The sequence below is a fragment of the Hyperolius riggenbachi genome, chromosome 7 (assembly GCF_040937935.1).
Source record: "Hyperolius riggenbachi isolate aHypRig1 chromosome 7, aHypRig1.pri, whole genome shotgun sequence".
NCBI lineage: Eukaryota > Metazoa > Chordata > Amphibia > Anura > Hyperoliidae > Hyperolius > Hyperolius riggenbachi.
The window spans coordinates 278,177,223-278,321,401 of NC_090652.1; the positions used below are offsets into that span (position 1 = coordinate 278,177,223).

General features: G+C 45.8%; 1 long non-coding RNA gene across 1 annotated transcript; it reads left to right on the forward strand.

The window, feature by feature from the left end:
* The first annotated feature begins 15,259 nt into the window (after positions 1–15,259).
* Positions 15,260–100,005, forward strand: LOC137525855 (uncharacterized). Its single transcript, XR_011023035.1, has 4 exons — positions 15,260–15,445; positions 23,671–23,812; positions 45,512–45,724; positions 99,226–100,005. It is a non-coding gene; the product is annotated as an uncharacterized lncRNA (long non-coding RNA).
* Positions 100,006–144,179: the final 44,174 nt, after the last annotated feature.

Here is a 144,179-nt window from a genome sequence, read left to right on the forward strand (position 1 = left end):
CCTGTTTCTTAAGAGCAGCCAGGAGAGCTGCTCCAGTGTGACACTCCGCTTTGAGACAAGACATGTCTAAGATGGCGTGACAGCGTCGTACCTGGCATGCAGCATAGGCCCTGCGGAGCTGGGGCTGTGTAGCTGGAGAGGAGAACTGCCACTCAGCCAAGGAGGAGGAGGACAGCGAAGAGCATGTAGCAGGAGGAGAGGAGGTGGCAGGAGGCCTGCCTGCAAGCCGTGGAGGTGTCACAATTTGGTCCGCTGCGCCCTGCTTGCCATCGTTCACCACCAGGTTCACCCAATGGGCTGTGTACGTAATGTAGCGGCCCTGCCCGTGCTTGGCAGACCAGCCATCCGTGGTCAGGTGCACCCTTGACCCAACGCTCTTCGCAAGAGATGACACCACTTGCCTCTCAACTTCACGGTGCAGTTGGGGTATGGCCTTTCTCGAAAAATAAGTGCGGCCTGGCATCTTCCACTGCGGTGTTCCGATGGCCACAAATTTACGGAAGGCCTCAGAGTCCACCAGCCGGTATGGTAACAGCTGCCGAGCTAACAGTTCCGCCACGCCAGCTGTCAGACGCCGGGCAAGGGGGTGACTGGCCGAAATTGGCTTCTTCCGCTCAAACATTTCCTTCACGGACACCTGACTGCTGCTGTGGGCAGAGGAGCAGAAAGCGCTCAAGGGCAGAGGCGGAGTGGAGGAGGGTGCCTGTGAAGGTGGAAGGGAGAAAGCGGCAGAAGCAGATAATGCACCTGATGGAGGAGGAAGAGGAGAAGGAGGGTGGCTTTGCTTTTGTGTGCTGCTGCTGCTTTTGCTCAGGTGGCCATCCCATTGCTGTTTGTGCCTTTTCTCCAGGTGCCTTCGTAAGGCACTTGTCCCTACGTGAGTGTTGGCCTTTCCACGGCTTAATTTTTGTTGGCAGAGCGAACAGATGGCTTAGGTCCGATCTGAGGCACACACATTAAAAAATTTCCACACCGCTGAGCCACCCTGGGATGTGGGCACTATGGGGACCTCAGCAGCTGATGCTGAAGGGCAAGTTGGCTGGCTGTACATAGGTGGCGATACATGGTGCCGGACTCTGCCACCAGCTGTTTCTGACGAAGAGCTGCCCCAGCTTCTTTCAGCAACTTCTCTCCTCCTACTACTCTCTGACTCCCCCTCTGAACTGTCCCCCTCTTCATCTCCTCTATTGGGAACATACAGAGGATCCCTATTACCGTCATCATCGTAGTCATCCTGCCCAGCTTCGCTTGCCTCAGACAAATCCAAACTTGCACCATCAGTAGGTCCTTCATCCTCCTGACACGTTACATCCATAGTGTTGCCGCGTAACTCAGACATATGAGCTGGTGAAAATTCATCTGGCTGTAACAACAATGGCTGTGCATCAGTGATTTCACCACTAAATAATTCTTGCGAAGTGTCAAATGCAGCGGAAGTGGTGCTAGTAGTAGCGCTGGTGGCTGAGCAAGATGAGGTGTTCTGTGTCGTTAAATACTCAACCACGTCCTGACAATCTTGGGAGGTGATGGGACGTGCCTTCTTCCGAGCACTGTACTGTGGGCCAGGTCCACACGAAATTACATTTACACGACCTCGCGCAGACCTGCCGGGTGGCCTTCCTCTGGCTCTGGCACTACCTCTTCCTCTACCTGTTTTGTCCATATCGGGTATGCACGGAGTGGTATATCACACTGCGTGCACTCACGTAGGTAGGTGGGTTCACTTAACTGCACAGGTATGCGCACTGATGCGGTGGGTTCACTGAACAGAACAGGTATACAGTGGCGGGTTCACAGAACAGGTATGCAGTGGCGGGTCCACTGAACAGAACAGGTATGCAGTGGCGGGTTCACTAAACAGAACAGGTATACAGTGGCGGGTTCACTAAACAGAACAGGTATACAGTGGCGGGTTCACAGAACAGGTATGCAGTGGCAGGTTCACTGAACACAACAGGTATGCAGTGGCGGGTTCACTGAACAGGTATACAGTGGCGGGTCCACTGAAGAGAACAGGTATGCAGTGGCGGGTCCACTGAACAGAACAGGTATGCAGTGGCGGGTTCACTAAACAGAACAGGTATACAGTGGCGGGTTCACTAAACAGAACAGGTATACAGTGGCGGGTTCACAGAACAGGTATGCAGTGGCAGGTTCACTGAACACAACAGGTATGCAGTGGCGGGTTCACTGAACAGGTATACAGTGGCGGGTCCACTGAACAGAACAGGTATGCAGTGGCGGGTTCACTGAACAGGTATGCAGTGGTGGGTTCACAGAACAGGTATGCAGTGGTGGGTTCACAGCACAGGTATGCAGTGGTGGGTTCAATGAACAGGTATACAGTGGCGGGTCCACTGAACAGAACAGGTATGCAGTGGCAGGTTCACTGAACAGGTATGCAGTGGTGGGTTCACAGCACAGGTATGCAGTGGTGGATTCACAGCACAGGTATGCAGTGGTGGGTTCACAGCACAGGTATGCAGTGGTGGGTTCACAGCACAGGTATGCAGTGGTGGGTTCACAGAACAGGTATGCAGCCAAACAGGAACAAGTTAAGCCTAACTAATCTTTCCCTGAGAGACAGTCTGCAGCAGCTCGCCCTACTCTCACTAACGCAGGCAGCACACGAGTGACCGTAATGGCCGCCGCTGCCTGCCTTATATAAGGGGGGTGGGGCTCCAGGGGCTAGTGTAGCCTAATTGGCTACACTGGGCCTGCTGACTGTGATGTAGAGGGTCAAAGTTGACCCTCCATGTGCATTATGGGGCGAACCGAACTTCCGCAAAGGTTCGCCTGCGGGACGCGAACGCGAACCACGGAAGTTCGCATGGAACCGTTCGCAGGCGAACCGTTCGGCCCAACTCTAATTGTGTTATAGGCAGGCACCTGGCACCGTAACACTATCGGCACTAAGTGGAAGACTAACTACAGGAGGAAGCATAGGGTTTTAGATGCTGAAGCCTAATCACATGACAAAGGCTCGCCATTGGTCAGAAGTATTGGTTAGCATTAGGTATGGATTGGTAGGTTTAAAGAGGAACTCCAGTGAAAATAATGTAATAAAAAAGTGTTTCATTTTTACAATAATTATGTATAAATAATTTAGTCAGTGTTGGTCCATTGTAAAAACTTTCCTCTCCCAGATTTAAATTCTGACATTAATCACATGGTGACATTTTTACTGCTGGCAGGTGATGTCACTGGAAGTAGCAGCTGCTTGCTTTTTTGGCAGTTGAAACAGCTGTAAACAGCTATTTCCCACAATGCAACAAGGTTTACAGACAGGAAACTGCCAGGACCATGGTCCTCACAGTTTCCTGTGGGAGGGGGTTCACCACAATATCAGCCATACAGACCCCCCTGATGATCCGTTTGTGAAAAGGAATAGATTTCTCATGGGAAAGGGGGTATCAGCTACTGATTGGGATGAAGTTCAATTCTTGGTTACGGTTACTTCTGAAGTGGGGAAAAAAAATGTGACTTAGAAAAAAAAGAGCCCTTGGGGGTACTTACCTCGGGAGGGGGAAGCCTCTGGATCCTAAAGAGGCTTCCCCCATCCTTCTCAGTAGTAAGGGTCCAACGCTGGGACCCTCCGAGGATTTCCTTGTCGCCCGCTTGTCGGTGTGTACACATGCACAGTGGCGGCTCTCCACCGAGCCCTGGCATAAATAAGCCGAGCCATGACCAGGCCCACCCTACTGCAAGGCTCAAACCGTATGCTTCTGCGCAGTAGAGTGGACCCAATCAAGCTCGGCTATTTCCGCTGGAGCCGGAGCAGAAGCACATGTGCACAGCGGCAATATTATTGTCGCTCTGTGTCCGGGGGAGCCAGTGTGGCAATGCAATGCATGGTTGCAGAGCTCCCAACTGTCCCTCTTTTGGAGGGAGAGTCCCTCTTTGGGAGCCCTGTCCCTCTCTCCTCATTTTATCCCTCTTTCAGGACTTTGTCCCTCTTTCTTTGTAAATATATATATTTCTCTACTAAAAATGTGTTTGATTGACTCTAAACTTCATTCCCATCCTTTAAATTGATATATTACTAGTTTTAAAATGTTACTATGAAGGAAAATTCATAGTTTCCTCATAAATGAATAGGGACTGCACCGCATCAACGAGCAACGCAAGTGCCATGCGTTGCTACGACCACACAGCGTACAAGTGGGAAAGCATTTTGTCATCCTCTATAATAAAACCCCTGTGTCCCTGTGTCACTCTGTCCCTGTGTAGCTGGGTCCGTGCTTTTTGCTACTGCGCATGTGCGCAGCACAGACTCAGCCTCACAGAGACAGGAGGGTGGGGCAAGGGAGCCGGGCGGGCGTGTGAACGGGCGGGCGGGTGTGCGCATGTGTGCTCTGGGTGCGCGTCGGGTGCGCAGTAACATACGGCGGGGGCGAGAAACACAGACCTAGAGCCCGTTTTTAAACGGGCTTGGGTCTGCTAGTTATATCATATATATCTTGTGTCACCACAGTTGCAAAAAAGGGCTGTGAAATATGCTAGCACTGCATGAATCTATCCTAATAATAATAATACATGTATGATTTCATTATACATATTCTTTCATGTTACACCGGCGATGAGAAGCATGAATACAGCAATCACCAGATAAAAATAGTAGATGGTCACTATTGGGTTTCAATTAAGCTTCATTATGCGTCGCCTATAGAATATTGCCTTAATGAAAACATAATGCTGAGATTAGGAGGACGAGTTGTCACAGAACTCATTATCATGGCAGGTAATAATCGCAGTGCACACACTCCACGGAAGCACTGTGCTATTTATAGGGAGTATCCAGGGAACAGGACTTCTCCTTCTATATTCATATATTGCGTATCCCATCCGTCATATAAGGGCTCCCCTTTATTACAGGCATTAAGTGACAGGAAATGGACGAGCTACAATAAGGTCAATGAAGTCACATCTCCAGGAATGAAAATACCTCACGCTTTATGTGAATCTTGCTCTGGAGGGATGCTGATTATGGCGGCGGAGTTCTTTAATTTTCTTTGTGGCTACAGATTTGTTTTCCTGGCTATATCCTTAAAGTGAGTTTGAAGCTTAAATAAAAATGAAAAACAGATACTCACCTGAGGAGAGGGAAAGCTCTGGGTCCTATAGGGCCTTTGTGTTCTCCTCACGGTGTCCTTGTTCCCCTGCAGTCTCCTCCATTTGAATCTCTCACCGTGGGAGGCTTCGGCAGTTGTGGAAAGCACTCGGGCTCCTGAAGACGGGCAGCTCTGTACTGTGCATGAGTAAGAGCACGAGAGAGGGTGCTCACACGTGTGCAGTACGGAGCAGCTTGTCTGCGGTATAGAGATCGCCCGAACGGTTCGCTGGCGAACGGTTCCCGGCGAACTTCCGCGGTTCGCGATCGCAGAGAGCCGCGGACTTTACCGGAAGTTCGATTCACCCCATAGTGCATCATGAGGGTCAACTTTGACCCTCTACATCACAGTCAGCAGGCACATTGTAGCCAATCAGGCTATACTCCCTCCTGGAGCCACTCCCCCTCCCTCATAAAAGGCAGGCAGCGTCAGCCATTTTACTCACTCGTGTGCCTGCAGTAATTAGAGAAGGGAAAGCTGCTGCAGACTCTCATAGGGAAAGATTAGTTAGGCTCTTGTAGGCTTGTTAGCTTGCTCCTTGCTGATTCTTATTGCTAAGCTAAAAAAGCACCCCACAACAGCTCTTTTGAGAGCTAATCTTGTTCTTGTGATCTATTTTTTTTGTGTGTGTCCCACTGAGACTTGTGTTGCATAGACAGCCTTGGTAATTCCTACTGTGTGTGCCACTGCCAGGCCCAGCACATTCAGTGACTACTACCTGTGTGTGTAACAGGTGCACATTGTAATACCAATCACTGCATATACCTACCTGTTGTTCACTGTGCATGCACCCACCTACGTGAGCGCACGCAGTATCACTGTGCCTGTCCGGTACCTGTCTGTGTGTGATTGACAGGTGCACATTGTAATACCCATCACTGCATATACCTAGAGAAAGAACCATCGAAAGTTGATAAAGCAGTCAGACATTACCTGATATCACTGAGGAAGAGCAATCTCGCCATGGTGCGCACCAGTCCAGCACGGCCGGCATTACACAATCAGCTGTTTGTGGTGCGATACACAGCGAGTTTTGTGTGTCAGTGTAAAGCAGTACACTAATTACACTCCCTGATTGATGTATACACATGCAAGATGTTTTAAAGCCCTTTAGGCCTGCAATTTAGCATTCAATTGGATTTCTGCCCTTAAAACGCTGCTTTGCGTCAAATGAAGATTTTTCCCTGGGACTTCTGGCGTCTATCCCACTCCGCCATGCCCCCCTCCAGGTGTTAGACCGCTTGAAACATCTTTTCCATCACTTTTGTGGCCAGCATAAGTGTTTTTAGTTTTCAAAGTTCGCCTCCCCATTGAAGTCTATTGCGGTTTGCGAAAGTTTGCGCGAATCAAACGTTTGGCGAAGGTTCGCGAACCGAAAATTACAGATTCGGGCCATCTCTACTGCGGAAGCCCACCTGACGTGGAAGAGAGCAGTCCACGACTAAATGGTCAGAAACTGCTAACAAGGGAGCCTGCATGGGAATGAGGAAACCAAGAGGAGACTGGGAAGGTTTTATAGGACCCAGAGTCTTCCCTCCCCTTAGGTGAGTATCTGTTTTTTATTTTACTTTAGACTCCCTTTGAAGCAAACCTGAACTGTGAGAATTATAAGCCAACATAAACATACACAGGTCATACTTACCTCCCGTGTAGTCTACTCCTCAATCTCTTTCTCCTCTCCTGTGTCCCGTTTGTCCACTGTGATCAGGGCCGGTTCGCCCTTGAGGCAAATTGAGGCGGGTTCTTCAGGCGGCAAAGAATGGGGACGGTACCTGCCTGGCCGTGGGGGGCCACCGAGCAGGAAGGGGTTACTGGGCACAGCGGCGGGGAGGGAGTCAGACCCCCCACCCTCACCTGGGTCCCCCGATCTGCGCTCCCCCTCTAGCTTTTAACTGCAGCAGCGAGCGTATTAATAGGAGGCAGCGGGCGGGGATGACTCACTTCTTCCGTGTTCCACTCTCATCACTTCCTGCAATGCTGCCCACTGGGCGGGGACCCCCCTCCCCGCCACTGTGCTCAATACCTGCCCGCTACCCCCTCCAGCTCGGCGGCCCCCCACACCCATGGCTTACAAGTTTGCCTCAGTGTGTGATCAATGGAATTCTCCGTCCTCCATTTTAAAAATGGTGATGACCCTGTAACAGCTTTTGGGTCAGCACACCAGTTAACTGTAATATCGCCCACTTGAGCCACAGGGAAACATGGATATTACCTTGCCCATCAGTGTGTTATAACTGACAGCAACTGATATATTTCAGTTCTGACAAAATTTTGTCAGAACTGGAGGGGCTTGTTGTTGTAAGAAAATGGTGAGCTTCTGAGAGGAATTGACGGTGAGGTAAGTATGTAATATTCATTTGCAGCTACATCATGTGTATATTTTACAGCATAAATTCGTCTAACATACAAATGCACAAGGCTTTGGTTCCCGTGCTTATTAGCGTGTCTGTCAGGGGCTGATAGATTTTGAAGCAGTGATGCTTTTCAGAAGTGTTTCACCAGATTATGGCGCAGATTAAACGGTTTCTGATTATGAATAACATTTCATCGTAAGGCTATCATTATCTGAGCTCTGCCTAGTGGCCTTCGTGCTGCCCATACTGAAGAAACTGCTGCAGGAAGATTCATATGGTTCACAATTAGGAAAAAATGTCACGTCGCTTTCTTGTTTCCGAGAGGTCTCATTATCACGCTTGTACCAGGAAGTGTCAGGAGGGGATGCCAGTTACTGCCAGAGCTCTGTGGCACATAGTGCCTTGTGGGAATGGCTGTCAGGAGTGGATGCTGGTTACTGACAGGTACTGCCAGAGCTCTGTGGTACATAGTGCCTGGTGGGAATGGCTGTCAGGACAGGATGCCGGTTACTGCCAGAGCTCTGTGGTACATAGTGCCTTGTGGGAATGGCTGTGTCAGGACAGGATGCCGGTTACTGCCAGAGCTCTGGGGCACATAGTGCCTTGTGGGAATGGCTGTGTCAGGACAGGATGCCGGTTACTGCCAGAGCTCTGGGGCACATAGTGCCTTGTGGGAATGGCTGTGTCAGGACGGGATGCCGGTTACTGCCAGAGCTCTGTGGCACATAGTGCCTTGTGGGAATGGCTGTGTCAGGACAGGATGCCGGTTACTGCCAGCGCTATGTGGCACATAGTGCCTTGTGGGAATGGCTGTGTCAGGACAGGATGCCGGTTACTGCCAGAGCTCTGGGGCACATAGTGCCTTGTGGAAATGGCTGTCAGAACGGGATGCCGGTTACTGCCAGAGCTCAGTGGCACATAGTGCCTTGTGGGAATGGCTGTGTCAGGACGGGATGCCGGTTACTGCCAGAGCTCAGTGGCACATAGTGCATTGTGGGAATGGCTGTCAGGAGGGGATGCTGGGTACTGCCAGTTACTACCAGAGCTCTGTGGCACATAGTGCCTTGTGGAAATGGCTGTGTCAGGACGGGATGCCGGTTACTGCCAGAGCTCAGTGGCACATAGTGCATTGTGGGAATGGCTGTCAGGTGGGGATGCTGGTTACTGCCAGAGCTATGTGGCACATAGTGCCTTGTGGGAGTGGCTGTGTCAGGACAGGAAGCCGGTTACTGCAAGAGCTCTGTGGCACATAGTGCCTTGTGGGAATGGCTGTGTCAGGACGGGATGCCGGTTACTGCCAGAGCTCTGTGGTACAAAGTGCCTGGTGGGAATGGCTGTGTCAGGACGGGATGCCGGTTACTGCCAGAGCTCTGTGGTACAAAGTGCCTGGTAGGAATGGCTGTGTCAGGACGGGAAGCCGGTTACTGCCAGAGTCCTGCAGCTCTGTGGCACATAGTGCCGTGTGGGAATGGCTTTCAGGACAAATTTGTGTGAACTCGGCATTCTTTACAGTGCTGGGAATAGAAACTAATAGAACTGTTTTAGGGGTTTCTCTTCCAGTGCTCCCACTTAGAATAACGCTAGCCTCCCCCCTTTCCCTTTCCCAATGCCAAACCCTAACCTGTACCCTCTCTTGTGCCTAACCTTAACTGTAACCCCTTTTTTGACATTATCCCCCAAGTCCAAATATTAAAGGGTACCTGTAGGAAAAAAAAAGTTCCCCCGACAGGGAACTCACTCTGCGGAAAAGCCGAACCCGATCGGGTGCGTGCCACTGTCCAAGTGCGTGCGGCCAGGCTTCGGGGGTCTCAGCGCTGGCTCAGCCTGGCGGAGAAAGACAGGAGAAACCTCTTGAGGATCCAGAGGCTTCCCCCCCCCCCCCCAAGGTAAGTATTCCAAATGGCCCTTAGTTTTAAAGTGGACCTGAACTCTTGCACAGGACAGAAGGAAAACAGAGAGAAAATGCACCCCGTATGTATTTAGAGAGTTTAGCCTGTGTAATTCCCCCTCATTTGTGTCTAATCATTAGTTGTAATTTGATCTCTTCTGTGTCACATGACTGCCTATGGCAGATAAGGCCATTTGAAAGCACAGGCTATAAACAATATGTCTGCTTCCATGAACCAGGAAGTAGAAACAGTGCAGATTTATTTTAGGATTTGTATCGGCTGTAACAAGGAAATGTTTTTTCTGTAAAGGTGATTATGCTGTTGTGTATCTTTTAGAGCAGAGAGGAGGTCTGAGTTCAGGTCCACTTTAAAGGATACCTGAGGTGAAATTATATGTGGTATTTACTTACCTGGGGCTTCCTCCACCCCCTAGAAGCCGTTGTGTCCCTAGCCACAGCTGTACTCTTAGCCAGTCTCCTGGGGTCCCCTCCGTAGCGCCGGGTTGGTAGCTTTTGCGCATGCGCGAGCGTGGGGACGCACCGCTTGTGGCCGCGCTCCCGTAGCCGCATGCACTTTTACCCCCTTTCCTGCCTGATGCCGGCCCCTAACAGTTCCTCTTCCTTTATGCTCTACTTTTAAACAACAAACGGACCAAAATGTATCTACAGTGCATAGATCCAATCAATATGTTACAGCAGATTGGATCAAAGTAATAGAATTGCCTGGGAAGAATTGATATGTATATGGGCAGGTGCCTGTCCTGACTCTGCGTGTCCTGATGAGCATTCTGTCCTGATACACATCCTGTCTGCATGAATCCTGCTAGTCCTCACCCTGCCTGGACACTGGAGCAGTTTTGTACGAAAAATTAAGGCGCCTATACATTCCTCTATTTGTGGCATTGATATCCCACGGATTCAATCACGATGATCAAGTCTGGCAGAGATCGATGCTGCAACCTGGTCACCCGATCGTCATTTGCATTGTTTTTAGGCCAAAATGTGTGGCGGTAGAGGACCCCTGGCCAATCTTCTCCCATATGTAATATTTACCCCCCGGAGCCGTGGTCAGTGTGTGCAGTATGGCTCACCTCTCTGCTGGTGAACTCCTTCCATGTTTCTTTCCTTCAGAGCTTGGAAGGGTTGACACCCGCCCGGCAGAAGTGGGAAGTGGGGCCGACATAAATCCTCCCTCCTTCTTCACGGGCCCCCCTCTTGTGTCCTCTTGCAGAGCTGGCACAATAGTGCGTTTTTGTAAATCCCTCACCAGTTCATGCAATGCTTTCATGCTTCTCCACAGCCGGCTCCTCTCTACTTCCTGTTTTCCTGCATGACGCACAGGGAAAAAGGAAGTAGAGAGGAGCTGGCTGTCGAGAAGCATGGATGTGTCGCATGGACAACTGAGAGATTTACAAAAACATACTTCTGCACCAGCTCTGTATGGAGTCACAGGAGGGGGGCCATGGAGAGGGGAGGAGGAATGATGTCGGCCCCTCTCCTCACTTCTGCCAGGCGGGTGTTTCCTCATCCAAGCCCGCACCCTGCTCACGACATCACTGTCCCGGTGCTCCCCTAGGTAATCTGCTGCCTAAAGTAGGTGCATGTACTGTGTCACATATATGAGGTGGGGTCACGGGGTACGCATGTCCCCCTCCTGGTACGCCAAAACTACACTGCGCACTGACCATGGGTCCAGGGGTACACATTACATAGAGGAGACCTGGGGGTTTGGCAGGCGAAGGCAGCTGCACAGATTTCTAATAGAATTCATCCTGAAACCTACTAGAAATCTCTGTGCAGTACCCTGGCAGCAATAGATCCCTTTCTGATCAGATTCAATCAGAGAGGGCTCTATCTAACGATTCAATCTGCTGCCCCATCTGCCAATGTATGGGCATCTTTATGTAAACTATGTTACATACGGTACTTAGTTTGAGTAACGCCGGTATAATTGATGTGCGCTGTGTATGCATGTCGCATATTTCCTGATTAATTCCTTTGCGCTACAAATCTGGTTTCAGCCTGAAGGACACTGTTGTGCAATAAACAGGGGTTATAACAGGCTGAGAACGCTCTGAATTTTTTTTTTCCTGCCAAATTTTCATCCAAATATAAAACGCTGATATAAACAAGCAGTTATTTTTATGGCTTACGTTATTGCTGTTTTTGTTTTCCTCCTTTTTGCCTGCAGTTGCGTTTTTTAGCACAATGCAGCGCTTTCATGGCTTTTGTGTAGCATAAATCTGCAGAGCACGTTACTCTACAAAGTCATTGTCATGTGCCGGGAATTCCATGATTCACCCCTTTCCCTGGCTCTGGCACAGCCGTGACTGAGAGAGGCTTGTTACCCAGTGAATAAAGTGACTTCATATGTGAAGACGTACGGGCTCCGGAGATCACCGCCCACACGACAACAATTGTCAGCTCCGTGCACTTGACCCGGGGTTATGCCACCCACAAGAGAACAAGTGTTTAAGCAGATTAGTAAATAGGCTAGGACGAGGATTCCCATAGTGACAAGCCTCTTTGTGCCGCCGTTATTGCGCACTTTGTCGCTCAGAAAATTATGCATCTCAACAGGACTTCCGATAGAGCGCGTTTAAGTAGATCTCTAAATTACGCACTTCTTGGATTTTTCACTCAAGTCGCATTCTGTAATACTGTAGAGAGAGGCACAGATTCAGTGCAGAGAAAAAAATATGGATTTGCTATATACAGTATATGTTTATAATAAAGTAAATCTCAAGTTTAAAGAGAAACCGTGACCAAGAGTTGAACTTCATCCCAATCAGTAGCTGACACCTCCTTTGCCATGAGAAATGTTTTCCTTTTCACAAACGGATCATCAGGGGCTCTGTATGGCTGATATTGTGGTGAAACCCCTCCCACAGGAAACTGTGAGGACCATGGTCCTGGCAGTTTCCTGTCTGTGAACCTTGTTGCATTGTGGAAAATAACTGTTTACAGCTGTTTCCAACTGCCAAAAAAGCAAGTAGCAGCTACCTCCAGTGACATCACCAGCCAACAGTAAAAATGTCACCATGTGACATATGATAAATGTCAGAATGTAAATCAGGGAGAGGAAAGATTTTACAATGGGCAAACACTGACTAAATCATTTATACATAATTATTGTAAAAATTAAGCACTTTTTTTTTATTACATTATTTTCACTGGAGTTCCTCTTTAAGTCGGCCATTTTAATGCGGAACATGCCTAAACTCAAGTAAAAGTCAATGCAAGAAACACTCCAAGTATAGGCATGATCTCCCTATTACTGTTGGTATGTCCCCCAACAAGAATTGCCTTGTCCCCTACAAGTACAGCATTGCTTTCCCTACAAGTATGGTCATTTTCCCATGAGTATAGCCATGACTTCCAATCCCCACAAGTATGGAAATGTCCCCCACAAGTACAGCCTTGCTTTCCCATGAGTATAGACTTGAATTCCTCTCAAGTTCCCATGAGTATAGCAGTGCCCTCCCTACAAATATGGCCATGTCCTCATTCAAGTACAGCCATGCTATTCACACAAGTATGGCTATGTCCCACATGAGTATAGCCATGCTTTTCTCACAAGTAAAGTTATGCCTTCTCCACCACAAGTATAGACACACCTGCTCCACAAGTATAGCCATGCATAGCCTCAAATAGAGCCATGCTTTCACCACAAGTATGGCCATGTCCAGGGTCGGACTGGGACACTGGGGGCCCACCAAAGAAATTTCAACTTGGGGCCCACACATCCCATGATTGCGGTGAAAAAAGGGCGTGACCATGCACTGGAAGGTGGGTGTGGTCATGATGTATTATGGACAAGGCCAAATGTACATGATCTTAGCAGCATTGTAATTCAGAGACACTGCTGCCCAGCAAAACTTTGCATAGAGTCCCCTCCTTCAATATAAAGTAATGTCCTACTTTGCAGAGGTTACCACCGCACCGGGGCCCTTGGGCCAAAGGGGCCCCAAAGGGCCCTCCCTCAACTTCAGTATTACCTCCCTATTGGTCCTTTGCTCATAATAATCACTTCTATAGATACTTTGAACAGTGGTAATCATTAACAAGCTATTTCCCATCCAATTCTTGCACCTCTGACACTGTAGTTGCCATTGGCAGGTTTTTGTGCGTCGTATCAATTGTTATGTATAGAGTGCTTGGGGGGCCCATTGTAAAATTTGCATCGAGGCCCACAGCTCCTTAGCTATGCCACTGCTCTCAGCATGAGTGATTACAGCACTGAGAAGATAATTTTTGTGCTGCAGGCAGCAATTGGAGCTCTGTCAGACAATGAGGGGGGGGCCCACCAGAGACCTGGAGGGGGGCCCACCGAGGGAAAAAACTGTACTACTGTGGCCCAGTCCGACCCTGGCCATGTCCCACAAAAGTATAGCCATGCTTTTTCCACAAGTGCCCCATGGTTCTTTTTAATATGTATGTCTTTTTGTAACTAATAAAACAAGATTCATCCAGCGAGGTGGTGCGGATCTCCATTTGCTGTTTTCCACAAGTAAAGTCATGCCTTCCCCACATGCATGGCCATGTCCTATGCAATTATAGCAATGACATCCCCACAAGTATGGCTAATTTCCCCTTAGGTAGAGCCAAGCCTTACCCACCAGTATGGCCATACCCCTCATAAGTATTACCATGCAAGTGTAGCCATGCCAACCCCACAACTATGCTTCATGTCTCCCACAAGTAGAATCATGATCCCCCACAAGTAAAGCTGTGCCCTCCCTACATGTGTGGCCACGCCCTCCACGAGTTAAGCCATGTCTTCCTCACAAGTATAGTCATCTCCCCCAAACTTTATTCCCATCAATCAAATAGAAATGTTTATTTTTTTCAAATGTTAAAATAAAGAAAAACTAATCATAATAGAAGGACCAGAGTAGTTTGATTTGAATGATAAATCTACATCTTTTTGATGCTGAATTCTCAGTGATAAGCATGGTGAGGGGTGTGGTGGGGGCACAGTTGGAGGTGTGGCGGTGGTGCAATTAACCTATCACTATGTTTTGGGATATTGGAAGAAACCAGAGCGCCAGGGTGATACCCCACGCAAGCACAAGGTGAATGTACTATCTGTAAACGTGAGGCTGCCTATGCTGAATGATTTCTTCTATTTGGCACTGCTATAGGCCTGATGAAGCGGGCTGAGACCCGTGAAACGCGTTGCCTGTGCTAATAATAAAAATCTTTTCTATTTATTACTGAGATTTTCGTCATTGAGGTAAGCCACCTCATATTTTCTATCGATTTAAGCTGATTTTAGATGCTTTTATCATATCAGGGCGCCTCTTTCCCTTGTTGTTGATCTGTAAACGTGTTGTTGCCCAGTGTCGTGTATTTTGCACTCTGTGCAGGGATACAGAGGCTGTGGTGCTATATAAATAATAATAATTATCCACAGTCTCCTTCTGTAACACACCGCTAACTTCCTCCCGACAACTACTAAAGATGGAAGACAAATGATGTCATACTTCAGAAGGCCCTTATCCTCCCCTTATTGTGATTAATGACAGCAAGCAGCTCAAGAAAATATTGCCTGCTCCATTGTGACGCCCGCACATCCATAGACTCTCTGCGATGTGTGTCAAAAGGTGTCTCCTATTATTGCAATTCAATTACCGCCTTTGTCCGCCCTGTACGAAACCACGCTCGGGAACTGATGAGAGGTGCGAAGGATGAGAGCCGCGACTCCAATATAGCGCGTTCTCCTGTTCAGGCAGCGCTTTGTATGAGAGCTAGGTAACCGCAGGTCAGAAATCGTCCCCCCATCTGGCGAATCGCAGACCGTCACTCCGAGACAAATAAATCCCAACAATGAAGGCAGTCAGCTGAAAATAATAGCTTATTTCAGGATGAATAATGAACACTTTAGCGCAGTCTATGAGCAGAAATATTTCCCTTTCAGCACAGAGAAGCTTCTCCTCTTGTGGCGGGCTGGACGGGGCGAGATGAAAGTTCCCCGGCAACAAGGAAGCCTATTGTGGAATGGGAGAATTTATTCTGCTTAGATTTATTGAGAGGGACGGACAAATCCTTTACAATTACATTTGAATGATAATACCATTAAAGGCGGTTAGGTAAGGATCTCTGCTACTTTTATGGCTTTTAAATTGCATTTTAATTATTAAGCGTCGGAGGACAGCATTGCGCGAGGGGGGATCATAAGTCATTTCTTAATGTGTTTTTACAAATATCCTGGCAAAAAAAAAACACATGAAAAAGTATATTTCAAATAAATGAAACAAGTGATTACAAATGATTAGCAGGCTGTGATCTAACCTGATATGCCCACTGCAAAAAAAATAGGTAATTTTGCATTTTAACCACTTGAGGACCACAGTCTTTTCGCCCCTTAAGGACCAGAGCCTTTTTCTCCATTCAGACCACTGCAGCTTTCACGGTTTATTGCTCGGTCATACAACCTACCACCTAAAGGAATTTTACCTCCTTTTCTTGTCACTAATACAGCTTTCTTTTGCTGCTATTTGATTGCTGCTGCGAGTTTTAGTTTTTATTATATTCATCAAAAAAGACATGAATTTTGGCAAAAAAATGACTTTTTGAACTTGCTGTGCTGACATTTTTCAAATAAAGTAAAATTTCCTATACATTTTAGCGCGAAAGTTATTCTGCTACATGTCTTTGATAAAAAAAAAACCATTCAGTGTATATTTATTGGTTTGGGTAAAAGTTATAGCGTTTACAAACTATGGTGCCAAAAGTGAATTTTCCCATTTTCAAGCATCTCTGACTTTTCTGCGCACCTGTCAGGTTTCATGAGGGGCTAAAATTCCAGGATAGTACAAATACCCCCCAAATGACCCCATTTTGGAAAGAAGACATCCCAAAGTATTCAGTGAGAGGCATAGTGAGTTCATAGAAGATTTTATTTTTTGTCACAAGTTAGCGGAAAATGACACTTTCTGACAAAAAAAAGAAAAAAAAAAAGTTTCCATTTCTTCTAACTTGCGACAAAAAAAAATGAAATCTGCCACGGACTCACTATGCTCCTCTCTGAATACCTTGAAGTGTCTACTTTCCAAAATGGGGTCATTTGTGGGGTGTGTTCACTGTCCTGGCATTTTGGGGGGTGCCTAATTGTAAGCACCCCTGTAAAGCCTAAAGATGCTCATTGGACTTTTGGCCCCTTAGCGCAGTTAGGCTGCAAAAAAGTGCCACACATGTGGTATTGCCGTACTCAGGAGAAGTAGTATAATGTGTTTTGGGGTGTATTTTTACACATACCCATGCTGGGTGGGAGAAATATCTCCGTAAATGACAATTGTTTTATTTTTTTTACACACAATTGTCTATTTATAGAGATATTTCTCCCACTCAGCATGGGTATGTGGAAAAATACACCCCAAAACACATTATACTACTTCTCCTGAGTACGGCGATACCACATGTGTGGCACTTTTTTGCACCCTAACTGCGCTAAGGGGCCCAAAGTTCAATGAGTACCTTTAGGATTTCACAGGTCATTTTGAGAAATTTCGTTTCAAGACTACTCCTCACGGTTTAGGGCCCCTAAAATGCCAGGACAGTATAGGAACCCCACAAATTACCCCATTTTAGAAAGAAGACACCCCAAGGTATTCCGTTAGGAGGATGGTGAGTTCATAGAAGATTTTTTTTTTTGTCACAAGTTAGCGGAAATTGATTTTAATTGTTTTTTTTCACAAAGTGTCATTTTCCGCTAACTTGTGACAAAAAATAAAATCTTCTATGAACTCACCATACTCCTAACGGAATACCTTGGGGTGTCTTCTTTCTAAAATGGGGTCATTTGTGGGGTTCCTATACTGCCCTGGCATTTTAGGGGCCCTAAACCGTGAGGAGTAGTCTTGAAACCAAATGTCGCAAAATGACCTGTGAAATCCTAAGGGCCCGTTCAGATCAGAAATGCGGATGGCCATGCGTGCGGAAACGCGTGCGGACCGCAACGCGTACGAACGCATGGCCATCCGCGTTTGTGTGCGTTGCGTGGCTGACCCCATCACTGAAAGTGAATGGGACAGCCACGCGTTTTTGCAAAATCTGCGTGCAGCATGCGTCCCCGGACCGCACAGGTCCGGAACGCATGCAGTGTGAACATCAGACATTGCACTCTATGCAATGTCTGATGTCGTGCGTTTTGGCCACCTGCACGCGTTTCCAAAACGCGGCTGGAAACGCGTGCAGTGTGAACGGGCCCTAAAGGTACTCATTGGACTTTGGGCCTCTTAGCGCACTTAGGGTGCACAAAAGTGCCACACATGTGGTACCGCCGTCCTCAGGAGAAGTAGTATAATGTGTTTTGGGGTGTATTTTTACACATACCCATGCTGGGTGGGAGAAATATCTCTGTAAATGACAATTGTTTGATTTTTTTTTACACACAATTGTCCATTTACAGAGAGATTTCTCCCACCCAGCATAGGTATGTGTAAAAATACACCCCAAAACACAATATACTACTTCTTCTGAGTACGGCGATACCACATGTGTGACACTTTTTTGCAACCTAGGTGCGCTAAGGGGCCTAACGTCCTATTCACAGGTCATTTTGAGGCATTTGGATTCTAGACTACTCCTCACGGTTTAGGGCCCCTAAAATGCCAGGGTAGTATAGGAACCCCACAAGTGACCCCATTTTAGAAAGAAGACACCCCAAGGTATTCCGTTAGGGGTATGGTGAGTTCATAGAAGATTTTATTTTTTGTCACGAGTTAGTGAAAAATGACACTTTGTGAAAAAAACAATAAAAATCCAATTTCCGCTAACTTTTGACAAAAAATAAAATCTTCTATGAACTCATCATACTCCTAACAGAATACCTTGGGGTGTCTTCTTTCTAAAATGGGGTCACTTGTGGGGTTCCTATACTGCCCTGGCATTTTACGGGCCCAAAACTGTGAGTAGTCTGGAAACCAAATTTCTCAAAATGGCTGTTCAGGGGTATAAGCATCTGCAAATTTTGATGACAGGTGGTCTATGAGGGGGCAAATTTTGTGGAACCGGTCATAAGCAGGGTGGCCTCTTAGATGACAGGATGTTTTGGGCCTGATCTGATGGATAGGAGTGCTAGGGGGGTGACAGGAGGTGATTGATGGGTGTCTCAGGGGGCGGTTAGAGGGGAAAATAGATGCAATCAATGCACTGGGGAGGTGATCGGAAGGGGGTCTGAGGGGGATCTGAGGGTTTGGCCGAGTGATCAGGAGCCCACACAGGGCAAATTAGGGCCTGATCTGATGGGTAGGTGTGCTAGGGGGTGACAGGAGGTGATTGATGGGTGTCTCAAGGTGTGATTAGAGGGGGGAAATAGATGCAAGCAATGCACTAGCGAGGTGATCAGGGCTGGGGTCTGAGGACGTTCTGAGGTGTGGGCGGGTGATTGGGTGCCCGCAAGGGGCAGATTAGGGTCTAATCTGATGGGTAACCGTGACAGGTGGTGATGGGGGGTGATTGATGGGTAATTAGTGGGTGTTTAGAGGAGAGAAGAGATGTAAACACTGCACTTGGGAGGTGATCTGATGTCGGATCTGCGGGCGATCTTTTGATGTGGGTGGGTGATAAGATTGCCCGCAAGGGGCATGTTAGGGGTTGATTGATTGGTGGCAGTGACAGGGGGTGATTGATGGGTGGCAGTGACAGGGGGTGATTGATAGGTGATTGACAGGTGATCAGTGGGTTATTACAGGGAATAACAGATGTAAATATTGCACTGGCGAATTGATAAGGGGGGGTCTGAGGGCAATCTGAGCGTGTGGGCGGGTGATTGGGTGCCCGCAAGGGGTAGATTAGGGTCTAATCTGATGGGTAACAGTGACAGGTGGTGATAGGGGGTGATTGATGGGTGATTGATGGGTAATTAGTGGGTGTTTAGAGGAGAGAAGAGATGTAAACACTGCACTTGGGAGGTGATCTGATGTCGGATCTGCGGGCGATCTATTGGTGTGGGTGGGTGATCAGATTGCCCGCAAGGGGCAGGTTAGGGGCTGATTGATGGGTAGCAGTGACAGGGGGTGATTGACGGGTGATTGACGGGTGATTGACAGGTGATCAGGGGGGATAGATGCATACAGTACACGGGGGGGGGGTGGGTTTTGGGGAGAATCTCAGGGGTGGGGGGTGATCAGGAGGGGGTAGTGGGCAGGGATGGGGATAAAAAAAAAATAGCGTTGACAGATAGTGAAAGGGAGTGATTGATGGGTGATTAGGGGGGTGACTGGGTGCAAACAGTGGTCTGGGGGGTGGGCAGGGGGGGGTCTGAGGGGTGCTGTGGGCGATCAGGGGGCAGGGGGGGGGAAATCAGTGTGCTTGGGTGCAGACTAGGGTGGCTGCAGCCTGCCCTGGTGGTCCCTCGGACACTGGGACCACCAGGGCAGGAGGCAGCCAGTATAATAGGCTTTGTATACATTACAAAGCCTATTATACATATGTGCAGAGGCGATCCGGGTGCTAGTAACCCGCCGGCGCTTCCGAACGGCCGGCGGGTTACTACGAGCGGTGGGCGGAGCGAGTCCCCGGCGGCTGATCGCGTCACGAATGACGCGATCGCCGCATAGCCACTCCCGCAGCCGCCCCCGCCGATGGGCGTATTGCGGTCGTTTGGACCCGGACTTTGCCGCCGCCCATCGGCTGGGGGCGGTCCTCAAGTGGTTAAACAAACCTTTGCTTAAACCACATCTCTGAAGCACCGATGATACCATAGAAGTAATCAGAGGGCTCATATGTTACTTTGGATTGTGTGAAATTAGGTCTCTGCTGTTTAAAATCCTGCTTTAAATTTTTCAGCACATGACCAGAAGCAGATGAGTTTATCAGTCAGTTTCAGGCTGTGTAGGTGGGGCTGCTGCTGCCGCCTGGGTTGCTTCATCCTGCTTATAAGACCATATGGGGGCGGGGCATAGGCTGGATCTCTCTGAGAAGATCCTGTAGTGCAAGAAGTGACCAGTGTCTAGATCTTGACTAGGTACTTAAAGGATACTCGAACTGAAATGTGACATAATGAAATAGACATGTGTATGTACAGTGCCAGGCACACAAATAACTATGCTGTGTTCCTTTTTTTCTTTCTCTGCCTGAAAGTTACATATCAGGTATGTAAGTGGCTGACTCAGTCCTAACTCAGACAGGAAGTGACTACAGTGTGACCCTCACTGATAAGAAATTTCCCTTTTTTTTACCTCTTTCTTGCTCTCAGAAGCCATTTTCTATCAGGAAAGTGTTTTATAGTTGGAATTTCTTATCAGTGAAGGTCACACTGTAGTCACTTCCTGTCAGGACTGAGTCAGCCACTTGCATACCTTATATTTAACTCTTTCAGGCAGAGAAAGAAAAAAAGGAACACAGCATAGTTATTTGTGTGCTAGGCACTGTACATACACATGTCTATCTCATTATGTCACATGTCAGTTCGGGTATCCTTTAAAGTGGACCTGAACTCTTGCACAGGACAGAAGGAAAACAGAGAGAAATGCACCCTTGTATGTATTTAGAGAGTTTAGCCTGTCTAATTCCCCCTCATCTGTGACTAATCCCAGCTGTAATTGTAATGTCTGCTGATCGGGAACTCTTCCCTGGGGCGACATCAGAGAGACAAGGCTATACAGACATATTGCTAGCCTAGAAAATGGGCAAGGAAGTGGTTCTGGTGCATTACCTCCCTACCCTGCAAATCTGGGGTCTATGGTTGCAGAGATATTCATCCTGGAATTAAATAAGGGGTGTATCTTTCTACATGTTCAGCTCACATGCCCAGAGCCCCAAGTAAAGCTTGAAAATGTCCCTACTGTGCACATCTCCATAACAGCTATTCATCGGTCATTCTGGGAACCACAATATCGTACTAGACATGGGTGGTAGCACAAGATTAGGTTATTATTATTATTTATTAGATTTATATAGCGCCAACATATTACGCAGCGCTGTACAATAAATAGGATTACAGACAATGATAACAGGGTTGACAGAACAATACAGGTAACAGACCATAGATACAACAATACAGGTAATAGCAATAAGATACGCAACACAATGCAGATAATAGTACAATGCCAGATCATAAACTGGAATGGTAGTGGTAAAAAATTACCAGTTCCAAATTCTGGGTAAAGTGCACACAGTCAAGTATGATACACAAGGGAAGAGGGCCCTGCCAAAGGCTTACAATCTAGAGGGAGGGGCTGGTGACACAAAAGGAGGGGGTGCATCAAGAAGTTATTGGCAGAAAGGATTAGGGTAGTGTTGAGTTGATGTAGGCCTCCTTGAAGAAGTGAGTTTTGAGTGCTTTTTTGAAGGTGTTGAAGGTGGGAGCGAGCCTGATGGGCAGCGGGAGAGAGTTCCACAGGATAGGGGCAGCTCTAGTGAAGTCCTGCAGTCTGGCATGGGAATGCGAGATGCGTGGGGTGGTTAAGAGGAGGTCGTTGGAGGAGCGAAGTGGGCGGCCAGGTGTATATCTGCTGACCAGGTCAGAGATGTAGGTTGGGCAGGACTTGTGTAAGGATTTGTATGCCAAACATAGGATCTTGAAGCTGATTCTGAAGTGAATTGGAAGCCAATGAAGGGATTTGCGTAGGGGAGTTGTGGAGACAGAGCGGTGGGAGGAGTAGATGAGTCTGGCTGCTGCGTTCATGATGGATTTTAGGGGGGCGATGCGGTTTTGAGGAAGGCCTGACAAGAGGGAGTTGTAGTAGTCCAGGCGGGAGATGATGAGGGCATGGACAAGGAGTTTGGCAGTGTCTGGGGTCAGGAAAGGCCGGATCTTGGAGATGTTGCGTAAGTGGAAATAGCAGGCTCTAGCTACAGTTTGGATGTGGGAGGTGAAGGAGAGGGCCGAGTCTAGGGTGACACCCAGGCAGCGGGCTTGTGTGGTTGGATGAATGATTGTGCCATTGACAGTGACATAGAGGTCAGTGGGAGGTGAAGCAGCACGGGGCGGGAAGATTAGGAGCTCAGTCTTATCCAGGTTTAATTTTAGGAACCTGGCAGACATCCACGATGAAATAGCTGAGAGACCAGAGGATACCTTCTCCATGGTGGTGGTGGAGAGGTCAGTGGTATGGAGGTAAATCTGGGTGTCATCTGCATATAGGTGATAGTTGAAACCCAGAGAGGAGATGAGTTTTCCGATGGAGGCGGAGTAAATGGAGAACAGCAGGGGACCAAGAACGGAGCCTTGGGGGACCCCAACTGAAAGTGGGAAGGAGGTTGAGGAGGAACCATTGAAGGAGGTCTTGAAGGAGCGATTTGAGAGGTGGAGGAAAACCATGCTAGGGCACGGTCTTGGATACCCACAGATTGCAGGGACTGGAGTAGCAGGGAGTGATCAACAGTGTCGAATGCTGATGAGAGGTCTAGAAGGAGAAGGATAGTGTATTTTCCTTCGGCCTTGGCAAGCGTGAGGTCATTGACGACCTTGGTGAGGGCAGTCTCGGTGGAGTGGCCTGGCCGAAATCCTGATTGTAGGGGATCAAACAGGGAGTTGGAGTCAAGGTAATGGGTCATGCGTTGGTGGACTAAACGCTCTAGGAGTTTAGATGCAAAAGGGAGTAAGGAGATGGGACGGTAGCTGGATGGAAGTGAGGGGTCTAGTGATGGTTTTTTAAGTAGGGGAAGTACAGTGGCCTGTTTGAAGTCAGAGGGGAAGGTACCCGTGGAGAGGGAGAGGTTAAACAGAGTGGTGAGGACAGGAGTCAGAACAGGGAAGTGAGGACGGAGGCATTTGGATGGCACAGGGTCTAGGGGGCTGGAGGTGGCAGGAGAAGTGGCTAGGAGACGGCTGACTTGGTCCTCTGTGATAGGAGTAAAGGCAGTGAGTGGTGGGTGGGGTGGGGAATAGGTATTGGTGGGGGAGGAAGAGGTGGTGGAGTGGAGGCATGAGATTTCCCGTCGGATGCTGGCTATTTTGTCGGTAAGGTGGGTGGACAGATCAGTGGCTGAGAGGGCGGAGGTGGGGGGAGGAGTGGTGGGGTTAAGGAGGGAGTTGAAGGTGGCGAAGAGGCGCCGAGGGTTGGAGGCTTGGGATCCGATCAAGGCAGCAAAGTATTTTTGTTTAGCATCAGTTAATGCGGTATAGAACAGCTGCAGGTTGGCCTTGTACGCAGAGCTGGGACAAGGTCCTCCAGCACCCAAGGCTGAGACACCAAAGTGCGCCCCTCCATCCCTCCCACCCCAGCCATCACACACTGATTGCTATTAGACTAAGAAGCGCCACAGGGCCCACAACCTCCCCAACACCTTAATATCTAGTTATCTGGCTTGCAGTCATTGCAATGTATCCCCTTTTCTTATTTCTTTCTGCTTCAAACACAATTAGGAATGACAGCTGAATGAATTGTGCGCCCCCTCCTACACTGCACCCTGAGGCTGGAGCCTCTCCGGCCTATGCCTCGGCCCGGCCCTGCTTGTACGCCAAGAAGTCGGAGTTGCTGCGGGATTTCCTCCATTTGCGTTCGTAGGTGCGTGTCTGTTTTTGGAGGTTGCGAGTGTGTGCATTGTGCCAGGGCTGGGGGTTGATGGGACGGCTGAGGCGGAATGTGGGGGGTGCAGCAATGTCTAGGGCTGCTGAAAGGGCCTGGTTGTATTTGGCCACGGCTTGGTTTGGGCAGGTAACGTTTGGGAGGGTGGATGTGAGGGAGTGGAGGGGGTTGGCTAGTGCAGTTGGGTCTAGGTTATGCAAATCTCTCTGCCAACGACCTGAGGGTGGAGGAGGGTTGGGGGAGGATGATGGGGAGATGGAGAAAGTGAGAAGGTGATGGTCGGAGAGGGGGAAGGGTGTGATGTCCAGGTTGGGGAGGGTGGCAGATTTTGAGAGAATCAGGTCGAGAGTGTGGCCAGCGCGGTGGGTGGGGGAATTGGTGTGTTGGGAGAGGCCAAGGGAAGTAGTGAGGGAGAGCAGTTGAGAGGCTTCAGGGGAGTAAGGACTGTCCATGGGGATGTTAAGTCCCCAAGTATGATTGTGGGGAGGTCAGAGGAGAGGATGTGTGGGAGCCAAGAGGCCAGGTTGTCCAGGAATTAGGTGCAACACTAACTGTCACTACGTTGGCCCTGGTCCCCTGATAATGTCACAAACAGCCACTGCAGTGGATCACTAGGTCACACAGAAGCCTGCTTGCCACAAGTCTGTCTGGGAGGAGTACATGGTGCATAATGTCAATTTTCTATTCTTTCCTAAGGGCCTGAGCCCACTAACGCAGTTGTACGCAGTTGTGTCCGCTTTTCAGCATCTGTAGCATTGATGTGTTGCTGAAAAGCGGACACAACTACGCTCAACTGCGTTAGTGGGCTCAGGCCCTGAGGGAAGGGGGCGTGACTAGATCAGCCACTCAGCTCTCTTCCTGTTCATTCCTATGGGAGTGGGTGCTGCTATGGTGCAGGAAATTGTGGAATGCAGCACAGGAAGTTGTGGGAAGGGTCAAAGCCACCATGCTGCTTCAAGAGGAACTTTAGCAAAAAAGGAGAAAAAATAAATCAATACATTGCAAAGTGAGAAGTTAAAAAATAGAAGAGAGACCAAGAAACAATTGATATTCACCATGCAATATGATCATGTTGATTGATCCACAATCAGCCTGCAGGGCATCATCTTTACTACTGGTAGCCAGGAAAAAAACAGACAGCACCAACTGCCATTATCTACAAACCCACCCTACTAACATTGCAATATGCTAAAAGATTGTTGTTTTTATAGATATACATATACTCGGAGGGAGATACTAGTTGCTTGGCAGTTGGAAACAGCTGTTATTTCCCACAATGCAACAAGGTTCACAGACAGGAAACGGTCAGGCCCTGGATCCTGACATCACACTGTGGGAGGGGTTTCACCACAATATCAGCCATACAGAGCACCCTGATGATCTATTAGAGATTTCTCATGAGAAAAGAGGTATCATATACTGATTGGGATGAAGTTCAATCCTTGGTTACAGTTACTCTTTCCCCCAGTATTAAGCTATAGGGCCGGTTCACACTTGTTTTAAAAACGTATCTGTGGGATATGTTTTAAACGTTTTTAAAACTTTGCAGAGAGGCTGGAAGCGGATCCTATAGTAAAAATAGGATCCGCTCCCACTCGTGCAGAAACACGGATAACACACACGGATCTGCACAGAAAGAAAACATCACGGAGCATCCAGATTTGACACTTTTCCCGGTCTGGATGGTAAAACGTTTCCAATGCAAGCCTATAACAACGGACACTGTCCGCTCTCACTAGTCGCAAGGGCGTAACTAGGAGCCACCGGGTCCCTCTGCAGAAATTCTGACGCCTCCCCCCACCCCCCCCACTCAGGGCCCGCTCAGGCCCGTTTTGGGGTGCTGCATAAGGGGAAAGCCATGGCCACACTTGGCAGAGAGGGGGGGGACGGTCCCCCCCCTCACCTCGGGCTCTCCCCTCTGCGCTCCCCTCCAGCTTAGTGTCTGGGCAGCGGCGGGCAGATACATACCTTCCTTGCGTTCCACCGTGGATACTCCTCGCTCTAGTGGCCGACGCTACTTCCTGTTTATACAGGAAGTGACGTCAGACACTGGAAATAGGAACATTCCTGGTGGAACGCAAGGAAGGTATGTATCTGCCCGCTGCCCAGACACTAATTTAAGCTGGAGAGGAGAACAGAGGGGAGAGCCCAAGGTGAGGGAGACCTTCCCCCCTCCTCGCCAAGTGTGGCCATGGCTTTCCCCTCATGCAGCATCCCCTCCAGTCCCCCAAAATGGCCCTGAGTGGGCCCCGAGTTGGGGCCTGGGCCCCCCCACGGGAGCAGGGGCTGCAGGCCCTATTGTTACGCCCAAGGTTAGTCGCCACGTGATGTCATACGCGTGACGTCATACTCACGCGTCCCGCCGTCCATCACCGCCTCTCAGTCCATTCTGATGAGCCCGGAGGCCAACAGAAGCATGGGGATTCTCCATTGGGCTGCAATAGACCAATGGGAGTTCTCAGCAGTTCATGATAAACCAATGAAAATTCTCCCTGTTGCTAGGCAGAATTGGCCTGTTGCAGCCTCTGGAGAGCCACTCTTCTGCTGGCCTCCAGGCTGTGGAAGGGACCGAGCGGCGGCATGAGCAGTGGCGGCGAGACAGGTGAGCGGCGATGTGTACGTACCGACGCGATCGACATGCGGCCACGGAACGTGCCTTACCATCCAGATCAGATTCGTGTCAAACAGATCCGTTTTTCAGAAAACTGGATCCATTTCACACGGATCCGATATGGAACCTGACAATTGTGGACCGGCCCATAGAAGGAGGTCTTGGACAGGGGATGTTATCCACACACATGAATCTTACCGAGTGGTTTTAGAGGAGTCACGCAACCCATTAATTTCAGGACCCCCAAGGGCAGTATGTAGGGGTGTTTGGGGTAAAGTGATGTGGGAGGCGGGAAAAGAAAGCTCAAGGACGTGGCTTATAAAACAATTCCCAGTCCCCTATATAATCCCAGACACTTCATCTTCATTCTCCAGTGGTATTTGCATACCTACCTGCGCGGCGGGAGAATAAATGACTGGCGAACCACTTCTACTCTTGCAGGAAAGTTAATGCATTCATTAATATGCATATGAAAGTGTTCCCCCCACGCTGGGATCCGTCTTAATTAAAGCGCGGGTCTCAAACGGATCAGTGACCTTTTTGTTTGCTATTGAAGTCTACACCTGCTGACACACAAATTTGCTTGTTTTTTGTTGGCACGTTTGAAGCTTCTGGGGTAGATTGATTAATAAAAAATTCTGAACTTTTGGGAGGCGGACGGCTGCCGAGCGCCGCGGCGTCCGACTGATTGAGAGACGCGACTGTCCCATTGTGGCGGAATATGTCAATTTTCCATCCTTTGTTGTTTTCTTGCTTGATCTGCTTTTCCAGAGAAGCACGTTGTCAGCTCTCCTTGTGTTTTTCCTCTTTAGTCTCAGCTCAGCTGTAGAGCTACTGAAATTACATTTTCTACTTATTTTTCTCTTGTTTAGAGCAAAGTGACCCTGTCATGTGAGAAATAATCAGAGCTGGCGCCTCATAATGCGAGACTTTCAGTTTCTCTGATCTTCATTTGCTAAAGAGTCTCAGTGACCGCTGAGTAGAGATGCTGATTCAGATTCCACGGAATTGAAATTTCCGCATTTCCCATCGGAAATGGAAAACGGAAATAAAAATTCCACGGAAATTTGATTTACCGCAATTTGGTAATTTTAACCTAATCACAGAACTCGGAAAAACTGGACCAATCAGAGAACGCAGATTTTTTTTCCGCAAAATTTTAATTTTAGACCAATCACAAGACTGAGTTTCCATTTTTCTTCCGATTTCCATTTTTCCACTTTTTTATTTTTTATTTGTATTCTCTGATGCAAAAAATGACTAATAACGCTCTTCGAAAGTCAGAAATCGGAAAATTGGAATTTCCGCAAAATCAGAAATGGGCACTTCCGACCATCCCTTTTGCTGATGGTCTCCGCTGGGAGTGGCATCAGGGCCAATTCACACTCCACCCACCGCGTTGAGTGGGTAGGTAACGGTCGGACATGTACATGCTTTTGCATGGGTGGTTTCGCACATACCCACTGCACGTCTGTTACTGCAGTAAAGCGCAATGCCCCCATTTCCCCAGACAGTGGATGAGTTGCCATTTACTTTATGATATTTTTATTTGAGCCACAGTAGAGTCTCAGTAAACAAGAAAGGATGTCCCGCTGCACCATTGTAGGGTAAAAGGATCTCTCCGATTTATTTTTTTGATTAAGGAGCTATACAGAGCTCCGATACACGTAAGCTGTTGTCTGTGTTTTTGCTGATGTGTTAAATAAAGTCGGAGAGATCCTTTTACCCTACAATGGTGCAGTGGGACATCCTTTCTTGTTTACTGCTAAATGATGCATTGGGTCCCCGACTCCCGTTGGCTTTATTGGTGGTTGCAGCGATCCATCCTTCCATTCCACAGTAGAGTCTCATTTATCTGGCACAGGCAGGGATTGCCTGATGCCAGATATGTGTGCTTGCCGGTTGCTTGAGAAGTCAAGCATCTGGCCTTAACTATAGCACTAACCTTCCCCCGCTGATTAAAGCAGAGTATTGCGCAGCGGTAGCGACTTACGAATGCTCCAGGCAACCGTCTTCTCTCCTGTAGCTCCCTGAGGCTTTGCAATGTCCTCCATGCATGGCTCCGATGCGTCACATGACCCAATGTGAGTCAGTTGACACACCTGTGAGCCTTATGTTAAAGTAAATATAATCAGGTATTATAGTCATTTATGTGTTTTAATAACCTGTCTCTGTTTTACCTAAACTAAACTAACCCCCATCCTTTGTAGACATGGCTTTGAGACATGTTATTTCCTTTTTCTAGTTAAAAATAATTTGTGAGACTCCACCCAGCCTACTTCTTGGACATAGTAATTGAGGTCAGCCCAGAAACGAATCATGGTCCAGAGGCTGAGTTAAGTCAGGAAATATACCTAGAGTTGGGCTATTGCCAGCAGAGACAGTTAAGTCTGTGAACCCTCAGGCTAGACCAGGCTTTCTCAACCAGGGTTCCCTGGAACCCCAGGGTTCCTTGAGGACTCTGCAGGGGTTCCTTGGCATTTTACCCCATTGTGGGGGAAGTATAATAGAGCACACTATAATAGGTGGTACTGTAACAAGAAGCACTAAGTTGGGGGGTCAGGAGACAGTATAATGAGTGGCAGTGTAATAGGAGAAAGTGAAATTAGCAGCCTAACCTATTTAAAGACCATGCCTCCTGAAAAATAAATGCAGGGGTTCCTCGAGACCAAAAAATTGTTTGCAGGGGTTCCTTGAGATCCAAAAGTTATTTACAGGGTTCCTCCAAGGTAAAAAAGTTGAGAAAGGCTGCACTAGACGTTGTGTGAGCAGCCCTACTGCACGGGTCATGATGTCTAGAACCAAAAGAAGGACAGTTGTATCTTGCCTCCTCATATGAGCAATAAATCTTCTTAATTTGATCCTGAGTGTGGTCTAAGTGAATTTCCTTCCCACCATACAAGGACGCCACAAAGCTTTTGGGAGCTACAGGGCAGAAGAAGATGGGCGCCCGAAGCATTCGTAAGTCACTACAGCTGCACAATACTCTGCAAACTGCTGTAGGAAGTTCTCCCCCTCTCCCCCGCTAGGCATGCCGGTTAGTTAAGACTTCCAGATGCCTGAGGTTTGGTTAACTGGGACTCTACTGTATTTTGTATTTATAGAGCTCTGACATCTTCCACAGCACTTTCCAAAGTATAAAATCTTGTCACTATAGGTGACTTTTAGATGGCCACCAGATCGGACCATCAGATATATCCAGAGCAGGATTTCCAGGAAGGCCACAAAGGTCGGGCCTAGGGTTGAAGACTTCAAGGGGCAGGTGGGGAACCGCACACGTCCTTCCCTATTTCAGTGATCTGCAAACTTGGCTCTCCGGCTGTTAAGGAACTACAAGTCCCACAATGCATTTATGATTCATGACTGTGGCTGTCTGATTCCTGCAATGCATTGTGGGACTTGTAGTTCCTTAACAGCTGGAGACCCAAGTTTGCAGATCACTGCCCTATTTCAATAGTGCAGCCACAGTGCCCATGCAGATAACCCCGTTCTGTCCCGTTCACAGCTACCTGCAAGACCATCCTCTCTTGCCCTATGAATGGAGCATTCATCTTATGCTCTCCCTCTCTTTTCTCCTATGTTGCACTCCTCCCCGCTTCTTATTTTTCAGGGGCATAACTGCGGTCCTTTGAGACCCGCTAGCAAAAATCTGTCGACCTTGCAAGCTTATAATCTACAGTAAAGGAATAGGAAGGAAACAAGAGGTGGAGCAATACATAAGGCTTTAACCCAGGGGTGTTGTGCATGTAGAGTATATTTAGAAAGGAGTACAGCTTCTCCATAGGTTGAGGTGTAATGTCCTAGGTTAGACTGTATGCTGATCCAGCATTGACAGGCTAGGTTAACACTAGACTAAAAAATGGACCATTTTCGGGTTTTCTGATTCCCGTTATCATTACTGCCTTCAATGGAAATTGGATATGACACATTTTTCTGTGTAGGCCCTATAAACTATTCTGGGTCCACATCATCTTAAGTGCATTAAGGGGAGAAAACAGTCCATACAGCATTTTGCCACCATGGCCAGCATTCATTAATTTAGCATGCGCAGAACTGCCCATGCCGACAGACTGCGATCTCACCAGAAGGATCGAGAGCCTCTGAGGACCTGGAAGAAGAATGGCTGCCAGCGTCTGGATCCTGGGGGAGGTGAGTTGAAACGCTGCCACACTGCACTGTCTCTCCATACCGCCTGGCGGCTACCACGAGTCAGACTCGGAGGTTACCGTTCCGAGCTGCAGATTTCAGGCCCGAGCCTGACTCGAGGTTACCAACCACTAAGGCGGTTAATCTTACATCTATCATATAATCTGAGGAGCTTTGACACAGTTTGCTGCAAAGTATAAATGGTAAGTTATTAAAATGCTTTTGCAAACATTACATATGCATAGACATACAGAGAGGTAATGTAAATCTCGCTGCTATCATTAGTCCATCGTCATGCTGCGTCCTTACCACACAGCATGGTGGCATCCTAATGACGGCAGTGTGACTTATTTGCCATGACATCTCCACTGCTGGGGCGCTGTGCATTAGCCCTAGGCCTTGATTGTGGGATATTGAATAATGACATCCAGCCATCTTTGCAAGAGATCTCTGTTCTCTTTATGCTTATTTTATCTCTCCTGGTCCTGTTGTGGGCTGCAACATGGAAATATTAATTTTAACAATTTCAGCACTAATTTATCACTAATGTGTTGTTATTAAAGCCCTACACCAGCTTCCCATTCTAACACCATGAACAGGAGTGTAAGTACGATGTCCAGGCCCCCATCACCCCACTATATGGCTACACTCCACCACAGGGGGCCCGCTCCCATGCATACTAATGAGCAGCAGCAGCAAAGTGTTATGGCCCATACTCACGGGCAGCAAAAGTGGCCTGTCGCCAGCACACGTGAGCGCGTGGGCGACAGGCCGGCGACAGCTCCTGGCCAGGTCCCTCCGCGTACACACACGGAAGAGGGACCAGCGGCGCGACGGAAGCTGCCGCCGACGTTCCTCCTCCCCCCGCCGGAAGCTCCGCATACCTCAATGGAGGTTGCTGTCGCTAGTCCGCGTACTCACGCGGACTAGCGACAGTTGCGGCGGCGACTGTCGCCAGGCGATTGAAACTTTCAATCGCCTGGCGACATCAGCGACGGGCGACAGTTCGGGGTGCGCGCCCGTGCGACGGCCCATACTGCGGCGACAAATGTAGCCCGTGAGTATGGGCCATTATGGTCACCATGCAGCTCCAGTCTCTGCCTGTCATGTGACAGGAATAGAAGCATGGTAATTGGCTGTACAGCGCTTGTACACTGAAGAGGACCTGTCCCACCACCAGAAGGAGGTAATGAATATTGGTCCGCTGCTGCTGCTGCTCTGTATTATGTACAGGACCAGGTCCCTAGCCTCTTTATGGGTAACCGGACGCCATGCATGTTTACTGTTGCAGTGAAGCCTACATTTCATGACCTGTATGCTTTGCTGCATGCGTCCCATAACGTGTGTAACGCATCATGCAGCCCTTCTCCTCTGTTGCAATCCTGTTTTTACAGGCTGTGCAACACAACGCCGCAGTGTGAAACTAGTCTATACATATGGTGCTAGGGAGAGGCAGTGAGAGTAGAGGCTCATACCCACGTCCAACATAATGCTAAACCAACCGCACAACATGACCAACCGCAAGACAAGTTGTTTACATGAAAAGGACGTACACACACCCAACCAACTAAACAACCAACTCACTCACAATAGTATGTGCGCTAGCGAAACAACAAATTGCACAACATGTCCGCATTCAAAAACAACAAAGTTGTTCAAATGACTTGTACACAGGTGGCTAACCTGCAAGATAGTTGTGCAGGCTGAGCCGCCAGATGGACCTGGCAAACCACCTCTTACAATCAGTTGGTAGTCTCATTGTTTGCCAGCCGTACACACAGAGGCATAGCTAGCGGGTTTTCAGCACCCGGGGACAAAGTTATTCCCCCCCACCGACAAAATGGGTGTGGCCACACATCAGAATGTGGTCGTAGTCTTGGGTGGAGTGAAATGTTGTTAAAGCTAATGGGAATACATATTTAAACTACTGCAACACCCTACTCTGTGGTCTACCACAAAGCAGACTGGCACCTCTGCAATCCCTACTAAACTCTGCAGCTCGTCTCATCCACCTCTCTTCTAGATCCTCTGAGGCAGCCCCTCTCTGCCAATCCCTCCATTGGCTACCAGTTGCCCAAAGGATCCAGTTTAAACTTCTCACACTTGCATACAAAGCTCTACACAAGCTATCGCCTCCATACATTTCCTCTTTAATGTCCAGATACCTCCCCGCCCGGACCCTCCGTTCCTCACAGGAGACCCTTTTGTCCTCCAGCCTAGTCACCTCCTCTCACTCTCGCGTCCAAGACTTCTCAGGGCTGTCCCTCTCCTTTGGAACTCCCTCCCTCAGCCGGTTCGTCATGCCACGAGAGTGGAAACCTTCAAACGTACTCTGAAAACACACCTGTTCAGACAAGCCTATAATTTGCTATAGACAGCACTGAAGGCACACTGGCTCACCCACTAATCCTTGTGTTTCCTTCCCTTTTGTTTCCTCCCCACTACCCACTAGATTGTAAGCCCGCAAGGACAGGGACCTCCTGCTAGTGTTTCTCATACTGCTGTTATTTTAACATAGGTACATGTACCAACTACATATCAACTATATATGTATTTGTATTTACTCTATTCAATGTCATGACTGTACAGTGTCTTGTATTTCTTATGTATATTTGTTCCCCATTATTTGTTTGTACTATGTACAGCGCTACGGAAGATGCTGGCGCTATAAAAATAAAAAATAATAATAATAAATAAAAAGTCAGATACTCACCTAAGAAGAGGGAAGGCTCGGGTCCTAATGAGCCTTCCCTCTCCTCTCCCGGTGCCATTGGTGCTGCGCTGGCTCCCCCGCTCAAATCCTTGAGTCCTCCCGAAGACAGGCGGCTCCATACTGCGCTCGTGCAAGTGCGTCATATAGGGCACTCGCACGTGCGCAGTGTAGAGCGGCCCGTCTTCGGGAGCACTCGGGCTCCCGAAGCATTTCCAAAGCTTCCCTTCGACGGGGAAACAGCAGTATTTAACCGAAACAGTCGAATACCGCTACGGGGGAGCCAGCGCGACAGCGGGGATCGGGAGAGGAGAGGGAGTGCTCTATGGGACCCAGAGCCTCCCTCTCCTTAGGTGAGTATCTGACTTTTTTATTTACATATGGCTTTCCATTCACTTTAATATAGCCATATGTGCCCCCTGTTCCCCCCGTTTAGATAGCCTAATGTGCCCCCCTTTAAATAACCTTTTTGTGCTGCTAATGCGTCTGCGCTCCTCTGCAGAGGGAGGGAGAGAAGCAGGGACACTTCGGGCAGCCAGCGAGCCACCTTTCATGCATGTGGGGGTGCAACGGCCGCGCTGAGCGCCCTCACAGTGCTGCTCCCAGGGACGCATGTCCCTCCTTGCCCACCCATAGCTACGCCTTTGCGTACACATGCCCTTCTGTCGTCCGACACATTTAGATAATAGTTGGGCAGATTGTTTGGATGTGTGTACGAGAAACTTGCACTGAGGCCTAATAGCTACACCATTGCAAGGAAGGGTTCTGAAAGGCTTGGAAAAGGCACACTATTTTGGAAGGAAGGAAGGGATACGGGGGTTGATTCATTGCTAAAGCAGCGCAGCTTAATGACAGGAGGGCGAGGTAGAAATCTCCAGGGCAGGCTATGCTGCGGTAGTGCTGCACGCCGTGCGCTGCTAACTGACGCCGGCTCCATTAACTTAATCGCCGCTCCACTGAGTCCACCCTGAGCCCTGTCAAAGGACGAGATCCCTGCACTTTGATTGGCCCAATAGGCTGCCTGACAATGAATCACCCCCATGGTCTCCTGTATTACATGGTCGATACATTTCTACAAAAGAAAACTTTGCACTGCCTTCTGCATCATAAGCAATGACTGCAAAACTACATTGGCTGCCCATACACTGCACACAGATTGGGAATCGATTTCAGCATGAAATCAATTCAAAACCTGTGAAGCCACCACTGCCACCTGCCTCGCTACCCCCGGTCACTCCTGCTCCCCCGGCCAGCAGCAATAATATTACCTGTCTGGCCGGCGCGTGTCCCCGAGATCTGTTCAGTCTCACTTCTTTTGCCGTCCTCCCAGGGGCATACCTAGAAATCTCAGGGCCCCCCTACAAAAAAAAAATCCGGGCCCCCCCCCCTAGGGCCCACTCAGGGACTTTTGGGGGGCAGGAGGGGTCGCAGCATAAGAGGAGAGTGTGGCAGATCGGTGGGGAGGGGGAACATTCCCCCCCCCCTCCTCCCTCACCTCGGGCTCTCCTCTCAGCGCTCCCCCTCCTGCAATCGATCTGCCACACTTTACTCTTATGCTGCGACCCCTCCTGCCCCCCAAAAGTCCCTGAGCGGGCCCTAGGGGCCCCGGGCCCCCCCCGCCACGGCAGGGGTCGCATCCCCTATTGTTACGCCAGTGCGTCCTCCATGTCCTCTTCACTTCCTGTCTCGTCCTGTGGCAAGCCGAAGTTCAAACAGAAGAGGGCGCTTCGGCTTGTCACAGGACTCGACAGGAAGTGAAGAGGACATGGAGAAGAAGGCCAGCCGGAAGAAGTGAGACTGAACGGATCCCGGGGTCGGACAGGTGATATTGCTGCCGCTATGCTGCGTCAGCCGTCCCTGAATCGAACGCTGCTAGCGATGCGCTCCTGACCCTGTCGGTCAGAGTTTGCGTTATCAATTTCACAGCAGATTCGATCACAGTAATTGAATCTGCTGTATATCGGCAGGAATTCGAGTTAGTGTATGGGTACCCTAACATATCATGTCTATAATAAGGACATACCTCCCAATGTTTGGAGATGAGAAACGGGGACACTTAAGCCACGCCCCTGACACTCCCCTGATCACATCACGCCCCGTTACTCCCCTAGTCACGCATACCATAAAGATTTCATAAGAAAAATATGTTGTTTTATAATTCTATTCCTAATCCTTTCTAATCTGGTTCATTTTCCTTCATAGTAACATTTTAAAATCAGTAATATATCAATTTAAAGGATCGGAATAAAGTTTAGTTAGCCAAACACATTTATTAGTAGAAAAATAAATATATTTACATAGAAAGAGGGACAAAGTCCTGAAAGAGGGACAAATGAGGAGGAAAGAGGGACAGAGGGACAGGGCTCCCAAAGAGGGACTGTCCCTCCGAAAGAGGGACAGTTGGGAGCAACGATAAGGATAACAAGATGATATTAATCGCAGCTATGAAGAGAAGGAACAGGGCTATTTACAGTGAATATATTCTTTGGAGATTGAATAAGCGGACTGTGAATGTGTTTCATGTAGCAGAGTCAGGAGTAACACAGGACAGTGTAATTTTATTTCACATGATCTGCTGGAGAATGTTTCCGTATATTTATATTCAATTAAATGTGTTTCTGATGTGAATCCTTTTATGTGGCTTTGTATATTTCCAGCGCAGTCCATTGCTGTTCTGCATTGTGTTATCATTAACAGACACAGCCACCTTGCCGGTTTCCTCAAAAAAATTACCTAAAAGCAAACCTGAACTGAAAACAAACCGATGAGATAAACAATTGTACCTATCCTCCTACTCCTAAAAAAAATATTTTTTTTAATTATTTTTTTATTATTTTAGTTTTAGAATTCCCCAGTCTTATTTTCTGTTTACCCATTTAAGCACAATGCTAGTGGAAATCTACGCCCTGTTTTGATACTTCTTGATGGTTCTTAAAGTGGTATAAAACCCTGACATAATATTCAATAAAAACATGTTTTCCTACTTTTTATATGCCATGCGGTTATTATATTTGCTTTTGTGCAAAAGTATTATTATTCATTTAGAAATTATACATTCCCAAAGTACACTTTTTTTGCTCTGAAAGCTGACTTTGCATTTTATTTATAACTGCTTTATTCATGTTCTTACAAGCAGAAATGTTTTAAATTGTCTGACTTGGTTCCGGAGACCGAGCAGTGTAAGAGAAGTGTTTATTTACATTCTTCACTTGATACCATTAAACACAACATAACATGATCTCAAATCCAGCTAGCAGGGAAGCTTCTAAGTCCTGTGTGTAACCCTTTGAATGTTGTTCTAGTAAAAAAAAATGCTGGTTGTATATAATACGCTGTAAATAATCTATTAGAGCAAAGAAGTAAGGCTTGGTGTTTCCTTAAATAGTTTCACAGCATCAGAACTCTGTTTTTCATACCCAAGCCTCATTTTTAGCTGCACAGAAGCTAAGCTCCGCCCCATCAAAGAAATTTGAATTTTCTCCCTGATGTTGTGCAAAGCATGATGGGATTTCTGATGTTGTTGTTCACCGGCTGTTTTGACGCAAATTTGTTTTTTTAAATGTTGAATTTGAGATTTGAAGCCTAGCGTGTACAGCTGGGAGGGGTGACCAGGACACAGGACAGTTGGAACTGTGTCTCATGCTCCCTGTCACCTTCTTTCAACCAAAAAGATGGCTACCCCCATGAAAAAGATGGCGCCCCCATGAAAGCAGAAACATTTGCCTGATTCAAAACTCCTTGCCTGTTCTTTTAAAACAGGGTTTATATTATTTATCTATTTTTTTATTACCTACCTATCTATTTTAATTAACATAACTAATGTAACTTAATGACAGGATGTTTGTTTAGGCTGAAGTTCCTCTTTAAGGTGGCAGAGACAGCTTGTACTTAAAGAGAAACTCCAACCTAGAATTGAACTTTATCCCAATCAGTAGCTGATACCCCCTTTTACATGAGAAATATAATGATTTTCACAAACAGACCATCAGGGGGCGCTGTATGACTGATTTTGTGCTGAAACCCCTCCCACAAGAAGCTCTGAGTACCGCAGTACTCTGGGCAAACTGCCACAGTGTAACAATGTTCACAGACAGGAATTAGCTGTTTACAGCTGTCTCTAACAGCCAAAACAGCTAGCAGCAGCTACATAACCTGCCCACAGTAAAAATGTCACCATGTAATAAATGTCAGAATGTAAATCGGGGAGAGGAAAGATTTTACAACAAGCAAACACTGACTAAATCATTTATACATAATTATGGTAAAAAAATGAAGCACTTTTTTTACTACATTATTTTCACTGGAGTTCCTCTTTAAGTGGTTAAAAGCTAAAAAAGTAGGTTTCATGTTTAATGTCTCAGCTGAATGACACAGTCTTTCACACAGTCTGACACAATTCAGAACCACAATCTATGAACTACTTTTTATCTTTCCCCTGCACTAAGAAGCTGTTCTCTCCCAAGCAAGGGTTTTATGGCTGTAATAAGTTATCAGTGAGGCTTATGCCTACCTACATACATTTTTAACCCTTTCAGTGACAAAAAAAATGCCTAGTTATATGCAGGAATGGCACTCTTCATACACATTTTCTCATAAGTGAAATTTTTCACTTATGATGACAAGGTAGTACGTGATGTGCAATTACTGTGACCTGTGTTACCTAGATAATGTGAGCATTGCTAGGCTAATGCATGTGATGCTACTGGCATAGTGCGCATTACTCTGGGTGACAAGTGCTCGGGTTGCCTTAGTAACGGGTGCTACTTTGTCATCCTAAGTGATGTTTTGTGCATTTGCCCCCACGTAACGCGGTAAAGCACAATGAGAACACACAGCAGCGCATGAAATAGCTATGTCCTATAACACATAAGCAAGGTTCACACTTGACTACTTTCCCGCAATGTAAATGCATCAGCACAGACAAGACATGGGCCCATTCAGGGTACATCTAAATTTGCAAAATGCAGGGTGAGGCCGATGGACAGCTCACACTGCGCCTGCTGAAAGTCCAGGTGGCGTTGATGCTATTCCCCCTCCCAACTCAGGGGGAATATGCCAGCGGATGAATCACCTTGTTTTTTTTTCTAACTTGAGCCCCCTGGCAATCGCCGATGTCCAAATTAGTCAACAGCCTGGAGCCCACTACAAAACGCTATCACTAATCGCAATCGCTAGCGTTTTGTATGAGCGGTTTGTAAGCGATTTCATGAGCGTTTTGGGTAGTGATTTTAAAAAGTGTAATCAGTTTGCCAGCGGTTGTGTAGCGATTAGCGTTTTTAATTCTGATTGGTCCTTTCAATTAATTTTAATTTTGTTACAGAGTGCAGTAATGTAAAAACGCTAGCAAAATCGCTCTGTGCAGGTTTTGACGAGCGATTACGCCAGCGTTTATATACTTTACATTGCAGAAACGCTAATGCTAACCGCGAAAAATGCTGCATGTCCTGCGTTTGCGATTTTGGTTATCGCAATCGCTCCAGTGGAATTTGGCCCATCCATTAACATTAGCTGAGCGTTTCGAGAAATCGTTAGCGGTTTGAATCGCTCCCTAATCGCTCACAAAATCGCTCTAGTGGGTTCCAGCCCAATGTAATTCACATTACAGCCTATGGCAGCACCCAAACCAGGGGCACAGCTCTGCGCCGAAATAAGCCGTCTCGCCTGTTCATACTCAGAACAAATTCCTGTTACATTTCTGTTACATTTCTTCAGACACCGAGCACATTTTCTTCTTTTTTTTCCACACAAGCTGCTGCGTTGTGCCTGAAATAAAAGTGCAAAAATATGTGCGCTTTTCAAGATTGAGCTTCTTTTAATGTTCTCACATGACATGCTGCAGCTCACCACAAAAGCAAACTGGCGCTCACCCACAGCCACTCTATTCCTCCTCAGGAAGGTACACACAGTACAAAAATGCTGCCACTGACATCTCTGCACCTGATGCAAATGTTTCATCTTGCTTCATGAGAGAGCCGGCCCTGCCTTCGAGGATAAAGATGGGAGTGTTCAGAGGCACAGACATATGGAGGAGCACGCACCAGCCGGAACAGGCAGGGGCCCGGAGACCAAAATAAAGTTTAGGGAGACATGCTGGGTGTGGGGCGATTTGGCAGCCCCTAGTGCTGCGTTAGAGGGTGGGGTCTGTCAGGGGAGGGGGCAGGTTAACTTTGCCCAGGGACCCCATTATACCTAGAACTGGTCCTGCATAATGTAAATAGTTACATTGAGGCCGGTTTTATACCTGGCCAGTGTGTTTGTGGTGTGGTGCTCTGCTCCCATCACACTGCAACGCAAATATCGTCATTCATTTGACCCTGCGACAGAGAATGCCGACAGGGTCATATGCATAGCACCGCCCCCTCGCACGCCCCACGTGCCCTGTCACCTAGTGATGTACTTCCTGCTGGACAGTACGTCACTGGGATTCCCAGTCATATTTGCATTTTTCCGTGCATGCCCACCGCATTGGCGCTGCCAACGTGTTTTAAAATGTATGCATTGCCCATTGACGTACAATACTTCCCCGGCGTCAATGCAGAAGTCTGATGATAGCGCACTGTTGACTTTGCAACTGCTCGGCAGCGAATCGGACACTTCCAGCGCAACACAATCCAATGGAGTAAGTGTACTAGGCCCCATAGACTTTCATTGCTGTTACATCACCCTGCGTTCAGAAAGGGTAAAGCAACGCAATAAAAAAAGGCCTAGTGTAATGGGGGTCTCAATGTTATGAGTAGTGTGTTGCTGTGAATTCATTATTTTCACGAAAACACAATGCACCAGGGCTGAATTTACCATAAGGCACAGTAGGCTTGTGCCTACAGGCGCCTGATGATGGAAAAGCGTCTCCCTCCCCTCCCAGAGTGCCTCCCTTTTTCCCTATGCAGAGTCCTGTGCGGAGCATAAATGAGAAGTTATTCACCCCCCTCTCTGCATTCCACTGATGAGATCTCCCTTCAGTCGTCCGGGACACCACTAGCTACTTAATACTGAGGGTAACTTTGGCTACCTAATGCTAAGGCACAGCAAAGTCTAGGGTGCCAGGAAATCTGTGCCTATAGGCTCCAGTGATGTAAATCCAGGTCTGCAATGCACCTATCATGAACACGCCCTATTTTCATTCTCAGTTAATTTCTTGCACTCTATCACAGCCCCCTAACGTAATACAGCCACCAATGCTGAAGCACACACAGATTTAGTGAAGGATTTAGGTGGGAGGATGCAAGACCTGTGAGGCCGCAGCACAGTGACATTTCTGTGTCTAATCCCAGTTTATTCCGCTCCCAGCCTGAGCCGCGGCGTTGTGCCGCACATCGCGCTCCGCTTATCACCCGCAGACACGCCGCCATGCTTCTTAATGTGAAACACTCGTATGCCAGCTAAAGGAAATCCTCTGTGCCAGACCCCGAGGCCCAGACAATCCGCACTATTACATTCGCACTCAGAACCGTGCCGTGCTGCAAGATACAAAGACGGCATCAATATTCCACAGAGAATAGCCCGTAATATTTCCATCTGCATAATGATAGCTTGTGGGAGCAGATTTCAGGAGGTTTTCGGCCTGAATTCACAACGAAAAAAAAAAATTAGGTTGAAGAACTGGAATATTTTTGCATACTTTGGAAACTGAGTACATAACAGATGCTTCAGTTTGGATATACTAAATAATACAGAACATCTAAAGGAGGACTCGGGGGATCTCTCCAGAAACTCTCAGCCAAGTTCTGCAGAAACATGGCCTGTCTGCAGAATCATGGGAACCTTTAAGCGGAAGCATGAAGTCACACAAGTTGTTAGAGTAGATTTACAGGCCGTCAATGCGTGCAATAAAACACCTGTGTCCAGGGCTGGCTCTAGGCTTTTTGCTGCCTGAAGCAAACCTGTGAGTATGCACCCTCCCCCCCCCCAAAAAAAAATGCCCTTAGTATAGGTAGGTAGGTAGCTGGGTAGGTGCCCCCAGTACAGGAAGCCAGTTATAGGTGTTCTTAGTATAGCTAGCCAGATATAGGTGCCTCCAGTATAGGAAGCCAGGTTTAGGTGCCGCCTGTATAGGAAGCCAGGTATAGGTGCCCCCGGTATAGGAAGCCAGGTATAGGAAGCCAGGTATAGGTGCCCCCGGTATAGGAAGCCAGGTATAGGTGCCGCCTGTATAGGAAGCCAGGTATAGGTACCTCCAGTATAGGTGGCCAGGTATAGGTGCCCCAGTATAGGTTAGCCAGGCATAGGTGCCCCCGGTATAGGAAGCCAGGTATAGGTACCTCCAGTATAGGTGGCCAGGTATAGGTACCTCCAGTATAGGTGGCCAGGTATAGGTGCCCCAGTATAGGTTAGCCAGGCATAGGTGCCCCAGTATGGGTTAACCTGGCATAGGTGTCCCTTTATAGGTTAGTCAGGTATAGGTGCCCCTGGTATAGATAGCCAGGTATAGGTGCCGCCTGTATAGGAAGCCAGGTATAGGTGCCGCCTGTATAGGAAGCCAGGTATAGGTGCCGCCTATATAGGAAGCCAGGTATAGGTGCCCCCAGTATAGGAAGCCAGGTATAGGTACCCCCAGTATAGGAAGCCAGGTATAGGTGCCGCCTGTATAGGAAGCTGGGTATAGGTGCCCCCGGTATAGGAAGCCAGGTATAGGTGCCCCCGGTATAGGAAGCCAGGTATAGGTGCCCCCGGTATAGGAAGCCAGGTATAGGTGCCCCCGGTATAGGAAGCCAGGTATAGGTGCCCCCGGTATAGGAAGCCAGGTATAGGTGCCGCCTGTATAGGAAGCCAGGTATAGGTACCTCCAGTATAGGTGGCCAGGTATAGGTGCCCCAGTATAGGTTAGCCAGGCATAAGTGCCCCAGTATGGGTTAACCTGGCATAGGTGTCCCTTTATAGGTTAGTCAGGTATAGGTGCCCCTGGTATAGATAGCCAGGTATAGGTGCCTCCAGTATAAGAAGCCAGGTATAGGTGCCCCAGAGAGGGACCCAAGATTCGAGAGAGACCCAAAAGCAGAGAGGGGCCAAATAATGCTGAAGGACCCATGAGCAGTGAGGGACTTAAGATCAGAGAGGAATCCAAGAGCAGTGAGGTCTGCAGGACAGAGAGATCCAAGAGCAGCGATATATAGTGTCATTCATTCCCAGGCACTGTATAGGGTAAGATGCAATTTTGGCTGGATAAGACAATTACATTCATAGTACTAATACAAACATAGATCATGACATTACATACAGATGTAGCACAACATGTATGGGGGACTAAATACATCCAGCCCTCATTACACAGCATACCAGGCAGGCATTGCTCCATATTACAGCAATTGCCTCGGAATATTCTAACCATACGCGCGTCTCATCAATCAATCCTTGCAGTCACCTGGTACTGATTACCCACCCTGGACAGGAATGAAAAACAAGGGGAATTAGACTCAGGTTCCACAATCAGCCAGCTATCGGCAGCGCTAATTAATCAGTGTCAGGGACACTTTTAAAAGCTAAAGCCGACCGCTCATTTTATAAATGTGTTTCTAATGAGCCCGGCCACATGTTACACTGGTGAGAGCGCGGTGCCTTCCAGATATTATGCTGCCCCTGATTTCCCCTTGACGGGCGGCTGACACGCGGCCTAATGCATACCTTATGCCATGTTGAGCAAGCTGAGGGGTCCTCTCAACACACAGAACTAAATTCACTGCAAAGATTAAACCTAGCAGAATACTGTAACAGGCAGGGCCGGATTTAGGACAAGGCCCCCTAGGCCATGGCCTAGGGCACCACAGCTGCAAGGGCACCAACGCAGCAGGCTAAATTGGTGCAGCATTGCAAGCTTGCAAATGCAGCAATGCAGGGAGATCAGGCGAGCGCCTGACCGTGGTACTCTGCTGCAAGTTTGCATTGTGGCCAGCGGCTATTGATTGGGGCAGCTTCGTAGATGCAGAAGAAAATGAAGCTTCTGCACTGAAGATGAGTGGAGAAATGAGTGACGCACATGGCTTCTGGGGTGTGAAGGCGAGCTGGCTACCAGTACTGAAAGGGGGGGAGGGAGGAAGGAGGGATTAAGGGAGTCATCTGGCTACCTATACTGGAGGGAAAGGTGGGAGGGTCAACTCGCTACCTATGCTTAAGGAGGGTGGCTGGTAACAGTGGCCTTGGGCGGTAAAGAGTACAAATCCGGCCTTGGTAACAGGAATCTTAACCACTTCACCACCAAGGGGTATTTACCCTAACGGACCAGAGCAATTTTCACCTGTCAGCGCTCCTCCTTTTCATTCCCCCATAACCTTAGCACTACTTATCACACCTGCAGTAAATGACCTATACTTTTTTTTGCTACAAATTCGTTTTTTGGGGGTTAATATTTGTTTTTAATTTATTGTGAAGGGAAAACATGGGAAAAAAATGAATGAAAATACACTATTTCTCCAATTTCATCCCCTATAGTTTTAAAATAAACAATGCTACTGTAAATAAAACCCACACATTTTATTTGCCTGTGTCTTGGCTATTACAACATTCATTTACCATGTTATTCAGGATTCAGTTACCTTCTGGTCAAAGTGTCCATATTTTATCAGAAATCGGAAGCTTTTCATTATTTGCATGCTGAGATAAGCTTCTTACTGTAGCAAATAAGAAAAAAATTCCCTCAATCCTGTTGGTGCTGTACAGTTCCTGCAGTTAGGCAAAGGCAACCAGACCTGGTAAAGAGAAAGAAAAATTGTACACAAACGATGTTTTAAGTGTGGGTGTGGCTCTCACCTGCCCCACCTCAACCTGGGCTGGAACAAGTATGGTGTTCTGATTTCTTTAACCTCCCCGGCGTTCAATTTTTCCTGGATTTTTGTGCAACAAGTGTTTCAATTCATTCATAACCTTTTTTTCCTGTAACTTATCAAAACGTGTAAAGCAAGGGTCTAGTATACATTTTGAGTATAAAAAAAAGCTTGAGGATTATACTGGGGACACCTAAAGGTCAGGAAACCTCCTTGGCGGTATACCAGTAATGGTTACAGGCATACCGTATTCATATTCTTTTTCCTACACGTAAACATTATGGGTTAACCATTAAACGCCAGGGAGGTTAACTTGCATACTTGTTCCAGGATAGTGACTTAGGGCTGGAACCTAGCGATGAGAGTAATGTAATGACCTAGTCACGATTACGCAAAATTCTGCATAATTTGTTAAATTACGATTATGGACGTAATTGAAAGTTATATTTCGTGTTTGCAATATTTCATGTTTAGGCAAAATTTCGTAATTCCGATTGTTTTTTGTAATTACAATCGTTTCCATAACGGAAACGAATTAGAATTTCGTATTTAATGCGGAAATTCAGCCGTTCTCAAAATTGTGTTCCAGTCCAGAGCCTCCTGATACATTTAAAGTGCAGGTACCTTTGCATTATCAGATATTGCAAGGCCCAAAACTAAGTGTCTCAGCATGCGTGACCGCTAAGTGCACCTTGCCAAAGAGCACCTGTTTTTGAAGTGGCTGCAGGTAAAGCCTCCTGATACATTTAAAAGGACGCATACAGTAAAAAACGGCGCCAGGGGAAAAAATGGCGCATGGTTCTGAAGCATAATGCTGATAAAACGCTATTTAGCATTTTAACCACTTAACGACCACCTAACGCCCATAGGCATCGGCGGGTTGTTAGTGGTATAGCATGGAAACGGCCATTTGTTCGAGCGGAGGGTGTCTCCGGTGTGAACAGCCGGAGAGCCGCCGATCGCGGCTCGCCGCCAAAATGTAAACACGCGGGGAAGAAATCCCCGCTGTTTACATCACACGGCGCTGCGGCGCAGCAGCGCCATGACGTAGATCGTCGATCCCCAGCCTCTGATTGGCCTAGGATCGCCGGCATCTGATAGGCAGAAGCCTATCCTATCAGGCGCAGGACGGATATCCGTCCTGCGCCGCTCAGAGGGTAAGGGAAAGGGAGGGAAAGCCGGGGAGGGCGGAAAGCGCTGCGGAGGGGGGCTTTGAAGAGCCCCCCCGGAAAGTGCGGGTAGCCGGCGGCGATCAGACCCCCCCAGCAGGACATCCCCCTAGTGGGGAAAAAAGGGGGGGAAGTCTGATCGCCCTGGCTATTTCCTGATCGGTGCTGCGGGCTGGAGAGTCCACGCAGCACCGATCAGAAGAAAATCCCCTGGTCCTTAAGTGTGATTGTGTTCCAAACTCAATTTTGAGTTTTGAGTTTTTCTAAAAAAAACTTTTTTTTTTGCAGAAGATACAGCGACAGTCTCCCTAGGCTGCCTGTGGTGGAGTGGAAGAGTGCATTGACCGGCTGCCTGCGGTGGGGCGAGAGGAGGCAATAGCTGGCGATTACACTGCAATGCCGATTACACTACTTCCTGATTCAGTGTAATCGGCATTGCAGAGAGAAGAGACAACGTAGACCTGGAGCGCTAATGTTTACTGAAGATCAGAGCCTGGGGAGGTGAGTGATCAGCTGTATCTCCCGCTGCGCTGACTGCCATTAAAAGGAGGGGCTCCCGAGGTGAGGAACAGAGGGGTAGGAGTTGGCCCCCACTCCCTGCGCACATCTGCTACACTTTTCCCCGGGCAAGTTAATTGCCGTTCTAAAGAATACCGTTCGTGAGTTCGGAAGTTAGAGAACGATATATACCGTTCACAGTTCAAGCATTTTGCTGCGACACCCGCGCGCCATAAACTTGCTTTTTAAACCGGTAAATTACGTTTACCGTTATGCTGAATGTGCACCGGAAAGTAGCAGAGGCGCTGTGCGCCAAAATTTCCTGTCACGAAAAGGACAGCACGTGCAGGGAAACTATCAGTGATTGCAATAAAATGACTGACTTTCCTGAGTTTACTAATTACTTAAATTTGCATAATCACTATTAGAAATGAAATTGAATCCATTTTCGTAATTAAAATGTCTGTTTCTATACAAAACACGAAATTACAAAATTTTGGTCATAGAGAAGCACCTGTGAACTCTTCCTTTAGGGGGCAGGGCTACGGACGGAAGTTGGACACCTGGTAAGTATAATCAAGGGGTTTTTTGTTTATCTAAACACCACGTGGATCGCTAATTGGAAGCGATGTACAGTTAACTGTACAGCCAGGGCCAGATTTACCATAAGGCACTGTAGGCACGTGCCTACAGGCGTCTCATGATGGAAAGGCGGCTCACTCCCCTCCCCGAGTGTCTCTCTCCTTCCTTCCCTATGCAGAGTCCTAATGAGAGTATAAATGAGAAGTTACTCACCCTAATCTTGGCATTCCACTGATGAGATCTCCCTTCAGTCAGGGGCACATCTAGTTACTTAATACTGAGGTTCCTCTAGCTACCTAATACTTGGGGCACCTCTTGCTACTTAACCTCCTTAGCGGTAACTCCGTGCTGGACACGGGGTAAGCCGCCGGAGGGTGCCGCTCAGGCCCTGCTGGGCCGATTTACATACATTTTTTTTTGCTACACGCAGCTAGCACTTTGCTAGCTGCGTGTGCATAACGATCGCCGCCGCCACCCGCCGATTCGCCGCTATCCGCTTCGCCGCCCCCCCCCCCCACGAGACCCCTGCTCTGCCTGGCCAATCAGTGCCAGGCAGCGCTGAGGGGTGGATCGGGACACCCGATGACGTCATCGCGATCGTCGCCATGGCGACGGGGAAGCCCATACAGGGAATCCCATTCAGAACGGGATTCCCTGCAGGGTAAAAGCGCCGGCGGCGATCGGAGGGGTGGGAGGGATAGCGAAGGGAGGGGGGAAGCATGTAGCTAGCGCTAGGCTAGCTACATGCTTTAAAAAAAAATTTTTTTTAAAAGTGCTGCGCTGCCCCCTGGCGGATTTATTGTACCGCCAAGGGGGTTAATATTGAGGGTACCTCTGGTTACCTAATGCTAAGAGGCATCTGTAGCTACCTATGACAGGCAAGGGAAGTAAGGGAGAAATGACAGCTGGGACAGCCAGCACACTTGTGGTGCGGTTTGGTGGGGTTCATAGAGGGTGAAGTCTAAGGTGCCTATAGGCTCCTGTGAGGTAATTCTGGGCCTGTGTACAGCGCTTCCAAGCGTCAGGGAATAGTGATCGCACTAGTAATCCCTGCACACGGCGCTGCAGCGATTACTAGTGGATTCCAAGCCTCATGCCCAGAGCATCCGTGTAGCAGACAGGCATGTTCAGAAGAAGGTCATTGTCAGCCCTTCATGTTTCCCTTGTGACAATAATAGCACAAAAGATGTGTCCCTGAAAATTCAATCTGGTGTCCCTTTAAAATCCCATGTTATGTTCATGGTAATATTGTCTACAAAGGATGGGCTTTGTGTGAAGCGATTACCGATAATTCTACATGATTCCGTTAAATTGCAGGTCACCTGTCACCGGTTTTTGTTTTGTCATCTGATCTTCCCGAAACAGTGTCGAGTTTTTTTGACACCCGCTTGAAAAGAATTCCTGACAGCTGTGAACTTGCCTGGGGCAATTCCATATAATTAGAGTCTTTATGTACTTACGCTCGTACCGTCCTGTCGCCCGCCCCCTCCCCCCCCCCCTCATTTTAATGATGACAGCTTGTCCGGGTTCCTCTGTAGTCGCACTGACTATGGACGTGGGAGATGTAATTAACGCAGCTCCGAAAAAACACAAGGAAGGTAATGACTGCTGGAGATCTGCCAAGCGTTCGGCGCTGGCAGTGCCCATCTACGGGGAGGCTAGACTGACACTTTACAACGCATCTGCCACAGGTCTTCCTATAGTCTGGAAACAAAAATTTCCTCCCCCACTGATCAGCATCCCACAGGTAGCTGGTGATGAGGAAGCCTGTTAAAAGCAAATTTGTAGCGGGAAAAAAAAATTATGATATAATGAATTGTATGTGTAATACAGATAATAAATAGAGCACCAGTAGCAAAGAAAATAGTCTCATATTCTAATTTTCAGTTATATAGCTTTTTTTTAATAACATTGCATCATACTGTCATAGTTGCAGTTTTAAAACCACACTCTGTTTTTATGCCATAAAACAAAGCAGAAATAATGACCCTTTGAACTTGCAGTAAAACCTTTGAACCCTGCAGTAAAACCTTATCTCAAGCTGTCTCTCACTGTTTCTTGGCTGTTTAAAGTGAACCAGAGACGAAGCACCCTCATGTATTTTACCATATATATCAGTGGGAACATTAGAGAAAACACCTACCCTGCTCTCTGTTTCATTTTTAACTGTTCAGCTTGCTTCTAATCAGCCCTGATAAAATCCCAGACTGAGCATTCATTCTGGCTTTGCTCAGGAATCTTTATAGCTGAGTCATTATAGCAGAGCCACAAGGGGGCTGGCTTGGGCTTGAAAAGACAGATCAGACAGACTCAGCTATAAAGATTCCTGAGCAAAGCCAGACTGAATGCTCAGTCGGGGATTTTATCAGGGCTGATTAGAAGCAAGCTGAGCAGTGAAGAATGAAACAGAAAGCAGGGTAGGTGTTTTCTCTAATGTTCCCACTGATATATATGGTAAAATACATGAGGGTGCTTCGTCTCTGGTTCACTTTAAGTGATTCAGAAGACAGGACTGTATTCAAACCCAAGTGGGTCAAATAGTTTAGAGAAGCTCTTTTGCGTAGATAATAACTGTTTTTTTAACACTTCCTGTACTGGAAAACAATATGAGACTCTTTTCTCTGCTACTAATTTTCTATTTCTTAGCTGTACTACACATGCAATTCATTATATCATAAGTTTATTTTCACGTCAGGTTTGCTTTAGACTCACTCAGCAGACTGTGTGCCTGATTGGGCAGATATTTTATAATTTGTCCAATTTGCATAGAACCCTGGGGGGCAGAACAAAGGCTGCAAGTTAGTTAAACCAAAATATTTTTAATATGTACGGGTGTAGCCACGGCGATTGGTCAACACTGCTTTAGAAGTCAAATCTGGAAGTGGATGGCTGCCGGCACTCCGAGATTTACAGCCGTATCACTGAGGATAAGGAATGACAGATAGTCAAACCCCACCTTAAGGCCCCATTCACACTTGCGGTTCGAGTGCACAAGTGTCCGGGGTCCGGGGGCCTCAAAGAGACCGTACGGGTCTCTGCGGTGGCCACAAGGCGGCACAAGTTGCGGATCCGGAATGTATCAGTTCTGGCTACAATAAAGTAGCCGGAACTAGATACATTGCAGTGCCAGAAAGGCACCGCAAGCATGGGGGATACCGGCGTGTAGTCCGGGCCCCCCAAGTGGCATAGGACCGGTGCTGGAAGCATCCGGTCCTATTGCCAGTGTGATGAGAAACATCCGTTTCTCATTGCACAGCATGGCCGCATGTGGTGGGTCAGGATCCGGCCCGGGTGCATGGGCCGGATGACCGGACCCGAAAAATAGCGCATGTTGGAAAAGTGCCCGGAGTCCGGATCCGATCCGGCTCTGTTCTGTACGGAAGGAACGCATGTGAACGTCCGCATAGACTTTGCATTGCTATGCGGAACGTGCGTTCCGTTTGTACAGTATACGGTCCGGATCCGATCAGGCGGATCCGGACAGCGAATGCTAATGTGAACCAGGCCTAATACTACTGCAGACACTGCATGCTGCATCAAAAAGAAAAAGAACTGTTGAATCAGGCACTGCAGTTAACTCTGTTTTAATGGTGTAATCAATGTGAAAGATTCATCACTTGTAGACAAGGTTTTTGCATTCAAAAAGGCAGGTACAAAAAATCATGTGCAATCAACTTGTGCATTCAAAATTTTGCATGAGGAGAATGTCCTACCAGTTCAGAAGGTGGCAGTGGTGGGTGCAGGGCAAAAAACGGTAGCCTGACGGCCGTTTCGCACGGTGGTGCTTCTTCTTCTAACGAGGCTACCATATTTTGCCCTGCACCCACCACTGCCACCTTCTGAACTGGTAGGACATTCTCCTCATGCAAAATTTTGAATGCACAAGTTGATTGCACATGATTTTTTGTACCTGCCTTTTTGAATGCAAGAACCTTGTCTACAAGTGATGAATCTTTCACATTGATTACACCATTAAAACAGAGTTAACTGCAGTGCCTGATTCAACAGTTCTTTTTCTTTTTGATGCTGACTGCTTTAGAAGTAGCCGCATACTGCACCGTAGTGTGGTGGGCGTAGTCTCTGAATGCAACTGGTTAGAGGAACAAATTGGTTAAAAGAGGCGCTTTGGTGTGTGATAAAAGCGTTTAAAAACAGTTTCAAATCGACAAAGAAATGAGGTAGCTTACCTCAATGACGAAAAATCTTTATGGTACAAAAGATTTTATTAGTGATAGCACAGACAGGTTTCGTGGGTCTGAGCCCGCTTCCTCAGGTGAAATAACAGTGCCTACATTTACAGAAAGAAAGGAGGGGAGAAACGCCTCAAAACACTGATACCTTCATATCATATACATGAAAATATAATAAAAACCATATAACCATTCCTAGAGCCTAGCTCAGTCAGTTGCGAATCTGTTATCAATCTCATGCATTATTTCCTATTGGTCGCTATTTTTGGTGGATTATAAATAGTGATATTTCTTAGTAGTATTAGTTATATTTATTTATATTAAATATGGAGAGTATCTTTATTTATAACAATTAATAAGGTTGCTGGTATTTATATACCGTTAGGTATATATATAATATCATAGATATGTAAATGAGTAGATATGTAAATATAGATATTTACATATCTACTCATTTACATATCTATGATATGATATATACTTAACGGTTTATAAATACCAGCAACCTTATTAATAATTATAGATACTCTCCATATTTAATATAAATACATATAACTAATACTACTAAGAAATACCACTATTACCATAGTCTCTGATGAAGCAGGGCTAGTCCCTGCGAAACAGCTGTCAGACTTGTCTTCCCCCCCCCCCCCCCCCCTTGCTGTAAGCTTTTTTGTGTCAACCCAGCCACAATAAAGGGTATTTTAGCAGCTGTGCCCATCTCCTTCCTCTCTTCTGATTGCTTTAATCACACATTAGGGTGCCTCTTTTAATCTATTTGTGCTTTGTACACCCCCATACGCCACCCGTCTGAGGGGTGGAAGCAGAGTACCCGTGGTACCGCCACGGTCAAGATCTGTTTCCTTCCTTTTTAAGGAGAGCGACCCCTCATCCAGGTCACTGGTGACCTCCCCGAGTGGAGTCGGGTTTATTGTCTCCATCTGCTTCCTGTGGTCGGTTGCCCCCCTGCAATCCACCTTTGTGAGTAGTTTTTTACATTTCTTCCACTCAAGGCCGGTTTAAGCAACAATGGGGCCCCAGGGCAAAATAAACCTAGGGGACCTCCTCCCCCCCCCCCCCCCCCCAACAGATGCCCAGGAACAAAAATCTGCATTAAGGGACTTTTTGCAGCTGGTATAGTCAGGTGTGAAGCCCCAAACGGTCGGAGCTCCACATTCTGGCTACCCTAGCCTGCATGGGGGACAAGGGGTTAAAAAGTTTCAGGAGGGGGGACCCCACATAATTTTTTTTAAAAAAATTACCGCACTCTAAACATAAAAAAAAATTGGGAAAATAGGAAAAAATGCCAGGGATCTTCATGCATCCATATTGCGGCTGTATAGCGATCCCTGGCCAAAGCGCTGCAGCTGCGTATGGGCCCCCTGGAAACCCCGTCAGGAAATTCATTGCCCTTTCTTTTGATGCATGTAAAATTACACTACCGTTAGGTTTGCTACTAAAAGTGACATTTACTGCATTTATACTTTTACTCCTATACTTTTTTCCTTCCAAACTTTAAAATCGATTTTCTCAAAAACTATAAGGTCTTTTTGAAAAATAGTTTTTTCCTCTTATTCCCAATGATCTCCTTAACATATCCTGCAAATTTAGGTTTTCTAGCATTTAAGGTGGATTTGCTATTATTAAAGTTGGCAGGTTTTTAAATTTGTATTTTTTTTCCTTTGAAACTTTAAAATCAGTTTTCTCAAAAACTATAAGGTCGATTTGAATTTTTTTTTCCTCTTGTAGCTACTGGGGGCCCCTACAAGCTCTGGGGCCCAGGGGCAATTGCCCCCTTTGCCTCTATGGTAGCACCGGCCCTGCTTCCACTACCACATTGTTGTTACATACTGCACAATCGGGCTCCTTTTTGTCTCCTGTGCCTTTACTTAGAGGGTGCTTTGACACTCACAGCCCACTACATGGTCAGAGGACGCTACTATTGCCTCATATTGGATCTCACCTGAGTGTGTTTACATAACGCCCTAATGAAGAAGTCCAAATCTGAGGTACTTTCGCCGGAAGCAGAAAATGGAATATTAATTCATATTAATTTTGACTATTTGTAGCCGCAGTTTGCATAGTAGGTGGCCCTGGTGCCTGCTATTTTATTGGGCGCCTCCAGCGCACACATTTCTCCCTATTGTCGAAATTATTATGGGCCCCTACAGTGCCCAATATTTTTCATTTTTTGCGGAGGTGTCCTGGCAGGGTCTAGAGCAAGGGTCAGGAACCTTTTTGGCTGAGAGAGCCATAAACGCCACATATTTTAAAATGTAATTCTGTGAGAACCATACAATATGTTTCAAACTGGCACAGTGTGCATGCGTAGCAGAGGGCTCACGTCTATGTTGCCATGGTGATGTGTATACAGTTGATCCTCTGGGCAGTGGAAGTGTCAGACACATCTTCAGCTTCTCTTGGGTTTCAGCAACATCAGCAAGTTCCCCGAGAGCCAGACAAGAAATATACTGACTAACAGCTTGTACAATTAGCTAGCTGACTTGGGGGTTGATTCACTTTGTAGGACGAGATCCCGCACTTTGGCCCAATAGGCTGCCTGTCAAGCAGTGGCGTAGCAATAGGGGTTGCAGAGGTAGCGACCGCATCAGGGCCCTTGGGTCAGAGTGGCCCTCCCTCAAGCACAATATTGGCTCTCTATTGGTCCTGTGCTGGTAATAATCACTTCTATAGATGCTTTGAATAGTAGTAATCATTAACAAGCTGTTCCCCATCCCCTTCTTGCACCTCTGACACTGTAGTTGCCATCGGCAGGTTTTGGTGCGCCGTATCAGTTATGTATAGAGTGCTTGGGGGTCCCATGTAAATCTTGCACCGGGGCCCATAGCTCCTTAGCTACGCCACTGGTGTCAAGTGACAGACAGCCTATTGGGCCAATCAAAGTGAGGGGATCTCGTCCTACTAAGTCACTAGACCTGACCTGGAGCAGCCGTTAGTTTTGAGGTAGCACGAGTAAGTTAGTAGTGCATGCTACAGGAGTAGCTTGTCTACTTTGAAAATGTTACTCGCGCTGTCACACTAAGCTGTGCTGCTTGAGCAGTGTAGCTTACTGAATCAACCCCTAACTGTGAGCCAGATGCAGCCATCAGAAGAGTCACATCTGGCTCCCGAGCCATAGGTTCCCTACCCCTGGTCTAGAGGTATTCCGCACTGCACCAAGTGTTGACATTGTTTCTCGGTGTCCCCCAGGTGAAATCATTCTACCAACAGGTTAAATACATATTCGGTGCTCCTCAGGCAGCCTTCAGAGGTACTCATGCGCAGTACGGACACACACCTCTTCAGAAGCACTTGTTTAATAATAATAATCAAAACATTTGTATAGCACTTTTCTCCTGTCAGACTCAAGGAGCTCAAGAGGCCACCCTGTGGTGTTAGGGAGTCTTGCCTAAGGACTGCTTACTGAATAGATACTGACCCTCGCCAGGATTTGAACTCCGCTTTCCCACAACAAAGACGGTGCCCTTAACCAGTAAACTATCCAGCCACTTGGGTACACTAGTGCCTTCTGAGGAGCCACGAATGCTGTGAAGTCCTGTGAATGGTGAATGGGGGACAGCAGTGGATCAAGGAGGAGAGAGGACGGAGAAGGCTCTATGGCAGGGGTCTCAAACTCGCGGCCCGCGGGCCATTTGCGGCCCTCGATACAATATTTTGTGGCCCTCGCTGGCAAAAGCTTCCTTATAGTTCGCTTCAGTGCTCCCAAGTAATCTGCCGCATCCCCGCCGCTAAACGAGGGCTGCAGAGCCCCCAAATTGCCCGGGGGGCAATCTACTGGCATTTCCTGGAAGGGGCAGAGCTTTCAGCTTCAGCTCTGCCCCTCCAGACGTCAATCGCCGCACGGATTGCCGCCTCTCCCCGCCCCTCTCTGTGAAGGAAGAGTGAGAGGGGCGGGCAGAGGCGGCGATGCGCCGCGATTGTAAAATTCCTTATGCCCAGCCTCATTCTGACTTTGCCTCCTGCGGCCCCCAGGTAAATTGAGTTTGAGACCCCTGATGTATGGGATTTAGAGCTTTCCCTCTACATAGGTGAGTATCCAAAGCCTGGTACACACCTTCAATTTTGATTGGGCAATCACTGACCAATTTTACCACCTCCATGTAGTATGAGGATCAACAGATATTGAATCTAGCGGTCTATGGTGGTGAAACCCCTCCCACAGTGTGATGTCAGGACCATTGTAAAATGTAAGCAATTTCATTCATTGAGTTATTTTCACTACAGTTCCTCTTTAAAGTGATCCTGAACTGAGTAAAATTATTTAAAATATACACATGATGTACCTGCAACTGAATATTACTTACTTACCTCACCATCAGTTCCTCTGAGAAGCTCACCATTTTCTTCTTACAATTCCTTCCAGTTCTGACAAGATTTTGTCAGAACTGAAATACATCAGTTACTGTCGGTTATATATGAGTTGCTGTCAATTATAACTGAAAGGACAACTGATGAGCAAGGTAATGCCCATGTTTCCCTATGGCTCAAGTGAACAATATTACAGTGTAACAGTGTGCTAACCAGGAAGCTCATGGGCGTAGCAATCACCCCTGCGACCCCTGCCATTGCAGGGGGGCCCAGAAGCTTTGGGGGGCCCTCCTCATCCTTCTCCCCAACCACAAATGCAGCCAATTGGCAAAAAAAACCCCTCCCTGTTCACTTACAAAAACTAAGAGCAGGAGCGTGTGTAATTTTTTCCTGCTTCCAGACGCTGCTTCACAGCAGAACACTTTCTGCTGCCATTCACCGGCTCCAGATCATGTGACCCACATGGGGTTTGGGGACCAAGGGGGCTCCATACTATCATTTTTGCAGGGAAGGGGAGGTCCTATTAAGTCTAGTTACACCCCTGAGGAAGCTGTTAGGGGGTAATGGCCATTTTCAAAATGGAGGACTGAGAATTCCGTTGATCACAGTGGACAAACAGGACGCAGGAGAGGAGAAGAGATTGATGAGTAGACTATATGGTAGGGAGGTATGACCTGTGTATGTTTATATTGACTTTTAATTTTCAGTTCATGTTTCATTTAATGTTATTCTTATTTTATATACAGTAGCAAAAACTACAGCTCTTTTTTTATTCAATTTCAGCACAGGGCCTTATTGTCCATGTTTATTGATTGAATATGGATATACAGTATATATGGTTATCAGTATATCACACTTGTTACAATTTAAGGGCCTGAGCCCACTAACGCAGTTGTACGCAGTTGTGTCCGCTTTTCAGCACCTGTAACATTGATGTGTTTCTGACGAGCGGACACAAATGCGCACAACTGCCTTACGAAGCTCAGGCCCTAAAGGAGTTCTTTGGGGGTTTTTAAAATTAATAAAAAAAAATGTATTTATCATGTAGCTAGCCTAGCGCTAGCTACATGATTCCCCCCTCCCTGCGGCGTCCCTCCCACCCCTCCAATCCCCGCCGGCACAATCACCCGTCCGGAAATCCCGTTCAGAGCGGAATTTCCAGGAGGGCTTCTCCTGTCGCCATGACGACGCACGTCAGACCCGATCCACCCCTCAGCGCTGCCTGGCACTGATTGGCCAGGCAGCAAACGGTGTCTCGCCTGGGGGGGGGCCCTGCACCGCGGCGGGTAGCGGCGGATCGTCAGCGGGCGGCGGCGATCGGGTGAGGCGGTTTTTTTAAAAAAATTATTCAAATCGGCCCAGCAGGGCCTGAGTGGTGACCTCTGGCGTCTCTGGACGAGCCTAGCTCGTCCAGAACGCTAGGGAGGTTAAGGCTTTGTTCAGATCTAAAATTGCAGAGGCCAGCGTTTTGCGATTTTGTGAGTGATTTTTTTCCCCCTCCCGGCACTTACCTGCGTGCCATGATTTTTTGTAAAGCCCTTTTTTAAGCGCTTTTGCAGAGCGATTCTGTTTTTTCACTTCCTGACGTCAGTTCTTTCACCTGGAAATGAATAAATACAATGTATTTATTCATGAAAGCGCGAATGCAATCGTCGCACAAAGCGATTTTGTGAGCAATTTGCGCTTTATACCTTCCATCGTACCAAAATCGCCCTAAAAATGGTACAGGCAGTGCTTTGCTGAGCAAAAAGCAGACAAAACGCGCGGATATGAAATGTTCCATAAGGATTCATTGCACTAGCGGGTGATTTCGAAAATCTGTGTGAACGAGCTCTGAGAGCCATGAATGGCATAATGACATATTTTGCTTAGCGGATTGAGCCAGTAGCTCCGAGCGTGCCTCATCTGTACAAATCACAGCTACTTTCTGCAGAGGAAGCCAAGTATTTGTGAGAATGGCCCCCCTGCTCTGTACACAATCAGCATGTAGTGCAGAGAAACGGGGGCAGAGAGGTGTGTTCTGTCTGCCTCTCATCCACATGTGGTTTATTACATCTGGCTGCTTGTCACGTTGCCGGCCCAGCAATTGGCACACCACCTGTCACTGAGGATTACGTCCATGGTGCGCACACACTTTACTGCGGGTCCTGAGCTGTCATCCCGAGAAAGCCAGGAGCGCAGGATGAGGATGATCGAACGAGGGGACTCACACTTCAGCCCCGCGGATTGTCACTTTGCGTCTCTGTATTCTGGTGGCAACGCCACATTTCCATGCGAGATGTCATCTTGAGTCTTGTCAGGACGAGGCATCTGGGTGTAAAGGCCGTTTAGAAGACACGAGGGAAGGGAAGGCCCACATCCAAACAGCATCCAAACACCACAATGTACATGATGGACTGACGGGAGTCGTTAATTCTGGCGTAATTGAAGTCGTTTACTGTGACGGCAAGAAATGGAAACCAAAGAATTTGGGAATAAGTGCTTGAATTATTTGATGGTGATTGACCTTATTTGTCATGAACCAAAATAGTTTAGATGGGACTGTCACGGAAAGACAAAGTTATTCCCAATTTCACAGCGGACCTGAACTCAGAACTTCCTCTCTGCTCTAAAAGATACGAAACAGCATAATAACCTTTAAAGATAATCATTTCTTTGTTACAGTTGATACAAATCCTGCAGTAAATCTGCAGTGCGTCTACTTTCTGCTTTCGTGGAAGCAGACATAGGGTTAAAATCCTGTGTTTACAAAATAAACTGTTCTGCTAGGCAGCCAGCTGACACAGCAGAGAGATTAAAATGACACTGGTGATTAGACACAGATGAGGAGGTATTAGACAGGCTAAGCTCTCTAAATACATACAGGGTGAATTTCTCTGTTTTCCTTCTGTCCTGGGGAAGAGTTCAGGTCCACTTTAAAGTACCGGTATGCTGCTGGCTTCCTGTAGAGAGATAAGGTGCGTACACACGCACTACTGTAATGAACGACGGGTCTGTCAGACCCTCCCGCTGGGCGGGCGTTCTGCCGACAGTAGTGCGTGTGTACAGTCTGTCAGGCAGACTGATATGGTTGTTTCTGAACGATCCGCTCAGCTTTATCAGTCTGCCGACAGACTGTACACACGCACTACTGTCGTCAGAACGCCCGCCCAGCGAAAGGATCTGACGGACCCGTTGTTCATTACAGTAGTGCGTGTGTACGCATCTTTACTGACATGCCGCTGCATGGAGCTGTAGCGGGTGTAAAGTCTGTCTTTCTATCACCATCTCGGTGGTAATGCTGGTGCTGAGATTTCATTCCTGAACTGGTAATCCGAGATACCCTATAAGCTTAAAGAACAAGCGACACCCATGCTAACCTAGAAAAAAAAACACATATATAAGTAGATAATTATCTACTTATATAACAGATGTATTGTGCTATCCACGTAATGATTCCTGTGAATTTTACAAAGGAAAAGCAGAAAATCCTATTCTAGGCAGTGGCCACCTTGCCAAGCTAATGCCGACATCATATCCTCCCTGACTCTTGTTTTCCCTCCTCCCTGACTCTTGTTTTCCCCCCTCCCTTCACTTGCTCATTGTGTATTCATTAGCTGCCCTCCTCCCAGAGTCTTCAGACACTGCCACTGAGGTGTATACTAACAATGGCAATGTCTTTTTTTTTTTATTTACACATCCAATCACTGGGTCACCTCAGCCTTGCTTGTAAACACAAGTAATTAGAGGGTGTTTCTGACAAGCAGCTAGGCAGGGAAATAAATGGAAGAGGAGGAATATATTATAGATAAAAAGAACTCCCAGCATTCAACTCTTTGGCACTGTTTGGCACTAGAGCCAGTGCTCCTAAAGTATGTGATAACTCCAAACCATAACAGCAGAAAAAGTTTTGAATGCAGGATTAGCATCTTTATTACTTAACACACTCAGACCAGTTGCTGTTGAAATTTGATTTTTGTGGTGACAATACCGCATTAAAGCAGACCTGAACTCTTACACAGCATACAATGTAAAAAAAAACATATAGTTGCTGAAGAAATTTACTTCTCCGTGTTCTGTGTTTGTTTAGGCAGATAGACAGCAGGAGAGCCCTGCCAAGGAAGTTCTCCCCATACAGTAAACACCGAGGCTTAACCCTTTCAGGCTCTCTGCAAAAGAGAAACCAAGTGTTGCCCTGTGCTGGCCCCTCAGTTAATTCAGTAGTTTATAAATATGGTGCTGGACACCTGTGCTCCTTATCCCCTGGTGACGCAAGACTGCGAAACCGGTCGGGAAGGAGACGGATGGCAGCTCTTTATCATTGTATCCATTAACTACTGTTGGCCAACAAGTGGAATAGGAAACTAAGGAGCAGATAAATCATTTGGCACTACCGAACCCACAATGGCCGTGGGGGGTGTAGATACTGCAGCAAACGCGGCTAGTGGTTATAAGCTCAGGAGGGGGAGGTTGACAGTAAAAAATTAGTGTGTAGATGATCTGGAATATAGCTGTAACGTTTCCAAGTTTTCCTGAACTGGTAAAGACAGAGATGCAATCATCCAATCTGAAATGCACACAGACCTAATTGGTGTCAAAATCGCAATTAACTTGAATGTGACCTCTAGACGCGAGAGGCTGCGTATAGATGGAGGAGTAATTATCTTCGAGATATGTATGATGACCTGCTGCTAATCTATTGTAACATCGGCCGCTGCTAATAGAAGATTAAATGAACCCACTCCACTGAAAAGTTGAAAGGTGCTCCGCTCAGATGGAAAAATTTGATTACTGTTATCTTTTATCTCTATGGCACGGGCCTATCACACAACAGCGTGCATATGGATTCTAGATATTAACCTGTCACCAGCCTAGACAATCGCAAATGAGATTGTGACTGAAAAATACATCATTGGGAGTTGTTTACAAAGAAACCTGAATTTCAGAGAGTTCCCTCACTCCCGTCAATGCTCCGCCTCCACCTCACAATCAGATCAGAGTGGACCTGACTCTTGCACAGGACAGAAGGAAAACATAGAGAAATACACCCTGTGTGTATTTAGAGAGTTTACCCTGCCTAATTCCCCCTCCTCTGTGATCTAATCACCAGTGTAATTTCATCTCTCAGCTCTGTCAGCACAGAAATTTGTCATAGCGAATATGTAAACACAGGATGTTAACCCTTTGTCTGCTTCCATGAAAGCAGGAAGTAGACACACTGCAGATGTTACATAGTTACATAGTTACATAGTTATTTTGGTTGAAAAAAGACATACATACATCGAGTTCAACCAGTATAAAGTACAACTCCAGCCTGCTCCCTCACATATCCCTGTTGATCCAGAGGAAGGCGAAAAAACCCCCACAAGGGATGGTCCAATTAGCCCCTAAAGGGAAAAATTCCTTACCGACTCCAGATGGCAATCAGATAAAATCCCTGGATCAACATCATTAGGCATTACCTAGTAATTGTAGCCATGGATGTCTTTCAACGCAAGGAAAGCATCTAAGCCCCCTTTAAATGCAGGTATAGAGTTTGCCATAACGACATGCAATGCATTCCACATCTTAATCACTCTTACTGTAAAGAACCCTTTCCTAAATAAATGGCTAAAACGTTTTTCCTCCATGCGCAGATCATGTCCTCTAGTCCTTTGAGAAGGCCTAGGGACAAAAAGCTCATCCGCCAAGCTATTATATTGCCCTCTGATGTATTTATACATGTTAATTAGATCCCCTCTAAGGCGTATTTTCTCTAGACTAAATAAACCCAGTTTATCTAACCTTTCTTGATAAGTGAGACCTTCCATCCCACGTATCAATTTTGTTGCTCGTCTCGGCACCTGCTCTAAAACTGCAAAATCTTTTTTGTAATGTGGTGCCCAGAACTGAATTCCATATTCCAGATGTGGCCTTACTAGAGAGTTAAACAGGGGCAATATTATGCTAGCATCTCGAGTTTTTATTTCCCTTTTAATGCATCCCAAAATTTTGTTAGCTTTAGCTGCAGCTGCTTGGCATTGAGTACGAATATTTAACTTGTTGTCAATGAGTACTCCTAAGTCCTTCTCCAAGTTTGATGTCCCCAACTGTATCCCATTTATTTTGTATGGTGCTAGACCATTAGTACGTCCAAAATGCATGACTTTACATTTGTCAACATTGAATTTCATCTGCCATGTATGTGCCCATATAGCCATCCTATCCAGATCCTGTTGCAATATGACACAATCTTCCTGAGAGTTGATGATTCTGCACAATTTTGTATCATCTGCAAAAATAGCAACATTGCTCACTACTGCATCTACTAGGTCATTAATAAATAAATTGAAGAGCACTGGACCCAGAACAGACCCCTGTGGGACCCCACTGCTAACAGTCTCCCATTTTGAGTACAATCCATTGACCACAACTCTTTGTTTTCTGTCCATTAGCCAGTTCCCTATCCATGAACACAGACTCTTCCCCAGTCCTTGCATCCTCAACTTTTGCACCAGACTTTTGTGGGGAACAGTGTCGAAGGCCTTTGCAAAGTCCAAGTATATCACATCTACAGCATTCCCAATATCCATATTAGCATTCACTACCTCATAAAAGCTGAGCATGTTAGTCAAACAGGACCTGTCTTTAGTAAACCCATGTTGATGCTGAGAAATAAGATTATTTTCTACTATGAAGTCATGTATAGTATCTCTTAGTAACCTCTCAAATAGTTTGCATACAACTGATGTTAAGCTTACAGGTCTGTAATTTCCTGGATCTGATTTTTTGCCCTTCTTAAATAATGGGAAAACGTGGGCTGTACGCCAATCCACTGGGACTCTGCCAGTTGCAAGAGAGTCACAAAAGATAAGATAAAGGGGTTTGTCTATAACTGAACTTAATTCCCTTAGGACCCGAGGATGCATGCCATCCGGGCCAGGTGCCTTGTCTATTTGCAATTTATTTAGTCTTGCCTTCACTTCTTCCTGCGTTAAGTATTTAATATTACAGTTAGAAGATTGAGACTCTTCCGCCTCTGTAGTTTGCAACAGTGCTGTTTCTTTTGTGAAGACAGAAGCAAGGGAAGCATTTAATAACTCTGCCTTACCTTGGTCATCCACCATTGAGTTCCCACCCTCATCCTTTAGGAGTCCTATACAGTCAACCTTTCTTTTTTTTAGAGTTAATGTACTTGTAAAACTTTTTTGGGTTAGATTTGATATCCTTAGCGATTTGTTTTTCAGCTTCAATCTTTGCCTGCCTAATTTCTTTTTTACAATTTTTATTGCACTCCTTATAATTGCTTAGTGCCGCCTCGGTCCCCTCCTGTTTTAAGACCTTATAGGCATTTTTTCCTCTTCATTTTATCTTTATCCTTTCTATTCATCCATAGAGGCCTTTTTTTATTCCTAGATATTTTGTTTCTATATGGGATATACATACTACAATATTGATTGAGTATAAGTTTAAAAGCTCCCATTTCCCTTCAGTGTCTTCCTCTTGTAGTACATTATCCCAGTTCACCAAACTTAGTGCCTGCCTAATTTGATTGAACTTTGCTTTTCTAAAATTCATAGTTTTAGTGGTCCCGCTGCCCTGTGGCCTATCAGTCACCAGATCAAACGTTATCATGTTGTGATCACTATTTCCCAAATGTTCTTGAACCTGCACATTTGATACATTATCTGGTCTATTAGAAATGATCAGATCCAGTAACGCATTCCCCCTAGTTGGTTCAGTTACCATTTGAGTCAAGTAATTGTCCTGTAGTGCTGACTCAATGGTAACTGAACCAACTATTGCAAGAAGTTCTGTAAGCTGTAACAATTTTTTTTCTTTAAAGGTTATTATGCTGTTGTGTATCTTTTTAAAGCAGAGAGGAAGTTCTGAGTTCAGGTCCGCTTTAAAGCATACCTGTAAGCACGTTTTTCAGTTGATAGGTGTGTCTACACAGGTTTTGGAATAATCTCTGAGTCTATTTAACTCAGTGGAAGGAAGCCTCTGGGTCCTCTTCCTATAGACCAGAGGTGTTCAACTCAAGTACAAAGTGGGACAAAATTGAGCTTTGTGACCAAATCACTGGCCGAACTGAATGTCTAGTGGCCGCCTCTCTCTCTTAAAGGACCACTATTGCGAAAAAATGTAAAATTTAAAATGCATGTAAACACATACGAATAAGAAGTACATTTCTTTCTGAGTAAGATTAGCCATAAATTACTTTTCTTCTATATTGCTGTCACTTATAGTAGGTAGTAAATATCTTACAGAACCGACAGGTTTTGGAAAAGTCTATCTCTTCATGGGGAATTCTCAGCATGGCCTTTATTCTTTTTTAAAAAAAAACTGCGAACGCGAACCACCAAAGTTTGCGCGAATCGGTTCGCGGTCGAACCGTTCGGGCCATCTCTACTCAGCAGGATATAACCAGAAGGCAATGCACCAGAGATAATGACCAGTCTGTACAGAAAATAATAAGAAACAGAAAATCTAACAGAAAAATTGTATGGTGTGTACAAGACATAACACGTATCCTTCCCCCTGGTGGTGCCCAGCCCTTAACCTGCTCCGTCATGGTGCCTTTAACCCTTAACCCCCAGTGGGCAGTTAACCTAAACTTCCCACCCCCCTCCCGCATCTAACCTTAAACCCCCCACCTAAAAGCCATCCTGTTTAGAAGGTTGCCCTCTATAATAGCAGGAGCAGAGCAGCCATTTTCAACGGCTCCGGTAACCTTAAAATATTGCATTTATCATTTTTGATTTGCGCACTGACAACAGTAGAATAGGAAAGTGTTCATTTGTTTGTACCCCATGCACAGTACGATCGCACTTCTTCCCCAAAGCTTTATTTGCATGCAACTGTTTTGACATGCAGTCAACTATGGATATATAAATTACAAAACACATTGCCATTGTGTGTCGAGTTTCCGATGCAAATTGCAGAACAGCCGAGGTGAGTTGTCTGGGTTTTTGCGATCACGGCTGACAGCTTCATTACCATCCAGAAATGTAAAGTTTATGTAAGTGATTATTCTAAATCTTATTCGATTGCTGTGAAAACACTAAATGAGCCCCATCTGCAATTTCCCATTCCGAGAACTGCATAGCATTAGTGGCCCTGAACTGGCAAAATCTACATGTGTTTCTGATGAAGCGATGGAATGCAGATAGGGGGTGTTGTCCACGGCAGCCAATCAGAGTCTGACTTGCATTTTTGAACCTGTTTAGCAAAATAACAGCTATGTCTGTTTAGTGAATGTGGAGAAAATGTTATTTTTTCTTTCCTTCACACCTGAACTAAGAACTTCCTCTCTGCTCTAAATGATAAGCAACAGCATAATAACCTTGAGGGTCGGAACACACTAGCCAGAAACACTAGTTTTGTGCAAAATGCTAGCGTTAACGCGTATAATGCAAGTCAATGGGCCGCATGAAAAAATGCATATGCTTGTGTTCTGCAATTTACGTTTTTAAAAACACTGGTCTTGCTGCATATTTTCCCAAAACACATCTAAACCGCACATAATGAAAGTCAATGGTGACGCACAGGTATTGCGTTTTAGTGCATTTTTTATGTGTTTTGTATGCACTTTTTTGTGTTTTTTTTTTTTTTTAAACTAGTTTGATGATGCATTTCCGCTTCCTGTTGACTTCCTAGTGATTTGCATAAAATGCATAAAAAAGAATGCAAAACGCTTATGTCATTTATATATGCGAACCGCAAAAAGCATTAAAACGCAAAAAAAAAAGGCATGTGCAGGAAAAAATGCAATACACAAACGCACAGAAAGTGCACTAAAAACACACAAAGGCATATGCAGCATAACGCTACCAAAACGCTACCTTTCCCAGACTGCCTAGTGTGTTCCTTCTTTTAAAGAAGAACATTTCCGAATGCCTGCAATAAATCTGCAGTTTGTCTTTCCTGCTTTCATGGAAGAAGACATACAGTTAACACCTTGCGTTTACAAATTAGCTGCTCTGCTGAGGACTGCCACGATTCCCGTGCAGACACAACTGAGATATCCAATTACACTTGTGATTAGTCACAGATGAGGGGGAATTAGACAGGCTAAACTCTCTAAATACATGCAGGGTGCATTTCTCTACTGTTTTCCTTCTGCCCTGTGCAAGAGTTCAGGTCCACTTTAACCTTCCTGGCGGTAAGCCCGAGCTGAGCTTGGGCTATGCCGCGCAGGAGGATATCTCAGCCCCTGGTGGGGCAATTCGTTCCATTTAAAGTGCTCTACGCGTGTACAGCTTGATGGCCGCTGCTGTGCGGCGATCGCCCGCACGCAGCGGCGGAAGAGGGCCCCCCCCGCCAGAGCCCCGCGCTGCCCAGACCAATGAGTTCCAGGCAGCGCTATGGGCTGGATCGGAGGCGTCTGACGTCAGGACGTCGGCTGACGTCCATGACGTCATTCCGATCGTCGCCATGGCGACAGGAGAAGCCAAACACGCCTCCCCTGTTTGCTATTGATGCCGGCGACGATCGCACTAGAGGGACACATGCGCCCTCTAGTGGTGTTTCATGTAGCTACCACTCTGGTAGCTTTACATGAAACAAATTGTATTTTTTTTTAATGGATTTCTGCTTATTTGGCAGAATAAATGAACCGCCAGGAGGGTTAACAACTTATAGAGAAACCGTGACCAAGGATTGAACTTCATTCCAATCAGTAGCTGATACCCCCTTTCCCATGAGAAATATTTTCCGTTTCACAAATTGGTCATCAGGAGGGTCTGTATGGCTGATACACACTGTGGTGAAACTCCTCCCACAGTGTGATGTCAGGACCATGGTCCTGACAGTTTTCAGTCTGTGAACCTCATTGCATTGTGGGAAATACCTGTTTACAGCTGTTTCCAACTGCCAAAAGAGTAAGCAGCATCTCCTTCCACTGACATCACCTGCCAGCAGTAAAAATGTCACCATGTGATAAATGCCTGAATGTAAAACACTGACTAAATCATTTATACATAATTATTTTAAAAATGAAGCCCTTTTTTGTTACATTATTTTCACTGGAGTTCCTCTTTAAGTAAGGCGTGTGTAGGCTTGCCTAAAGGTGGCCACACACGATAAAATAAAATTATCCGATTTTACTGCAATTCGATAAAACGATCGATCTCCCGAAAAAAATCGAAAGCTTTTTTTTCATTCGACTGAGAAATCCGATCGGATTTCTCGTTTTCTTCTATTTTTATCGATCCAGAATGCCAGATATTTTTCTTGGTGTGTGTTAGATTGTCAATTTATTAATATACACACCTTAGCAATTTTCTCAGAGTTTCCAATCATTTTTATAATTGGGGAAAAACTGAACACATACGTGTGTACCATTGGTCATATTTTTGAAATGTTACAATCAGTCAGAAAAATTTACTACAATTCTTAACTTAAAGTGGATCCGAGATGAACTTTTACTCCTTGCATAATTGTGTTCCTTACATATAGTTTATAGGGCATTCCTCAAGCCAAATACTTGTTTTGTTTTGTTTTAATACCCTAATTTCCTATAAACTAAACAAACCACACCCACAGCTTCTCCAGAGTGCCTTGGCGCTTGCAAAGGATTGTGGGATTTCAGTCTGGGCAGGTGAAAAAGGTGTTACTAGCTATAGATTTCAGAGGCAGAGTTTTCACAATCTGAGAGCTGCAGTGCAGATACAGATCAGTTGCCTGTGTAATGGAGGAGATAAGAGTGGAGTTTTCACAGAATATGCAGATTAGCATGCCTAGATACAGATAAGCTTGCCTGTGTGTGTAATTGTGTAATAGTGACAAGCAGAAAACATGTCTGCTCCCATTGTATCACAGGAAAAAATATTAATATACTGTTGAAGCTGTTTGAAGATAGATTTGCTGTGTAAACTATCTAAACTTTAGATAAGATATATAGGCAAGTCACTTGTTATATTTAGTTTTTCATCTCGGATCCGCTTTAACTCAATTCTTAAATTGAACAGATATTTTAAAAATTGTATGGTGTGTGGCTACCTTTAGCGTGCTGTAGTGCATTACCTGGCTGCCCCTTTTCCTGACTGCTCCTGTCCTGTCTCCATCCAGCATTGCACTTGATGACATCTTTTCCACTCAGCCCTCTGCATCAATGTGAGGGCAAGAAATATGTGCCGTCAAGAAGCTTGTTGGCAGATTTTTTGGGGGGTTCCAGTGCTGGATCAAGACTAGACAGAAAGACTGGGGAAGCCTCTTATTAGGATCCAGAGGCTTTCCCCTCCCAGGCAAGTTTTTTTTTTCCTTACAGTTCTGAAAGCAAGAGGGAATGCAACCCAGTACTAGCAAAGTGTAGCTAATAAGGTGGCTAGTGAGTGTGAGGGTGTGTCTTTCAGTAGATTTCTTTGCACTCACAATGGAACCATTAGCATATAAGCGGTTGATTTGCAGAGCCCATTTGCAGGCAGCGGAGGAGCTTTGCCCAAGCTGTGCTGCCCAACAAGGAAAGTGAATATAGGACAGAGAACAGGTTGTGTTGGCTATTCTGTAAGGGTGACCCATGATGTGAATGACCAGAGTGACTAGAAAGTGTACTAGAAAGTCTTTTAGCAGGCAGGACATTGCACAAATGCTACACTTCATCTGCCTCTAGCTGTCTGCCTGGAGATCTGCAATGGCTTTCAGTGAGTTGTTCCAGAAAGGTTTGCAGATGCTACAGGATGCATCTGCTGGGCTGCTGTCCAGTCAATCATGCTAATTCCAAATCACTCCTCGTTCTCTACACAAGTTGTTTTTCAAGGGGATTTCTTGTAAGACTTGACACTTGGCTACTGGCTGCCGCAGCGTTAAACAACCTACCCCCAAGCCCTCGCTCACCCCATGCTTCCCTTCATTTTCAGCTCAGGAAAACAAGGCCAGGAATAAACCACAAGGCTTCTGGATCAAGCAATACTCACGCCTACATGCAAAAAGGGCATCCGGAAATGTGGGCGCCCGAAAAACCGGAAAAATAGCAGTAAATTTAGAGATATTCTACTATTACAGTGAAAATGATGATAGCAAAACTTCTTTATTATACTACAGCTAAACCTAAGCCTATTCTCACACTGAACTCTCCTACTATTGATGCCTAACCCTAACCAATGCCCACACACACACCTAATTTTAAAGGGACTAATCGAGCGTGTGCAGTACTATCACGCCGGCCACCGTGATGATGCGAGGCGGCCGGCGTGGTGACGATAGACGTGACGTTTCAGGAAGAAGGAGCCCGACACCCGGGCCCAGTGTCGCCGGGAGACGCGGGGGAGCCTTTTCTGGCCAGGCCTGGGAGAAGAGCCAGATGGACGCCGTGTGATCTCCCGACCTACGGTGGGCTGCAGAAAACCTCAGGTGAGTACCAATTTTGTTTTTATTTAGAGCTTATTTTATTTAGAGCTTATTTTATTTAGAGCTTATAACATTTTTTTGCTACCAATGTTCTAGTAATTACCCCTTTTTTTTTTCCACTTCAGTGTCTCTTTAACCAGCCTCCCCCACCTAACCTTAGCCACCCCCCTCTCCCACGTTTAACCTTAAAGAGACTCTGTAACAACATTTTCAGCCTTATTTCTTCTATCCTATAAGTTCCTCTACCTGTTCTAATGCGGTCTGGAGTACTGCAGCTTTTTCCAGTTGCACTGTTTCTGTAATATATCTAATCTTCTTTTCTTGTCAAGCTTTGTCGATCCAGGGAGAAATGGGCTGCCTCTGTTGTAATGAATACAAGTTATGCACGCCCCCTGCAGGCTCTGTGTGCTTTGTTTACTCCTCAGTCTCTGCTCTCAGTTTCTGCTGCAGTTTGTGAGGCTGAGGGGAATAAGGGAGCTGCCCTTCACTGCTGAGAATCCCAGACTGGAGTGCAAATAGTTCACTATGTAAAAAAACTTGTAGTATACAGTAACTAGATATATGTGTGTGTGTGTGTGTGTGTGTGTGTGTGTATGTAGGTGTGTGTGTGTATGTAGGTGTGTGTGTGTGTGTATGTAGGTGTGTGTGTGTATGTAGGTGTGTGTGTGTATGTGTGTGTGTGTGTGTATGTAGGTGTGTGTGTGTGTGTGTGTGTGTGTGTATGTAGGTGTGTGTGTGTGTGTGTGTGTGTGTGTGTGTATGTAGGTGTGTGTGTGTGTGTGTATGTGTATGTAGGTGTGTGTGTGTGTGTGTGTATGTGTATGTAGGTGTGTGTGTGTGTGTGTATGTGTATGTAGGTGTGTGTGTGTGTGTGTGTGTGTGTATGTGTATGTAGGTGTGTGTGTGTGTGTATGTGTATGTAGGTGTGTGTGTGTGTGTGTGTGTGTGTATGTAGGTGTGTGTGTGTGTATGTATGTGTATGTAGGTGTGTGTGTGTGTGTGTGTGTGTGTGTATGTAGGTGTGTGTGTGTGTGTGTGTGTGTGTGTATGTAGGTGTGTGTGTGTGTGGGTGTGTGTGTGTGTGTGTGTGTGTATGTAGGTGTGTGTGTGTATGTGTATGTAGGTGTGTGTGTGTGTGTATGTGTATGTAGGTGTGTGTGTGTGTGTGTGTGTATGTAGGTGTGTGTGTGTGTGTGTGTGTGTGTGTGTGTGTGTGTGTGTATGTAGGTGTGTATGTAGGTGTGTGTGTGTATGTAGGTGTGTATGTGTGTGTGTGCGTGTATACATGTATCTATATACACATATACATACAGTACATATACACACACACACACACACATGTATATACACACATATTAGTGTATGTGTGTGTGTATAAATATAGTCAGGCTTGTCTGGCTAATAGCTATAGGTCTGACTCTGACTGTATGACTGACCTATAACCCAGCCCTGACACCTGCGTACACTCCTGCCAAACAAAAACTACACAACCCTGCAAGTAGATGTAGCATACAACCTGGCATATAGCTTTCACCAAAAACACAGCACGGAATTGCAGATACAGTATAACTGAATAGTCACCTGAGGCCTATGGGCTGAGGCAATCCAGACGAAAGTGTAATCAGAATACAGATGCGTGGTCAGACAGGCCAGGATCAGGGCAGGCAGCGTTAATGCAATCCGAGGTTTGGCAACAGGGAATCCAGTAGATGCAAGGTCAGGGACAAGCCGGGTCAATACCAGAAGATCAGAAGAAGAGTAGTCAGGTTCAATCCAGGTCAGCAACAAAGTATCAGATCTGCAAGAAGCTTGGTCAAGAGACAGAATATCTGCAGCAAGACAAGGCACTTGGTGTGAGCGCAATCTCAGCTACAAGCCCAGCATAGGCTATCACGGGCCAAGACTGAGCGTGCTCACCAGATACAAATACAAACATTTCCCAATCAGAACTCAGCGTGTCAACTAATCAGCTGACACGCAGGGAGACACATGACTACTGTTGTGTGGACGGAGCGCACACGGAGACGCAATCTCCGCCTGCCGCCCTGCACGCCTGTGAGTCAGCGGCAGGGACGTCGGCTGCGGCCTGCCGAGACCTTACATATAAATACACAAACATCACTTCCTGGTTAGCGGCCATGTTTTTGTTTGTAAACACTGCCTAAAACTGGCAATTAAAAGCCAGGATTGTGACGGAGAGAGGCGGAAACGGCAAAGAGGGATACAGGAGATCACAGTGAGTGGTATGTTGATTCTGTCCAACCTCCCACGCCTAACCTTAGCCAGCCCCCCCCCCCACGTCTAAGCTTTACCAGCCTCCCAAGCCTAACCTCAACCACCAACTCCCCACGCCTAACCTTAAACCCCCCCCCCCACCTAACCTTAAATGGTTACCTTAAACACCCCCCCCCCCCACGCACCTAACCTTAACCACCCACCCACCCATGGCTAACTTTAAACACCCCCCCCACGCCTAACCTTCACCACCCAAACCCCATGGCTAACCTTAATCATTCACCCTCCATGGCTTACCTTAACCAGCAACCCCCCTCCCCCCCACACAGACACACACACAGGGCTAAGAAAAAAGCTATTTTTCTGGCACCACCATAGGCCCCCATTGGAATACCGGCATTGAAGGGACATTTGCTCCTACTCTCTCCCCCCCCCCCCCCCCAGACTGTTCACTTTTTGCCCCTCATGGAGTTTGACATCGCTACTCTAAATCAAGCACCGAAGCTCAGTGTGGTGATTGTGTAGATCAATGGATACACACACATACATTGCTACATTATTATTATTATTATTTTGTATTTATATAGCGCCGACATATTACGCAGCGCTGTACAGTGTATATATATATATATATATATCTTGTCACTAACTGTCCCTCAAAGGAGCTCACAATCTAATCCCTACCATTGCCATATGTCTATATTATGTAGTGTAAGTACTGTAGTCTAGGGCCGCCCCCCCCCCCCCCCCCCGAGAACGTGCCTGTTACTCCTTGTCTACCTTAACGTGTCTTTTGTGCGCGTGTACGGACCTTAATATAAATGCATGTAAAGATGGGGCGGGGTCAATGCAAAAAAACTAGCAGTAAGCCACAGTGCCCTGTGCACATACTGTATTACTAGTGCCACAGCTTAGTGCATGCCTATTTAAAAAAAAAAATGGTGCTGATATGGTCACCAGATAAAAAAAGCATGGCTCCTCCACCATAAATAGTCTTGTACTAATCGGAAGTTGGGGAGTGCCTCTAATGCCTGGTTTGTTGAAGAGAGAGGAGGAGAAATAGAAGAGCAAGAGCAAGGGAGGAGAAAGATGAAGAAGAAAGTAAGGAGTGAAAGAGGAAGTGTGAAGATAAAGTAAGTGAGGGGGGGGGGGGGTCTTTTACAGTAACACAGCCAGGTTTATGTACTGTATGGTGTTTTCTCCCTTAGGGCTCCATGAGGCTCTCAAACACTTCTTAGATATAATATTTCACATGATGGAAATGTGACATGACCTATATTAGCCACAGCTGCAGGCATTTCAAACTCTCCAGATCTCACCCCCAACAGTGTACAGGAGAAAATTCCAAAGCATTGGAGTTGCATGAAAGGGCTTTAACTCATGGTTCACCTTCCAGCAGCACAACAACTCTAAACATAAAGCCAGGGCAACAATGGAATGGTTTAAAACAAAACATATCCATGTGTTTGAATGGCCCAGTCAAAGTCCAGAACTAAATCTAATCGAGAATCTGTGGCAAGATCTGAAAACTGCTGTTCACACTGTCCATCTAATCTGACTGAGCTGGAGCTGTTTTGCAAAGAAGAATGGGCAAGGATTTCAGTCTCTAAATGTGCAAAGCTGGTAGAGACATACCCTAAAAGACTGGCAGCTGTAATTGCAGCAAAAGGTGGTTCTACAAAGTATTGCCTCAGGGGGCCGAATAATTACGCACACCCCACTTTGCAGTTATTTATTTGTAAAAAATGTTTGGAATGATGTATGATTTTCGATCCACTTCTCACATGTACAGCACTTTGTATTGGTCTTTCACGTGGAATTCCAATAAAATTGATTCATATTTGTGGCAGTAATGTGACAAAATGTGGAAAACTTCAAGGGGGCCGAATACTTTTGCAAGCCACTGTAAAAGCACCCTGTATGCATTTAGAGAGTTTAGCCAGTCTAATTCCCCCTCATCTGTGACGTATCACATCTGTAATTTGATCTCTCAGCTGTGTCAGCTGGCTGCCTCGACAGAGCAGCTAATTTGTAAACACAGAATGTTAACCCTATGTCTGCTTCCCACGAAAGCAGGAAGTAGACACACTGCAGATTTATTGCAGGATTTGTATCAGCTGTAACAAAGAAATGTTGTAGTGTAAAGATTATTATGCTGTTGCTTATCTTTTAGAGCAGAGAGGAAGTTCTGAGTTCAGGTCCGCTTAAATACTGGGAACACTGTAGCAAGTAAGATGGTAAAGTACAGTCTCATAGAACATACAGGCCCATATGCAGTTCACTTTTCCTCCTGACTTCTTACCTAGGTGATATTTTTTACAACTTGTCATAAAATGCCTTTTAAGTCACCAGCAAGCAAAAAAAATACTCAAAATAAGTTTGATATTACTTTTTCACCAACTTTTGGGTACTTTTTCAAACTACCTTGTACACAGCTAGCCGACTGCATGATATCCGCCCAATAGTCATCAGGATTGTCCCGCTAGTTGAATTGGACAGAATACACGGTGACGGTCGCTCATCACTGTCATCTATTGTCGTTTGGTTACATCTTTAATATAGATATAAATATTTCGTTCATCAGACATTTTAAACCATATTAATCTAATATGCATGCATTTACTTAGTGATTTTTAGATACACTTCGTCTTAAAGAGAGTCTGAAGCCATATAAAAAATGGCTTTTTACCTTATATTCAGCAGGGGCATGTTTGCCCCTGCTAAAACGCCGCTATCCCGTGGCATAACGAGGGGTCTTTACCCCTCAAATCCCCCCTGCTACCTCCGGGGAGTGCTTCGGTGTGAGGTAGGGCTATGAGCTGCCCCTGCTGAATAGAAGCTAAAAAGCCATTTTTAATATGGCTTCAGACTCTCTTTAAATCCTTGCTCCTCATCAGGCAAACGACATGAAAGCCAACCTGGGACTTTCTCCAGCCCCCTGCAGCCGACTGTCCCACGCTGATAGCTCCGTTTGCAGCCGCCGGCCCGGGGTCCCTGCACGGTGTAGAGGACAACCTTGAGGTCATCCTTACTGCGGCTGCGGGAAGCGCTGCAGTCCATCAAGCTTACGTTGTACACGGTATACTGCGCAGGTGCACTAAGCCGTGGACAACGTGGTCTTGATTGACAGCGGCGCTCATGCAGGCGCAGAAGAGGACGCCTGGCAAGACACCGTGCGGGGACCCCGGGCCGGCAGCTGAGAGCAGAGCTGCGGTGTGGGACATGTCAGCTGCAAGGAGCTGGAGAAAGCCCCAGGTAAGTAAATTGGCTTTCATGTCATTTGCCTGATGACTCCTTTAAGTAAGGACATTTAAATAAGTAATAAGAGAGGTGATAAAGGGGGTGTGACCAACAAAATAGCACAATCAGTTAACCTTTTGCACACTCACAAATGCTTTGCACGCGAATGTGCAAGAAGTTAAAGGCTCGTTTCCACCATAGCGAATCCGCATGCGGCGCCGACATGCGGATTCGCTTGGTACATTGAAGTGGCCGGGGCTGTTTCCATATGTGCGGCGTGCGGGAGCGATTTGGCGGCGGGCCAAATCTGCACGACGGGACCCACAGAATTCGCCTGCGTCGGGAATCCATGCGAATCGCCGCTAATGTATTTAATAGGAAAAACGCATGCGTTTTTTACATGCGTTTTTACCCGCGATTCGCGTGCGATTTCGCACCTTTTTCAATGTTATTTTGCCCTGGCAGAGTCATGGTTAATTTTGCATGGCACCCTGCCATGCGAAATCGCACGCGAAATCGCGGGTAAAAACGCATGCGGAAACGCATCCGCATGCGTTTTTACAAGCGTCGGGATGCCGGCGAAATCGCGTCGCAACAGTGGAAACGGGCCCTAACTGATTTTGCCAACAAGCAACACAAGGCTGGTGAATGTTGGAGAGTGAAATCATTGCATCCACATACGTTACTTACGACTGCTTCTCTTTGAACTGTAATTTGCGCGGCTGACCTTCGTAAATATTCACACCGGTCAGTGTCGGAGGATACCCATTGCTGTATGGCCCCTATAGCTTTAATAATAAACAGAATTATGGCGAGCCATTCACTAATCCAGTAACCTATCCGCTCTCACCTTCATAATAAACAGCGGTGAACCCAGCGCTGGGTGTGAAATTAGATGCGACCTGCGAGGCAGGAAGGAATGTGACCTCCTGTAGCCTGAAAACTGCATCTAATTCCATTAGACGCTGCGCCGTAATCTGTTAAACTGCAATCTAAAAAAAGACCCTTTAAGTACAAGAGACATGGGAATTGCAATTACTGCACTGCGCCCATCTGCCTGCTGATTCTGCTGATTTTTCATGATGCAATTATGTATTCTAAATGCACCTTTCCACCAAAGATCTCATTAGGTGTCTTCGTTAACAAACACTTCAGCCAAATCTGGGAATCAGGGTGAATTTCTGCTTTTCCAGAGGATAAAAAAAGAAAGACCCCATCCCCCCATTCCTGTTCAGCTTTATATAGTGTATGAAGGAGCTTAGCAGAAATGATTACACATTCTTACCTGTTTGTGTGGTGCAGGTGTTTAAAGTGTAATCAAGATGTAAACATACTTACCTAAGGTGAGGGAATCCTCTGGATCCTGATGAGGCGTCCCTCGCTGTCCTCCAAATATTACCAACAAGGGCTTGTTGGTAATCCGATTAGGGCTGCACTCCCCTCCAGGCAGGAGCACGGGTGTACTGCCAGAACCTCTCGTGCAGCTGTGTGCTACTGCGCACATAGGCAATAGAGATGTCATGAACCCACGGATTTTGGTTCGCGCGACGCGAACTTGCAAAAAAGTTTGCGAATCATGTGAACTACAATAGACTTAAATGGGCAGGCGAACTTTCAAAACTACAAACACTAATTCTGGCCACAAAAGTGATGGAAAAGATCTTTCAATGTCTGACACCTGGAGGGGGGCATGGCGGAGTGGGATACACGCCAAAAGCCCCGGGGAAAAATCTGGATTTGACGCACAGCAGCGTTTTAAGGGCAGAAATCACATTGCATGCTAAATTGGAGACATAGAGTGCTTTAAAACATCTTGCGTGTGTATACATCAATCAGGGAATGTGATTAGTGTACTGCTTCACACTGACAGACTAAACTCACCACGCAAACAGCTGTTTGTGTAGTGATGGCCGTGCTGGCCTGGTGCGCACCGTGGCGAGAATGCAGGCGATGGCGGTTTTCAAGCCCATATGGTTGGGATGAGGTAGCTCAATGACAGAAAAACAGTGACTGAGTGTCCAGCTGATCGAATTTGGTCTGTCCACAATGAAGCAACAACCTTATTTTCTTGGGTCAGGTGTGCCCCCCAACACACTCATATAGCCGGTCATTGCTTCATTGTAATACGCAAGCCCCTTCACCGCGGCAAGGTAACGGTCACAAAGGGGAATTGACACATGTACATGCCCTTTGTTTTGTTGTTGCAGCCGCAGTGCAGCCAGAAAAATTAGGCAGGCAGTCACACAGGTGCAGTGAAAAGGTATGCACGGGCTGGTATATAAAACAGCGTGCGTTCAAACAGGTGCAGTGAAAGGTATGCACGGACTGGTATATAAAACAGCGTGCGGTTACACAGGTGCAGTGAAAGGTATGCACGAACTGGTATTATAATACAATGTGCAGCAGTCACACTAGGCACTGAATTAGCAAGGGCCAGCTGCGACAGACAGGGCTGTATTTGCAGTGTCAGTGGCACACACACAAAAAAAAAAACACATCACAAGAACATTAGCTCTCAAAAGAGCTGTTTTGGGGTGCTTTTCAGCAACAAATATCAGCAAGGAGCAAGCTAACAGACCTCCTAACTATCGCTTTCCCTATCTCTCCAATGTGTTTCCCTTCTCTCACTAATACTGCAGCACACAGAGTGAGAACATGGCCGACGCTGCTGCCTTTTATAAGGGGGGGGGGGGCTCCAGGAGGGTGTGCAGCCTGATTGGCTGCCATGTGTCTGGGGTCAACGTTTATCCCAATGATGTAGTATAGGGGGCGGGTAAAGTTCGCAATCCGATGCGAACGCGCGTTGTTCACGTGAATAAGTTTGCATGCAAATCGTTTGGGACATCTCTAATAGACAAACGGAGGGGGGGGGGGGGGGGGATTACAGCTGCCCAGAATCTCCCCCTCAGACCAGGGCCAGTGCAGTGTTTGCGGACAGGCACAAGTTCAGGCACCAGAATATCTGCAGGCATCCTACAGCTCACAGTACTGCCCCCTTTCTTACCTTGCTACAGTTGACTTTGGATGGAGCAGCAGCGTGTGTACAGAGCATGGAGCAGCAGCGTGTGTACAGAGCATGGAGCAGCAGCGTATGTACAGAGCATGGAGCAGCAGCATATGTACAGAGCATGGAGCAGCAGCGTGTGTACAGAGCATGGAGCAGCAGCGTGGGTACAGAGCATGGAGCAGCAGCGTGGGTACAGAGCATGGAGCAGCAGCGTGTGTACAGAGCATGGAGCAGCAGCGTGTGTACAGAGCATGGAGCAGCAGCGTGTGTACAGAGCATGGAGCAGCAGCGTGTGTACAGAGCATGGAGCAGCAGCGTGTGTACAGAGCATGGAGCAGCAGCGTGTGTACAGAGCATGGAGCAGCAGCGTGTGTACAGAGCATGGAGCAGCAGCATGTGTACAGAGCATGGAGCAGCAGCGTGTGTACAGAGCATGGAGCAGCAGCGTGTGTACAGAGCATGGAGCAGCAGCGTGTGTACAGAGCATGGGGTAGCAGCGTGTGTACAGAGCATGGGGCAGCAGCGTGTGTACAGAGCATGGAGCAGCAGGGTGTGTACAGAGCATGGAGCAGCAGCGTGTGTACAGAGTATGGAGCAGCAGCGTGTGTACAGAGCATGGAGCAGCAGCGTGTGTACAGAGCATGGAGCAGCAGCGTGTGTACAGAGCATGGAGCAGCAGCGTGTACAGAGCATGGAGCAGCAGCGTGTGTACAGAGCATAGGGCAGCAGCGTGTGTACAGAGTATGGAGCAGCAGCGTGTGTACAGAGCATGGAGCAGCAGCGTGGGTACAGAGCATGGAGCAGCAGCGTGTGTACAGAGTATGGAGCAGCAGCGTGTGTACAGAGCATGGAGCAGCTCTGGGGAACTTAGAGTCAGCAGCCCTGTGCCCCTGCTGTGTGAATGCTTCACTTTCCCCTTCATTACCAATGTCGGCTGTCCTCATTATTATCTGTATCCAAACTGCTCCTGATCGATCCCATTGTCGGTTGGTCGGACGGGAAATTGCATTATGTGTACCTAGCATGATGTCCTGCCATATTATTATACTGTATGGTGCATGGCTGAGGGAGACTTTTCAGGAATCCTCCCCTTGAAAATACTGGGTTGGCCCCTGGCACAGGCATGTCCGTACTCGTGCGGCGCAGTACGGCTGTGCTCATGCCAGAAGAGGGGTGTGGCCTTTACCCACAACAAAACATCACCATAAATACATAAAAATAACTTACCTGGGGTTTCTACCAGTCCCCTGCAGCTGTCCTGTGCCCGCGCCGTCACTTTGCGATGTTCCTGTCACCTGCAGAGCCCCTCTTTCATCTGGATGCACAGCCCTGGTCTGCGTGCCTATTGATCGGGGGGGCTCCCGTGGATGGGAGCACACTGCACATGTGCAGTATGGGAAAACCTCTACTGCACATGCATAGAAAGCTGGGAGTGTGATCGGGGCTGTGCATGCGCAGTGTCCATTGACTCGCCGAGTCACCTGGCTGAAAGAGAGACGCTGCGGAGGACCGGAGCATTGCTCAGTGATAGCGCAGGCACAGGGTGGCTGCAGGGGGCTGGGAGAAGCTCCAGGCTAGTTTACCTGTTCATTTGCTTTAAAGAAAACCTGTAATGAGAAAAACCTCCCCTGGGGGGTACTCACCTGGGGTGGGGGAAGCCTCCGGATCCTAGTGATGCTTCCCCCATCCTCCTTGAACCCACGGCGGCGGAGATAAAGCTCCCCGAACAGCGGGGATGAAAATATTTACCTTCCCGGCCCCAGCGCAGGGGCAGTATTGGCTCTCCGCCTTGGAGATAGGTGGAAATAGCCGATCGCTGTCAGGCCGCTATACTGCACAGGCGCAAGTCTCCTTCACCTGTGCAGTAGAGCGGACCCGACGGAGATCGGCTATTTTCGCCTATCTCCGTGCGGAGAGCAGCAACAGCGCCCCTGCTGGAGCCAGGAAAGGTAAATAAATCAGCGCTTATCAGCGCTTGTCAGGCTTGTCGAGGGAGGATTGCCGGACACTTCGGAGGAGCCAGTGCTGGACTGCCTGCAGCTACAGGGGTGGGGGAAGCCTCATTTGGACCCTGAGGCTCCCCTCTCCCGAGGTGAGTACCCCCAGTGGAACTTTTTTTTGTTACGGGTTCTCTTTAAGGAAAACAGAGATGAACACTTTGGCACAAAATAAACATATCCCCTGACTGCCAGCGTACAGAACAGGAAAGCAGAGCCAGAAGGGAGCAGGCTTGGGCTTGAAAAGACATCAGAGAAGACAGACTCAGCTATAATGATTCCTGAGCACAGGCAGACTGAATGCTCTGTCAGGGATTTTATCAGGGCTGATTAGAAGCAAGCTAAACAGTGAAGAATGAAACAGAAAGCAGGGTAGGTGTTTTCTCTAATGTTCCCACTGATATATATGGTAAAATACATGAGGGTGCTTCGTCTCTGGTTCACTTTAGGTTCCCTTCTAATTTCGCATAACATGCAAAAGTTACGAAAGGATTATGCAAAATCAGTTCAATTTCGAAATTGTAATTACGTGTAATCGTAATTGAGAAATTTTACGAGGAATTTTGCGTAAGTGAAATTACGGCCATCACTAGCTGCTACGGAACATAAATATGGTACTTTCACTCATCATCCCATTTCCATATGAGGCCTACATGAATAACCACCTAGATTGTATTTCAAGGTCTATTGGAATTTAATAAGAGAACATGACACATATGCAGCAGACAGCCATCACTGGCACGTTTGTGTTTTACAAGGCAATTCTCACAAGTGTAAGTTTCTCTCCATCCCATTAATAAGGTAACAGATACAGAAGGAGGATCGCACTGCTGGCTCTGTGCTTTGTGTGTCTAGGAGATGTCTTGTCCTCCCTTTAAATAGTCCCGTTCCTCGTCCAAGAGAGTCACATTCCTCCTGGTTTCGGATCGCATTTCACAGAGATGCTGAATATCCCGATTGGCGTTTATTTTGTGTCGAGCTATCTAGAAGCATCTCTTTCAGCTGCTGAATTCTGCAGCTTCCTGAGGCCGATGGTATCTGCATTCCAGATAGTCCCTCCACCTGATTCCTCTCTGTTTATTGACCAGCACACTCCTGCGCCCCACTCTTACCAGCTCCAGAAGATTAAGCTTTCCTGAAACCGTTTACCTTGTACGGTGACGCACTTAAACAGACACTGAAGCTAAAAAAAAATTATGATATTATGATTTGTATGTGTAGTACAGCTAAGAAATAAAACATTAAGATCAGATACATCAGTCTAATTGTTTCCAGTGCAGGAAGATTTAAGAAACTCCAGTTGTTATCTCTATACAAAAAAGCCATTAAGCTCTACGACTTTCAAAGTCGTGGAGAGGGCTGTTATCTGACTTTTATTATCTCAACTGTTAGATAATTTTTTACTTTTCCTCTGGCAGAGGAGAGGTCATTAGTTCACAGACTGCTCTGAAAGAATCATTTTGAATGCTGAGTGTTGTGTAATCTGCACATATTATAGAATGATGCAATGTTAGAAAAAACACTATACACCTGAAAATAAAAATATGAGAATATTTTCTTTGCTGCTAATCTTCTAGTAATTATTCATAGTACACAACCAATTCATTATATCATATATTTTTTTTCGCTTCAGTGTCTCTTTAAGTGACAAGACATTATTGTGGACTTTCAAGGGGCAGAAGTTAAAAAGTAACCCTGAATTAAGGACAAAAAAAATGACTGAAGCCCGTGGTGGGCTCGAATACATTTGTAGAAGTGTCCTGAAATCAGAGAAGATGGCTTCTGGGCCCTTAGACACCCACTAGGCCCCAGGCACCTGCCTGGGTTGCCTGGTGGATGATCCTGCTCTGGCGCTGCTCGTTGTCCTTGGCCCCCTTTGAATATGAAAAACAGGAAGTGCTCCCTAGCGGCAGAGCATTGACTTGAAACTGCGTAGGTGAAAGTTCTAAACCGCGTGAGCACAGAGCTCTTTAACAAGCATATTCTTTCATTGCGCAGGTGCAGCTCAAAATTCGTGACTGCGCAGTTCAGTTCAGGATATATATCTGCACCGCTCGGAGGAACTTAAAGGGACTCCGAGCACCTCTCATGGGCATGCCTTTAAGCCAGACGACTTCCAGCAAAGTCGTGCTATGACCCCTCTGGAGGAGCCTCTTGCAATGGCCATGCGTGTCACTTCCTCTTCCTGCTTCATTCAGTGATGCACTTCTATAACAGAGAAGTCAGAGGTGAGCTGGAAGTTATAACATAGCCAAGATGGCAGCATCGGCGTAACTACCGGGGATGCGACCCCATCAGCCGCAGGGGGGCCCTCGCCCGATTCTGGGACCCCCCAGCCAGGTGTTAAACTGGCCGCGGCGTCTAATAGACTGACGGCGTCTAATGACTTCTACCCATATTACGATTATTTTATGTTGAAATGCTGCCCCATTACAATTATTTTATAGTGAAACGCTGCCCCATTACGATTATTTGGCACCTATGGGGGGGCCCCATCCAAATTTTCGCAGGGGGGCCCAGTGATTTCAGGTTACGCCCCTAGATGGCAGCCGCGATTTTCAAATTGAAATCAAACGAAAACTATTTGGTGTAGAACAGAAATTCAGGTATCAAATGAAAGAGGAGAGCACAAGCTACAGAATGGTATGCATCTCTAAGTACTTTGCAGTACTGGTCGGAGTCTTAAAGGCATGCCCATGAGAGGTGCTCGGAGTCCCTTTAAGGGTGTTGCGGGAGCTACAAGGCTCCTATTGGTTTGCAAAAGACTGATGGGAATCCTCCCTGATCCCCAGGGAAAATTTTCATTGGCACATAACTCAGTGAACTAATGAGCATTCTCCCTGGGGATGGAGAATTCCCATTGGTCTATTGCAAACCAGTTGTATCCTGATGCTTCTGACGGGGCTCTCGGATCTGTATATAGGCGCTTCTTCCGTGCAGTGGATCGAGCAACAGTGGAAGCACTGGATGGATCAGGGCCGGGCCGAGGCATAGGCTGGAGAGGCTCCAGCCTCAGGGCGCAGTGTAGGAGGGGCGCACAATTCATTCAGTTTTCATTCCTAATTGTGTATGAAGCAGAAAGAAATAAGAAAAGGGGATACATAGCAGTGATTGCAAGCCAGATAACTAGATATTAAGGTGTTGGGGAGGTTGTGGGCCCTGTGGCCCTCTTAGTCTAATAGCAATCAGTGTGTGACGGCTGGGGTGGGAGGGATGGAGGGGCGCACTTTGGTGTCTCAGCCTTGGGTGCTGGAGGACCTTGTCCCTGCTCTGGGATGGATGACCCAAATGGAGAGTGGCAGGTGAGTATGAGCCAAAAGTATGGGATGACCAGCCTAATACCATTCTCATAGGCTAGCATGGAATCCGGAAAAATTGTGTAGGACCCAAAGTGGCATTCCGCTTGCTGGAACAGACCAAACGGACCGATGTGAACACATCCTACTGGACTGCATAGGATCCGTCTGCATCAGTTTGGTTCCGTTCCAAATTGTTCCGACGAATGGAACTTTTTTTGTGGCGGTGTGAAAGCGGCCTTACTCTTTAAATAAAATTACTCTGACTAGAAAAATTTCACTTCAGGCAGTGAGCCGTTAAAGGACCACTATCCCAAAATATAAAATACATGTAAACACACACAGATAAGAAGTACATTTATTCCAGAGTTAAATGCACCATAAATTACTTTTCTCCTATGTTGCTGTCACTTACAGACGGTAGTAAAAATCTGACAGAACTGACAGGTTTTGGACTAGCCCATCTCCTCATGATGCGTTCTCAGGATTTTCATTATTTTCAAAACCACTTGGTGAATGGCAGTTCCTCCATCAAACAGCCAAAATAGTGTGCAGCGAGCAGGGAGGCTGGCCAGCATCTTTGTATAAATCCTTTTCAGAGAGTGTCTTTATAAATAATACAGGCTACCCTGAGAATGGGCTAGTCCAAAACCTGTCAGTTCTGTCAGATTTCTACTACCTACTGTAAGTGACAGCAACACGGGAGAAAAGTAATTTATGGCTCATTTTACTCTGGAAGAAACATACTTCTTAATTGTATGTGTTTACATGTTTTTCAAATTTTACAATTTCTCGTGATGGTGGTCCTTTAAGACCGGAAACAGCCCTGCATCTCTTTCTCCCCTGGTTACGGCATTGACTCGACCTTCACAGACTCCAGGGGCAGATGCTGAAAAACACATCCGATGAGGTATGTAAAACCACCCAGAACGACAACTTCCTGCCATGGAGACACGACAAGAGAAATTGGAGCAATTATCAGGCATTTTACAAAGCACAGCCCTGAAAGAGGGAAAAGTAAATTGAAAGAAAAACAAGAAGTTTTTTCTCTTCCTCCCTGTCAGTCAGTGAGGAGAATCCCACCGAGAACATAATTGCAATTTCTGTTCCACATCATCACTCGCTCCCCTTCCCGGAGAGATAATTGTATTGATTGCATAACGTTCTTGTCATGCCTCAGACAGGTCTACCCGTCTTATCTCCCGCACACCGCCTGCTTTACACAGCCTCGCGTGGAAATTGCCTTCATGTTAAACTTTGGGTTTAAAAGGGGGAAAAAAATGTGTCACGACACAAGTGCCAAATGCTCGACATTAAAATGCAACACTACGTACAATGCCACTTCCTGGGAAATTGCACTGGAAAATGGAGATTGAGTTTGATGCATGATAGTAGCAGGAAAAAAGGGCGCCGGCTGAGGGAGAACGAAAAAGGCATCGCCATAGACTCTAAAGCAATTATCGTTAATACGGCGAAAAAAGCAGAAAAAAAGGGCGCCGCGAAGCTTGCAACGTTATAGTTTTTATCATATTATTTTGTTTGTATGTGCAGATTTTACGTTATCACAGATATTATCGTTTCTATGTGTAAAAGGGTATTTCTGCAGAGGGAGTGGTTAGAGTTAGGCACCCACCAGGGGGAGTGGTTAGGCACCACCTGGGCAGCGGTTAGTTTTGGGCAACACCAGGGGGGGTGGTTACAGTTAGGCACCACCAGGGGGTGGTTAGGCACCACCAGGGCAGTGGTTAGGGTTAGGCACCACCAGGGGGGTGGTTAGGGTTAGGCACCACCAGGGGAGGGTTCTGTGTGATAGTAGGGTTGGGTTAAGCTGTATTGTTGAATTACGATTTTTAACGTTAATATCTTTTCGTTATTATTTACCATCTGTTTTTACATACGTATTTATCGTTAACCAAGTTAGACAATGATGTTTATCGTGATCAGATTTCATTATCCAGCCGGGGCTCTATTTTCACGGCGCCCTTTTTCACGCATACCAAGAGACAGGCAAGAATCATGAGGGCTGGTTCAGAGCCCATTCCCACTTGGGTGCTAAGCCCCCAGTAGTGTAGCCAAAGACTATGGGGCCCCGTAGCAAAATTTTTATGGGACCATCACATCTAGGCACTCTTGAGCAATGCCACCTGCCCACACCCTATTAATTTGAGTTAACTAGGCAATTTACATTTCAATGCAAAGTCAGAGGGTGGAGAAACAAAGTGATCGCATCAAGTACCACCTGGGCCCTCTCCTCTCCAGTGCCCCATAGCAGTTGCTATGGCTGCTATGGCTATTGCTACGCCCCTGTTAGCGCCCGTGAGTCTCACTTTGCTGATCGCTGGCAATAAGCAAAGCACTACTGCACAAGCGCTGCACAAGTAAGCCTATGGGATTACTCTCAGTGATTGCGGAGTATTTGCGATTATCCCCAATCGCAAACATGCAGCATTTTCCCGACGATTGCGTCACGATTCTCATTTACTGGAATTGCGATTCTGCATTCCGGGGGCCTCACCCTACAAGAGATTTTTTTTTTAAGCTCCAGATCATTCAAATATCTCCTGAAATAGAATATGCAAATGGCCTGGATTATCGAGAACCTAAAATGGCGACGTGTGTGGGCACCGTCCGTGACATCTTTAAGATACAAAGCTGAAGATCTGGAGGAGAGTGTTTAGACTAAACATCATGTAACAAGCTATAGAAAGCTGCTCTATAGGCTAAACTAAAAGCTATCAGTTTCCTGGGACTGCTATGCTGGTAGACGCAGTCACGCAGCATGCGAGCGCACCATGTGAGGCGGCGTGCGCGGACTTGTGCAGCATGACATCAGTGGGGAGCGATACTAATCAAAACGTGTCCATGTTTCCCTGCTGCCTGGCACAGAGCTGGCTGAGATCCTGGATGCAGAGAGAAGTCTACCAGCCCAGCTGCTGCAGGCCCCCTAATTACACACGTGACTTTCACATAGCTTGGCCCTGAAGAAAGTGCATTGTGCAAGGACAGGTCCCTCCTCGGTGCATTGGCGTCTCGACAACCCATCGGAATGATAATTACTTTGTACGGTTAGAAAGAAAATGACTCACCGCAATTATACTATCAACTCTTTCTAGAAACCTCCCCTTGATCAGGCCTGTCTACATTCACCTCTCGGAGTACAAGTGGGAAGTGAGATAGAGGGCTGGCCTGACTACCCGTGACAGCACGCCATTAATCATGGTGACCACCCAATAAACACGCATGTAGAGGGATCCCTTTAGTCAAAGTAAGAACGTTGTGTTTTGCCCAGCAACAGTGAAATTCTATCTTTCATTCTGCAATTTCCAGTTTCCAGGGCAGCTTTGAATTTGATTGGCTGCAGAGGGTAAGGATGGCGCTACCATAAGGGGACTTTGGCCAACTGTCCGGCGGAGCCCCAAGCTACTTAGGGCTTCCATGTCAGAAGTTGCAAACATCACAATCAGGATCCTGATTCAGAAGAGGAGCTTACTGTCACCCTCCTCTTGACAATTGCACACAGACCCTGATTCATTACAGTGAACCGAGCACCACTTTTAGCACCAAGGGCATCTAAATAGCACATTAAAAATGCATGCCAACAATGTGGCTCATTGTTAAAACTTTAATTTTTACCTATTCTTTTTACATTTAAAAGATTAGCAGAGACCATTATTGTCTTACTTCCATTAATAATGGACAGATAGAAGGAGAGGAGTGAACATGGCAGCTCCTATAGCTATATGAAACCAGGTAAAAAAAGTGGAGCTTGATTCCCTTTAAATAATGCATGAGGTGAACGCCCCGTTATAAATGGAGGCTCCAGGCATGAATGGGTAAAAGTCCTCATGCCCACTGCTTCCCCCGTTTACCTCCATTTTGTGTGTGAAAGCCCCAGCAAGTGTATCAAGTTACGCACTACTGCTTATGTGCTGGCCCTGCGGCACGAGTCCTTCATCACGCTTCTGTGGCTAAAGCACTCTGCACATGTGCACTACAAGTCTTTACATAATGCACATGCCCAGAGCCAATCAAGGATACACATTGCGGGGCCAGCGCATGCGTAGTAGTGGGTAACTTAGCACAGTTGCAGGGGCTTTTACACCGAAATGGAGGGGGACAGAGGTGAACGGGGGGGGAGTGGTGGCCATGAGGACTCCTGCCCATACATGCCTGGAGCCTCCATTTGTACAGTGTAGTTCACTTCAGGTATCCTTTAGGCTCCCTGAACACTGCAAATCTGTTTTGCGATTCCGATTTTCAATTCCGATTTTCCCTAAATTCAATCAACAGAAAAACGGAGGAAAAAACGCAGCATGCTGTAACGATTAAAAATCAGAATCGGATGTAAAAACCGATTAAAAATCGGAATCGCATGCAGTGTGCAGGGTGCCTATAAGTGGACCTCCAGTGAAAAAATAAAACATACACTATCAGCACAGGCAACAGAAGTTATAACAGAGTATCAGGAAAAAATGTTTAGCCACTTTTGCCATAAAATATAGGTTTTGTTGGATAGCCACACCCGCTTTCTGAAAAACTGCCATGGCAATTTTCTGCATCTCCAAAGACTGTTAGATTGTGTTATCTGTGGGTGGGAGGAGCCTCATAGTGTGGCCAGAGGGGTACTCTGCTTCTACCTGTGCCACTAAGCCAGTCTATCACAGAGGGGTACTCTGCTTCTACCTGTGCCACTAAGCCAGCCTATCACAGAAAGGGGAGGTGAAGAGAGAAGTATTGCAGAGCTACCCACAGTATGTTACTTTCCAGAGCTGCCGCAATGCTTCCCTGCTTCTTAATTAAGTAGTCAGCTGTTGCTGCATTGGGTAAAAAAAGCGAGAGAAAAGTCATAATGAATGTTTATCGTGCCCTTTTTTCATTTACAGCAGAAGTCCACTTTACTGTACGATGAAGTTACATTGCGCAACTAGCACACTGTGATTTTACTGCTACGGCGCTACTTATGCAAGTAATGTAGCAGTATCGCTCATAAAGCTCAACTTGTGTTATTAGAAAGCAAAGGGTCGGGTACAGACTGAACACCATGAGAGTTTTGTAGCCTGCAGGTCTGGGAGTCTGTACTGCAGGAAGTAGATGGTAAAAGGACTGCTGATAACTAGGTACTTTAGAAATGATTTTGCTTTATTCTGCCACCGACTGTCAGCACAAAACTAGGAAAATATTTGGGCTTAAAGAGACACTGAAACGGAAAAAAAAATATGATATAATGATTTGTATGTGTAGTACAGCTAAGAAATAAAACATTAGGAGCAGAGACATAAGTCTAAGATTGTTTCCAGTACAGGAAAAGTTAAGAAACTCCAGTTGTTATCTATGCAAAAGAGCCACTGAGCTCCACGACTTTCAAAGTCGCAGAACGCTCTGTCTTCTGAAGCTTGTTATCTCAAGTGTCTGGCACTGTATTGTTTTTTCTGCAGAGGACAGTTCAAAAGCTCACTAGCCTGCTCTGTAAAATCATTTAGAATGCAGAGTAGTGTGGAAACTGCAAATATTAAAGAATGATACAATGTTATAAAAAAACTATACAACTAAAAATAAAAATATGAGAATATTTTCTTTGCTGTTCTAGTAATTAACCGTACTACACAATCAATTCATTATATCATAATTTTTTTTCCGCTTCAGTGTCTCTTTAAATGCCTTTTTTTTCGTTTTTGGATTGATGATAAAGGTGATGTCATGTGATTGCGTTCTGCTTTAAGAATCCGCCGCTGCAGTTTCCACGTGTGGATGTAAAAGATGTGAATAAGACTCCAGTCCTGCGGCTCTGTGTACCGCGCCGTGTACCATGGCTCATTGTTCGGGGCAGACAATGCTGAGACTGCTGGAAGACCAAGCTGGGGAACACAAATGTAATTCCTTTCATAGAGAGTTCAGAGTGTAACAGCAGACCTGGGCCGCTCCTCTGACAATAGAACATTGTGTGTTGGCCAGCAGGCACGCATTGTGCACAGAATGTGAGCCTCGCTCTGGTTGTGATACGGATATGTTGTAATGAGAACCCTGGGGAAAGTCACTGGTCCAGCATGCCTCACATTTTATGAAGCTAACCCCAGCGAGTGAATATGAAGCCATAAACATTGTCCCTCCTATTAGTAACTCGGCTGTGCAGAGTGGAGCAGAAAATACAGCTACATCAATACCTGACATTTGTAGAGAATGAGGTGCGGCTGTTAGATTGATAAATCATTTCTTAAATCAAACCTGAAAGTAAACTTAGGAGATAAAGAATTGTGTGTATAGTACAGTAATAGAACATTAGTAGCAAAGAAAAGAGTCTCATATTGTTTTCCAGTACAGGAAGAGTTAAAAAATACTTCACTTGTTATCTATGCAAAAGCAGGAGGATTTCTCAGGCCCTGCTGGGCCGATTTGCATAATTATTTTTTTTTTTGCAACACGCAGCTAGCACTTTGCTAGCTGCCCGTGCACTCCGATCGCTGCCGCTCCGCGCCGATTAGCCGCCACTCGCCGCGCCCCCCCCGACCCCGTGCGTTGCCTGGCCAATCAGTGCCAGGCAGCGCTGAGGGGTGGATCGGGACTCTCTTTGACGTCACAACGTCGATGACGTCATCCCGCCCGTCACCATGGCAACGGGGGAAGCCCTCCAGGAAATCCCGTTCTTTGAACGGGATTTCCTGATCGCAGGAGGGATCGGAGGGGCTGGGGGGATGCCGCTGAGCAGCGGCTATCATGTAGCGAGCCCTAGGCAGTAAAAATGTCACCATGTGATAAATGTCAGAATGTAAATCAGGGAGAGGAAATATTTTACAATGGGCAAACACTAACTAAATCATTTATACATAATTATTGTAAAAATGAAGCACTTTTTTTACTACATTATTTTCACTGAAGTTCCTCTTTAATTCAATTGACTTTGTTTTATAATTCGTAATTACGCATGAATCTATGCGTAATTTATGCGTAATTTATGTGTAATTTCGTGCTGACTTTGGTGGCGAATAGCAAAGCCCCCATACATGCTAATACTACCAAAATTGCTACATAGGTTAGAGTAAGTTCCCACTTGCCCCCTGCAGAATGGATCTGTTTAAAACGGATCCGTTTTTGTAAACAATTTTTTTCTCTCATTTTTGAGAGAAAATGCTTTTTTTGCAGGGACTTTCCAGTCTGTGGAAACATCCCCAGCCCTAGCCGTGGGTGGGGGCGCCATGCGAGCAGGCAGGAAGCGGGTCAGCCGTGGGGAGGGGGCACCTCCCCCTCGCCGCAGTCCCAACTTTCCCGCTCCAGCTAATTTCTGCCTTGATCAGGTTTTAAAAATTGAGCCACGGATATGTTTCAGGACCTGCGGTGAACCAGCTCGGAAGAAGAATAGTGGATATAAGTAAAAAAAATAATTGTTCAAACCTTGTAGTTTTTGAGAAAATCGATTTTAAAAATGCAAAGAAAAATGTTTTATAGGGTATATTCACAGTGGGACGTTGCGGTTTAATGCAGGGTTAAAGTCGCTGTGAGTTACCACAACGCAAGATTTACAACGGGACGATAACGTTGCACTGTGAACGGCCCATAGGATTATCATTGCAGTGCGGTAAGCTGCGTCATAAGACTTTATAGCGCAGCTCCGCAACGTGGCACTGTGAAAGCGACTAATTGCGAATTACGATGCGTAATTACACATAGGCGTAATTTCTGCTCATCACTACTAAGTAGTGTCCACAGCAAATTAACCTAACAAAGTACTATAAGGCCTCGTTCCCATTGCGTTCCGCTCGCGTGTCTGTTCACGATGGCAGTTTTTTTAGACATTTTTTTCCCTTTCCCGGCGCTTGGTTAGGCAGTGCCTTTTTGTTAAAAGCGCTTTTCCAGAGTGTTTTTTTAATTCACTCCCTGACACAAGTTCCAGAAAATAATAAATACAATGCATTTATGCTTAAAAACGCAATCGCTGCACAAAGCGATTTTGTGAATATTTTGCATTTATCCTATAATTTCTATTAAGGGCAAATCACTTTGAAAATGGTCCATGCAGCAATTATGTCAACTGACAGCGCACGGAACGCCCCTATCTGAACTACACCATAGGAAAGCATGATGCAGCTGCTTTTAGAGCGCTTTTGAAAAATTGTCAACGCTTAAAAAAGTCCAAAAGCGCCACTTACCGAGCCCTTACTGATGACCGAGCCCTTACTGATGGCCAACAGGAAGGTGACTCCAGGGCTAGACAATGAAATCCACTTGCCATCAACCACTAAGGTGTGGCTATTAGGCTGTGTGAGTTCATCAATATCATGTAACGGTTTAGCAGCTTAGGAGTCAGCAGCTTCCTCTTCCTGTTCAGTTGGCATTTGCATGTTAGGAGAATCTAGTTATTCTGTAGTTCCGTTCACCATTAGGTAATAATCCAAAATAATAACCTGAACATTTGTATAGCACTTTTCTCCTGTCGGCCTCAAAGCGCTCAAGATCTGCAGCTATTGGGATGCGCACAAGAGGCCACCCTGCAGTGTTAGGGAGTCTTGCCTTGAACTCCTTACTGAATAGGTGAAATGGAATGAGTAGAATTACTTTAGTTCAGTCCTATTGTCATCCAATGCAGTAAATACGTCCATATAGATTTTTGTTGGGGGGAAGTTCTACAGGAAATGCAGAAGATAACAAAGAAAGGAACATCAGGGTCTTCATTTAGTAAATGTATCATCAAAACACAGCTACTGCATCTAAACACTGCCACCTAGAGAGAGAGAGTGATATAAACATCATTTTCCAGCTGACAACAATTGTCAGCAACTCACATAAACACAGGTTCTTACATGATCTGTTTATGTGTACAACATATATGTATTAAAGAGGCACTGTATAATGCAGTAAATTATTCAGGATATCCACTCTTATGTTTATATCCCTGATTTCCACATCAGAAACACTTCTTATATCTATATATCGCTGTTTTTGCGGTATATTGGTATTTAACCCCACTCTTCCAGTGATTTGTAGCCTAGGCTGTTTAGCTATGTGAAATTCTCCTCCCAGAGCATTCTGGGAAACCAGGTATATTTTGTACGGGCTTTGGAATTTTCAGTAAACGAACATTCAGCAGAGCTACACCTGACAGCAGTAAAGATGTCACCCCCTGTGATAAATTTCAGAATGTAAATCGGGGAGAGGAAAGAATTTACAATGGGCAAACACTGGCTAAATAATTGATATATTAATATGGTTTTAAAAAAGTATTTTTTTTATTACGTTATTTTCACTATAATTCTTCCTTAAAGGGGAACTGAAGTAAGAGGTATACGGAGGCTGCCATATTTATTCCCTTTTAATCAATACCAGTTGCCTGGCAGCCCTGCTGGTCTATTTCTCTGCAGTAGTATCTGAATAACACCAGAAACAAGCATGCAGCTAGTCTTGTCAGATCTGACTTTAAAGTCTGAAACACCTGATCTGCTGCATGCTTTTTCAGGGGCTATGGCTAATAGTATTAGAGGCAGAGGATCAGCAGGGCTGCCAGGCAACTGGTATTGCTTAAAAGGAAATAAACATGACAGCCTCCATATACCTCTCTCTTTAGTTCCTCCTTAAAGGATATCCGAGGTGAATAATTAAATCTAGTCTTACTTACCCGGGGCTTCTTCCAGGAGTCATTTGTGTCCATCGTCGCAGCTCCGGCCTTCTCCTGGGTCCCGGTGGCAGTCTCTGAAGGATTTCTGACTCCCGGTGAATCGAGTCTTCTTCCAAAAAAATTTTGTGTCATATACCATATACCTCTTGCTTCATATTCCCTTTAACTTTTCCTATTCTCTTCTTCTCTGACTGATTGCCAGAAGGGGGAGGAGCCTCTCTTGGTGCAGTATCTTTTGAATATATCATTGTGAGTTGTGCCTCAGGATGATTTTCTGCTAAGTTGACACAATTCATACAAAATTCAGCTTTGATTTGGGCATTGAAAAAAAAGTCTGTGAATTTTTGTTTGGCGGACCACTTTAATATGCGATTCTGGGGTGCAAGTTATAAATGTTCAGGCAACTTGAGATATGGTAAACCAAATCAGTGAGTACTTCATAGGGATGGTGGGAAAATTGCCAATGCTAATTTCCTATCAGAAATGGGCTTACCGCAGTGGAAACTGATATGTGGAAATCAGAGTGGGGAAATCGTAATTCTGCGGAAATACCGCATTACCGCAACGCAGAATTTTTAGCCCAATCACAGGACTCGGAAGCATTGGCCCAATCAGAGAACGTAGAATGTTTCAGAGGAAATCGGATTACCACGGTAATTTTAGACGAGAGAATTCAAAATTTCTCCAAGGAAATCAGAGAATGCAGAAGTTTACTGCGGTCGCCAAACGTGGTTTTGGCAAAATAGCGTACAGTCGCAAACAATGGCGGATTCCCAAATGTATGTTATTTTACCTTTACAATTAACTAACTTTATTGACCCCCCAAAAATGAACATTCTTCAAAAATATGCAGAAATCGTATTTCTGCAGAAATTCATGTAATGGGAAAGTCATTTTTCGGAAAGCGGGAATTTCGTTGGAATCAGAAATTGGCATTTCCAACCACCATAGTATTTAAAGGGAACCCGAGCAGAGGAAGAAAATGAAAATCTGAACTTACCTGGGGCTTTCTCCAGCCCCCCGTAGCCTGCGAGGCCCCTCTGCGTCCTCTGGGTCTACTTCGCGGTTCCACTGGCGGCTCCGTTAGGTGCCAAAGTAGTGCGCAACTGTGCATGCACAGCCCATCTGTACAACCTGCTCAATCATGTGCCCATCACTGTAAGCGTCCTGCACTTGCACGGTTCTTAAAAGAGTGAACCATGCATGCGCAGGAAGAAGTTGCGTACCTAACGGCGCCGCCAGTGGGACCACGGAAGGGACCCAGAGGACGCCAAGGCATCTTGCAGGCTATGGGAGGCTGGAGGAAGCCCCAGGTAAGTTCAGATTCTCATTTTCTTCCTCTGCTTAGGGTTCCTTCAACAAACAGCAGCGTTTAAGTCCGCCAGGAGAAAATCGCAACATAGATGTTCTGTGTCTGTTTGTAAATACAGCAATAAAGTTGAGAAGTGCCTGTGCGTAGTCTGTTATTCTGCAGAGGAATGCAGACGTGTAGCGTGGTTCTCTCTCACCTGTCTGCAGCAGGCAGAGCACACACTATACACTGGGGCTTCACCTCTGAAGCAGACAGTGACAGGCGCTGCCGGCAGGGCTCCAGAGACGGCCAGTCTTAAATGTTTCTGCATCTCTCAGCACAAAGGATGTCACATGTGGGGTCACATATTTCTCTCTCTCCTCTCCCCACTTCCTTAATACCATCAAAAATTCAAATACCGTGTAACTTCAGAAGGGCAAACTTCAGTGCGCTGTAAAAATAGACCAACTTCAAAAATATGCTGCTGGGTCCGCTGAGGGGCCTGTTTATAAACAGCACTAAAATGTCAGCTAGTATTTTAAAAGTGTGAGCGTAATTATACCAGACTTATATGTGTATACGTTCACTCATCAAAATTTGCTTGGATTTTCGTCAGTCATTTACGTATCGTAATTAGAATGTTCACCTGATCTAATATCGCGAAAATGTAATGGATGTGGGTGAGATACACATTTTTGTGAAAAAGGACTTTCTTCTCATACCCATTGAATTCAATGCCATTGGTGAAAGTGTATTTTTGCCATATATTTTCATACAAATACCTATCTGGGCAGCATGGTGGAGTATTGGTTCCCAGTTTGAATCCTAGGCAGGGCCTTATCTGCAAGGAGTTTCTATGTTATTATTATTATTTATTGTATTTATAAAGCGCCAACATATTACGTAGCGCTGCACAATAGATAAATGGGTTAACCTACAAGGTAGGACATACAGGAAACCCACAACAAAACAAGATCATGCAAATGATTTGATAACAGTAGTGTCATAGGTCAAAATAGAGACTGTCCTAGTCCACAAGAGTGGTGATTGACAGTAAGATTGCATAATCAAGCTGGAAACACTAAGGGAGATGGCCCTGCCAGAGGCTTACAATCTAAAGGTGCGTACACACACACTACTGTAAAGAACAATCGGTCCGTCAGACCCTCCCGCTGGGCGGGCGTTCTCCCAACAGTAGAGCGTGTGTACAGTCTGTCAGCAGACTGATTAGGCTGTTTCGGAATGATCCGCTGAGCGGATCGTTCAGAAACAGCTTTATCAGTCTGCCAACAGACTGTACACACCCTTAAAAGGGTGGGGGTGGAGACAATAGGTGCATCTGTTGAGAGGGTGTCTAATGCTGGGCATACACAGCTCATTTCTTCTTATCAATTGAGCCGCTGATGGCTCGATTGATAATTTCCGACAGGTCCAATTGCCCGCCGGATCGATTCCGCGCTCGATACCGGCAGGCAGAACAATAGAAAAAACAAAGCGCTGATTAGAAAGCGCCCGCGGGGACGAGCGGGAATTGATCCGCGCGGACGAGCGGTGACGTGCCGGATTGAGCCGCTGGCTCGATATCGGCGCACTATCTAGCCGTGTATGCCCTGCATAACAGAAAGTATTATGGTGCTGGAGTAGGGGGGTATGCGAGCATGAAAAGGTGAGTCTTGAGAGCCTATTTGAAGGTATTAAAGGTGGGGGGGCGAGTCTGATGGCTGATGTTCTCCCCATGTCTGTGTGGGTTTCCTCCGGGGTACTCTGGTTTCCTCCCACATCCCAAAAACATACAGAAAAGTTAACTGGCTTCCCCCTAAAAATTGGCCATAGACTCATTGGACATATGTCTATGGTAGGGATTAGATTGTATGCTCCTCTGAGGGACAGGTAGTGACATGACTATATACTCTGCACAGCGCTTGTGGAAAATGTCTTCACTATAGAAATACTAAATAATAATAATAATCAGTGCACTCTCATGCCCATAGACTGCTTACCGTATATACTTCAGCGCATGCAAAAGAGAGTTTTCTAATGCCCAGATATTTTCACAAAAATGTTTACCTGTGTGAAAATGGGTTTTCTCATGCTTATATATTTTTGGGAAATAATTCCATCTGGGCAAAAAAATGTGCAGTTTCACAAAAATTTTGTCAACATGTAAATGGTCATGTTTGCTCACATGTACAATGGGTTGCAAAAGTATTCGGCCCCTTTGAAGTTTTCCACATTTTGTCACATTACTGCCACAAACCTGCATCAATTTTATTGGAATTCCACGTGAAAGACCAATACAAAGTGGTGTACATGTGAGAAGTGGAACGAAAATCATACATCATTCCAAACATTTTTTACAAATCAATAACTGCAAAGTGGGGTGTGCGTAATTATTCAGCCCCCTGAGTCAATACTTTGTAGAACCACCTTTTGCTGCAATTACAGCTGCCAGTCTTTTAGGGTATGTCTTTACCAGCTTTGCACATCTAGAGACTGAAATCCTTGCCCATTCTTCTTTGCAAAACAGCTCCAGCTCAGTCAGATTAGATGGACAGCGTTTGTGAACAGCAGTTTTCAGATCTTGCCACAGATTCTCGATTGGATTTAGATCTGGACTTGGACTGGGCCATTCTAACACATAGATATGTTTTGTTTTAAACCATTCCATTGTTGCCCTGGCTTTATGTTTAGGGTCATTGTCAACAACAACAACAACAACAAATAACATTTGTAAAGCGCTTTTCTCCCGTGGGACTCAAAGCGCATAAGCATGGCTCCGACCATCGTGGTACAGGGGAAGAATTTTATAAATCTGGAAATGCCAGGCTAAACAGGTGGCTTTTCAGTCTGGATTTGAATAGCTCCAGGGATGGTGCTGTCTTTACTGGGTGTGGTAGGGAGTTCCAAAGAGTAGGGGCAGCATGACAGAAGGCTCTGTCTCCAGATTTTTTGAGGTGCACTCTGGGAGTGACCAAGTTTATAGAACTTGCTGATCTGAGGTTGTGAGAGGTGTGGTGCAGCTTCAGCAAGTCCTTCATGTATCCAGGGCCCAGATTGTGCAGGGATTTGAATGTCAGCAGTCCAATCTTGAAGAGTATTCTCCATTCTACTGGTAGCCAGTGCAGTGAGCGAAGGATCGGTGTAATGTGACAGTGGCGAGGCTGGTTTGTTAGCAATCTGGCAGCAGCATTCTGCACTAATTGCAGGCGACGCAAGTCTTTTTTGGGGAGGCCAGCATAAAGGGCATTGCAGTAGTCCAGCCGTGATGTGATGAAGGCGTGGACTAGGGTTTGAAGATCCTCTGGGGGAATCAGATGTTTAATCTTTGCAATGTTCTTCAGATGAAAGAAGGAAGATTTAACTACAGATGAAATTTGGTTTCTGAAACTCAATTCCCCATCGATTAGTATGCCAAGGCTGCGCACAAGGTTGGAGCTGTTTATGTCTGAATTCCCAATCCTGATTGGTGTTGCTTTAGGATAGAGCTGTTTTGATGGCGAGCACTGGCTTTGGACAAACAGGACCTCAGTTTTGTCAGCATTCAGTTTCAACCAGTTATCATTCATCCATGCCTGAAGCTCAGCTAAGCAAGAGTTTATTTTTGGGGTAGGGTCTGTTCCACCAGGTTTGAAGGACAGGTATAGCTGTGTGTCATCGGCGTAGCAGTGGTACGTCAGGCCATGTCGTTGGATAAGTGTACCGAGTGGCAACATGTAGATTGCAAACAGCAGAGGGGATAGGACTGATCCTTGTGGCACTCCGAATTGTAGAGGTGCAGGTTTGGACATTATAGGTCCTAGGGATACTCTCTGTGTTCTGTCAGTCAGGAATGATCTGAACCACTGGAGGACTGATCCACTGATGCCACAGTACTCCTGCAGTCTGTTAAGCAGGATTTCATGGTCAACTGTATCAAAAGCAGCTGAGAGATCCAACAGGATTAGGATGGAGCATTCCCCTCTGTCCCTTGCCATGAGCAGATCGTTGCAGACTTGGATGAGGGCTGTTTCACAGCTGTGGTGTTTCTTAAAGCCAGATTGTAGAGGGTCCAGGATGTTGTTTACTGACAGCCTGGTTTCAAGTTGCAGATAGACAGCCTTTTCAATAACTTTACCTAAGAAGGGGAGGTTGGAGACAGGTCTGTAGCTGCTCATAGCATCTGGATCCATGGAAGGTTGTCCTGCTGCAAGGTGAACCTCCGCCCCAGTCTCAAGTCTTTTGCAGTCTCCAAGAGGTTTTCTTCCAAGTTTGCCCTGTATTTGGCTCCATCCATCTTCCCATCAACTCTGACCAGCTTCCCTGTCCTTGCTGAAGAGATGCACCCCCAGAGCATGATGCTGCCACCACCATATTTGACAGTGGGAATGGTGTGTGTTCAGAGTGATGTGCAATGGTAGTTTTATGCCACACATAGCGTTTTGCATTTTGGCCAAAAAGTTCCATTTTGGTCTCATCTGACCAGAGCACCTTCTTCCACATGGTTGCTGTGTCCCCCACATGGCTTGTGGCAAACTGCAAACGGGACTTCTTATGCTTTTCTGTTAACAATGCCTTTCTTCTTGCCACTCTTCCATAAAGGCCAACTTTGTACAGTGCATAACTAATAGTTGTCCTATGGACAGATTCCTCCACCTGAGCTGTAGATCTCTGCAGCTCGTCCAGAGTCACCATGGGCCTCTTGCTGCATTTCTGATCAGCGCTCTCCTTGTTCGGCCTGTGAGTTTAGGTGGATGGCCTTGTCTTGGTAGGTTTACAGTTGTGCCATACGCCTTCCATTTCTGAATGATCGCTTGAACAGTGCTCCGTGGTATGTTCAAGGCTTTGGAAATCTTTTTGTAGCCTAAGCCTGCTTTACATTTCTCAATAACTTGATCCCTGACCTGTCTTGTGTGTTCTTTGGACTTCACAGTGTTGTTGCTCCTAAGATTCTCTTAGACAACCTCTGAGGCCCTCACAGAGCAGCTGTATTTGTACTGACATTAGATTACACACAAGTGCACTCTATTTAGTCATTAGCACTCATCAGGCAATGTCTATGGGCAACTGACTACACTCAGATCAAAGGGGGCCAAATAATTATGCACACCCCACTTTGCAGTTATTTATTTGTAAAAAATGTTTGGAATCATGTATGATTTTCGTTCCACTTCTCACATGTACACCACTTTGTGTTGGTCTTTCATGTGGAATTCCAATAAAATTGATTCAGGTTTGTGGCAGTAATATGACAAAATGTGGAAAACTTTAAGGGGGCCGAATACTTTTGCAACACACTGTATGTATAGTCAGTGTTTAGCCTGTTGACCTTTCTTCTTTACGACTTCTGCAATTCGCTGCGGCATACCGGATATAATCATTAATTATCACAATTAGTGGGCTTCTGTTGGGCCACCTGCTGTTTGAGATTGGACCACAGGTTCTCCATGGGATAAAGATCTGGGGAGGTTTCTGGCAACGAGTCCAAAATTTCAATGATTTGACCGCTGAGCCACTTGCAATCTATCATCCTTGTAGTACATAGATCACCATCAAGCTGAACCTGGATTGAGAGGGCGTGACTCTTGCACACGCATCTACATAATACTGAAGTTCCCCATCAGGTCCGTATACCGAGAACTAAGTCACCAGAGGCAGCTGCAATGCGTGTTTTCGGTTGAATCTCCATGTTGCAACAATATATAAATGTGAACAATGTATGTGACTGATCATTAGAGAGATAGCAAGCTTGAAAAAGGAGGTATACCCTCCGAAACATAAAGAGAAATAATTATCATTAAATGGTGCCGGTCTCATCACTTCATTGACTATTCTTGGTTTGTTGTGCTGAGGAACCAACAGACCAGGCACATCGCTACATCAGTATAGAAGTGCTTCTTACCTCCAATTCTTCAATTGCAATTGGATTGTTGGGAGAAGTTGCTCTTGGAGGACGTTTTGATACCATTCTTTATTCCTGAGTTAGTCGGCCCATTTCTTAAAGCGGACCCAAACCAAAAAAATGTTTAATTCAAAATGTTTAGTTGCACCACTGACACATACAAAGATAAATGAACACTCCTTCAAGCCTATGAGCATTTCAGTGCATGCTTTTCACCCATCTCTTTTCATAACTCGGGTTATACAGGTGGCAGCCATTAGCAATTCCTTCTTTGCCGGACACCACCTACTCCACCAGTTTGCCAGATTCTGTCCCGGCAATATTAAAGGAAGGGAGGGGTTCCTCCAATAAATGTAAAATATTTTATATTTGTCATCATGCATCTGAAAAAAAGCCTGCTATTTATTATTATAATTTAGAAAATAGATTTAATTTCTGAAATCTTGTATTTTTAATTTGGGTCCACTTTAAACGGGAAACAACCCTATTGGATTATCTCAGGATTGGAAAGATAGAGGACTCATATCTTTTACTTTTTCTTTTCCAGGCAATCAATTATCAAAATGGCTGAAAGGAGGCTTCATCAAAGAACTTTGCTCCAGACTTCTGTTGTCCAGTCATTGCACCTCTTGTAGAATCTCAGTCTGTCCTTGATGCTTTCCTTGGAAATAAGGAATTTCTTTTCCGCCCTTCTTAGACCAAAGCCATTGTCCAAAAGTCTTTGCCTCAGGTAGCTCAGTGTTCTCCCCAGGCTCTTTTAGCCGGGTGCTCCACCTGGCTAGTTTTGGTTAGCACCCGGTTGTTATCAGCTCACCTCCTGCTATTCTTAGTTACATAGTTATTTTGGTTGAAAAAAGACATACGTCCATCGAGTTCAACCAGTACAAAGTACAACTCCAGCCCATCCCCCACATACCTCTGTTGATCCAGAGGAAGGCGAAAAAAAACCCACAAGGCATGGTCCAATTAGCCCCAAAAGGGAAAAATTCCTTCCTGACTCCAGATGGCAATCAGATAAAATCCCTGGATCAACATCTGTAAGCAGAGTTGCACACAGAAGCACCGGCCCTGCATTCTCTCATCCCGCCCCACCCGACTAATTTTTCCTGCCACCCGGCTGGAAAAAAATTCTGGGGAGAACACTGTAAGATGCTCTCACACCCACCTGCTGCCATTACTACGCAAGATCTGCACTGGTGGCAACACCATTCTGTATCTAACTCCTCAGGAGTCCAAAAGGTTGCAAGGGTGGCACACCTTACCCAAAGTATGGGTGCATAACTTTAGGTGCCAAGTCACCAAACTAATATGCAGTTGAATGTAGATTCAGGTTAGCACACCGGCTTGTAGATGCAACATTTCTGTTTATTGCTTCATCAGCACATAATACATGACAATTATTTCGGGGCCACGGAGGGTCCCCTTCTTCAGAAAGTGCAGGAAAACAACATGTTTTTCTGCACTTTCTGAAGAATGGGGACCCTCAGTGGCCCTAAAACAATTGTCATGCATTATGTGCTGATGAAGCAATAAACAGAATGATTGCATCTATAAGCCGGTGTGCTAACCTGAATCTACATTTAACTCCTAGGAGGAGATTGCTCTGGCGCTTGCAGGACACTCTCGTACATCCTGAAGCCTACTTCACCACAGCTGAACTGCAGATCAACTGCCCGATATCAGCCCAACAGTCGCGTAAGTTGATCCACCGGTTAGATCGGGCAAACTACCTGTTATCAGTCACTCGTCTAGTCGTTTGTCACATATACGCACACCCAACCATCGCCAACAGGTCATGTTTGCACCATAGCTGGTCGTAATAGTTGCACATGTGTATGAGCCTTTTTTCACATTTCAACTAAACTTTCTTATCTCTGGAAAGTAATTTCACGCACAAAGTGGGAACCCAGAAGAAAAAAAGAGAACACAAGGATTTGATCAATTCCCCTCCTTCCCCCTTTATCTGTAAGAGTTTATCTCCGCATTCTGCTGACGGCATTGGAGTACAGTGAAAGCAGAGCCGCTGTCAGTCTGTATGAGAAGCAGACACACCTTGTAAGGACACACAAGTCAGGGTGGAGGAATTCTCCACAATGATGTTTAATCATTCTGTCACCAGAAAACACACACACATTTGTACATGCGGGCCTGAGGAGTATATTCCAGAAGCCAGCACATAGTTTCTGGCCGCACATATTTCACTTGTGCCCAGGAGACTGGGAGGAAAGAGAAAATCCGAGGAGGAGAGCCCAAGGATTCTTTCCAAAAACAATTGTACCTAAGAGGCTCAGGTTGTGGAATGGAAGCCCGCCGCCCGCCCGGGGGTAATGACGGGCGATTTCACCACCGCGCAGAAAAGAAAAATACACACATGTGGTTTCTGTGCCGATGCTGCTGGAAGCGGGGGAGGGAGGGCCGCCCGCGTCACTCCGCGCTATGGGGGAACATTATATGAGGGTCTCCTGTGGTTTCACCTTCGCTGGGGGTAGCAGGGAACATTTGTCTGCTGAGGAGGAAATATGCTTCACGTTTACAGCCAGAACTACTTTCTCCTTGAAGTGAGGTTATAATATATGGATGGAATGAACGCAGCATCATCCCCAGCTGCTGATTCCCAGAAATAAGAGGCCTATAAACTGCCAACCTGAGGCAGCTGTCTATGGGGATAAGAATTAGGGGAAAGACAATGTAGGGAAACTAAAGGGAACCTATGCAGATAAAGGGGCCCTCCGGGGTAAAAATAAAAACCCACATTACCAGTACACTGAGCACAGGCAGCAGACGTTATAACAACTGGGCTGCACGGTGGCGTAGTGGTTAGCACTCTCACCTTAAAGGGCTGGGACCTCGGTTTCACATCCCAGCCAGGGCTCTATCTGTACGGAGTTTGTGTGCTCTCCCTGTGCCTGAGTGGGCTTCCTCCAGGTTCTTTGATTTCCTCCCACAACCTAAAAGCATACAGATAAATTAATGGGCTTACCCCTTAACTACTTTAAGACCGCGTCACGCTTTCTTTGCCATTTTATTCTAAATGCATTTTAATGGGAAGATTAAGAAAAAAATTGAAAACATTCATTATTTTTCAGTTTTCGGCCACTATAGTTTTAAAATAATAAATGCTACCATAATTAAAACCCACATATTTTATTTGTCCATTTGTCCCGGTTATTACACCATTTCATTTATATCCCTATCACAATATACGGTGCCAATATTTTATTTGGAAATAAAGGTGCATTTTTTTAGTTTTGCATCCGTCACTATTTACAAGCCCATAATTTAAAAAGTAACTGTAATATACCTTCTTGACATACATATTAAAAAGTTCAGTCCCTAAATAAATATGTTTGTACATGTAATTTTACTATCAGGCCACAAGATATCCTCGCACATATCTTCCGTATGCGCAGTATGGGCTTTGTGAAAGACGGAGCCATCTCGTAGATGGCATCGGGCTTTCATACGTGGAATAAGATCAATGAATGTGTTCCTGTGGGAGAGCGCGCGATCGGCCATGACGAGTGGCAGCAGGGACAGCTTTTTGGACATAGCTGCTACAGTAAAGTAGTTTAATGAAGCAGAGCAAATTGTCGGGTGCTGTGCGATCATTCCAAATCGGGGGGCATCCTCACAAGTTTGCCTCAGGCATCAAAAAGTCTAGAACCGGCCCTGTGTATAAATAGACCTCAAATACCCCAAAGCACTATGTATGACTTACTGGAGCTGCCAGCTTATACCAGGCCTTAGCTGGGCCACATGCAGAACAGAGACTCACAGACTAGTGAATGGGATGTAATTCCAATACTGAGTGCAATGAATGAGAGCGATATGTCCTCCTGGGGGACGGGACTTTGGATACACCCAGCTTAAATATTGCTTATGTTTTACATATGTACCAAGCCAAAATAAACCCGTCCATCTGTTCAATTATACTGAGCAGGATAATGGAGGGCCTCAGAGGAGGCCTGAGCGCTCTGTGCAGGAGGTGGACATTGATTTTTTTACATTCCTTTGGTGAGTTACTTGGAAAATCATCCCCAGAAAAAGGCTTTTCTATTCCCCGAGAAGATATCAGACGGCGGCCCCACCAGTGGCCTTGATTGAGTGAAGCTTCTCAGTCTGTAATGTCTCCTATGTGCAGAGAGCTCATCCTGGGCTGTTCCTGCTGCCTGATGGATGATATTGTCACAGAAAACTCATTATTAGCCATTTGCTGCTACTGTGTCAATTAGCCTGTGACATTCCAGTGTACCTATGGATGCTTAATGCCTCTGAGGCTCCCCTCCTGCCTCGGGATCAATAAATTAGAGGTGTTTCCATGTCTGAGTCACCATTAGTGACAGGAAAGTGTTTTCCAACAAGCAGAATTAGAAGAGGAGAGGAAGATAGAAATAAGAGAGGGAGGAGATGGGAGCGAAAAAAGAGAGAGAGACAACAGAGGAGGCTGGGGAAATATAGAGGACATGAATGAGAGAAAGAGGGAGGCAGATAACAGAGGAGGCTGGGGGAAATATAGAGGACCTGAATGAGAGAAAGAGGGAGACAGACAACAGAGGAGGCTGGGGGAAATATAGAGGACCTGAATGAGAGAAGGAGGGAGACAGCAGAGGAGGCTGGGGGAAATATAGAGGACCTGAATGAGAGAAGGAAGGAGGCAGATAACATAGGAGGCTGGGGGAAATATAGAGGACCTGAATGAGAGAAGGAGGGAGGCAGATAACATAGGAGGCTGGGGGAAATATAGAGGACCTGAATGAGAGAAGGAGGGAGGCAGATGACAGAGGAGGCTGGGGAAATATAGAGGACCTGAATGAGAGAAGGAGGGAGGCAGATAACATAGGAGGCTGGGGGAAATATAGAGGACCTGAATGAGAGAAGGAGGGAGGCAGATGACAGAGGAGGCTGGGGAAATATAGAGGACCTGAATGAGAGAAGGAGGGAGGCAGATAACATAGGAGGCTGGGGGAAATATAGATAAAGGGGGACAGACAATTGGCATACGTCAAAAAGGGCACCCTGAAATTTGGGCACCCAGAAAAGAATGAGAGAAGGAGGGGGACAGACAACAAAGAAGGCTGGGGAAATGCAGAGGAACTGAACGAGAGGAGGGAGAGAACAGACAGGGCTGGTTTAAGTGGCACCAGGGCCCAGGGGCAAACCTAACCTGGGCACCCTCCCCCATAAAGTTAGCCCCCAGCTACCACACCCCCAGGTGGTCTCCCCGACTGCTCCCGAGTCCCCAGAGCCCCTGCACGATGTGTGGTTGTCCCAGCAGCTGCTCTGTCCATTCTCTGTCTTCAGCCTCGCTGCCTGCCTCTTCTCCATGCGGTCCATGTCATTTACACATAACCTGCACTGGATTATGGACAAGAGGCAGGAAGCGAGGCTGAAGACAGAACGCGGATGGAGCAGCTGCCGGGAAGGTCGAGTAATTACTATGCAGCCACACATCATGCAGGGGCCCCAGGGACTTGGAAGCAGTCAGGGGGGCGAGACCACCTAGGGGGTCTGGGGGCCCGCCCGTGGTCGGGGGCCCTGGGGCAATTGACCCCTTTGCCTTAATGGCAGCCCCGGCCTTGATAAAAGAGGAAGCTGGGGGGAAATATAGAGGAATTGAATGAATGAGATAAGGAGGGAGACAGAAAATAGATGGTTGATTGAAGAATGGTACGGGGGTCTCCATGATTTGCTTTAAAGGGAAGGTCCGATGAGGATAAACATAAAAAAAATCCACTTACCTGGGGTTCCTCCAGGCCCTGGCAGCCATCCTGTGTCCTCGTCGCAGCTCTGGTGGCTCCCGGTCCCCTCCGATGGAGAAGCCGTCCTCACCAGGTCAGCTTCTCATGCGCTCCACCGGATGCGTCTCACGTAGTCGCACTGACGTCAATCGGACTGTAAGTAGCTCTGCGCCTGCGCAGTACAGTCCGGATAACGTCAGTGCGACTACGTGAGACGCACGCTGGAACACAAGCAGGCCTCAGGAACCGGAGGGGACCCCGGGCCACCGGCGGGGAGCGGAGCTGCGGTGAGGGCACAGGATGGCTGCCAGGGGCTGGAGGAAGCCCCAGGTAAGTGGATTTTTTATTTTTATCCTCCTCGGATGTGTCCTTTAAGTCTCTTTGTGACTCATCTGAAGAGCTGCAAGGTCCCATGTTAATGTTTCAAAGCAAACTTGCGGGCCACGTAACTCCACTACTTCCTCCGTACGGGTTTGAGGAAGGAAGTAGTGGAGTTACGTGGCCCGTGAGTGGAACACATCGTCTGTAGGCGACGGCATAAGTAAGTTAACTACCCCTCGGCCACGGGCAGCGCTATCTATTTTAAATTTCAATTATGAGTAGCTACTCATAGAGAGCAACACTAATGTCCAACTGATGTAATCCTACTAGCCCTGTCTATTTATGCAAGTTGAGGGGCTACATCAGTGATACTATGTAGCAAGAGGAGGGGCTACATCAGTGACACTATGTAGCAAGAGGAGGGGCTACATCAGTGATACTATGTAGCAAGAGGCGGGGCTACATCAGTGATACTATGTAGCAAGAGGAGGGGCTACATCAGTGATACTATGTAGCAAGAGGAGGGGCTAGATCAGTGACACTATGTAGCAAGAGGCGGGGCTACATCAGTGATACTATGTAGCAAGAGGAGGGGCTACATCAGTGACACTATGTAGCAAGAGGAGGGGCTACATCAGTGACACTATGTAGCAAGAGGAGGGGCTACATCAGTGATACTATGTAGCAAGGGGAGGGGCTACATCAGTGATACTATGTAGCAAGAGGCGGAGCTACATCAGTGATACTATGTAGCAAGAGGAGGGGCTACATCAGTGATACTATGTAGCAAGAGGCGGGGCTACATCAGTGATACTATGTAGCAAAAGGAGGGGCTACATCAGTGATACTATGTAGCAAGAGGCGGGGCTACATCAGTGATACTATGTAGCAAGAGGCGGGGCTACATCAGTGATACTATGTAGCAAGAGGCGGGGTTACATCAGTGATACTATGTAGCAAGAGGGGCTACATCAGTAATACTATGTAGCAAGAGGAGGGGCTACATCAGTGACACTATGTAGCAAGAGGCGGGGTTACATCAGTGATACTATGTAGCAAGAGGAGGGGCTACATCAGTAATACTATGTAGCAAGAGGCGGGGCTACATCAGTGATACTATGTAGCAAGAGGAGGGGCTACATCAGTGATACTATGTAGCAAGAGGAGGGGCAACATCAGTGATACTATGTAGCAAGAGGAGGGGCTACATCAGTGACACTATGTAGCAAGAGGAGGGGCTACATCAGTGATACTATGTAGCAAGAGAAGGGGCTACATCAGTGATACTATGTAGCAAGAGGAGGGGCTACATCAGTGACACTATGTAGCAAGAGGGGGGGCTACATCAGTGATACTATGTAGCAAGGGGAGGGGCTACATCAGTGATACTATGTAGCAAGAGGCGGGGCTACATCAGTGATACTATGTAGCAAGGGGAGGGGCTACATCAGTGATATTATGTAGCAAGAGGCGGGACTACATCAGTGATACTATGTAGCAAGAGGCGGGGCTACATCAGTGATACTATGTAGCAAGAGGCGGGACTACATCAGTGATACTATGTAGCAAGAGAAGGGGCAACATCAGTGATTTTATGACATTGTTGACCAGTTAAGGAAATGTGTTTTGTTTTTTTTTGTTTTTTTTTTGACAAATTCTAAAAATTGCATGGAGCTCCACCAGGTGGTGGAATTGTACAATATGAAATATTCATAGAATATATTTCATATTTATCTAACTAAAAAAGGATGAAATTGATTTTAGCACAGATGATACTACATAGAAAATAACATGTTTCCTTTAAATTAATAGCAAAGGAAGCAGCAGCAAAAGCATATATTGCTGAGGCTACGGAATGCAATAGGTCTTTACGGTTAAGAGTCTGTAATCTCAGTGATTATTAAGGACAATCTGCTCCTCTTCAGTGGCGTGCTTCAGATTCTGATTTTAAAGATGCTATTAAGTCTGGATAATGTAATTCTTAAATACTTTACGGGCAATTTGTTTCTGTCATAAAGCAGGCAGAGGAAGTTACCCCCCGCCCACCTCCAGCACTGCTATGCTAATAACCTGTTTTAAATTCCCATTATCGCCCAGTTTTGGTCAGAGCCTCTCTGAGAGTCGGCTTCTGATCCCCCGGAGTGCTTTGATAGTTATCGCTCAAGAATCAACAATGTATAATTCATTACACAGCAAATCCTATTTCAACACACAGCCTCCATTCTTTCTCATTTCCAAGCCCCGAAGAATATTGCTTTCTCCAAAAATACTTCAGCCTCGGAAAATATTCCAGTAAACAGGAAATTCAAATTGCCAAAATAATGGATGTCTAAAGCCCCATCTACACCATACAATTTCACACGCGATCGATCAAATTCGATTGGATCGATTAAATCCGACATGTCCGATCGGTAGTGTGGTCGATTATGCATAGTTATCAATGCAAAATCGACCACACTACCGATCGAATCCCGATAGGACATGTCGGATTTAATCGATCCAATCCAAAAGAAACACTGAAGTCTCCTAAAATACAACTTTTTATTGCAAAAACCTGTTCAACATTATTGCCCTAACTAACTAGCGCTACATCCCTGCGGTGGAAATCTAACTAAATCCCCCCCCAACTCCCCATGCAAAATCCACAACTTTCTTGGTCGTGGATTTTGCTGCCCTGTGCGCTTCCGGGAGGCAGAGCTGTCAGCTGCAGCTCTGCCTCTCCATGCACGTCTATCAGCACGTATCTCCACCTCTCCCCCGCCCCTCTCAGTGAAAGAAGACTAATGGCCCGTACTCACGGGCTGCAGAAGTGGCCTGTCGCCAGCACACGTGAGCGTGCTAGTGACAGGCCGGCGACAGCTTCTCTCCAGGTCCCTCCGCGTACACACGCGGAAGAGGGACCAGCGGCGAGACGGAAGCTGTCGCCGACGTTCCTCCTCCCCCCGCCGGAAGCTCCATTTACCTCTATGGAGGTTGCTGTCGCTAGTCCGCGTACTCACGCGGACCAGCGACAGTTGCGGCGGAGGTGCGGCGGCGACTGTTGCCATGCGATTGAAACTTTCAATCGCATGGGGACAAGAGCGACGGGTGACAGTTCGGGGTGCGCGCGCCGCGTGTTGAGGCGACAAAAGTCCCTCGTGAGTATGGGCCATAAGAGGGGAGGGCGGAGACGGAGATATGCGCTGATAGACGCGTGTAGAGGCAGAGCTGCAGCTGAAAGCTCTGCCTCTCACGGAAGCGCTCCCCACAGTGTGCCCCAGGAAGTTTGGGGGGATTTAGTTAGATTTCAGCCGCGGGGATGCTGCGTTTTAGTTAGGGCAATAATGTTGAACAGCTTTTTGCAATAAAAAGCTGTATTTTAGGAGACTTCAGTCTCTTTAAGAGGGCTTTAAAGAGGAATATATTGCACCCTCAGCATTATAAATAGTACAATAATACCATGGCTCTCAACTGTCCCTCTTTTGGAGGGACTGTCCCTCTCTGGAAACTGTATCCCTCTGTCCCCACTGTGTTCTTGTGGGTTTGCGATTCTAGGGGCCTAATGCAATAAAATACGTCATCTTTAGCGCAGGGTCGGTTCAAGTCACAATGGAGTCTTAGGGCAAAATTAACCTGGAGGTCCCTGCAGTTCTCAGGGGCCCTGGGGCAATTGCCCCCTTTGCATGTACGGTAGCACCGGGCTTGCTTTGCTGTACTTTGTTGTAATCAGTCCCATGGAGAGATACTCCCAGTAGCACTTGTGATCTTGGAAGCAGGAGTGCCACGGCAGTAGGCAGATGATGGGAAAGGCTAAAACACCTTAGAAGGTAACAGAAGAAAGAGGGGAAAAAAAAACATTTTATGGGGGCAAATGTATTTAATATACAATATGTGAGGAAGATTTTAGTAATAACCTCACATTTTAACTTGGATCTACTTTAGAGTGCCGGGAGAGGGGGTGCAGGCATCCAAAATACAAAATAGGGTGTGAGAACTATATAAAAATTATATAAGAAGAGGTATCTTACCTCTCCAGATGCAAAATACAGAAATAGAGGATTTTTAAAGGATAAGACTTATTTAAGAACGATACAAGAAGACGAGTTTCAGGGGTCTCTGCCTGCTTCCTCGGGTCAGTAAAACAACAAGTTTCTAAAAACAAATGTACAGTTACTCAGCTACCATTCACAACAGACAAATTATAGTCAATCCTGTTGTTACAGTTACAGTGGCTTGCAAAAGTATTCGGCCCCCTTGAAGTTTTCCACATTTTGTCACATTACTGCCACAAACATGAATCCATTTTATTGGAATTCCACGTGAAAGACCAATACAAAGTGGTGTACAATACATGTGAGAAGTGGAACGGAAATCATACATGATTCCAAACATTTTTTACAAATAAATAACTGCAAAGTGGGGTGTGCGTAATTATTCAGCCCCCTGAGTCAATACTTTGTAGAACCACCTTTTGCTGCAATTACAGCTGCCAGTCTTTTAGGGTATGTCGCTACCAGCTTTACACATCTAGAGACTGAAATCCTTGCCCATTCTTCTTTGCAAAACAGCTCCAGCTCAGTCAGATTAGATGGACAGCGTTTGTGAACAGCAGTTTTCAGATCTTGCCACAGATTCTCGATTGGATTTAGATCTGGACTTTGACTGGGCCATTCTAACACATGGATATGTTTTGTTTTAAACCATTCCATTGTTGCCCTGGCTTTATGTTTAAGGTCGTTGTCCTGTTGGAAGGTGAACCTTTGCCCCAGTCTCATGTCTTTTGCTGTCTCCAAGAGGTTTTCTTCCAAGTTTGCCCTGTATTTGGCTCTATCCATCTTCCCATCAACTCTGACCAGCTTCCCTGTCCCTGCTGAAGAGAAGCACCCCCAAAAGCATGATGCTGCCACCACCATATTTGACAGTGGGGATGGTGTGTTCAGAGTGATGTGCAGTGTTAGTTTTCCTCCACACATAGCGCTTTGCATTTTGGACAAAAAGTTCCATTTTGGTCTCATCTGACCAGAGCACCTTCTTCCACATGTTTGCTGTGTCCCCCATATGGCTTGTGGCAAACTGTAAATTGGACTTTTTATGCTTTCTGTTAACAATGCCTTTCTTCTTGCCACTCTTCCATAAAGGCCAACTTTGTACAGTGCATGACTAATAGTTGTCCTATCCACAGATTCCCCCACCTGAGCTGTAGATCTCTGCAGCTCGTCCAGAGTCACCATGGGCCTCTTGACTGCATTTCTGATCAGCGCTCTCCTTGTTCGGCCTGTGAGTTTAGGTGGACAGCCTTGTTTTGGTAGGTTTACAGTTGTGCCATACTCCTTCCATTTCTGAATGATCGCTTGAACTGTGCTCCGTGGGATGTTCAAGGCTTTGGAAATCTTTTTGCAGTCTAAGCCTGCTTTAAATTTCTCAATAACTTTATCCCTGACCTGTCTGGTGTGTTCTTTGGACTTCACGGTGTTGTTGCTCCCAATATTTTCTTAGGCAACCTCTGAGGCCCCCACAGAGCAGCTGTATATGTACTGACATTAGATTACACACAGGTGCACTCTATTTAGTCATTAGCACTCATCAGGCAATGTCTATGGGCAACTGACTGCACTCAGACCAAAGGAGGCTGAATAATTATGCACACCCCACTTTGCAGTTATTGATTTGTAAAAAATGTTTGGAATCATGTATGATTTTCGTTCCACTTCTCACGTGTACACCACTTTGTGTTGGTCTTTCACGTGGAATTCCAATAAAATTGTTTCATGTTTGTGGCAGTAATGTGACAAAATGTGGAAAACTTCAAGGGGCCAAATACTTTTGCAAGCCACTGTATATGCTTAATCATTAATCTTCATCCTCATACTCTCAATAGGTCAATTCTTTATCGCCTCAGGTCTTATTTTCATATACCCATTTAAAATTTCAATATATACAGTGCATGCGTTTCATTAGCTATTATCATAGAATTGCATACAGTATTAAGGTTCTAAAGTTTTTAGGTGTTACAGAGCTAACACAGAGATAAAACCTCATTAATAATCACAGTAATATAAAGTAATATAAACAAGATACACAGAATAGTTATATCGTTCTATTCTTTTGGCGGACTCAAAGCGCCAGAGCTGCAGCCACTGCAAGGTCTCCTACTGAATAGGTGTCTCCTATTTCTTCACTGTTTTTTTTTTTTCAGGTCGGCCTCGGGTTTACTTGGAGCAATTAGATTCTTTAGGGTTCTTTCGATTTACTTTCTTAAATGGCCCATAATGGAGGTCATATAATCACAAACATATAAGCATGATGCATTCTAGCAGAAGTAATAAATATGCACAAAGCACAATGCACTTTTATAGGGACATCAGAGATGTGTTATTCATCAGAGAACAATGGGCATATATTACACAAAAGATGTATATTGCTGTATATTACTGTGGTTATTAATGAGGTTGTATCTAATATGCAATTCTATGATAATAGTCAATGTAACACATGTATTGTGTATATAGAATTTTGAATGGGTATATAGATATAAGACCTGATAAAGAATTGGCCTATTGAGATTACAAGGATGAAGATTAATGATTAAAGGGAACCTGAAGTGAGGAAAATTATTTAAAATAAACACATGACGTAGCTGCAAATGAATATTACATACTGACCTCACCGTCAGTTCCTCTCAGAAGCTCACCATTTTCTTCTTAGGCTCCCTGCACACTGCAAATCCGTTTTCCGATTCCGATTCCGATTCCGTTTCCGATTCCGATTCCGTTTCCGATTTTCCTTGAATACATTCAACAGAAAAACGGATCAAAAAACGCAGCATGCAGTTAAGATTAAAAATCTGAATCGGAATCGGATGTAAAAACAGATTAAAAATCTGAATCTGAATCTGATTTGCTTGCAGTGTGCAAGAGGCCTTACAGGGATCCCTTCCAGTTCTAACAAGATTTTGTCAGAACTGAAATATACCAGCTGCTGTCAGTTTTATATATCAGCAGCTGTCAGTTACAACTGAATGTGCAAGGTAATGTCCATGTTTCCCTATGGCTCAAGTGGGTGATATTATAGTTTAAAGGGAACCTGAACTGAGTAAAATTATTTAAAATAAACACATGACGTAGCTGCAAATTACATACTATCCTCACCATCAGTTCGGCCCCATTCACACTGCAGCGTTTTCCCGCAATTTCGGCAAACCGCTCAAACGCTAACGCTTTTTAAAAGCGCTAGCGTAATGAAACCCTATGGGCCCGTTCTTACTTGAGCGATTTGCGTTAATCGCCGCAAATCGCCCAAAAACGGGCAAAAACGCGTAGCCTGCACCATTTTCAGGCGATTTCCAGGCGATCAAGTTTCAGTGCTATGGAAGCGCAAAATGCGATCGCACCAAAATCGCCGCTCTGTTCAGTGATTTTTCTGCGTGAAATTGCGGAAAAATCACTCCTGCAAAAACGCAGGTGTGAATAGAGCCTTCCTCTCAGAAGCTCACCATTTTCTTCTTACAGTGATCCCTTCCATTTCTGACAATATTTTGTCAGAGTTGAAATATACCAGTTGCTGTCAGTTATATATCAGCAGCTGGCAGTTACAATTGAATGTGTAAGGTACTGTCCATGTTTCCCTATGGCTCAAGTGGATAGTAGAAATCTGGCATAAGTGACAGGTTATTTTGTACGCGTTGCGGTCCGCAATAGCGCTAATTACAGTTGGGAATGCGGGAAAAGATACGCGTAGCCAGTCCTGACGGGCCTGTCGGCAAAAACGAAACTAGCTGGCAGCAGGGGACCAGAGGATTAGTGAGTGGCTGCGAGGCCACAGGTGGGTAAAACTCATTTTTTTTGGAGCTAGTCTACTTTAGGGGACTCACCGCAAATCCCCATAGACACTTTCAGCTGGGCTGCAGAAACGGAACAAATGTCCGCTTTCACCTTGTTTAAACCCCCACAAGCCTTATACCCATGGATAGGTAAGCATATCCTCTAATGAATTGTGAGGTTTTCGGTCCAAAAAAAGTTGAAATTGGCTGTGTAGGAGCCGCCGAACGGCCTTAATCTCGGTTCCGTCGGCCATCTTCATTCTGCTGTGCAGGTCCTTTCTTCCTCCTCATTGGAGGGTTTGTTAGCTGCTGACAGAAGCTGGCACGCCCCCACCGAACAATTCCCTCCAATGAGGAGGAAGAAACGACCTGCAGAGCAGAACCAAGATGGCTGACGGACCCGAAACTGCGGCCGTTCGGCGGCTCCTGTACAGTCAGTTACCACTTTTTTTGGACCGAAACCCGCCAAATTCGTTAGAGGACATGCTTAGCTACCAGAGGATATAAGGCTTGTGGAGGTTTAAACAAGCAGACGGAAGACATTTGTTCCGTTTTGCAGCCCAGCTGAAATTGTCTATGGGGATTTGCGGTGGGTCCCCTAAAGTAGACTAGCTCCTTTTTTTTTCCTGGCTTAAGGTTCACTTTAAAAATACAGCAGTATGAGAAATACTAGGAGGAGGTCCCTGCCCTTGCGAGCTTACAATCTAGAATGATAGATTTCTACTTCTTATTGTAAGTGACAGGAACATAGGAGAAAAGCAATTTATGGTTAATTTTACACTGGGAGAAATGTACTTCTTATTTGTATGTGTTTTAAATTTTAAGATTTTTGCGACAGTTCCTCTATAATGGCCTATAACTAGGCATAGAGCACTATACAGCATTCCAGCCTAAATATGTGAGGTAAGTACCGTTGTCATCACCCAACTCCGATAAAAAGTTAGGATAATAGTAGTGAAATAAAAATGATCCGCCTGAGCCAAGTTATCATGCCAAAAAGATGAATACAATACAACTGCTCCATCAGACAGTTCAGGAGCATGGACCTTGATCCATACATAACTGTGTTTAACAACAGGATTAACTATAACGGGTCCCGCGTGAATGGTAGCTGCGTAAATGTATACAGGTAGTGCCCGGTTAATGAATGAGATAGGGACTTGTAGGTTCGTTCTTAGCCTGAATCTGTTCTTAAGTCGGAACATTGTGCCATCTCTGTCCCCTGTACCTCCTCTGTGCCCCCCTGTGCCTCCAGTGTCCTCCTCTGTGCCCCCAGTGTCCCCCTCTGTGCCGGCTTATACAAGTTTGAAAGCCATTTTTTCTTTGAATTTTTTTTAAAATCGATTTTCTCAAAAACTCAAATGTGAAAAAAAAAGTGGGCTTGTTACCATGGAAACACTGAATCCATGCCGTTTGTATCGGCGGGTCGTTCGTAAGTCGGGCATTCGTAAGTCAGGGACTACCTGTTTTTGTTTCGAGGCACTTGTTGTTTTACTGACCCGAGGAAGTGGGCAGAGATCCGTGAAACGTGTTGTCTTTGTGAATTGTGCTTGAATAAACTCCTTAGGAGATGTTATAGCCTTTGGTGTGGTGCTATCCACAGCCACAAAGGACCCAAGGAGTGCGACCATCCACTTCTGGCAGGACCTGGAATTCCGAGCGGGGACGGTAATTTCCCCGCAGGCGATGTACGGTGGTTGCAGGGACTGCACCCCACCTTTGTGAGTATGATCACACTCTGAATTCAGAGCAACACCAAACAATCAATGATACTGCCCCATTTGGCTCCTGGTCCCTCCTTGCCAAACATGTGACCATGTCCCCTCCTATGGAAGGAAAACCACAGTCATCCTTACTAACCTATACACCACTTTAAAGTGTACCAACATTCAGGCAGGACATTGCACTTAAATCAGTAAAGCAGGAGTATTTACCAAATCACTCGACTATTTTGTATTAAAGGAGCACTATGGCGAAAAACTGTACAATTTAAAATATGTGCAAACAGACAAATAAGAAGTACTTTTTCCAGAAAAAAAATGAGCCATAAATTACTTTTCTCCTATGTTGCTGTCATTTACAGCAAGTAGTAGAAATCTGACAGAAGCGGTTTTGGACTAGTCCATCTCTTCATAGGGGATTCTCAGCAAGGCTTTTATTCTTTATAAAGTTATTCCCTAAAAATGATTTAAACAATGATGCTGGCCAGCTTCCCTGCTCGCTACACAGTTTTTTGGCAGTTGGATAGAGCAACTGCAATTCACTAAGTGCTTTTGAAAATAAATCCCTGAGAGTCCCCCCATATAGAGATGGACTAGTCCAAAACCTTTCACTTTTGTCAGATTTCTACTACATACTGTAAATTACAGCAACATAGGAGAAAAGTAATATATGGCTCATTTTACTCTGGGAAAAAAAGTACTTTTTATTTGTTTATGTTTGCACATATTTTAAATTTTACAATTTTTCGCCATAGTGCCCCTTTAAAATGACCCTTTTCCTTGCTGCAAATAACAAACCTTGTTCTCATATTTGGCTTTAGGTGACACTAGTTGCTGAGGAAGCAGTAGCCAGGGATTGGGTGGGAGGAGAAAAACAGCTTCATAGATGTATCAGCAGAAAACCCGAGGACATCGCTTCTTATTTACTAAAGCCCCAGAAGGCCGCTGGTGCCCCTTCCCATCACCTCTACAGCTGATAGCAGCCGCTTTGATCGCACTGGCAGGCAGAGAGCCAGGGACCTCGCCTTGCTATGCTATTTCTTCTTTATTTTGTTTTCTGTGATTTGACCCTTTCACTCTTACATTTCACATCTGGTGGTCGAGCCAGGTTTAACATTTTCTCATATGTGAAGGAAATACATTATAGACAAAAAGTTCATGAAAGATCCCTAAGCATTCTATATTTATTTTCTGAACGTAGGGACAGGAAGGAGCCTACAGCACAAAAAATAAAGTTAATTCAGTATGTCACCTGATCATTCCGCCAATATTTATTACATTTATAGATTTTTTTAAATGACTCTAATGCCTTGTACACATGTGGGGTTGGTACTCGATCTTCCAGGCAACAGTTCCGTGCCGAGAGCTGTAGTCTAGAGGCCAGCAATGCACGTCTGTTGCTATGAAGGGGGAGGAGGGACAACAAGCGGCATGCAATGGAGCGGCTACCGGCAGGTCGGGCCAGCAAGTGGAAAATGTGCTTGGGGTTGGTCAGGGGTCGTTGCCGGTAAAGATCAGGGGGCTACTGTACACATGCTAGATTCTTGGCTAACATGGTCCTTAAAGCGGGATAAAACTCTACACATGATGAATTAAAAAACAAATCATTATTTGGCACCCTCACAATAAATGTACTGTGCCTGTAACACCAGTTCAAAGCCTGGCACCATGGTAAATACCGTATTTTTCGGACTATAGGACACACCTGACTATAAGACGCATCTAGGTTTAGAGGACAAAAAAACAGGGGAAAAAATATATACTAAACCTGATGCATCCATGGTGAAGGGGCATCTTGTGGATTACCTCATGCCCCCTTGTACCTCTTGTGTCTCTCTGTGTCCTCCTCTGTCCCCCTTGTATCCTCATGTGTCCCCCTGTGTCCTCCTCTGTCCTCCTTGTATCGTCCTCTATGTCCCTTTGTGTCTCTTCCTCTGCATGGGCACATAAGTCCCTGACATTTCAGCGGGTTGGAGGTTGGTATTGGCAGGCGTTCACAAGTCAGGAACTTTCTGTATTTGCACTATATTAAGACGCAGTGACTTTTTTTCTCCACTTTTGGGAGATAAGAAGTGAGTCTTCTAGTCCCAAAAATACGGTAATTTTCTTTATATTCACCCTGGCTGAACGTCCAGCTAACGTTGAGCTAATTTCTGCATGATAAACACAATCACTCCAAATTTTTCAGGAAAATCTACTTCCTCCTACTCCGTATGGTCCCTAAGGGACTGCAGGTTCAAACATGTATATACTTCTACTGTAAATGTGCAATTAGGGCCCGCAATCGCTAGCGGTTGCAATTCAGAAAAGTCCTTTTTCCCGGCGATTGCTATTGCGATTTTGCTATGCATTGCACGGAATAGCAAAATCGCAGCAATAATCACAACGCGGCTTTTGTAAAAATCGAATCGCAGTAGTGGAAATAACCTACCGTGATTCCTATGTTATTTAGCAAACCCTAGCGATTTTAAAATCGCTAGCGGGAAGCACCTCTAGTGGAAAAGGGCCCTCAATTTGCAGGGGGATGCGTTATATACATTTTAATCAATGTAGAATAGATTTTTTATGATTTTAGACATTCTGCAGATATAATCTGTAAGTGCTACCCATGTTGTAAACTGTGATAAATTTCAAAATGTAATTCGGGTTGAGGAAAAATTTTGCAATGGGCAAACACTGGCTAAATAATTTCTGAATTTATAAATGAATATTGAAAAAAATAAGCAATTTTATTAATGATTCTATTTTGACTTCAGTTCCTCCTTCACTTTTGGTTTTACATGGGCTGAACTTGTGGGATATTCTCTCTAGACAACCGGAGACACCCTTTACGCTCTACATACATTTATGTAGGGAGGAAAACACATAATATGGATTATTTTTGTAAAGAGACCATCGGGGTCATCCTGCAACTGTGACCCCTTTTTTGACTAAAGTGAACTTACACTTTTAATCAAGGCGAAAGCCATGGCTGTCTGTTTATCCTGTCAGTAATATTAGTGTGATTCTGATGGTTGGCGTAGCACGGCACTGCATACACACATATCACAGCTATGACCTCATCAGTGGGTCCATCTGGATTCCATTAGATGTATACACGGCAAAATGGGGCGCAGACATTGCGGCACCACCTGAAAGTGATCACAGGCTAATTGTCATGCTCGGACCTCCTTAGGAAGGCACAAAGAGAAACATACCAGAGAATACGGCAAACACAGAAATAGCGGCATGTTTTGATCAGGATTCAGTTTTATAAGCTTATAGCACACAGAAATACTTAGTGAGGTTTGCATTCATAAAACAGATGGTACTTGCGATAATTCAGCTTTAAAGTGAACCAGAGACGAAGCACCCTCAAGTATTTTACCATATATATCAGAACATTAGAGAAAACACCTACCCTGCTCTCTGTTTCATCCTTCACTGCTCAACCTGCTTTTATCAGCTGTGATAAGAATCCCCGACAGAGCATTCAGTCTGGCTTTGCTCAGGGATCCATAGAGCTGAGTCATAGCAAAGCCACAAGGGGGCAGGCTTGGGCTTGAAAAGACATCAGAGAAGAGAGGCTCAGCTATGATGATTCCTGAGCAAAGCCAGACTGAATGCTCAGTCGTGGATTTTATCAGGCCTGATAATAAGCAAGCTGAGCAGTGAAGGATGAAACAGAGAGCAGGGTAGATGTTTTCTCTAATGTTCCCACTGATATATATGGTAAAATGCATGAGGGTGCTTCGTCTCTGGTTCACTTTAAGTGAACAACTGTGGTTACCCACAATGCACCGCTGCTGAATATGCAAATTATCTCTTTATGCCCCTGAAGCCAGACTTACATCCAGAACCGCTGGTGTATAGCAAGCCTATAGCTTATAACATTTACAGAGCCACACCAACCCCACATGTAGACAGTCTGTTTTGGACTTTTGGTCCTCCTCAGTACATGGCAGGGATTGATATGGCCCTATGGGATAGGGCTTGGACCAGTACAATGGAGTACCTAAGCAGATCGGGGTAACACAAAACTACGAGAAAAGTATTGGGATTAAAAAAAAAAAAGAGAAAAATTTGCTTTTTATTAATACCACCAAAAGAAAGCTCTATTTGTAAGAAGAAAAGAAGGTAACATTCATTTGGGTGCTAAGTTGTATGACCGAGCAATAATCCGTTAAAGTTGCAAAGTACCGAATTGTAAAAAATGGCCTGGTCTAGGGGGCTATAAACCTCTAGTCCTCAACTGGTTACACTTGTAAAAATGGGATGACATGAATGTAGAAACAGCAGATAGACAGTCTGGGACTTGAGATAATAGGGTAGAGAGGTCAGGATCCGAGAGATAGATTTAGGTGTCATCAGCATAGAGGTGAACTACTGCGCCTGCGCAGTACGCCACGGACCACGAGGCCATGATTGACACCGGCGGTTCACGCAGCCGCAGTAAGGACGACCTCGAGGTTAACCTGAGCAGCGTGCGGGGAGCCCGGGACGGCGGCAGAGAGCGGAGCGATCAGCGTCGGCTGCAAGGGGCTGGAGAAAGCCCCAGGTTAGTAAAGCTGATTTTACATTTTTTGCCTGATATTTCCTTTAAGCAGAGCAGCTTAATGTATTAGGCCCTATATGTGGAATAAAGACTTTTCAATGTGTCCTGTGCAAGAGTTCGGATCTGATTTATGCTCAGTCCACACATTTCAGGTTTTAAACGGATCAGTTTTTCAAAAAACTTATCTGTTTTTGCTGTTTGTGCTTTTGCAGAAGACGTTTCCAGTCCGTTAAAACATATGTCAGAAATGCCTTCCTTCATGTGTGTTTCTATTGGATAAAGAGGTCCACAAAGATGACGCTGAGGGGAAAAGCACGCAGTATGCAATCTGCTTTGGCATCCGTATTGTGTGCAAAGTTCTGTGTATAGAGGGAGAACCGCTTTTATGTTGCCTCTGTGGGGATCCGGGCTCCGGGAAAATCTGGACTCTCCATTCAGTTTTCATGCAGGGATCCGTTTTTTGACCCGAGTAAAGACGGCTGCTATTTTTAACATTGGAATGCGTGACTCAGATTCTGACTGCGTCAAAACACGTACAACACGGATACGGTTCCTGAACAAGTGTGAACCGGCCCTTAACCAGTGCCAGCAGCTTAGTGGGGGAGAATGAATAGGGGGTACTATTCATGAGCCTTTGGTGGTCTCAATCCATAGACAGCTGTACACAGGTCCAGTTAAAGTGTACCTGAGACCAAAGAGGGCTCAGGTTTTATACTTATCTGGAGCTTTCTCCCGCCCCCTTGAAGCAGCTCGGCCCCTCATCATCTCCCTGGGCTGCTCCTGTCTTGCACTGCACGGCCCAGTACTGTGGCCAAGTTGCGCTTTGGCGCACGCTCTGCCATCATGATCCCGGCTACTACGTTCATACCTAGAATGCTCCTAACCACAGAAGCACAACGGGGTAGTGCATGCGGCCGGACCGTGCATGTGCAACTTGGGCACAGTACCGAACTGTCCAGCGGGACATAGGAGTGGCCCGGGGAGATGGCGAGGGACAGAGCGGCCTCAAGGGGGCTGAAGGAAGCCCCAGGTAAGTAAAAAAAAATCTGAGACCTCTATGGTCTCAAGTTTCCTTTAAAGAACACAGTATTTGAAGCCTGCAAAAACTTCACTTGCTTGTAATACTTGTGCTGCAGCCACTTCTACCTTCCACCAGAGGGCTCTCCTGAGAGACGGCAAACATGCTCTGTAGTGGCTTGAATGAGTGGCCCATCTCCTCTGCACAGAAATGCCTGCTAAACTTTATTGTGTAAATAATGCACAGAGATGCTTCAGGCTACAACTATTTTATTTAACCACTTGCCGACCTCCTAACGCAGGATGGCGGCGGCAGACTGCCTCCGTTATTACTCCACAACACCATATGGCGTCATCTCAGGAGGAGAGAGATGTGACGATAGGCTCGCACGTGCGCAAGTTCCCTTCAGTAAACACAGCGGGCCCATTGATTAGCCTGCCAGCCAGCGATAAGCGCTGGCAGGCTGTTTTTTTAGGTAATTATACATTTAAATATTTATATAGTGCTGACATCTTATGCAGCGCTGCACAGAGTAAAGTCTTGTCATTTAACTGTCCCTCGGTGGGGCTCACAATCTAATCCCTGCCATAGCAATATGTCTATACTGTATATGTGGTGTATATAAAGTAGTCCAAGGCCAATTAAGGTCCGGTTCACATTAGCTTTTGCCAACGGAACTGGCCATACGGTTCTGTGGTCCGTTCCACTAAATGGACAAAAAAAATGCAGCAGGATCCAATTTTCCAGAATGTTTCGCTCAGCGGAACGGAAACGGAAGGTTTTGCAGCACAAAAGGAACCAATGGAAAACAGACGTTTTACAGCACACTGGCTGTAAAACTGACCATTTTCCAGGATGGCCGGATCCGTACGGCCGGCTCCGCAAAAAGATGCAGATGTGAACCGGGCTTTAGCGGGTTGGGAGTAATAAAAATTGTTTGTTTGTTTTTTTCTAAATATATATATATTTATAATATATATATATATATATATATATATATATATATATATATATATATATATGTGTGTGTGTGTTTTTTAATTAATAAAAAAAAAATTAGCTGCAGCAAACAAATGGCACCAAAGAAAGCTCTATCTGTGAGAAGAAAGGGGGGGGGGGGGGGTAAAATTAATTTGGGTGCTAAGTTGTATGACCAAGAAATAAACAGTTTAAGTTGTGAAGTGCCGATTTGTAATAAAATAGCTTGGTTTCTAAAGGGGGTATAAACCTCTGGTCCTCAAGGAGATTAAATCTAGTCCGTTCTATTTGCATTATTTATAGCAGAAGCCCCTAGGGACACATTGAAATGACTACTGCGCAGTTTACACAAACTGCACATATCCTTTAAAGTCTTCATTTTCCAGCACATGTAATAATCAGGAATGATTAGGAAGCTGTGAAATCTATGCTGAAATCCTCACTTGGTTACCGGCAGTCAGATCCCAGGGCACGAAAACAGGGTAATGATAAAGTGCGGTTTCCAATCATTTCAGCCACTCTATTCCGTAACTTGCATTTGTCTTCGTTAAGGCACGGTATGAGCTACTCGGGGTGGAATAAGCCAGAGGGCATTTATCACCACCCATAATTTAGCATTAAGGGGAAATAGAATATGCTTCACCTTCTTATTCCAATGCAGCGTACAAGAGATTTTTTACTGGAAGCACAACAGTGCCCCCTACCAGCTACTGACTAGTACTACTCTACTTTACTAGAGACACAGATTGCCCAGCAAGCTCATGGTGAACCAGAACTCCTAGCAGTATGTAAAAGGCTGAAAGAGACCAAAAAAAGCCCTCTTACTAAGTACTATGCAAACCAGAAGTTTTCCTTATTGAAACAGGAGATATTTGTGATTATTCAGGTTGGCGTGACCCAAAACAGTCTGTATGCATGTTGGATTAATCTGGCTGACACATCATTACATTCCAGTGGTTCTGGAGGTGTGGTTAGCTATCAGGGACAACAAAGATGATTTGCACACTCAGCAGTGATACATTGTGGGACACCTCATATGCTCACTCCAACCTGAATAACTGCAAATACCTTGTTTTAAGATGGCAAACTACTTCTACTTCACTAATGACTGGTAAAAACAAATATGTAATTCATATACAGTAATAACAATAGTTTAGAAAAACCATATATTTTAACCACCTTGGCGGTAATGACGAACTCAGCTCGTCCGTTACCGCCGCGGTGGATTGCTCAGCCCCTGGAGGGTCTTTTTCTACCAAATTTTCACTTTGCTACCTACATTGCCCCTCCGATCACCGCCGGCACGCTCCGATCCCCCCGATCGCGCTGTTTTATACATCCCCCCCCCCCAGCCCGCACCGGCGCAGCCTCTCCATAGCCTCCAGGGGTCGCTATGGCGGCGATAAGAACTGCGCATGACGCCCGATCATCGTCATAGCAATGCCTGAAGCTATGGTGGAAGTCCTGAAGCTATGGTGGAAGTCTCGCCCATTGAAGCCAGGTAAATATCGCCGGTGGCGAGCGGAGGGGACAGTGCTGGGGGACTTGGGGGGAAAGTGTAGCCAGCCACAATTAATTGAACGCCAGGGTGGTTAAAAGAATCTATCACAAAGCAAATATCGTGAGTGCAAAGAATCTGATGGAAGCAGCTATACCATAACTCACAGGCTTTATATTAAAGTGGCACTGTAGTGACATATAGCAGAATGCAGTAAATTACTCAGGATACCAACTTTTAAGGTAATTTTCCTGGTTTCAGCATCAGAAACACTTAATTTATAAATGAATATTGTAAAAAATAAAACATTTTATTCATTATTCATTATGTTATTTTCGGCGACAGACGCTCGGCAAGCAATCCAGCCGGCGGAGCTACTTGGCTAAGCGGCAGAGAACCTCTTTACCCACTTACTAACTTCTGCCATGCTTTTCTACGTCCTTGTTTATAAACACCTATAAACACACATAAACACTTGGTTCTGTTTTCTATTTTTAGAAAACATAGTTAGCATAGCACCATCTTGTGGCCAAAAAGTAAAACTACTTTCAAATACATCATTATACACTTACCATAGAAAAATTAAATACATTTTCATTATTTTTTTTTAACTCCTTCACCCCTAAGCCAAAATAAAATATTAGCGCCATACATGGTACTAGGGACACAATTTAAACATTGTAATAACTGGGACAAATAGGCAAATTTTATCTACAACAGCACATTTTATTTTTAAACTACGACTGAAAGTAATATAAAATAATATAATTCTAAGCATAAAATACTGCCCAAAGAGAGCCTAGTTTGTCCCTTATAAAATAATATATAGATCATTTCAGTGTGCTAATTAGCGATAAACTTATTACCGAATGAATGGGAAGAGCTTTTAAAGGGAAAAAAACCTGTGGTTGAGAAGTGGTTAACATGCCGCTCCCCCCTGCCCCACCGTGTGAAGTCACGCACACACCACTCCATCACCCCTCCATTCCCCACATGGTAACAGAAGGTGTTGTCAGCTACACAGCTGACACACATCTGTACAGGCCGGCCCAGTAATGTTGCCTAGGGGATTGGGACATCAGTTGTTAGGTTAATGGGAAGAGTTGTAAGCAGGACCAGATTTACCATAAGGCTTGTACCTACAGGCACCTGATTATGGAAAGGTGGCTAACTTCCCTCCCTTAGTGCCTCCTTCCCTATGCAGAGTCCCAAGCAGAGTGTCTGCCTTCAGTCAGGGGCACCACCAGCTACTTAATACTGAGGGTACCTCTGGCTACCTAATACAAAAGGGCACCTGTAGAGTGGCTGGTTAAGGGCTCTGCCTCTGACACCAGGGTTTGAATCTCAGCTTTTCCGGTTCAGTAAGCCGTCACCTATTCAGTGAGGAGCCCTTGGGCAAGACTCCCTAATACTGTTGGCTGCAGCTCTGGCGCTTTGAGTCCGCCAGGAGAAAAGCGGGATATAAATGTTCTGTGTCTTGTCTGTAGCCACCTATGACGGGCAATGGAAGTAAGGGAGCAGTGACAGCTGGGCACACTTGTGGTGCAGCTTGCTGGGGGTTTGTAGGTTCATGGAGGGAGAAGTCTAGGGTGCCAGGACATCTGTGCCTATAGGCTCCAATGTGGAAAATCCGGGCCTAGTTGGCGTGTGATAGAAACACTGGGAGATCTAAAATTTGCTGATAACATCTGTTTATTGTCTCAAAAGTATACAGATATGAAAGGAGAAAAACTGGAAAGGTTACAAAATGAAGCAAAAGTGTAGAGATTATAAAATAAATCTGGTGGTCGTTTACCTATTTGGGAAGTGTTACCAGAGATCGTGGTGCTGAAAAGTCACATAAGAAAAGCCAACGGAACATTTATCCGGTTGTACCCCATATGGAGAAATAGAAACATCACATGAACAAAAATGTTTATTTTTCATACTAATGTGAAAACAGTCTAAAGCCCATCTACATGATACGATTCTATTTACGATCCGATTAAATCCGACATGTCCGATCGGGATTCAATTCGATTTGCCATTGTTTTGCAACGGCAAATAGAATTGAATTGAATCCCGATTGGACATGTCGGATTTAATCGGATCGTAAATAGAATCGTAATCGAATCGCACAAAGAATCGTATCGTGTAGATTTGGGCTTTAAAGGATACCAGAGCACAAAAAAGGATGCGCACAGCCCAGCCAGTGCCTGCACACTAGTGCCTGACGCAGCCGACCCGAAAGAGGCTGCCGGGGGTTAGGAAAGGAGGGGGGCAGAGGAGAACGGGGGGAGCAATGGGCACCAGGACAGCTGCCAGTACATGCCTGCTCCCCCCATTTTTCCTACTTCATTCAGCTCTGGTATCCTTTAAGGTCACACAACCCATTACCACAAAAATCCAGACCTTTGTAAACAGGTGCCTGTGGAGATGAATATAAAATGGCCGGAGAAAGTGACAAATGAAGCACTGTGGAAAAACACCAACCACTAATAAAAAAATTCAGTACAGGAAAAGGAACTGGGGTTGGATAGGCCACACCCTCAGGATAGGAGAGGAATCTATAGAAAGAAGAGCCCTAGATTGGAAGGCACAGGGATAAAGAAGAAGGGGGCTGCCTTAAAAAAACATGGAGAAAGTATGAAGATGGGAAATAGGAATAGAGCCTAAAGATGACCATTAACTATACAATCCCATGATCGATAATTTCCCATCACCACCTTAATCATCCAGAAACCAATTTGATCAGACTAATAGAATCGATCCATCAATCAGATCGTATTGGTTAGCGGGTTTTCGGCCATTAGTAGGCACAACCGATTGTCAATTAACGCGGTGATCGGAAACAGATTGTATCTTAATGGCCACCTTAAAGTGAATGGGAACCGCATTTAAAAAAATGAGACAGATACTTACCCAAGGAGAGGGAAGGCTCTGGGTCCTATAGAGCCTTCCGGCTCCTCTCCTGGTCCCCTCGATCCAGTGCTGGCTCGCCCGGTAGCAGTATTGGACTAATTTAGTCAAATACTGCTTTACCCGGCCGAAGGAGGCTTCAGAAGTCTTCAGGGAGCCCGAGTGCTCCTGATGAAGGGGGGCCCTGTACTGCACCTGTGCAAGCACGCTCTCTTGCACGCTCACGCCTGTGCAGTATGGAGCCACACGTTTTCGGGAGGACACGGCTCCCGAAGACTTCCAAATACCCTTTCGGTGGGGGATTGAAACGGGGGGGAGCCAGCACAGGATAGAGGGCACCAAGAGAGGAGACGGAAGGCTCTATACGACACAGAGCCTTCCCTCTCCTTAGGTAAGTATGTGCTTCATTTTTTTAAAAATGCGGTTCCCATTCACTTTAAGAGAATAGCAACATATAGATTTGAATAGAGTCTTCAATGATGCCCTATGCTCCACTGGGAGCTTATAAAACAGATGATGACAGGGGCGTCTCTAGCCATTTTGTCACTCCAGGCGGGAAATCCTGTGGCACCCCCCCCCCCCCCCCCGTGATTGCCCCCAGTCCCATACCCCGCACCCCTCATGGTGAACACCACTCCCGTGGTGAACCCCACCCCCAAGACCCCCGAAAATCATAATGCAGCAGCGTTTCACCAGAAAATGTACTTATTGCGGCATGGGTTCACCAGAAAATAGTTGTTATGCAGCAGAGCGTTTCACCATAAAATATACTTATTGCGGCATGCACTCACACACACCACACACAGTACACACACACACACACTATACACACACACACAGTGTACACACACACACACACACACACACAGTACACACACTGCACACAACATACACACTATACACAGTACACACACACACACTAGACATGCACAGCACAGTACACACACTATACACACACACACACAGTACACACACTGCACACAACATACACACACACACACAGTACACACACTGCACACAACATACACACTATACACAGTACACACACACACACACACACACTTTAGACATGCACAGCACAGTACACACACACACACACACACACACACAGTACACACACTGCACACAACATACACACACACACAGTACACACACTGCACACAACACACACACACACTGCACACAACACACACACACACACACACACACACACACACACAGCACACTATACACAGCACACAGTAGACATACACTATACACATACAGAGATAGGAAGAGTGGAGTGAGACTGAGAATAGCCTGAGATGGAGCAGTTTATCTGTATTGCAGTCCCACATTACACAGAGACTAGTTGCTGGTAATAGGACTGCTGTCCCTGCCAATCTCTTACACAAGTCAGCAAGCAGCCCTCCTGGAGTCTAGGGACTGTCAAAACTTTTCAACCTGTTTAAGACCTTATCTGCACATGCAGTCATTATAACAATGGAGAGAGACCAGACAGATTTTTTTTCCCACTGACCCTCCAGACGAGTTCTACATCATGCTGTGTATATTTACCAGCTAGCCTGCCCTCTAATTGCACTTTTATCAGCTAGCCTAGTATTTTACATTGCCTTACATCAACAAACCTGAATACAGCAGACACAGGACCAACCCAAAATCATTGAATGAAAGGCGGCCTGGGGGGAAGTCAATGCCTGGCTGCTACACAGTCTCTACATCCACGCAGTTAGCAGTAGCAGAGAGAGAGGGACTGAATTCTCAGGAGTTGGACTCAGGAGCTGATGATGCTGTACTCCTCGGATCCCTGACTAGGATCAGTGCCTTCTCTCACTGACTCATTCATTACTGTGGTTCTTTGAATCATTGAGCTGAAGTCCAGTCAGCCACCCTGCTGCTGTGTAAACTGACACCTGAGTCAGCTGAGAGGCATTTCTTCCCTCACTACTCAGTGCAGAAGCGCCCTTGCCTCTTCCTGTCGCCTTAGGCGAAAATTTATAGCTGCCTAATGGCTCGGACGCCTCTGGATGATGATTATGCAAAGTTTTGTACGCAAGTTTATGCTGCTTGCAAATGGACCATCCAAATCTCGTCACATGAAATTCAGGTGTTCCATTTTCAAACGTCAAAGATTCGCATACAAAATTTGCATAATCAGTTTAGAATGGCTTCTCATTGACCATGCCTTCCTATGACTTGGCAGTTTTTTTCTTAATGCAAAATCTAAGCTTTATTGCCACCCAGTGTTCATTTGCGGTAATGTTTTCAAAAACTCATTCAATTTCCCTTGCATGGCTGTATTATTATTATTGCCTTGAGCCAGACTTGAGTGTGACCAGTGCTGTGTACAATATCCTTGTGTATAACACACTGATTCTCATTTATAAAAGTCATTCAGCAATATGAAAGTGTGCTCAGGCCCTAACTGATCCTGGGCGAGTGACTGGGCCAGCTTGAACTATGATGATGTTTATGGCGCTCGTGTGCAGCTTGAAAAGACTGCATGTTTAAAGGTACTCCAAGCACCTCTCATGGGTATGCCTTTAATACTGACTACTAACCTCTCATGGGCATGCCTTTAACCCTCCTGGTGGTAACCCAGAACTACACTCGGGGTAGCCGCCGCAGTGGATTTCTCTGCCCTGGGAGGGTTTTTTTTAAATAAAAATAGTTTTATCCGTTGTAGCTAGCAGTTCGCTAGCTACCATTGCCTCCCAAGTCCCGCCACTCTCTACCGATCCCCCCCCCTGATCGCCACCGTTATACGTACCCCCCCAGGGATCGCGCGATGGCGCAGCCTCTCCAATCAGTGCCAGGCTTCGCTATGGGGAGGATCGGGATTGTGCATGACGTCATACGTCATGTCCGATCGTCGCCATAGTGACAACTGAAGCACATTGGGGAGGCTGCGGCTCTCGCGGGATCGCGGCTAGGTAAAATATAGCGGTGGCGATTGGGGGGATCAGAAGGGTGCGGGGGACTTGGTGAACAATGGTAGCTAGCCTAGTGCTAGCTACAACGGATAAAACAAATTTAATTTTAAAAAATCCCTCCCGCAGATGCAGCCTCAGAAACTGCGTACCACCAGGAGGGTTAAGACAGATGACTTCCAACAAAGTCGTGCTATGACCCCTCTGGAGGAGCCTCTTGCAATGGCCATGCGTGTCACTTCCTCTTCCTGCTTCATTCAGTGATGCACTTCTCTAACAGAGAAGACAGGGGTGACCCGGAAGTTATAACATAGCCAAGATGGCAGCAGCGACTTTTAAATTGAAATCGAACAAAAACTATTTGGTGTAGAACGGCGATTCAGGCATCAAATGAAGGAGGAGAGCACAAGCTACAGAAAGGTATGCATTTTTAAGTACTTTGCAGTACTGGTCGGAGTCTTAAAGGCATGCCCGTGAGAGTTGCTCGTAGTCCTTTTAAAAAAATGTTGGCTACCACATTTTGCAGACAGTGGAATAAAAATAAATGAATGGCCCTAACTACATTGATCTGTTGTTCTACAAATGTTCCAAGCACGGTGACATAGTGGTTAGCGCTCTCACCTTGTAGCACTGGGTCCCCGATTTGAATCCCAGCCAGGTCAACATCTGCAAGGAGTTTGTATGTTCTCCCCATGTCTGCATGGCTTTCCTCCAGGCACTCCGGTTTCCTCCCACATCCCAAAAACATACAGGTAAGTTAATTGGCTTCCCCCTAAATTGGCCCTAGACTACAACTCATACACTACATGTATAGACATATGACTATGGTAGGCACTATATTGTGCGCCCCTCTGAGTTAGTGACAAGACAATATACTTTGCCTTGTCTGTTGTAGCGTTGAGTGTATGCTAATATGGAACTCTCACTACTGATATACTTTTATGATTGCTCATGAGGCAAAGTTTCTTTGACAAGAGCTAAGATTATTTGGCTCAATGTTGCTGCAAGGGTACCCTCATCACCTGGAATTAGCAAAGGTGCATTCATCTTGAAACTAGAGGGCGTTTAAAACAATTTTTCTTTATTTAGCTGCTAATAAATTGTAGGTTGCACCCCATCATGTATGGTTGCATATGTCAAAGGACAACTAAAATATATACATATAAAATGATGATTTCTCCCAGAGCAAAATGCACTGTAAATTACTTTTTTGCTATGTTGCTGTCGCTTACAGTATAGCTAATAAAAATCAGGACTAGTCCATCACCTCATGGGGGATTCTCAGGTATTTCTCAATTTAGAAAAACACTTACTAAACGGAAGTTGATCAGTACAACTGATAAAATAGTGTGCAAACAATCGGGGAAGCTGGTCGGTATTTTTCTACAGATCTTTTCTAGGGAGAACTTCTGAAATACCGGTACTAAGAATTTCCCATGAGGAGATATACTAGTCCAAAATCTGTCAGCTTTTGACTACCTATTGTAAGTGACAGCTACATAAAGAAAGTCATTTACAGTGCATTCAACTCTGGGAGAAATGTACATTTTTACGTATTTTAAATATTACAATTTTACACAATAGTGGTCCTTCTTTCAATATATATAATTTTGACTGCTAATTTACTATATACTTATTTATGGTTTATTACACCGGAGGACCAAAAGTATAAAAGATTCCAGAAGCTAAAAAATTGACCTCCTGGGATCCCGGGAGTGATACAAACTGTACTGAGGAAATATAGACATTGAAATAACATTTGTTTTCCTTTCCAAGCATATGTCTAAACAAAAACGTATAGCTTGTTTACATTGGTGTTTCCGTTTTGCATCTGTTCTGCATTCCTGGGGCACTTTGGATGGATCCTTAGAGCAATGTATGCTTTTGACTGAGATCTTATACAGCAGTGTAATCCTATGTTTTAAGCCGCATCTACACACGTAGATGCGGGCGCGATGCTCCTTATCAATCGAGCCGCGATAAGATCCGACAGGACGGATCTTAGCACCGCCGATTCCCTGCTCGCTCCCCGCGAGGGGACAATGGCAGGGAATCGAGCAGCAGATAAGCGGCGCGGGGACGAGCGGGAATCGGGTGGGTATTGATTCCCGCGCCGAGCGGGGACGCGGCGGGCACGCGGAAGATGCGATCCGGCGGCTAATCGAGCCGCCGGATCGCCACAATCTCTCCCCGTGTAGACGGGGCTTTAGACAAGCTTTGCCGGTTTCTGAACACAACTTATCTTATTACCTCGCATGTGAAGTGCTTTGCTGACTGGTCCCACTGGCTCCTGCGCCACATTTATATCAGTTTTCTTTACATTCATCTTGATAAAACCACTCTGAAGAACTGAATGTTGACACATTTTATTTACTTACTTTTCACAAGCTTTGTTTTACAATTTGCTGAATGCAACCTATGTTGTTATCCTGTGTTTGAAGCACTTTGCTGATACAATTTGAGGGGCAGTTTGACAGTTTATCAAGACAAATGCGCAGGATATGACGCAAAAGTGAGGCATTTTGAATGGGAAATTAATTTTAGTTTAAAGCTAAAACTCAGAACTTCCTCTCAGCTCTAAAAAATAAGCAACAGCATAATAACCTTTAAAGTGAACCTGCAGTGAAAAAAAAGTGCCCCTAGGGGGACTTAACTCAGGAAGGGATCTAAGGTGGGTCCCCTGAAGATATACTTGGTGGCTGTAACAAACGTGGGAGGTGCAGCTGCGGTGAACAGCGCTACCACCGCAGCTGCCTCCAGCTCCCTGCCTAGTAATCTATCCGTGCCTCGGGCGTCTAGCACGCCGAGGACGGGTCTGTCAGCCGCACATAGGGTTGCATTGTCGCGTGCGTGCGCGCACAGACAGGACCTTTATGCGGGGAGGAGGCGCGTCATCAGTGCATGGCATGGATTAATTTGGCTCTATATATTCAGCAGTGTTGCACTGGGAGACATTTCAAGCTCACTCCAACCTGAATTATCGCAAATTCTTTCTGTTTTAAGAAAGCAAACTTTTGTTTTTCTTAACATCTTAGTAAGGGAGCTTTTAGGACCATTGTAGTCCCTTACACACTCCAATGAGTTCTGGGTCACCATGAGCTTGCTGGTTAGTCTGTACCTCTCGGTGTTAAAAGCCCTACTGCATAGAGCCAAATTAATCTATGCCATGCACTGGTGAGGATCAAACAATCCAAAACAGTCTGTATGCATGTTGGATTATTATGGCTCTGTACAAATTAACAAGCTGACACATCATTGCATTCCAGCGGTTCTGGAGATGTGTTTAGCTTCTAAGGGTAACAATAGTTAATTTGCATATATTCAGCAGTGATGCACTGGGAGACATCTCAAGTTCACTCCAACCTGAATTATTGCAAATTCTTTCTGTTTTAAGAAAGCAATTTTTTTGTTTTTCTTACACTGTTAATGGTAGGGTTCTCAAACTTTGCACAGTTGGTCGTTGGGTGACTAGGATTATTATTCAGAAAAGTGGTTGGAGCTTATAAAAGCCAATCAAAATTCACCTATTGATTTTCAAGGGGAATATTTACATTTCTGCCATTCTTGCACTGTTAATGGCACAAGCCTCAAACCTGGTATAGTTGATCATTGGGTGACTGGGGTTCAATTTCAGAAAGGGGGTGGAGCCACAAATAGCCAATCAGATTTGTTTCATTTCAATGCAAATTATTGTTGCCAAACACGGCAAAGCTCACAAACTTGGTAATTGAGTAATTGATTAATTGTGTGTTAGGGTTAGGAAAGTGGGCACAGCCAACACCAGCCAAATACATAAGCGGGTAACGCAGGGTCATAAGTGGGCAGAGACAAATACAAATTTTACTGGGAAAATGTAAACTGTAGCCATTCTTACACTGTTACACTGGAGGTGTGTTTAGCTTCTAAGGGTACAATGGTTAATTTGCATATATTCAGCAGTGATGCACTGGGAGACATCTCAAGCTCACTCCAACCTGAATTATCGCAAATTCTTTCTGTTTTAGGAAAGCAAACTTTTGTTTTTCTTAACATCTTAGTAAGGGGGCTTTTAGGACCATTGTAGTCCCTTACACACTCCAATGAGTTCTGGGTCACCATGAGCTTGCTGGTTAGTCTGTACCTCTCGGATTTACAAGCCCTACTCCATAGAGCCAAATTAATCCATGCCATGCACTGATGAGGATCAAACAATCCGAAACAGTCTGTATGCATGTTGGATTATTATGGCTCTGTACAAATTAACAAGCTGACACATCATTGCATTCCAGCGGTTCTGGAGGTGTGTTTAGCTTCTAAGGGTAACAATGGTTAATTTGCATATATTCAGCAGTGTTGCACTGGGAGACATCTCAAGCTCACTCCAACCCGAATTATCACAAATTCTTTCTGTTTTAGGAAAGCAAACTTTTGTTTTTCTTAACATCTTGGTAAGGGGGCTTTTAGGACCATTGTAGTCCCTTACACACTCCAATGAGTTCTGGGTCACCATGAGCTTGCTGGTTAGTCTGTACCTCAAAGGATAAAAGAAAAGACTATGCTTAGAAAAGAGATGGCAAGGAAAAGCGAAGTAGGTCATCTCAGCTCTCTGCAATAGCCGGAACCCAGATTACATGTAGAGGGGGAGAAATTAGGTACCGGTAATCAGTAGGGGAATATATTTTGTACCTTGTGCAGAGAGAGACATCTTCAGACTTCTCCCTGCACCCAAAACAAACGTGACAGGAACATACATACACAGGCAAAATGTATCAAGTGGCTAGACACAGGCAACCTGGGTTCAAACCTCAGCTATTCCTGGTAAGAAAGCAAACACCTATTCAGTGAGGAGACCCTAGTCAAGACTCCCTAACACTGCTACTGCCTATAGAGCACGCCCTAGTGGCTGCAGCTCTGGCACTTTGAGTCCTCCAGGAGAAAAGCGTGATATAAAAGTTCTGTGTCTTGTCTTGGTAAGTGCAACCAGTTTATTCTGTTATACACTGTTCCATAAAATCCCATTCAAACTCTGCTTCAAAAGGAGGCATGATCATTTTGGATGACAGTACCCACAAATGTGTATGGGGGTCTTATCTTCAATTGCACAGAAATATTCACCACTCCTGATGATTTTCCTGCTCGAATAAAAAAAAAAGAGAGATATTTCTGTACAACCACCCCTTTTAACCTCAAATATGCTATCACCTCCGTCATTACCTTGGTGAAGATTCGAGGAGCTGCAGATAGCCCGAACGGCAATGCTCTGAATTGCAGATGCACCAGCTTGGATTGTATCCACACTGCAGCTCTCAAATATTTCCGGTATGACCGGTGAATCGGAATGTGATACTATGCATCTGTGAGGTCTATCGAAGAGAGAAAACAATCCTTCTGAAGAAGAAGAATTGTGGATGATATTGTCTCCATTTTGAATTTGCGATATTTCGTGTACTGGTTCAGGTATCTTAGATTTATGATTGGTCGGAATTCGCCGTTTGGCTTTGGGACCAAAAAAATTGTGGAATAGTAGCCTTTCCTCTGTTACGATACAGGGACCTCTTCCCTGTTACTATGCAGATTATGTTATATTTAGTGTGACTTACGGCGTACGAAAATTTGTATAAAAACTCATATAAATTTACAAGCGTATTTTCACGAATCAGAAAACTCTTATAAGATTTTTTCTGGATGCGAAAATTTCACGCTACAGTGGAAACGTAGCCTAAAACTATAACAAAATGTAACAATTAATTTTTTGGCGTACTAGCTGCATAACACAGTAACGGCAATAGAATTTGGCACCTTACTAACACTGATGGAACCAGGTCATTGGAAAGTCTGTGTGTGCAGCCCAACTGCCCAGTGTAAGTCTACTTACTGAATAAAACATGATTGGTCAGACTGTCAACACTCTGTCACACCATCTGTGGCTCTGGTTAATGGAAAAAAAAAACACACACACACAGAAAGCAAGATTATCAGATATACCTGAAAACAAGGACTACAAACTTCACAACAGACCAAATGAAAATACTTATATAAAAACAAACAATCTGCGAGTGTGACGGGTGAGTCAAAGTTGGAGCTACAGACCTGCCTCGACTGCACCTATTTGGTCGGCCCTGAAAGCACCCTCCCTAGAAGAATGGGCTGAGAACATCACCTCCTACATCAGTTTTTGCGAGGAGATGTGTGTCCCATCAAAGTCCTTCAGGGTCTTCCCTAATAACAAGCCATGGTTTAATAGTAAGCTGCGCCGCCTCCGGGCGCACAAGCTTGGCACTTCCGGTCCATGCTGGCCACCTGCGTCCCACCAGCGGAAGTGTGCGCCTCCAAAAGCCGCTCCTGCTGCAACCGCGGCTAACAATCGGTTCCCCCTGCAGCTCGGCGCTGTCCTCAGCCAATCGGCTACTTTGGATGTAGCTGTAAGTTAAGGACGCCCGACAACTTCCGGCGGAAGCCAGCACCATCCACCTGGGACGCCAAAGTGCTCGCTATACGGCGATTAAGAGCCGATAGCTGCGCTCAATGGGCCCCCGCAGGAACCATCCGCATGGCCCCCCCGTGCGAGGACCCGACAGACTGGGTACCCCGGGTCTCCCCCGCACCAGGATCCGCTGCCACAACATCCTTGGGACGGTGGTAAGCCACAGCCTGCCTACTCACCCTCAGCTCACTGATGGAGTTGAACCTTACTGCCTCCTATCCAGAGAGGGACAGGAAAAGCACTGAGGTCTGCATGGTGGTCACGTGCCTTACTGCACTTTCTGCCCCTTTCAGGAAGGAGACGTAATCTCCAGCCCCCATCATGTGGGACTAATGGAAACAGGTGTATTTTTACGATCTTGGCATGATCACATGAACATCACTATTCCCACCACTCATATTCAATCGTGTGCACTTCAAAAACATCCTGCCTGATGCATTTTTGGAGTAAATACACTTAAGTACCATTCAATGGTGCCCTTTGCAATCGTACCAAATACCAAAAAGCAATAATTGAATGTGTACTTCCTGTGCACCTTGTAGCAGGACGTAGCTAGAAATCAGCAACATTTTGATTGCCCCCCCCCCCAAAAAAAAGGATATAGGTAACCAGATATAGGTGCCCCCAGTATAGGTAGCCAGGCATAGGAGCCCCCAGTATACGTTAGCAAGGTAAAATTGCCCCAATATAGGTTAGCAAGGCGTAGGTGCCCTCAGTATAGTTTAGACAGGCATAGGTGCCCACAGTATAGGTTAGCTAGACACAGATGTCCCTGTATAGGTTAGTCAGGCATAGGTGCCTCCAGTATACTGTAGGTTAGCACAGTATAAGTACCCCCACAATAGATTTGCAAGGCGTAGGTGCCCCAGTATAAATTAAAAAGTAATACAAATTGGATGGCACCCTGATACTGTGCTCATATAGAGAGCAATAAAAATGACATTATCATATTAATACATTCACATCCACAAGTAATAGCCACAGTATTGTACTTGGTCAATCGAATAATAACCAATTAGTTAGTATCAGTGGGAGCGCTCTTCCTAGATGCGTGCACCATCAGTTAGAAAGTTCGTAATGTAGATGGATAAGCGCTCTGCACTGCTTGTGCCTCTAAGTGTAGTAAAAGCACCCCCTTCGGGGAAAGACTCACCAGACTTCACGGCCTTCAGGGCCCGATCTCACATTCGGAGTATTGGTCACCCCGCAGCCTCACCAGCAATCCACTCTCAGCTGTCCCAGGTCTGTATAGGCAAAAAAAGGGATTCCTCATAGCGTAAAAGCGTACCAATTAATTAAAAAAAAACTCTTAAAAACAAGTAAAAAGCTTGTAGCCAATCACAAAGTCCAATTCAGCCAGGCCCTCGATGTACAACCCACCGCTAATATAGGCCCCTGAGGAGTTGCTAAGGCAACGAAACGTTGGGTGGAGCCACGGAGTGACGTCATTGCGCACAGCGCCCGCCGGACGCGGCAGGATTGTTTGTGCGAGAGGCTCTACTAACTTTTTTTGCTCCATTAGCCAGCAGGCAACTGCAGTAAGGGTATGCTAGATGACAGAGACGTGCGCCTTGTCACCAGTATAAATTAGCTAGGCATAGTAGCTCCAAGTATATGTTAGCTAGGCATATGTGCTCCCAGTATAGGTTAGCAAGGTATAAGTACCCCCAGTATAGGTTAGCTAAGCATAGGTGCCCCCAGTGTAGGTTAGCAAGGTATAAGTGCCCCCAGTATAGGTTAGCAAGGTATAAGTACCCCCAGTATAGGTTAGCTAAGCATAGGTGCCCCCAGTGTAGGTTAGCAAGGTATAAGTACCCCCAGTATAGGTTAGCTAAGCATAGGTGCCCCCAGTGTTGGTTAGCAAGGTATAAGTGCTCCCAGTATAGGTTAGCAAGGTATAAGTGCCCCCAGTATAGGTTAGCAAGGTTTCAGTGCCCTCAGTGTAGGTTAGCAAGGTATAAGTGCCCCCAGTATAGGATGGCTAAGCATAGGTGCCCCTCCCCCCCCCCCCCCGTTTAGGTGATGGAGGGGGGAGCCTCGGCCACATTGAGACTCACCCGCAGGAAAGGGGGCCTGACTTCTCCCTCTTCCCGCCCCCCCCCCCCTCCTCAGTAGCGCACCTCCCTCCGCTCCAAATGCTGATCGCTTGCAAGTTGGCTCCTGTCCACATATCTGCTTACATTTGCTCTACTTCCTGCTAATCAGGAAGTAGAGCGAGTATAAGCAGATATGCGAACAGGAGAAAAGGGGCAGCTTGCAAGCGATCAGCGCTTGGAGCGTAAGGAGGCGAGCTGTTCTTCCGCTGAGCTAACTCTGTCTACCACGGAGGGGGGAGCATGGAGGCGGGGAGAGTGAGAAGTCGGGCCCCACTCCCCGCGGGTGAGTCTCAGTGGGTCCGCAGCTCCACCTTCCACCACTGTGCCCCCCACCTGCCCCTAAAAACAGGGCTGAGCCCTGGGCCCCCCCTGTGGCGTAGGGCAGTCGGGCCCCATAGCAGATGCTATGGTTGCTATGGCTATCCCTACGCCACTGCCTTGTAGTGTGAAAGTGCAGCCAGAGGGAGTCTTCACTTGACAGTCAGGAAAGCTCATTAGAAGAGCCAGGCTATAGTAACAATGTCATGTAATACAACAAAGTGTGAAAATAAAGCAAACAATGGTAAAGTTCCAAAGTTCAGCAGTCCAAAAGACTGATGATGCTTGTTCAGCAGAGCTCACCTGGCGATACCGGAACAGAAGCAGACAGGCCACAATCTGAGTAGACATGCTGCATACTAAATGAAGGTGGTAAAATTGGTCAATGATTGGCCAATCAAAATCGGATGTGTGTTTGCACCTTCACAGTAGCCAAGCCTTGCGTGAAATCAGCTGACAAGACGCAATGAGGGGAGTGATAATTAAAACAGAATGGACACTTCTAAGAAACTATCACTGCAAAATGACACCAGTCCATTTGCTGTGAAAACATGATGGGTACACACAAGGAGGTGGACGAAACCTAACTCAATAGGATCTGTTCACACGGCTCTGTTAGAACAGAGCCGTTTGGCACATTCTGCGGACCGGACCACAAGTTTGGGCTACAACAAGGCTACAATAATTCTGGGGCGACAGACATCGCATTGACCCTGCGCCCCTGGAATGGATCAAAAACAGATGGAAAAAAAAACGTATTTGTGAAATGGATCAGTTTTTACACAGATGTTGTAGTTGTTGATCTGTCCAGTGTGAAACGGGCTTTGGCTAGGTTTCCACTTGTGCGTTGTGAGTCAGATTTTTCTATCAGAAAATTTGCATTGATTTGATAACTAATGGTAGTGAATGGCGCTGTTTCCATTCAATGCGAATTTTGGTATTCGTTCGTATGCATGAAAAAATCGGAGGTCCTGCATCATTTTTTTGTACATCGCGTACGATTTGTGTTCAATGCTTTGCATAGGCAACGTATAGCAATTCAAATTTTTTGCATTATTTGCGCGAAAATTCGCATTAAATCTATGATTACAGGAAGTTGTCAGCAGTCATGACTAAGCTGTTACTATGCAGATTATGTTATATTTAATGTGAATTTTCGTGTACGAAAATTTGTATAAAAACGTGTATAAATTTACAAGCGAATTTTCACAAATCAGAAAACTCATAAGATTTTTCTGGATGCGAAAATTTCACGCTACAGTGAAAACGTAGCCTAAAAACTATAACAAAATGTAACAATTAATTTTTTGGCGTACTAGCTGCATAACAAAGTAACGGCAATAGAATTTGGCACCTGGCTAACACTGATGGAATCAGGTCATTGGAAAGTCTGTGTGTGCAGCCCAACTGCCCAGTATACAGGATCTTCTAAAAAAAATTAGCATATTGTGATAAAGTTCATTATTTTCTGTAATGTACTGATAAACATTAGACTTTTATATATTTTAGATTCATTACACACAACTGAAGTAGCTCAAGCCTTTTATTGCTTTAATATTGATGATTTTGGCATACAGCTCATGAAAATTCAAAATTCCTAACTCAAAAAATTCGCATATTTCATCCGACCAATAAAAGAAAAGTGTTTTTAAAACAAAAAAAGTCAACCTTCAAATAATTATTTTCAGTTATGCACACAATACTTGGCCAGGAATCCTTTTGCAGAAATGACTGCTTCAATGCGGCGTGGCATGGAGGCAATCAGCCTGTGGCACTGCTCAGGTGTTATGGAGGCCCAGGATGCTTCAATAGCAGCCTTAAGCTCATCCAGAATGTTGGGTCTTGTGTCTCTCAACTTTCTCTTCACAATATCCCACAGATTCTCTATGGGGTTCAGGTCAGGAGAGTTGGCAGGCCAATTGAGCACAGTAATACCATGGTCAGTAAACCATTTACCAGTGGTTTTGGCACTGTGAGAAGGTGCCAGGTCGTGCTAAAAATGAAATCTTCATCTCCATAAAGCTTTTCAGCAGATGGAAGCATGAAGTGCTCCAAAATCTCCTGATAGCTAGCTGCATTGACCCTGCCCTCGATAAAACACAGTGGACCAACACCAGCAGCTGACATGGCACCCCAGACCATCACTGACTGTGGGTACTTGACACTGGACTTCAGGCATTTTGGCATTTCCCTCTCTCCAGTCTTCCTCCAGACTCTGGCACCTTGATTTCCGAATGACATGTAAAAGTTGCTTTCATCTGAAAAAAGTACTTTGGACCACTGAGCAACAGTCCAGTGCTGCTTCTCTGTAGCCCAGGTCAGGCGCCTCTGCCGCTGTTTCTGGTTCAAAAGTGGGTTCATGCTTCCATCTGCTGAAAAGCTTTATGGAGAGGAAGATTTCATTTTTCAGCACGACATGGCACCTGCTCACAGTGCCAAAACCACTGGTAAATGGTTTACTGACCATGGTATTACTGTGCTCAATTGGCCTGCCAACTCTCCTGACCTGAACCCCATAGAGAATCTGTGGGATATTGTGAAGAGAAAGTTGAGAGACGCAAGACCCAACACTCTGGATAAGCTTAAAGTGAACCTCCAGACTAAAAATCAACTCAGCAGCACTGAAAAGGCTTGGTGTTTAACAGTTTCACAGCATCAGAACTTTGTTTCTCTTATACAAGCCTCATTTTTAGCGGCACAGAAGAAAACTGCCCGGGCAGTTTTCCCCTTATGCTGTGCATAGCATGATGGGATTTCTGATGTTGTTGTTCTCGTTCTGCTGTTTTGGTGCAATTTTTTTTTTTTTTTTTACATTTTGAATTTGACATTTGAAGCCTAGCGCGCACAGCTGGGAGGGGTAATCAGGACACAGGACAGTTGGAACTGTGTCTCATGCTCCCCATCACCTCCTTTCGACCAAAAAGATGGCTGCCCCCATGACAAAGATGGCAGCCCCCATGCATCACAAACATTTGCCTGTTCTTTTAAAACAGGGTGGGTAAAAGATTATATTATCTATCTATTCTAATTAACATAACTAATGTAACTTAATAACAGTATGTTTGTTTAGGCTGAAGTTCCCCTTTAAGGCCGCTATCGAAGCATCCTGGGCCTCCATAACACCTGAGCAGTGCCACAGGCTGATTGCCTCCATGCCACGCCGCATTAAAGCAGTCATTTCTGCAAAAGGATTCCCGACCAAGTATTGAGTGCATAACTGAACATAATTATTTGAAGGTTGACTTTTTTTTTGTTTTAAAAACACTTTTCTTTTATTGGTTGGAAGAAATATGCTAATTTTTTGAGATAGGAATTTTGAGTTTTCATGAGCTGTATGCCAAAATCATCAATATTAAAACAATAAAAGGCTTGAACTACTTAAGTTGTGTGTAATGAATCTAAAATATATGAAAGTCTAATAATTATTAGTACATTACAGAGAATAATGAACTTTATCACAATATGCTAATTTTTTGAGAAGATCCTGTAAGTCTACTTACTGAATAAAACATGATTGGTCAGACTGTCAACACTCTCTGTCACACCATCTGTGGCTCTGGTAACTGGAAAAAAAAACACACAGAAAGCAAGATTATCAGATATACCTGAAAACAAGGACTACAAACTTCACAACAGACCAAATGAAAATACTTATATAAAAACAAACAATCTGCCAGTGTGACGGATGAGGCAAAGTTGGAGCTACAGGCCTGCCTCGACTGCACCTATTTGGTCGGCCCTGAAAGCACCCTCCCTAGAAGAATGGGCTGAGAACATCACCTCCTACATCAGTTTTTGCGAGGAGATGTGTGTCCCATCAAAGTCCTTCAGGGTCTTCCCTAATAACAAGCCATAGTTAATAGTAAGCTGAGCCACCTCCAGAAAATCAAGGAGGGGGCGCACAAGCTTGGCAAGATGAGTTCAGGAAGGCTGAGCCTCACTCAGCTTAAAGAGAATCTGTATTGTTAAAATCGCTCAAAAGTAAACATACCAGTGCGTTAGGGGACATCTCCTATTACCCTCTGTCACAATTTCACCGCTCCTCGCCGCATTAAAAGTGGTTAAAAACAGTTTTAAAAAGTTTGTTTGTAAACAAACAAAAAGGCCACCAAAACAGGAAGTAGGTTGATGTACAGTATGTCCACACATAGAAAATACATCCATACATAAGCAGGCTGTATACAGCATTCCTTTTGAATCTCAAGAGATCATTTGTGTGTTTCTATCCCCCATGCACTGAAGTTTCAGGCTGCTCTTTTCTTCCTGCAAACAGCTTTGCCCTTGTTTGTAATTCCTCAGTATGTGAAAGCCCAGCCAGCTCAGAGGACGATTTATCCAGCTGATTAGAGCAGCTTCTCTCTTCTCTCTTATCTAAATAACACACAGGCAGTGTGCATAGAGGGGCCAGGAAGAGTGAGTTCATAGCAGAACCACAACACTGAAGAACTTGGCAGCCTTCCAGACACAGGCCGACAAGTCTGACAGGGGAAAGATACATTGATTTATTACAGAGACTGTCATAGTAGAAAGTGCTGCAGTTAGCCAGAACACATTAGAATAGCTTTTGGAACATGTAGGATGATAAAAAACAGGATGCAATTTTTGTTACGGAGTCTCTTTAAGGACGTGGCACACTGGAGCCCGGTCCCGCTTAACCCAGCCGTCACCCCGATACACTGCTATAAACAATCTTAACTCAAAATGCCGCGTGATGTTACTTATTTACTAGGTGTGAATTGGGCTAGCCAAATTCACATCTGGTGCAGACTGCTCGCGAGCAAACTGCATGTTGTACAGCATTGAACTTTTTTTTTTCCGTGTGTATTGCCGCCTGTCTTTTGTTTCTTTTCACTGTTAATGTCTTACTGTCAATTTCTGTCTCTGCTCTATTGCCAATGCCATGTGAACCACAACCAATTCCGGGTACGACTTTGGTCGCACTTGGCGAAATACAGATTCTGATTCTGAATAATTATCAGAAACCTCTGATACTCTTTAATCAGCCACTATCTTAAAGAGGAACTGTAAGGCCCCTGTATACACTTAATCAGTTGGTGCACTTTTAGCCTATAGCATTGTTAGGGGTGTGGTTATAGACAATGGCAATTGGTGCGTTTTTTTCATGTCTGCAAGTAGTAAAAATGATGGCGTGCAGGCTGATTGTGGATCAAACAATAGGAACAAATTACATGGCTAATATCAGTCATTTCTTGATCTCGCTTCTATTTTTTTTAACTTCTCACTTTGCAAAGTATCGATTTACCTTTTTCCCCCTTTTCACTAAAGTGCCTCTTTTTACACTGACAGGTGACAGGAGACAAGGTGGCCATACACTGGCAGATGGCATCCATAATCAACCATCTGAAAGATCCCTCTCTGATCGGATCTTTTTAGACAGGGATCTATTAGAAATCTGTGGAGCGGCTCACTTCTGGAGCACCTCCTCCCGAGTTCTGAATCTTTCTCCATTGCCACCAGGGGAGACAGTCCCCCTCTGACCCTGCCACATGTAATAATGTCACGTGCAGGGTCATGAGCTATAGGCATCCCTAGTGACAATGGAGAAAGATCCGGGACACAAGAGAAGGCACCCTGGTGGACAGGTGAGCCTACAACACTCTGCACAGCCGGAGGGGAGAAGATCGGTCACAGATCCATCGACCGCTGCACACTCCACTGAGTTCATTCCAACATTAATGATCAAGGAGTTTTGATGGATTTTGACCAGAAATCAATCAAAAATTACAATTGCGGCATTGATCTCTGGCAGATTTGATCATTAAGATTAGAAATCTCCCAGATATTGATGCTCAAATAAAGTAATGTACAGGAACCTTTACACTGATGATCTCCTATTGACACCTAGGAAGCGGAGGCAAACATAAGCCATGCAAATAGTTACTTTTTGAAGGCTGACGTACTGGCAGCAGGAAAATCCAGCAAACCTAAGGATCAGATTGCTTAGGCAAAGCCAAATTGTGATGGCAAGATGACCGGGCCACAGCAACTCCAACACAGCAGGTCTTGCAAGGTGTCCCTGGTATCCACTGGTTGATGCCTATGAAAAGTGGTCCAAGGAAAGACAGCTGGTGAATGGATAACATGCCATGGCTGTTAAGGGCTGGACAAGGTTTGTGGGGAAATGAAGCTAGCCCCTGTGGCCTTATCCCACCACTGCAGCACGGACTGCTGGAAAACATATCACTGGTCATGAGCCAACTGTATCCTGACATTGCAGCTTGCTGAATATGGGGCTGCCTACGAGGAAGATCCCAGTAGACCACTGAAAGCACCTACCATGGGCACATGAGTCAGAACTGGACCATAGAGCAATGGAAGATGGTGACTTGGTCTTTGGTTTTGAAATTCCAACAGAACATCTGTCGGATGTGCTGGGAAAACAAGACCCATCCATGCTGACCCCACCTCACACCATTACAAGCTAGGATATGCAGCTAATTTTAACTTTTTGCCGACTGCTCCACGCCAATTGGCATGAACGCAGCGGCAGCCCCAGGACCGCTCAACGCCAATTGTTATGAAGTCCTGGGGGCGGAAATTGCAGGGGATCACGCGCGCCGATGAGATCGCCGCTAGGAGACTGTTATACGGCAAAACCGCCATCTATTTACATGTTGCAGCGCTGCAATCTACGGCAGCGTTGTACTGGGGACAGCCGTGTCACACGGCTGTCCCCCTATGAGGCTCAGGAGCGATCTGCTGTCATAGGCTGAAGCCTATGACAGCCAATCTCTGCCACTGGCTGGCGGGGAGAGGGTGGGGGGTAAAAAAATAGGAAAATGTATAAAAAATGTATAAAATAAAAAAATTATAAACATGCTAGGAGCGATCAGAGCCCACCAACAGAAATCTCTGTTAGTGGGCAGAAAAGGCGGGGACGGGTGGGGAAAATCACTTGTGAGCTGAGTTGCACGGCCCTGCAGCAAGGCAGCAAGCAGCAGTGGCCTAATTTGTACAAAATAGCCTGGTCACTAAGGGGGTGTAAGCCTACGGTCCTTAAGTGGTTAAACACACTGAAGCGGACCTCCACTCAGAACTTCCTCTCTGCTCTAAAAGATAACCAACAGCATAATAACCTTTAAAGAAAAACAATTCTTTATTACAGCTTACAGGGCTCCTACGATAAATCTGCAGTGTGTCTACTTCATGCTTTTAAGGAAACTGAGAAA